At 32.5% G+C, this 144,179-nt stretch overlaps 1 protein-coding gene, 3 long non-coding RNA genes and 1 pseudogene across 5 annotated transcripts; 3 read left to right on the top strand and 2 right to left on the bottom strand.

Annotated features, from left to right (window-relative positions):
- Positions 1-20,282: 20,282 nt before the first annotated feature.
- Positions 20,283-43,128, bottom strand: LOC143232240 (uncharacterized). Its single transcript, XR_013017459.1, has 3 exons — positions 42,872-43,128; positions 22,361-22,547; positions 20,283-21,778 (listed from the first exon to the last, which is right to left on the bottom strand). It is a non-coding gene; the product is annotated as an uncharacterized LOC143232240 (long non-coding RNA).
- On the top strand, positions 39,535-96,473 carry LOC143232238 (uncharacterized; annotated as a pseudogene). The gene is made up of 6 exons (XR_013017457.1): positions 39,535-40,774; positions 71,492-71,766; positions 74,171-74,676; positions 82,318-82,436; positions 83,990-85,069; positions 95,660-96,473. The product of XR_013017457.1 is annotated as an uncharacterized LOC143232238 (transcript).
- LOC143232239 (uncharacterized) lies at positions 72,386-78,915 on the bottom strand. The gene is made up of 2 exons (XR_013017458.1): positions 78,211-78,915; positions 72,386-72,967 (listed from the first exon to the last, which is right to left on the bottom strand). It is a non-coding gene; the product is annotated as an uncharacterized LOC143232239 (long non-coding RNA).
- Positions 96,474-99,275: 2,802 nt separating the features above from the next.
- LOC143232241 (uncharacterized) lies at positions 99,276-103,536 on the top strand. Its single transcript, XR_013017460.1, has 2 exons — positions 99,276-99,405; positions 99,798-103,536. It is a non-coding gene; the product is annotated as an uncharacterized LOC143232241 (long non-coding RNA).
- Positions 103,537-121,002: 17,466 nt separating this feature from the next.
- On the top strand, positions 121,003-138,079 carry RpS25 (ribosomal protein S25). The gene is made up of 4 exons (XM_076467404.1): positions 121,003-121,112; positions 135,140-135,232; positions 135,382-135,565; positions 137,958-138,079. Exons 1-4 carry the CDS (start codon positions 121,110-121,112, stop codon positions 138,032-138,034), a joined length of 357 nt encoding a protein of 118 aa, XP_076323519.1. The 5' UTR covers positions 121,003-121,109; the 3' UTR covers positions 138,035-138,079.
- Positions 138,080-144,179: the final 6,100 nt, after the last annotated feature.

Here is a 144,179-nt window from a genome sequence, read left to right on the forward strand (position 1 = left end):
CTTTGCTTCTATCATATCTAACAAACTGATGACGCTTAAACCCGAATTAATCATAGATATTGTATTATTTCTAGAATTAAAATAAACACTCGATACAATGATTAAATACCGGTATCCTGTTTTTAACATTGTTAAGCCTAACTTTAAGAGTTTCCTAGTTTTAGACTGCATTTATTAAATAAAACAATGTATCTAATGTTTCTTACAAACTTACCGCAAGTTGAATTATAACTGAGCTTGAAGAACCACTACACGTACTAAGTCTAATATAACGTTATACTATAAGTTACACTACTAAAATTTAGGTTAAAGCTAAAATCTCCTATTTGAGTCTCTAATCTTACTAAATCTTTTTTATTTTTGTTATTCAATTTTAATTTCTAAAGAAAAATAATACTAAAACCAAAAAACATTCAAAATCCATAATATCATCTAAACATAATTTTCTAAAATATTCTCTTTTCAAACAGCGACCTCGATCTGTTTTGAGTTATTATATATATTTTACCAGCACTATTTAAAATACCATACAATAAACTTGATAAAATAGATTTACACTGTCAAATTAAGTTTACTTGCACAGTTTAGTGGGTAAACGCTGTACATTTTTATAACCTCAAAGTTACGAATATATTTTTCGCATACTTTATTTGTTTTTGATATAATTGTAACGAATTGCATTACTTGTGCTTCATTCCTACTTTAACCTGTTCCATCAGATAATCACGAAAACCTCATGTATTCAGTTTGCTATATCCTTCGAGAAGTCCCTGAAATGAGTATTTAGGTGTATATCTCTCAAATTTCCTTTCGTCCTCCCAGTATCATAGCAGCATATCTGTAGACTTACAAACCAGAAACTGGGTTTCGATACCCATGGTGAGAAGAGTACAAATTTTCCATGTGTAGTTTTGTGATAAACTTCAAATAAATAGTTTTTCTCTCTTAATTAGTTAGTCACTTCACCCCACTCTGCACGCAATCATATTATATCCGCAATATAATCAAATCTTGCAAAATTATGTTTTAATCTCTAGTACCATAAACATAAATTATTTTATATTTTTTTAGAAAATCATTTGAAATACTTGTTGCCTTCAGTTGAACTAGAGTACGAAGGTGTAAAAATATCTCATATATATTACAGTTTTGCAAAGGAAAACATCAAACAGAAGGTAAAGATAGTTTTGTACCACTATTTTACGTGTAAAACTGGTGACCAAGAAAAACACTGTGGTTCAGTTTCACATTTGGCTTAACACAGTGGATGAATAAAAAGTAAACAAGTATGCCATTTGCAGTTTCCACGATATTGTATGAACTCAAAGATAATCTAAATAACTGTTGCTTTTACTTGACTAATGTTTCAGGATTTTACAGGCAAAAGCTAAACAGTACATTAAATATCTAAATATAGCACACGTAATAAAACCAGTACCTTATGGGAATGGTCTTTTAATGCCACATTCCCAAGAAAATTGGGAATTAGAATAATGATTCTACGAAAAAGACACTTTATCCTCTTTATCTGGTAACTCTATTTCTGCGGTATCTGATCACAGAAGAAGAGATAAATTATCTGTTTCGCTACGTATCTCTATCAAAGCAGCTATTGAGTTTATTAACTCCATAAACTAGAGTTTCAATTTACCAGTCTCCTGCAGTGTGCAGGATACCTTATTTATCTGTTCAAATGTCGATGCACTAATGGAAAAATTAGAGACTGAATAAAAACCCTACAATCCAAGTGCTTTCGAAAGATGGAACTTTCTTTTTCAGCGCAAACTTGGAATGGTGGAGTAATCGAATGAATTATATATAAAGAGAATTGTATGATGTCATGAAGGTCATTTAATTTTCCAGGAAATGATTAGTGTATTTTTTCCACGTACTGTTGTAAGTGTCTCATTTCCGAACAATACTGCCGGCAACGAAAATGTCAGGTATAAAGGTGTCAGGAATATTTTGGTTTAGAATTGATTACATATATGTGTGTGTGTGTGTGTGTAACTATACTTAAGTATTCAAGTAAAATAAAGTTGACACCTTTAAAAAAAGACATGTTAATCAATTAATACAAACAAGTATGGAAAATTATCTTAAGTAAATAATAAGTTTTAGAAAAGTTATGGTTCACATCATATGAAAGAAATAAGCAAATAATAGGGAAAAAACCAAATACATTTTACAACAAAATATTACAACGCCCTTTGAGTTCAAGTATGTGGTCGACAACGAAGTTGGTTGGATTACAATACATGAAATATAATAGAAATGCTAATTGTACGAGGTCAGTTCAGAATTGAACGTTAGTATCGTGACATTTACGTCACAATAACATAATAATCATAATTTATAATCTGGAAAATAGATTCTACTTCAGAACTCAACGAAGTGAAGGTGAATATAATTCTGAAGTTGTTGAGTTATTAATTTAAATACGATAGTTTCCTTTAGGGTGAAATGAAATATGTATTATCATATAACACTGGATCGAATCTATCACCGAATATGCTCAACCTCTTAGCTGTCGAGGCGTTATAATGTAATGTTCAATCCCATTATTCGTGGTAAAACCTAATCCAAGAGTTGTTGTGATTGACTTACTGCCTTCCACCTAATCTATCACTTTAAAAGTTCGGACGACTTATTTCTATGCGCAAAAATTCGATAAACACAAAACCACGACATTCAAGTGGATTATTATTTGCATATAAACCTTAAAGAGTTCACATTTGTGCACACGAACACGTATTAATTGTAGGAATAGTTTTACTTATATTTTCAATATAACCTTCTCAGGTATGTCTGTTAGAAGTTGTTGCTAATTCTTATTTATAGGTTGATTGAGTCTCTACTCTCCAAAGAGACATTTGTAAGACTACACTTTTATACCATTGCACCGAGCGACATCCGTAAATATATTTGTTAATAAATGGTAATTAGGTTTAACAGGAGAACACAAATGTCTGAACTGATCTACTGTAATTACAATAATACACGTCGTCAGATTTGTACCTTTCAGCAAGACAATTATAGCATGGTAGAGTATACTACTAAGCACAACCGTAACGTAAGACTTGCTTTCTCGATAAAATATTTGTAAACGTTTATAAGCTCACAGTTAAAATATAAAAGAGCATTCTTTATTACATCCGGAACAATCCTGGCCCAAATATGTCCAACTATAGACCTGCAGGTTCCACATTCAAGTCCCGTTACCATATAAACAAATCGCGTTTCTCACGATGAAAGCATGGATTCATCACAAGAGATATTTTTTATCCGACAATTCGATCAGAAAGGAGTAACCCAAAATTAGGGACGGCTAGCCCAAATAGTCTTTGATTATCATCTGCAAGTGTCTGAAAGCAAACAAACAAACATTTGTTATATCTATTTTATTGATATACATATGTTTTGTTATTGTTGTTTTACTTTTCATATTTTATTTTACATTAGTAAATTATGTGTAGAAGATTTTGTTTCTTTTTTTCAGAATTCTATTAGTATGTTATATAGATAAGATATTTATTGGTGATACCAATAAATATGATGAAATTAGAAACGTGACGCTTTTACTGGGTAACATTAACATTGCTGGTAAAAACATGAGATATGTATGACTATCACTATCACAACATTACTCTGTTTTTTTGTCTGTATCGTTCCGTTGAATTAATTTAAACAAAAACGTTCCGGATAACTGTAATAAACGATCACATTACACCTATTTAAATATCTGAAGACAAGCCCGATCTTTATCTATTTTCATATAAATGCGTGACGTTCTTTAAAAACGATTTTCTTAATTTTTAATATTCATTCTTAAAAAAATCTTTTGAAAACACTATACTTTAACGTATCAGCAATTTCCTTACAAAATTGCATAATGAATGCGTTCATATGCATTCAATTGTATGTGTTCATTAAGTAATCAATGATTAGGTATAATGTTTGTGGAAACCGTATGTATAACATAAATTTATTTTTTAAATTAGATATTACATGAATTGTGTTTTAGTTTTACAAAAAAATACGTACAATATTATTTTCTATACTTCTTTTGGAAATATAATGCGGTGAAAGTACTTTATAAGTTATTACTTCCATGTTAAAACTTCTATACTATTACTTATTCTAAAGATTCTTCTTTTGTTTAATAATAATAACAAAGAAAACACTAAAGAGAAAAAAACTGTATAAAGATAATCACCTAAAGCTGATTTAACGCTAAGAACAAATAATTTTTAATTAATCAATGATGCCTTTCTAAATAATATCTTAGATTGATTTTTAAACAGCTTCAAAAATATGTTGTACAAATTTGTCAATAAAACTATTTATCTAAAACTACATTAAAATTACGTATAGTTAAATCAGTTATATAAACATGTTTGTTTTATCAGTAATATTGTATGAATGATCAGGTGCTCCTTTGCCTTCCAAATAATAATTGTGGAAACAGCCTCCAAAAATAAATAAAGACAAGAGCAATCAGAAAGGTTGGTTGGTTGGTTTTTGAATTTCGCACAAAGCTTCTCAAGGGCTATCTGTGCAAGCTGTCCCTAATTTAGGAGTGTAAGACTAGAGGGAAGGCAGATAGTCATCACCACCTACCGCCAACTCTTGGACTATTTTATCAACGAATAGTGGAATTGACCGTCACATATAACGCCCCCACGGCTGAGAGGGCGAGCATGTTTGGCGTGACGGGGATGCGAACCAGCGACCCTTAGATTACGGGTCGCACGCCTTAACACGCTTGGCCATGCAGGCCAGCAATCAGAAAACACAGACACCCACCCACAAACACACAGGTATATTTGCTTCTCTTAAGTATTCAAAGTGCTATTGCAAACTTATTGGAATAGTTAAAGCCTGCGTGAGAATTTCATAAAAAGCCGTTGATTTATGACAAGAAATTCTATAGTCCTTATCTCATCTATCTCGCCCCTTCCTCCCACTGGTTCAGCGGTAAATTTGAGGGTTTATAATGTTAAAAATAGGGTTTTCAAAGCTTCAGCTGTCAAACGACACCCAAAAAATAAATAATATATTTCTACAATCTTGAGCTTCACTAAAAGCGTTGAATTTATTAAATTCATTGAGAACTGTAAACTGTCGTGAGACATGAACTGTTTATGTTAGTTGAATTGACTGCCATCTAGCGATGGATCCAACACATTCCTTTTTACAGCAAGGACGGTAAATAATTTGACAATGTTCATTTATGTATAAATACGTATGTTTATTTGTATCAAATAATCCTGTTTTGCTTTTCTCTTTGAAGCGAATTATAGTTTTTAGTACTATAAATTGTATATGAGTTAGGCTTCTAACAGTTTTGTACAGTATATTTCTACGTGATATAACCATTTATATGTTCCTTGGGTTGGTTCTACGTTTCGTAGTAAGTTCATCACGAACAGTTTATAAGTGATAACACACAGACATTATTTAATTTTTGATGGCAAAATATTTTATTTATTCAGCAAAAGCTATAACCTTGTACTGAAAATTATTTGTTTGAAGTTCAACATAAAGAAACCAGGTTTTGACCATCGTGAGTCTGCAGACATAACGCTTTGCTACTGTGGGGAATCGAAAAGAAGTTTAAACATTTGACTTTGTCATAGGAATTATGTGCAGTGTCCAAAATGTACGTGAGCAAAATTATTCTGTCAGATCGATATTATTTTAAATTAACATTTATAGGCATAGTTAATCAAGTTTATTGTTGAAGTTTCAACAAAATTACCTCAATGATGAAACATTGGTTAATTGCAGTTTCGAATTTTCTCGTATAATTCAAAATGTGTAAAACTAGTACTAATGTTTACAACAGCTAACTTACTTGGAATCATTATATATTAATGTTAGCAGCTTAAGAAAAAAAATATATACTGAGTTATGTATTTAAACTGTCTTTTACTGATGTTATTAACGATGTTACATCAAGACTCAGGATAGGAAGTCGCGTGGTTAAGGAATAAGTGAGCACGCGCGTCCCACAAAAAAGCGGGCCACTAACGAAAGTCTTTTTACACAACGTGATGGTGCACAAAACTGACCACACCGAAACTTACCTGTTTTAAAACTACATGTTAATATTCGAAAGTGTAAACCATCAAGACATCAGTAGTTAGCACACTAGAAATGAAAAGATCCTTGGAAACATTGATGAGAAATAACAAACCTCAGACATCATATTATCTTAGTCTCAGAGCTTTGATATTAATATCACTACTTCGTTCATGCTCACTCGCTTGCGGTTCGAAACTACAAGTTTTCGGGCGTACAACACCGGTTTTAATTAAATCAAATCTATATTTTAAAGTTTACTTAAACTTTACAGTATAAACAATATAATTACCTTTGTCTTTGTGCAAAAGTTCGTTGAATTCTTAAGATAATTTTTTTGTAAAGTGCTCCCTTGTAAAATTCTAAATCGTTTGGAATTTAGACTGTTAACACCAAAGGCTCAGGAGTTTTAATTATTTGTTGACAGGCATCACTTATTTGTCAAAACTAATAAAAGTTTTGAAAGTTTAATTCATATGTTTATTTTCCATATACATAAGCTTATATACTTATGCGCACTGTAGTTCGAGCTAACTGCATATTCATAAGACCAGTTCGTTTTCAGTATTATCCACTATTCAAGTCTTTGGATATACAACTCTAAATTTAGGAGTTTGATCCTCCGGTGAACACAGCAGAGAGCCAGATGTGGTTTTGCTATAAGAAAACACACCACTATGTAATATGTGATTGGTGTATGTTTATTGTCCACACTTTATTCACACGTATACTACTAAAATAAAACACTTTAAATATTTTTAGATGACTGGGAGATTTTGGTCAGAATTCTCAAAGTTTTTACGGTTACTCACTTTTGAAGTGTAGTATTAACTTGTGGGTGCCTAGCGCTAACTAACACTGGCAAGGATATTCTGTTGTTAGTTACATGTATAATAAAGGTACATGTGTATAGTTATTTATATTGGTATTGAACTTAAGTATGTGCATCTGTCACATCGTGGAAAGATGATTCTATTGATCAAAGGCGGGTTGCTATTGGAAGCATTGGATACTTCTTAAGCTTTGGTACTTGCAAACATGATGATATTGCTGTTGATCGTCATTGTATGCCACCCGCATAGCCAAATACATCGAATATTATAGCAAGAGTGCTTTATTTATCGTGCTATTTTTTGTTATATTCCTCTTTCGTTTGGGGAACATTGATACTAACACTGTTCCAGGTCTTTAATCAGTTTGTCCTAACTTTGAAAAAAATGTGCATGTCGTACCTGCCAATTTTACAAGAGATATTAGTTTTAACATGTTTTCTGAATGTTCAAGTGGTACAAGGAAAGAGAATGGTTTTAATTTTGGAAGTCCACTTCACACAGTCTGTGAATCCCCAGGCTGTAATACTTCAACTGAAAATCCAGTTGTTAATGCACAGAAAAATTCAGCAATAGGACATCCAGCTGCCACAGGTAACTGTAGCTTAGAAGCATATCCCTGCCAGAATAGTACAACCAACCAAACATCAACGCAGAAGCGTACTTTAATCTGTTAAAGTATCTTCCAGTTGAGCTGACTGTAGTGCAGCGGTGAGCAGTAGTAGCAAGCAAAAGTACAAAACACTTAGATCACTTCAGTAATGTAACTCTTCCTATTAGATGTAAGTATTATAAAAGTAATTGAAGCTCAATTTTAAATTGTGTACGAGCGAGATATGATAGTAATTAATCTCCAGTAAAGCGTCTTGCATCGTATTATATCTCTGAGAAATTGTCACGCAAGAGGTAACTAGTACGTAATCCATCACTTATGAAGCGATAGGCTAAAGATAGGTGTAGTGCTAATCTCGAACCAGAATGAACAAGGATGAAGCAAGTCCATAAGGGAACCCTGACAGTAGGGATTAGCAAGCAATATCTTAATGCTACCAATCCTGATCCTGAACTAAAACTCATTATGAGAAACCAATGTGGCCAGGAAATATAAAATATTACAAATATGGTTTAAAACACCATAAGCTAAACAAAAACAAATATATATATATATATATATAATCAGGTAAATCTTTGCAAGACAAGCTTTGAATCTCGAGTTTAGTTGTAAATTCAGTTTGTAAAAAATATAATAGGATGTGCAATACTTTATCTTCAAATACAACAAGTTATGTAGCAAGGTTAGTTAGAAAAATGGCTAATACAACCTTGGCAAGTAATCATCTTGCAACATATCTTTTGGCAAAATCTCTATTCTGTCATTGAGAGACTTATTAGCATAAGTTGATTAACAATTTTCAACATTTAAAGAGTGTGGTGTTGACGTCCTTGCGCAATGATTCTGAAGCAACTTCTAACAGTTGAAATACACAATTTTTTTTGTAGAGTGAGCTTACACGCTGCTAATACTGAGTCTTTTCCCAAAAATCTTCGTATTTCAGTGCTGCTTTTGACAAAAGATAGAAATGTTCTTGACAGTAAGTTTTTTTTATACAACAAGGTGATTGTTGGGTGTAGCTGGTGCTTGGATATATTCTGAATTGTGCAATATTTCTCTGACTGAAATAACTGAGATAAATGCACCATATTAACTAACACTGGTATGTGTACTCTACTAAAACACAAGCGATATGTTTAGCAGGCGGATGATTCCACAAAGTCAGATAGGCATGTTTTACATCTATAAGAGTACAAAACACGATACCAACTTAATTCCAATACTTATGGTTCAAAATTGCTATTTTAGCCCGCCTTGTATCTCATTATACTAACATCAAGAATATAATCAATATGTTTATTCTATGGTGTCAGAAATGCTGATTACCATATCTGTGGCATTTATCATCCATTGCAGAAAATTGCAAAATGACAGAAGGTAAGTAATAATCATTATATTATACTGTTTGAAGCTTTGAAGGAAAATAAAATTCTGTAAGCTTTCAAGGCCGCTTTTACACCATATTAGAAAAGGGTTTAGAATATGTTTAGTATTCATGCGTATCATATACAGTTAAGACACCCTATGAAAGCCTGCGTATTTTTGTAAGATTTTGGAAAAATAGATATTTAATCTCAATTTTAACAATACTGAGAGATTATAGGAATATAACTAAACAATTAAAACTGAAGAAAATACTTTTCAAGACCTTCTGTAAATGTAATTCTACAAAAATGCATATTCTAACTGAGTAAAAAGTTAGGACACCCCCACATTTATTCCCACTTAAAATGGCTTAACTCACACACAGGTGTATCACACCAAGTGCACATGATTAGAAGATCGTTACTCAGCATTTCAAATGAGGCTTGCCCTATTTAAACCTCAGACATTTAGTTTGGTGTGCTCCTGAATGTTGAAGTGAGAGTGGGCACCATGGTAAGAGCAAAAGAGCTGTCTGAGACCTTCAGAAAGAAAATTGTAAAAGCTTATGAGTCGGGTAAGGCATTCAAAAAATTTCAAAAGACTTTGAAATCAGCCATTCCACTGTCCGGAAAATAGTCAACAAATGGAGGGCTTTCAAAACAACTGCCAATATGCCTAGGTCAGGTCATCCAAGCAAGTACACCGCGAGAGCAGACCGCAAGATGCTAAAAGAGGTCTCCAAACACCCTAACATGTCATCACGGGACCTGCAGCAGGCTCTGGCTACTGTTCGTGTGAAAGTGCATGCCTCTACAATAAGAAAGAGACTGCACAAGTTTAACTTGCATGGGAGATGTGCAAGGAGAAAACCTTTGCTCTCTAAGAGAGACATCAAGGCCAGACTGAAGTTTGCCAGAGAGAATATAGACAAAGACCAGGACTTCTTGAATAATGTTATTTCGACAGATGAGTCAAAAATTGAATTATTTGGACACCAGAACAAAGGACATGTTTGACGTAAACCAAATACAGCATTCCAGGAAAAGAACCACATACCAACTGTGAAGCATGGAGGTGGAAGTGTAATGGTTTGGGGCTGCTTTGCTGCAGCAGGACCTGGAAAGCTCACAATCATAGAATCCACCATGAATTCTACTGTGTATCAGAGGGTGCTTGAGGATCATGTGAGACCATCTGCACGAAAATTAAAGATGAAGCGGAACTGGACCCTGCAACACGACAATGATCCAAAACATATCAGTAAATCCACCAATAACTGGCTAAAAACTAAGAAATGGAGAGTCCTAGAATGGCCGAGTCAAAGCCCAGATCTTAATCCCTTTGAGATGCTGTGGGGTGACTTGAAACGGGCTGTACATGCAAGAAACCCCTCAAACATCTCACAGCTGACAGAATTCTGCATTGAGGAATGGAGCAAACTTTCTTCGGACTGATACCAAAGACTGGTAGATGGCTACAAGAAGCGTCTTACTGCAGTTATTTCAGTCAAAGAGATAACACTAGCTATTAGGAGGTAGGGTGTCCTAACTTTTTCCTCAGTTAGAATATGCATTTTTGTAGAATTACATTTACAGAATATCTTGAAAAGTCTTTTCTTCAGTTTTAATTGTTTAGTTATATTCCTATAATCTCTCACTATTATTAAAATTGAGATTAAATATCAATATATCCAAAAATGTTACAAAAAATAAACAGGCTTTCATAGAGTGTCCTAACTTTTAACATGATTGTAACATTTCCTATTCGTCCTTTTGTGATTAATTCCTTTTCTAAAGCGATAATGATGAGGCACCTCAAACTTTATTTTGGCAATGGTTTAAAAGTCTTGAAGCCTTCGTTCTTAACTGTAAAATGTCTTATAACACTGTATTTTCTCTGATATTAACACTCAAATATATATACTGTTTTTTCATCCTTCTATCCTTAATGCAATCGCAAATAAGTCAGCATTGAATGAAAAATGGTCAATCCAGGCGCTCAAAGTAAACCGCAGTTACCTTCTTAGACTATTGACACAACATTGGATTTTATAATTTTAATTGCAGAAGTGATAAATGGCTGTGCTAAAGCTTCCAAGCACTCAAAACATGTCAACAACATTTTTCAACAAACTCGTAAACACCTTCTTTATGTGATTTACCTCTTAAAGGTCTACAGTTTCTATTACGACTAGTGATGAATAAAAATTACTTCACATAATCCGTTGGAATGTTTAAGGTTTCAGAGCTCACGAGAACTGAGCTCTCTTTCAGAGAGTTCTAGATAGTTGTACTTATTAACTCTAGCTTACCCTTCGTATTTTTATACTTTTCATGGTTTGCAGGTTATCAAGTTACAAGGTCATCTCAATTTCATGACCGACTGTTTTATTGCTGTTATTGTTGTTTTTTATTCATGTCTCTGTTTTGCTAGTTGCAAGAGCTAAAATTACATGAAATCTCCAAGTCTTTCAGCTGTATTAATGTCTATAACATGATAAAATAGTATTACAAGTTTTTAATTAATTCTTGTGAAGGCCCTTTCCTACTTTGGAATCTTCAAAAGTCGGTATCAGTTTTAAGGTTCTTAACACAATTTTTGAGAAGTTTCAGACAGTAATTTCATCCTTTATATATTCATATCTTCATCTGAGAAACTTTACTTGTTCTTCTGAGTTTGTTCAATGGAGGTCATTCCCCAGTAAAAGTGTTTTTCCTAAAGAGAAACGAGCCACAAAGCCATCTTACTAGCTAACCTTTAAGAATAAATATTCATCACTCTCATAAATAAAAGCATTGTAACTGTTATTTCTGTTTTTATTTAGTCTGCTTTGATATTGTTTGGATTGATTGTTGTTCCAAAAAGAGTTATTGGTTTAGGTACAAATTAAACATCTTTTGTTTTGATACATTACTTCTTACATGTAATAGATTTGTGTAACAAAATATGTCATTGATTCGACCATCGTTCAGGAATGATCTCGACTTAGTTCAACAGTATAGTATGTATATTATGTGGCCTTCAACATTTCTTAACATATACTGACTCCTCTGCTCCTTCATAAAATCCATTCTTGGGGTACCCCAACAGAACTTCTTTCACTATTAGAGTTTATGATGTCTCACTATCACTCCTCAGGGAAAACCCTCCAGCATTTTCATAAAAGAGTTTTAATGTTGTCTACATTCACGTTCAACGAGGCATTCTTGGTGTGAATTTATTTTTTTTTATGCAACTGATATCAAATGCTTCAGTTTTTTACAGGGCCTATGGAATTATTTTAGAAACTATTAGTCTACTTGTTACGAAATATCCCCCTCATTCATTTTCTACGCTCCTGATTTGTCATTCTGTTAATTATTATACTTTTTATTTAAGATTTTTTTTCATTACTGCGTAAATCAACTGGTAGGGAGATTTTAAGTTTTCATCAAGTGATATCCTTGCTTTGAAATGAATTATGAATGTTTCTTATATAATCTTCTAAATAATTTGTATATATATTTCAACTAGCTAGACCAGATAAATTGGAATTTGGGTTGATTTCTTTCGGCAGTTGTTTTGTTGAATTCTTAAGTTTACAATTCTCCTTCAGGATTAAACTTTACGTACTGTTACTCTAACATTTCTTGTCTACTCCATCTTTACCTACTAATATAATATTTTACAGTGTTGTGCATGTAAAACACAAGACAGGATACTACATGCTTGAATATTTAACACACATTAAAATTTTGTGACATTAGTTTCCTAAATAAATTCTTAAATATTTCCGTTCTTGAGATTGTTTAGGAATTTTAAAATATAATTTAGTAACATTATTTAATTTTAAGACAAACACTTTGAGAATGCTTTTGTTAGCAATAGTCTTTAAATCATTTATAATTTTTATCACTAAGAATAACTTTGCATCTACCTGGCATAACCAGGTGGTTAAGATACTAGACTCATTATCCGAGGATCTCGGGTTCGAATCCACGACACACCAAACATGCTCGCCCTTTCAGCCATGGAGCGTTATAATGTACGGTCAATCCTACTATTCGTTGGTAAAAGAGTAGGCCAAGAGTTGGAGGTGGATGGTGATGACTAGCTGCCTTCTCTCCAGTCTCACACTGCTAAATTTGGAACAGCTAGAGCATATAGCTCTCGTGTAACTTTGCGCAAAATTCAAAACAAACCAAAACCTTTATATTAAAAATAAAGATACAAGAATATTTGGATTAATAGCTATTATTCAGGTTATTTGGTGATTTAATATTTAATGATTATTTACTTATCATAACAACAAAGTTAGAAGTAATTATTTTAAAGGCGATATTTATGACAAGTTTAGTAAAAATCGTTCCTTTTGTATGTGTGTTTTCTTATAGCAAAGTAACATTGGGCTATCTGCTGAGTCTACCGAGGGGAATCGAAACCCTGATTTTTAGTGTTGTAAATACGAAGACGTACATTGTGTGTTTGTAGTTTAATTGCTGTTGTATTGTTGACTTCAAGTTCCTCGAACCCTGCGTATTTTTCTCGTTACCATAAATGTAGCTTATAGAAAATTCGAAGCCTCAGTGAACAAAATACAAATAATTGCGAAAACAATACAAGTACAAGTTTACTCAGAAAAAATTGAAAACGTGAAGTTAGCCAGATTGTGAGTAATTAACAATAACATGTAATATCTTAAAATGAGTTTTACAGTTTAATAGAGAATAAGAGAATATTTTTCTTCTCAAAATGTGTTTTAAAATAATTGAACCCTCTTGTGTAGACTTTGACGAAAAGAAAACAATAATAACGTTTAATAACGGGTTAACGTAGATGAATTATTCACTGATTTGTCTTTTGAGAAAAAAGATAAAGAAAAATAATTCCTTTGTTAATTAGATTCTAACTGTGTAGACTGTTGACAAGGCAAAGAGAATTATTTAAAAATTTAGATAAACTTGCGATATCCTATAGCGTAAATATTTGATTTTAACACACGGTGGTGGTTTTCTTATAGCAAAGCCGCATCGGGTTATTATCTACTGAATCGAACCCTTGATTTTAGCGTTGTAAATCTGTAGACTTACCGCTGTACCAGAAGGGAACTTTTACATACGTTTGACTTCGTGATGACAAGAAAACTCATTTGTAGAGGAAATTATATATTTAAAAACGGCCGGTATTGGTACAGAAAACACTAATAGAGAAGCGAACAAAGTTTCGACCTTCTTCGGTCATCGTGAACCTTTTGAACTCAACGATGACCGAAGAATGTCGAAACGTTGTTCACTCTTCTATTAGCGCTTTCTTTACCCATTCTAGCCGTTTTTAAATATATACGTTCGACTTATTTTGAATATATTATTATAAAGCAAGTAGATTGTGTTCTGTTCGTTTATTGTTGACATTTAATGATTTATCGCCAACAAATCACAGACATCTAATGTGGAAGAATCCTCAATCCACTCATATTTAAAACCATGATAATATATAAAGACATATATATGACATAATCTAATAAACAAATACAAGCCCCAAAAATCAAATAAAAATGCTGCATAATGATCCCCAGAGTACAGGCTATAATCTGGGATATAAAATTTACCTTAGATTTTGGAGGTGACTGCGAAAGGAGGAACCACATTGCAGTCGAGATAAACCGTCTATCAGTTTTAATATCCTTTTGACAGTCTCACATGAAATAATGCATAACAATAATCCAAAGAAGAAAAAATTAGGAGAGGGAGATGTGGGTCCTAAAGCCCTTAAGTCCTACATCTATATCGTTTTTCACTAACTGCAGACAGTTTTGAGAAAATGATTGCTCTTCGAATAAAGAAAAGGAAAAGAATGAAAATAAATAAAATAAGCAAAATCAATAATTTAATTTAAAGAAAAAAAGAATAAGATTTTACCACTTGGGGGTGAGACTGGTGAACGGAGGTTAAGACTGATAACGATGTATCACCTCCGCAGTGTGGGAGTCACCTCCAAATCCTATGGTTCATTTTATACCCCATATTATAGTTTGTACTCTGGGGATCCTTTTGACTTGTGCAGCATTTTTATTTGATTTTTGTTTGGCCTTGACTTTTGTTTAATAGAATAACATTAGGCACGAGTTTGGAATTGCTGTTTCTTACGCAATCCTTTCTGTGGATTTTGTTTGTTTAGAATTAATCACAAAGCTACACAATGGGCTATTTGTGGTCTGCCCACCACGGGTATCTAAGTCCGGTTTCTAGCTATGTGAGTCCGCAAACAACGCTATGTCACTAGGGTACGTTGAATTTTGTGTATATATATAAAGAGAAAGAGAGTACACTTTCAGGACTTCCTTTTACCTATTATCTTCAAAATAATTTTTAGATGTGGGGATTATGTAACAAAACCTTTTGATCTTCGTGTTGTAATTTTCTAAAGTTCAATAAAAATATTCATTATTTAACATACTATTGAATTTTATGAAATATTCATATATATGGGTCATGTAATGAAATTCATTAATATTAATTGCTGTTTAAAATGCTTGACTGAAACACACAGAACTACACAATATTTTAAGGATCTTTGATTGAGTTGCTAAAAAAGTCAGTTTTTTAGTCTATTTATGATAATATTGTGAATACAGTCTCTTTAAAATTTAAATTAGCAATTACAATTATCAACTCAAACATGTCCATCGCTCAAAACTAACATTCGGTTATTTATAAACCAAACTACGCAGTACACTAAGCCACTATTCCATTGGTATATTCTCTGCGATCTTATGTTATTTTGTCTGCTGTGCACACAAAATATCCATCGACTTCTCAATCAAAAGCATTCTGATAAAATATTTACTTTTATTTTACTATACAGTGCACGTTACTTCAACAACGTTACTTTATGATATGGTTCAGCTTAACAACGAGTGTTCAGTATTTGAACAAAGCAACATAGGTTTCAATATTGAAACATTAAATTCACTTCTCCATAGCGATTACAAATATTAAGGTATATATCAGATTAATTAGAAACCGAGTAAACCTCCGATACCTTAGACATTTCAGCTGTAGTTATTGGATATAAAATGTATAATAATTTGTGAGATACTTTCAATTTACACACACTTACGTTCTACATCCGAAATAATAAAAATAAATCAAATCAACAATATTTTTGAACATATGGACTTTTTTATTTTTTAGTTAAACAAGGAGATCAGGTATAGCATTCAGTTTGTAAAATATTAGTAATATCGCTGATATCACCTTAGTGTCATTACCGACAAATAAACTGAAAACTATAAACAAACCTTATCGTGACTTGACTTAAAATCTAGATATTCCGAGTTCGATTAAAGATTGTTTGTGAACCAAACTAATTAAATTTGGTGTGCAGTAAAACATACGAAATCCTGTAAATATCTTTCAGTTATTTGAACTGAGAGTTAACTAGTCACAGATGTATATTTTAGCAATTGAAATGCATGAGATTATGTTTCAACATGTTTCTAAGTTTCAAAATAGACCGATGTATTACATGTGGTGCCACATTTGCAGCTGAAAGAACTTTATTTAACAATAAAGGAAAGTACAAAATATTTGTCAATACCAGAACGTTGAAGACTTGCAAACGAAAACAAGCAAGAGAAACAGTACTTTAATATATTATTCATGATACTTGACAAGCATAAATTCTCTGATATATACATTTAAGTTAAAACGTCACTTAAAGAGATATCCTGAATTGGGAACGAATATGGTGATAAAAAACAGTGTAGTTTGAAACACATAAAAGATACCATTTTTCATGGTGTGGATTTAAATTATTACAGATTTTTTTTAAATGTTGTTATAAATTTTCACGTCAACAAATTTTAAATTTATTTAACTAGTTTACACAGAACTGTTTCTTAGATAGATTCCTATGAAGATTACGATATTTAAGCAAGCATTAAAATATTTTTGTTCTTAATTTATCATTGTCATTCATATCATAATGAGATAATTTGAGTTCTATAATTAGTATTAATTTATATTTTAACAGATGCAAAAATGTTGATCAGCCATTTACAAAGTTGTTTATGTTTTCTTCAATAAATACGTAGAAGTATATTATTAACTAAATATGTAATAGCCTATAAGTACGAAGCGTATGTTATTTATGTCTCTAGATTAGGTGTACTTAAAAGTTTAAAATAGTTTCAAATTCAGTTTATTATGCCTACAATATTTCTAGCTTTAATTCGATATAATAATATGTAACTATATGCAAAAGGAGCTAAGTTCCCACTCAATCTGTCTGTCTGGTGTCGAACCCTGTTGTATAACGGGCACTATATGTGAGAAACAATTATTCAAGGATGTTTATGTGACAACAAAAATGAGTAAGAGAATTTTAAACAACAAATATACAACATTTATTAACACCAATAAACATTCTTCAAAATTTACTAAACAGCACTAAACATTTCACAACTAAGATGAATATTAAAGAAAGAAACTTTATATTCCTGAAATATTATCTCAGCGTCTAATTATTCTACATTTTATAAGTTCAAATTGACAATTTAACCCGCCTTTAGAGGATGAAGTACAAAATCAAATCTCTATTCGCTAAAAGTTAAAGAATGATTTTCGTTGGTGGAGTAAAATGGCAAGGCTGATTGTTGGCTCGTGTCTCGTGTAGGCTACGAACTTTATAAATCCTCCCACACAATATGGCTTACACCAGATTCTACAAAGCTCTAATTCATAATTTTTAGATGTTATTTCTAATTATCATTCACTCAATATCCCAAACTGGGATCACAGGTATTGCATAAGAGCTATTGTTCTCATGAGTCCATTGAAGTCTTTGTTATGACCTAAGGTCACTAATTATCTCTCAAATTTGCTTTAAGCTTCCATCAACCACAATTTGATGGTCTGTCATTAATTTCATTTAACTCAAAGCCTGTTTGTCTGGTTTTCGTGCAAAGCTACACTAGGCTATCTACGCTAGCCGTCCGTAATTTAGCAGTAAAAGACTAGAGAGAAACCAGATGATCATCATCACTCACCGCCATTTATTGGGCTATTCTTTATCCGTCACGTTATAGCACCCCAAGACACGTTTAGTTGGGGTTTCAAAACCGACGATCGGGAGTCGAGCGTGCGTCTGGACATGTCAGGCTTAGCTCGAAGTTAATTATTTGGCATTTATATTTTTAATACAATACACATTTGTGATTTTTCCAAGAGATTCCAAAACGTTTCTTCTTCCTTTCGACAGAAAGTTCAGTTTGGAGAAACAATCTTGGCTATTTACACGCTATCCTAACAAATAAAATGAATTACGTTCGTATACATACGTTATTACATAACTGATTTTATAACCACGTTTCCTTTTAACTTCTATTTTCTAGCTTCACATGAGAGTATTGCAAGAAAACTATACTGCAGCATTCTCAATATGTTATGTTATTTGGATTCAAATAATATTACTCTTCTGTATATTCATACATTAGATTTAACTACCCGTCATGGACCCACACTTCTAACACTTATATGTTGTAGGCTACTTTCACACCGTTTTTTGTGATAATCTTATGTTAGGAATTGGCTTTCTTTTCAACCTGATTAAAACTGTGTTTATATCTTTTAGAAATTAACTCATACTAAAATACTGTTACTTATTGCGGCATTTTTATACTAGGTTTTATTTCTTACTGGCAGCATATTACTTCTTCCTTCGCCTATCTCTTAGTTTATTCTGTTTTTCTCACATCTCTTAGTCTTATTCTTTCCTTATGCTGAGCTCCGATTTTCTATAAACATTTTTCAAAAAAACATGCCGAATAAGTCTCTTTCATTTTGATATTGTACACTTGTTTTGATCACAGTGTTTCATAACTATAGGAGGCCCTCCTGTCTCCATATCGCTGAAGGAAAATGGCGGTCACTCACTTTAATAATTCTTTAATGACTTACAGTGTTGTAATCACTTGGGGCTGACCAAACCCCAGCTGCTTTCTTAGCTCTTTTAGTTCAAACCGAAGTTCCTTACACCAAACTCCATGGCACTTTCGATTCTTTATATATTTCTTTTTAGTTATGAAAAACTGGTTAAACCAAGTTCGATGAAGTTCAGTGGGGTAACTGAAGCACTATTTATTTGTAGTACGGAGCGTCAGATTAATTGTGTTTAGCAACGACAGCTATCATAGTTATTGTATCTCAGAACAACTGTTATGGGTGTTAATGCTTTAACTAATAAAGCAGAAAACAACGTTCAGACCTTCTTAGGTCATCTTCAGGTTAATATAGAGAGAGTTCGCAACTGACCGTTGTCGGACATATGTTTTAGGGGCATAATTATTATTACGAATACTAGAGCAACTAGTTCCATTGCTTTGCCACATTTCAGAGTTCAGCATTGTAAGCTGAATTTTCCCTAGTGCTTATAAAATAGCGTTTTAAATCGACTTCTGGCTATCCATCTGGCGAGATCTTATATTAAACAAAAATTATTCCAAACATGCTTGCCCTTTCAGCCGTGGGAACGTTATAATGTTAAGGTCAATCTCACTATTCGTTGGTAAAAGATTAACCCAAGAGTCGGTGATGGGTGATGATGACTAGCTGCCTTCCTTCTAGTTTTACACTGCCTAAATTAGGGACAGCTAGTGCAGATAGCCGTCGAGTAGCTCTGCGCGAAATTTAAAACAAACCAAACGAAACGTCTTCTGAAAGATGCATTGTGACAGACAAAAGACATCATTTTTTATACACTTCTGTTTTAAAATCCATATTGAATCCTCATCGAAAGAAACTTTGTAGAAAAGCATCAGAAGCCACTAACATGATATTTAATTAAAACAAATGTTAATTACTTGTCGTTCAAAGTATCACCAGCTTTTAGAGCTTACTATCATTGTACTTAATTAACTATTAGTCAAAAAAGTTAAATTGTTGGCATAATAATTATCAAACAATTAATACTAAACGTGTTCTTAAATGGCCCCAGCGATATGTTTCCAGAGTTTCACCGCTTAAAACTGGGTTTCGCTACCTATGGTGGACAGAACAGAGATAGTCTATTGTGTAACTTTGTGCTTAAATTTAAACAGACGATGATTTATTTAGATAAGTATACAGATTGTTTTAACATACATACATAAACTTTCAGCGCATTGTAACAATTAATATCCAACAAAATTTAACAACGTGTTATTTTTGATATCCACAAATCACTCAACAACTTATAGTAATTACCCACAAAATATCTAGAATGTTACGTATTAATCGCTCTGAAAAAATAAATAATTTAATGAAATAGATACTTTCAAATACTTGACATACAAGACTAGTTTTCTATCCGAACAAGATGACACGTTAGTTCACCAAAATGTCATTCGATACTACCAGAACTCCAAAACGTCATATGATTATTTTTTTTTATTTACAAACATTTAAAAAAAATTACAACATTTTTATTGCAAAACATTATAGAGATTGATATGATAATAATTTAGAAACAAATAATATCTTATTATAATAGTAAAGAAGCATATTATTTTAGCAGTTACACCGACAACAAATTAACAGTTCAAATGTGTGTGTGTATATATATATATATATATGCAGGCTCTCATGGATGTTTTTACAACAACAAAATATAACTGAGTAATAGCTATAAAGAATAAATAAATATACTCTAAGAATAACGATCGAAAAATAACTTTATAAATATTTTTAGAAATACAACCGTTTTGCAACACCAATAATTTTAAACTCTTTGAAGATTTATAAGAGTCAAACTACAAATTTAATAAGGTACACTGTAATAACTACTCCATGCCAATTGAAAATAGCATCAATGTAGGACAAAATGCAAATATTTCGTATATCTGTTTGATTAACCTATCTTTATATTTAATGTATCTGAAAATTTTCTATTCTCTGTTTACGTCAAAAGTTCAAGTTGCGTATAAAAAAAAACCTACGTGGTTGCTAAACTTACAAAACTTTTTTTCTAAGTTCGTCCACCAGTATTAAGTTGCTCGTACCATTACTCCAAGTTCCATAAACGTCAAGTTACAAATTTACAAGATTCTTACATGTTTTCATTCGTAAATGTTAATTACAAGCCTTGTTAGGTAAACTATTTTTGTTCAAATTTTCATTAACTGCATAATATAATTTCACTAATTAATTCAGAACCTTAAACTAACAAAAACAACTATGTTTAAAAACTATATTTTGTGACTATATCTCATGATAACTTCTTGTAAAATCAAAGATATTGTAAATTTATTTTATTTTCGACTAAGGTAAAATTAAAAACCATGGTATTCGATGTAAAGACTTGATATAATTTTGTATTTGTTGTAACATATACTGTGGAATTTAAATTTTGCCTCTTCGTGACTGACAATTATAGCTTGAGTCAACAAACAAAACAAACATAGTTAGGCCTTTTATAAGGGTGATGTCTATATAATATTTAAGGAGCATTTGTGTTTTTTTCACTCACTATACAGTAACCTAAACTATTTTAGGTATGTGAATAGTATTATGACATTGCACCTGAGTTATTATCCAATATTATACAGTGAATGTACTGTTTAATGATTATGTTATGAACTTATTTCGTTGTCATCAAACGTTAAAGGTTAAGATAAAAGTAGAACGTAACTCATAATAAATAGCAGCACAATGAACAAAGTCTACCATGAATGTAACTTGTATTTTTTCTTGACTTTAATGATGATGCTCGTTTTACGTGTAAATGTTTATTATTTTATATTAAAGGTATCATGGATCAAATTTGTTAAGTATTCATTTTTCCTCCTGTGTTCATAAAATTATCGAATTGACGACATCATTTTCTCTCAAGCAGACTTTTCTCTTTACTCATGTTCATTGTCTTTATCACTCTGGAATAGAAATAATTATATAGTTATTCACATACACTTCACATGTCTTTGTTAACAACATACCTGAAAAACATTATAAGCTATTCTTGAGCAAACTCAGTCGGTTTTCATTGTTAGAACTAATATACAATGTGCGTGAATTAGACCTTCAGCCTCATTAACCATCGCCATAAATAAATGCATTTACGTTAATAATATCCATACTGTTTATTATTCCCTGTATCATACATGTGCCTATAATTCTCTTTCTTTTTTACCCTCTTTTACTGATTTCAAAATTTTCCCTTGTTAGGTATGAATTAGTTTTTTTATTATACTGTGCATCGTGACTTATAATCTATTTTTCTTTACAATGTCATTTTCTTTCTTCGTCTTGGTTTCAAATCCACTCAAATTTAGTTAGTTATGTTCGTGCTTCACTGTAATACTACTCTATACCTAGTTTGTTTGTGTTTTTTTAAAAAATAGAATTTTGGTTTAAGTTATTTTTCCAGTTACTTCTACTTTCATTTCTCTTCTTATTTTTGCCTCAGTTTCCCATCATTATTTCTTTTACTTTCTTGTGCTTATTCAAGACCTAACTTATTTTGTTGTGTTCTCTTCCCATATTATTCTCTCTCATCTCTCTACGTTTTTATTGCTTTTCCTCTGTCTTATCTTTGCGCTAGTCCAACTTCTGTCATCTTCAGTTTCTTTGTTCTCTGTTGTTGTTTTTTCCTTCGGCTGTTAGTTTCCTTTTTATCCTTTTCTTTGAACTTTGTGTATTTGGCTAAGACAATTAATGAAATAAATTTAATGATTTTTTTTTCTAAAACAACGCCTAAATTAAAAAAAAATCTTTTGAAGAACTAAACATGTAAAAATATCAGTCAGTCTTACTTTCAGTCTGTCGTATTAAATAATCATGAATATATCTCCAATATTAGACAAAGATTTACATATACATAGATGCATGCTTTCATAGTGGTTAGGGCACTTGACTCCTAGTCTCAGTATCGCGGGTTCGAATCCCCGTCCCATCAAACATGATCGCCTTTTCAGACGTCTGGGCATTATTATGTGGCGGTCAATCCCACTATTCGTTGGTAAAATAATAGCCCAAGAGATAGCCGGATGTGGTGTTGACTAGCTGCCTTCCCTCTAGTTTTACACTGCTAAATTAGTGAAGGCTAGCGCAGATAGCCCTTGTGTAGCTTTGCGTGAAATTTAAGACAAACAAAAAACACATATGAGAAATGATTAGCAGAACGGAAATAAGAATTTCGATACTCTTTTTTATTTAAAACTCATCATACCTCTTATCATTTTATAATAACAATATTTCATACTTGCAATAACTTTTTTCAGAAGAATTGTCAACCCTCATACTGCTATAATTATTATATATATCCATTAATAATATATACAGTTTTTACAGTTACGGATACTTTATCATCTCAAATTTCCATTAAGTTTTAGCTGTCAGTTTACGTGTTATCTTTAAAAACATTGTGATTGCTTTCTAGAAACTTTGATATATATTAGTTACTCATTTGTAGATTGTCAACATTTCATTATTGTTGTTTATATTAGGTAGATTTCAAAGATTTCACGCATGTCCTAGTGGTTAAGACGCTCGATTTGCCAAGTGTGGGTGGATTCGAATCTCCTTTAGCAAATTGCTTGCCATTTTAGTCTCAGAAACGTTATGCTGTGATAGTCACTGCTAGCGCAAATAACCTTCGAGTTGCGTCAAGTTTAAAAACAAACAACATTTCCAAAGGTTGTTTATTGGTTTCTAGAATCCAAATTTTGTCTGTTTATATATTGAATTCATTTTCATTACGTTTTTATGAAATTAGTGAATTTGTCTATAGTTTCTGTTCGTTCGTTTCATTTTACAAGACTAATTTGACAAATTATAAGTTAGTTGATATTTATCCTACCTTAATTTTTTTCTCACAAATTACCACTTTAAAAGTTCATATAAGATGCTATAAAACTCATTCTTTCTATGTCAGTAATTTCTGCTATGCATTTTTGTTTTACAAAGCCACTCTTTATGGGAAGAAATTACATATTTTATTTAGATTATTTTAGAAATACAACAATTTTCCTTTGCTTGTGCAAAACATTTCTTCAAATGTATAGAGATGAAAATAAATGCACTACACAAAAAAGAGAATCTAATGTTCAAGGCTTTTTGTCGTGAAAAAAAAATTGAAAAAAGCGAAACTTATTTTCAGTCCTTTGGAGATAATTCTTCCTATTTAATGTATAGAAAGAATTGGTTCGCGTATAGATTTGCACTATTTTATTGTCTTTGATAGTGAAGTATAGATATAAACGCTGATTTACAGTTGCTTCATCTAAACGTACAGCGACAATAAGTTGTAATTACATAAACATTTTTGACAAGGTTATTAGACAAGATCTTACCTTGTCGCCATCTAGTAAGAAGTCCGTGAAGTTTATGCAGCATAGTCTGAGGCTCATAAAATAAAACGTCATTGAATGAGAGTCTTTGGACACCGTTATATCTACGCAGTATATATTATACATTCAGATTAAAAAAAGTATTTATGATTATTGCGTACATTCACAACACCTAAACAAATCTCACAAGTTTCTGAGCTTTCTATTCTAGTTAAGACATAAAAGAACACTCTGAAATACTTATATTATTGAATAGTGTACAATAATGCAATTTATGAAAGAAATATATTTTATTGGGAATAAAATATTTATTTTATCGGTTTCTACATACTTTAAATTCACGAAACATCAAGCACTGTCATTTGAAGCCAAAATTTTAGAGTTGACAGGACAACAAAACAATAGTAATATATTGATGATGTGACAATCATGTAAATTACGTATGTTTCACAGTAAATGTCATTAATACAATGTCTTTTATATACATTTATAAAGAAAAAACTGGAGCATGCGTTTTAGCCAAACTGATCGCATACTGTTTTTCCACGATTTTTCTAAAAATGAAAACAATTGTTTTGCTTACTAAAAACGTTACAAAAAAAGCCCAACAATGGTTTCATAACAACAAAAAACATTAATCGATTTGATATTACCTAATGTGTTTGGAAATACGTAGATCTTTTTTAAGTTTAACAACTAAAATTTTAAAACTCCACAGATTTTCCCTTCTTAAGTACGAGTTTGTTCTTTATTTAACAATAACTTCGCACTTACAAACCATTTTTGTTTTCAAGTTTATTTTTTTTGTGTTGATTTTAAATCCGCCCATATTTAATTACTTTTTATGAGCCTCACCGTAATACTATTCTACATCTACTTTGTTTACGTTTTTAAAAAATCATTCTTGTTAGTATTTTTCATTAACATAATTAGTACATGTGATTTTATTTCTGTTTGTGAATCAAATCATAACGAAAGTAAAACAATAAAAATAAGTCAGTGCAATTTAGCATATTTTCCAATATTGGTTCGTTTTATAAACGTTTATTTTCTTTTTTTTATAAACAGCTATGTTTATTTCATTTGTGTATGCAACAATGTATATGTTAAGATTTTCTTATTATTTTTACTTTACTTAATAAGTGCAATGTAACACTATTTTGTGCATTTTTCTAACATCTTATTTAACTACATAAATATTGTCTGACATATAGTTCCTTTAATAATGAATTACAGATATCGTTGTATAGTTTGTTTTTCGGAAAATCTGGATGTTATAGTGATCTACAATGTAAAAAAGTATATACTTCTTAAGATTACAAATGTATGTAGTATATTCAGTATACATTGAAAGCACCTCCATAAATAAAATATTGATGGTTACTTATAAGTTATTAGTTGACTTACTTGGTATGTTTTATCTTTGTACGTTTTTGTATTACATTTTAAGATTTATATATATATAAGCCATGCTTTGTTCATCACGCTCGACCCTCTGTTGGTAACGTTTAAACTAGCTTAATGCCTTTTTTCAAACAGATGTATCTAGTTCAAATTCATGTCGAGTTGAGATTTCTTACATAACATTTGAATAATTAACCCATTGTGTTTATGGTAAAATATTACACTAGTAGGAAAAATACAATAACGTGATAGTTTACATCAGGTATTTGAATTATTTATTAAGCTTTTATCATAAAGAATGAATGTCACAATATCAATAGTGTTCGATTGTCATACTGAAATTATTTAAATCCGAATGAGGATTTTAAGATTGTTGTATTATTATCGTTTTTAAAACAAGCTCATTAAATATTAAATAAAATACCAAACTATTTATTATACATTAAGTAAGAGATAATATCATATTACAAAATAAACACAAATGTCTGTATCAAAAACAGCTTAATTAACTTTTAAAAATAAGATATAGCGCTACAATAAATTATTATTTATGGTGTTTTAATTCGTGAGAGATTGTTTTAAAAATTGTCTAAAATATTTATAAGCATTTTAATGAAAAGTTTTATCTTCGTGAATTTTCTCTTCACCGTAAAATTCAGCCTTTACCATCACAATTAATAAATTATAAAATCAGGCATTTAGTGACATATGAATATTTCTGTACGGACCAGTTTTCCACATGGTTTAGTCTATAAGGATTTACCAAGAAAAACACTCGAATATAACATAAAAATACACATAAATCAAAATTATAGTCAACGACAACTTACAGAAGATGGCCAAATATATGCATGAAAATGTTGTTTTAAAACAAATATATTATTACGAGACATCTGTTTCAGGTTTTAAATGACATCACCCACTGTTAAAGAGCTATTTACCACGTACTGGTCTTTTTTGCTAAATTAAACATGTTTATTTAACTGTCTTGAACCTTAAAATAAACGAACACTATTTTTAAAATAAATATTTTATCATGAAACATCTGTGCATGATTTAATTATATTTTCTCGCGCATTTCCAGTAAGAGAACGCTAGATGGCATGGTTACTACCATTTTAAGTGTTTGTTACACAATATTTTTGCGCAAAACTACTCATAGCTCTTTCTAATTTTCATCTGACAGGGTAAAACAAAGGTAGTTAAGCAACATACCATTTATCTCTAACCAAATAAAGAAACTTGACCACTAATTGTATATCGTATTAAAGTGCAAGGCGTGTTTCTACAGCAAAATCTGCGAAACATACACTCTCAAATTCAATGTATTGGCACATAAACAAATAGGCGAGATTTGGTCCACCGAAAAGAAAAAAAGAACGGAAAAAAAAGAATCTGCACTGAAGGTCCTGCCATCTAGTGACCTACATAATAGTTTTGTTGAAAGTACTCAGTTAAACTATCAGTTTTTATATTAATAAATTTTAACAATAAGAAAGAACTGTTTTATACCTTAGTTAATAAATACAAGCTTACTACTCTTATTGTTTAAAATACCAGTTCAAAATACAAATTAATTAATTTTCTTATAATAATTTTGCTTGCCGTCCTAATTCAGTTGTGAAAGACTAAAGGAAGGCAACTGGTCATCAATACCACAGCCAGCAGTTGGCTGGCTTTTAACAACGTGTATTGGGATTGAACGTCAGAAAAATAACGAATCCATGGCTGAAAGGGCAAGCATGTTTAGTGGGATAAGAAATTCAAACCCCCAACGCTCAGGGGCCAAGTCAAACCCTCTACTCACTTGGTCAAACCATGCATATCTTCTAAAAGAAGCAACATAATATAGGATAACTAATCTTCTAAAAATATACACAAATCAAAGTGTGTTTTATTCTGGATTAATAATACAAGCTATATATTTTAAATTTAATATAAAGGCATAGGGTAAATGCAGTCACAAACCTCACTTTTTAATTATAAAATTAATTATTTAATAATTAGCTTACTGATTATGACATTTTTAATGGAATACATGTTTCAAAGACAAGGCACATTTCTACACTTGGAACTTTTATTCCTCAAATAAAGCATAAAATCATAATGTTTTAAATGAACATATTATCCCAATATCCTGATTTCAGATGTTTATCAATTTCTCCTAACATTAGGTGAATCTTCTTTAAGAATAATATAGTTTATTGAGTTATAACGGTTGGTATGAGTGTTGGCACTTGAATTAAAATAACTTACAGAACAACTTTCCGATCTTTAGGTTTTTTATCAGTCTGAAGATGACCTAAGAAGGTCGAAACGTTGTTCTGTACCTTATTTTAATTAAAGTGCTGATACCCATACATTCTCTTTTGAGAATACATTTTTACTTCAAGTGGGTTTCTCTTCATCACGAGTTCATTAAATTGTTTTATTTTTATCATATAGAACCTTTTTTATTCATGACAACTCTATTGCAGAATAATTCGTTAAGACGTTATGATGTTTTGATAGTGTTGACATTGCAGGTTGAATACCATTTTGGATAAAGTGTAAAAGAACTCAACATAAAAATAATCAGTTGTATTATCTTCAAAACGTGAAAGTACAATAACGTAGCAAGGTTGGAAAGCAAGGTTATCTTCTCTAGCATGTAACACTATCACGTCTGGTTAGATAAGGTACATTCGAAACAAGTTCAAAAACAATTTAATTCTTAAAGTACCACTGGTGAAGTATAAAAATGTTACCAAAAATGTTACTTATTCGTACTCAAAAAACACTATGCAATAAAATTTATACTTTTTTCTTGTTTCTGGGCAGAAAGTGTTATTTCACAATTGCTTAATGCGAAAGTAAATGGAAAATACCTATTTTCCTCTTCAACCTTTGCTTCTGTGACCTGGGAGCGTATAACAAAAACATGATGGGAGACTATACTTGGAAGCTGATACGGGAAAGTGATTTACACCACAGTCGCAAATCTCAAAAAACTACTCACTTCTAAACATTTTTATTCATTTTTCTATAACTTTAGTGTAAATAAATTTAAATCTTTAATCATATGTTGTTTTATTCACACTTTATGGTAATGAAAATGTGCAAATTTGCCCGTTTTTACTCATAAAACAGGTTAATTTCTAAATTTCATTATCCAGGTCACAAAAGCAAAGTTTGAAGGGAACAATAGCCATTTTTTGTACTTTTACAACATAAGCAATTAAGAAATAACACATACTATCCAGGAACAAAATTTGTGTTACATAGTGTAATGAAGAACAGTACAATTGAAACATAATCTGCACGCGAGATGGTTTAGAGATAGTTAGGGATGAGTGGGAGAGTTTTATTATATGAAAGGTTCTGTAGCAGTGCCACGTACTACGTATTATTCACATTAATAAACCAGCCTTACATCCTTTAATTCAGCACAAATTACTGAATATTCTCGTTTAACAGAAATTCACACAAATTTATCTGATATTGAGTGATCCATGAAGCAAACTGTCTGATGAAAACACTAACTCTACATCTGCCCCAAAGTAACCAGCTGCAACATGAACATTCAAATATTTCCTGTTTAAAAAGAGAGTTTAGTAAAATATTATAACATTAAATACGTCATAAAAATTCTACATTACGTGTTACGAATATGTTTATCACTATGCAAAAATGGTGCACAGTAATAAACATATTCGTAACACATAATGTAAAACTTAATTATTTGGTTTTAATTAAGCATAATGCTGCACAATTGGCTACTTATGCTCTGTCCACCACGGGTATAAAAACTCGATTTCTAGCGTTATAAGTCTGCAAAAATACTGCTGTGCCACCGTGACGAACCTAATAAATGTTTTTTTTTAAATATGGTGGAAATAATATACTGAGGTTCATATTGTTTTAACAAACAAAAAGTCTAAAAAACGTAATATACGTTAATTCTAGCTCTTTTATTACCAATTTTGTTTTTATTTGTTTCTTTGTTTATCATTAAAATTCAACAAAATTATATTACCGTGAAATTGCTCGATTTTTACAAAGAAAGTATTTATCCATTTTAGCACTAGAGGGAGACACCGGCGAATTCTCATTTTTATTTACGTTTATGCCCTTACAGTTAAATTATGGTTAAACTACAGTTTGCTTTTTAACCAATAATATTTCTAAAGATAGTAAAACAGAACAAAATTGAAAAAAAAATAAATAGATTGCTGTATCTCTTAATTGATTTACCAAGACAAAAATTTCCACTACTGTTGGTAACAAAAGCAATAGTTTATAATTCCATTTTCCATCAACAAAACTTCATGTATAATAGAATTATAAAAGTTTGAAATTAGTAATTTGCTTCAAGGTTTCCCTTGGTAGTTGAGATACCTACCTTCAAGTTGTTTCACTTATTTATTCGTAACCCTATATTTCTTATTAATTTATGAAACTTTCCGATTGTTCATGCACTAAATACTTAAGCCCCCCTTCAAATGAGATTAATATTCAAATATTGTTGAAAACAGGCAATTGATCTGAACAATACATGTGAACTCTTGTGGCTAGCTCCAGCGTTTGGATATCAGTCGTATTCAATTTATTCTTTAATTATTAATATTTGTAAGATAATTACTGGCAATTAGTTTATATCTTAAATTTCGGTCTCTAATATGCTATCTCATTCGAGAAAGCCCGAAAATAACAAGAAACTATTGGAGTCGTTTCAAAAGGAATATTGATGATTTAGTAACTTATAATTTAGGTTATTATCTGTTAGTTAAATAATTCAAATCGGATTTATGTTTGCCGTCAAAGGTAACACAGGAATATCCACTATAAATATCTAATTTTGAAATGAGAAACTACTAGAATTAAAGTAACAGGTCGTCAACACCCGCCTTTGACTCGAGGACTATTGTATTCTTTTAAAGCACTCGCGACACGGGAGTGCTGAACGCGTTTTTTTCTCCCTGTAGTAACAGGGCGTGGACCACGGAATTTCGATCTTGCCACGTTATGTCTCACAATAACGTTGAATGTGAACTAGTGGATAACATTCCAGCTCTTGTCACCACGTACACTCCTTTTCCGTACCCTTTGAAGACTGCAGCAGATTAGCTGTTGAACTTTACAAGAGATGAACTAATTAATAATTCGTCTTTATTAAATAATAAGTAAATCCGTTTCTAATAGATAAGAATGTGGAAACTGAATGATGCAATAACTAATGAAACTAAAATATAGGTAGGCTACTGACTGTGATAGCAATCTACTGATCAAAACTTTTTGTTCCTTTAAACAACTTCTTGCACTTCTGTACATTGGCAAACCAAGACTTTACCATCAATAATGCTTTGGATGAGGAAAAAAAAAGATTACATGTTGACAACTAATCATAGCTAAACACACTCAAAGGTTTTTTCGCATCGTATTTCTGTAAAAGTTCACATCACAGATTAACCAATCTTCTCTGGCATTTTTCACACACAACAAGAAAGCTTCAGTCTAGAAGGAAACAAAAGGTTGTTTTTAATTTCTGATTCTTGTTGTAACTAAAAACATTTAGCACCAGAATTTTTCTTGAAAATTGTCTACTGCTGGGACAGCCGTAAGTCTACGGATTTACAACACTAAAATCAGGAGTTTGATTCTCCTCGGTGAACACAGCAGATAGTCCGATGTGGCTTTACTTTAAGAAAGCACACACATACTCCATTGAAAACCATGACAAAATAGAGTTTTATATGTATTGCAGAAGCGGCTATTTTACTTTATTTAAAACACAAGCAAGTAACAACGTTTCAACCTACTTAAGCATCATAAAGTTAAGAATGGCTTTTTTAATAACCATAACACTTACAAAACTATACGTTTTTCGATCTTCTTACGTGTGTTTTTGATTTAATGATTAACGTGTACTATTTTCAAAACTGAAATGGACATGTTATTTTTTTTTAATTTTAAAATATCATCCACTAGTTTCCATACAAAATAAAGAAACATTTTTTTTCTTCCAGCCTGTCTTTACAGCATGACGTCAAAATTATTATAATAAAACAGGTAGTAATGAAACATGAAAATGACGTACGAGAAAATAATTTTAACATTTTTTGTTAAATTAGCTCAATACGAGTTTCTACATTTTGTTGTTGTACACAATTCATCGTATTGTATCGTTCATGGCTTATTAAGTGTTGTTTCAACTTATATTCTGAGTTTTATAGTCCAGTTCAACTTAATAAACTACAGTAGTAAAAGACACAAAGATTTGCTGACAGCATCTGCATACAGAGTTCGTGTAGTTGAAATAATGTAAATGTTCTCCTATTCTTGCCCCATTTCCAGTGTGAACAACGAAATTGTGAAACTCAAGTAATCTTACGATATTTTGTTTTGTTCCTTCAGTAAAAATCGTCCATGTTTTGAAATCTGTTTGTTTCGTAACATAAAAAATATTGTGTTTTGAAAGCAAAAACATTATTGCTGTTTGAAAACAACTGCAGAGGGAAAATGTGAAAAATTAAAGTTGATATTGCAGGTAAAAATATGTCTTAAATTTGATTTTGTTTTTTTCAGAACTGAGCTCTAAAACACAAGATATCGAACACATACAATAGCTTGGACAACAGGTGATTTATATACCAAGTTTATTATTTTCACTTCAAACGCACTGCAAAAAACTTACAAAGAAAACACACGTACCTTTCAAGTTTTACGCAAAATGATCATAAAGATATTAAGAGACTTGACGTGGCCTGGAGGTTGGGCTACTCAACTTCTGTTCTATGGGCCGTAGGTTCGAATCTCTTCACCAAATATGCTCGTCCTTTCAAACGTGAGGTTGTTGTATATATTTTACGATCAGTCCAACTATTCATTGGTAAAAGAGTAGCCTAAGGGTTGGCGGGGGGTAGTGTTGACTACCTGCCTTCCATTTTGTTTATTACTTCAAAATTAAAGATGGGTAACGCCATAGTTTTGTGTGAAATGTAATAAAAAACAAACAAAACAGATATTTGTATCTAACAAAAATTTCTATAGCAAAAGTATACATCTTCCATAAAACACATACAACCGACTTGTATGGTTAATGATTGTCATGTAACTGTTTTACAAATTATGTATAATAGACATTTTACAGTTAGTAATCACGTAATGTTCTAGGATACAAGTAATAACCCAACTAAAAGTTGGAACATGACAACAGTAAGATTGTATCAGTTATAAACTGTTTAGGCTTGTGCATAAACCACTAAGAATCGACAAAGACATCAGTCGCAATGTATTTATTAGCTAGCATAACTGAGAGAACGTATTAGTTGAATTCACAGACTGAATTATCTAGTATCATTACACACACACTCAAAATGATCTGGAAGAAACATTTAGTTTATTTAAATAAATTTAATTTTATGAAACTAAAACAAACTTCTCCTCAAAGTTTTGCCTTATTATGTACTAAATTTAAGACTGTAATCTGGGAGAAAGTTTGAATATTAAAGAAATCTGAATGTAGTGGTTTAAAGGCATTAATTGTTGTTTATTCCTAATGCCGCGCCTGCAAATGATGCTCTAGCCGACTTTAATTTAGCAGTGTAAGACTAGAGGAAAAGCCAGCTGGTCATCACCACCTATCGCCAACCCTTAGGTTACTGCCAATGAACTGTGGGATTGATCGTCACGTTTTAAAGCCCTTACAGCTGAAAGGGTGAGCATGTTGGTGTGAACCAGCTCCCTTTATATTACGATTCGAGCACCCTCGCCACCTGGCCATGCAGGGCCAGAGGAAAGAAAAGTGTGAATAATATCTTTTCTTTTTTTTCAAAACAGTCTTATAGCCCAGTGACATTTTCTTACATACGCATTCCTATGTGCATCTGTATAAAGACTGTTGCTTGACTTCAAATTCTAAGTTATATTAAAATCAATGTTGATGTTTAGTTTTTTCCATCGGACATAGTATTTCTGCATACAACAAATAGGTACCTTTGCTATATTTATTGGATTAATCACTTAGTGTCTTGGAGAAATTTTAGACAAAAAGGATTTTGCTATTTCGATTTTAACAATGTAATGCCCGGTATATCTCGAATATTTCATGTAATCCAACGCTCTTCCCACATAAGATAAGTGTCTTGAAATTTGTGTGCCAGCATATGGGACAGCTAGTGTGCTCTAAAAGTTTATTTAATCCATCATTCTTTTCAAAAATACTGTTAATTAGCAACAAAATGACTTTTTCATCATTTGTTCGAAGTATTCCTTTAAATTTTGTCATTTTATACATTTTATATTCAAACCGAATAGTGCAATCTGTAATTGCTATACTAAGCACATAACAATAACGTATAGCATCTATTAACTCACTGTATCTTTTTTCAGTTTCCGACCGTGACCTCCTTCAAACTTCTTGACAGAACAATAGATCAATCTAAGAAAAAAGTGGGTGCAACAATATTCATGAAAATTTTTATATCTATTTATGACAAAATTAATAGTCTTTAGAGCTCCTACAATCAAGTGCTATTCTTGTTGGGTGCACAAATTATTTTTAAACTTCTATCTACATGTCATCATAGATTGAATGAAAGTTGTGTAAAGTCATCACAACATTTCAACTCTCAAATTAGTTTTTTTTATTTGGTTTGGTTAAATTTCGCTCAAAGCTACTCGAGGGCTATTTGCGCTAGCCGTCACCAATTTAGCTGTGTAAGACTAAGGGAAAGTAGCTAGTCATCACCATCCACCACCAACTTGGGCTACTCTTTTACCAACGAATAGTAGGATTGACCGTCACATTATAGCGCCCCACGACTGAAAGAGTGAGCATGTTTGGTGTGGCCCTGTGATTAGTATCAGTAATAAAATAAAATATTTTTATTGGCTGATTTTTCTTATAATAATTATTATTGTTATTCTGTTGCTTTTGTAAATTATTATTTCTTAAGATAGTATTTCTTGTTGCTTACAAATATTGTTATTTTCAGTCTAAAATTTGATCTCTATGTATCTGTTTCATGGTATTAAACTGAACGCTAGTTTCATTTTATGGTAACTGTTATATCATTTTTGAAATTCTAATTGCTGAAATTATGTCCAGAATCCCTCCATGTATAATAAATTATTCTGTAACTGTCCTGAATGTGTTCATATAACTCTTTTGTTTGTTCAAAAGATAATAGTTATATCTTTGAAACGGAACATTGACAATTTATACGTTTTATTTATTTATTGATAGTTTTTGTTGTTGTTTTCTACAAAAGAAAAGCATTCTGTTTTTCGCTTTCCATTCATCTTATTCACCTTTCTTTGATTTTTCAACTGGATGTTGCACTCGAGAAGGAATCTGAAAATCCACTAGCATATTAAATCTGAATTGAATGTGTCTGGAATATATGATGTGTTTGCACAGTGAGTTAAAGCTTTCTAAGTCGAGTAGTAAAGATCATCATATAACTGCCAGGTTTAGTAATGCGATCCGCTGTAAAAGGCACAAAAAGATAGCGTCTTAGCGTATGGATCTAAAGCTTTCCAGCTGAACCAATTACATTTTTTTCTAAAATCTGATATATGCAAATAAATACCAATTATTTAGTTATCATGTAACCTTTAAGTCTTATATTCTGTATTAATATTTTTATTTACATGTTGCGAGAATGATCAAACTCGCTGCTGTTTAACGTACACGCCACACCAAATTCTATACGAATAGAAAAAGTCAAGATATCTGGTACTCTAAATTGTAAAAATTTCTTTTGCAACAAATAGGTCCTAAGATAATAACAATTAAAGAAAATTATGCATGATATTACATTTTTCAACTCTAATATATAAGAAATGTCTAACTTTTCCATGAACTTAGTGACTTAGCCTCTGTTTAAAGAATATATTTTGTTTTATCTTATTACGTATTTTCACCTTGTTGATCATTACCGTACTTGACATTAAAACTTGCTTTTAACTATCTATAAACAACTACACGAAGCTATTTTCAATTTTATTTTAATGGCTATATTTAATTAACAGCGATGTTATAAAACGACTTAATTATTCATGGTACTTGCTAATAAACTGTTATTTGGCAATGGACGTCCGGCAATAAATAAGAGTGTTTTAAGTCATTGTACATTTAAGTTAAATATCTAGCTATTATTTAAAAGTCTATACAGTGTGAAAAGATGAAGATAATATAAAATACCATTAAAGGACAGCAGTAGACATTTTGGTCTATCTAGGCTGTCCTGTCCACTAAAGCTAAAAACCTTACAAAATAAACACCTCAAAGTCAGCCTTTCTCTTTTATCGAAAACGACTATTCATCAAACTGTACATTAAATTCCCTTAAACTAATTACCACGTCCGGAGTCAACTCCTTCCAGAGACCAACAACCCTGTTAGAGGAATTAAGCTGTCTTAGCTGAAATGACTTCTTTCCTAGAAAAACATTCATTTCTGTTTTAAATCCTACCATTTTCATTATAAATACCAAAACAAGAATGTGACGCATCAACACTAGCAATTACGTTAAGAATATAAAACACTTTAATAAAATGCATCTCAACTCTTCCTTTTACTTGGGAAAATAAGTTCAAGGATTTTATACTGTCCTTATATGATAACGTTTTTATTCCAGTTATCATCCTAGTATTTCTCCTGTGAACCCTTTCCAACAAGTCATTTTTTTCTGAGCTAAAGAGCTTAAGAATCAACACAATATTCCAAATGTGGCCTAACCAGTTATCTGTTGAATGACATTATAATCTATTTAGACTTGTACTCCGTATTTCTGTAAATACATCTTAAATCCTATTTGCCTTGTTATTATGTGAATGGTTTAAGATACTGACCTTTATCTTCCATAACACTGTCAAGGTTATTCCCATCAAACTTTTACTAATAATCAAATCAAATAAAATCCTTTTATAAGGCAGTAACATCCTCATCACAGCTAGTAACACCCAAAACTTTAATGTCATAAGCAAGTATAAATAATCCTTTTACCATTCCATCATCTATATCATTGATATAAATCAAAACTGAGCGCTAAGGTATCCTACTCGTGATATTAATTCACTTTGATTGAACTCCATTTATATTAAGCTTTCGATTTTTACATTGTCAATTTTCTACCAAATAAGCCAACTTTGTTCATACACCTACAGAGTTAATCTTTATAATAAGCAATTTATGTTCTACCTTGTCAAATGCTTCTTAAAAATAAAAATCCACCACATTCTCATCTGTACCCTCATTTATGAAAACAGTATGTCTTGAAACACTTTAAAATTATTACTATTGCAAACTTTTTTTCCAAATAAAACCATACTAACTACAAAACAATATTTTAAAGCTTGTTAAATGACTTTGTAAATCATATTTCTACAGATTTTAAAACTTTTTTTTGGGCACTGGTGTAAAACTAATAGTATACGTCTGTAATTCCTGGAACAATTCTTATCACCGCCCTTGAAAAGAGGAGTAACATTAGCCAACATCCAATCTTCAAGCACCTGCTCACTATTCAAGGACATAGAAAATCAATGGAAACTGGCTCCTATATGTAATCCTTAAATTAGTTCCAAATCCTTCGTTAAATATTATTTGGCGCTAATGTTTTATCATTCTTTAAACTTTAATTCTACCATAATATAATCATCGTGTTGAACTTGGGTTTCATCTAGCAACTGTTCAGGTTGTGGAATAACCCAACCATTCCATAATCATCAGATATTAGCCTTCTTGTGTAATTCTTCAAAGCCCTAACATTTTACTTACCATTAATATATTTCGAAACATATTTAACGTTTTTTTTTAACATTCTCAAACAACAATTTTTCATACACTTTTATTTCCTAATTTCATTTTTGAACAACTCTTCTGATCATTTATATTTATAGTCCTTTAAATTTCACTATATTGCAGTAAAATTAAACTTTTTTATATTTATAAAGCTTTTCTTTAATTATATCCTTTATATCCTTTGTGACGTCAACCTGTTCTTTTTACTTCTAATCTCCCTTTTTAGTCTATAAAAACATGCCTAACTTACATATTGAATAATTTATTTTGAAACCTCTTCTACATAACATCTGTATCTCCAACAAATATTGTTGCCCAATTTACATCTGACAATTCCTGCCTCTTCTCTTTAAAATTTGCTTGTTTGACGTTTCAAACCAAAATCTCATTATTCCTTATCTTTACATGAGTAAAATGCCAAATGTAATTGAGCATTGATGACCTGCATGCAGATGTTCCCTACCTTATCAACCATTTCTTTATTAGAAATTAACAATTAATCTAAAATTCCATTGTCCTTACTAGGCTTCCAACGAATTTTAAAATTTTACGGTCCTGAAGATGACGCAGAACCGTAAAAACGTACTATAAAAAACGTAATATACGTCAAAACGTGTAGAGTGTATGTTTTCTAGTCTTGACTTTGTTTATTGATATACTATAATCCTGTATAGTAAGTTATGCTATTTTCTCTTATTTTTGAGACTGGAAACTATTATAGAATTGTGTATGAAATAATTCTTTGGTTTAAATTAATTTTGTGTTTTTAAACATCCCAACTACTTGCTGTAGTAAACTATCGTGAGTAATACCTAATAGCGCGTATCTCTTATGATTTAACTTTATCATTTCTCAATCTATATGCCTGAAATTAAAATCTCACGCAGTTATAACTTTTTTAACTCCTGATTTTCTTATCTCCTTGTAAAGTTTCTCACTAATTTCATCAGTTTCTTTTGGTGTTCTGCAAAAATTCCCACTAAAAGCCTTTTCCATTTATATCCACTAACAGAAACCCAAATGAATTCAACCTAATTACTGTTATCTTTGATATCCTCAACTCAGACTGTAACCCACATTTTACATATGAAGTCACTCATTCTCTGTTTAGTATTCTGTTCTTATTAAACAACCTAAACCATGCATTTCAATGAAATTCCTTTCATCATAAATGTCAATAATTACCCGAGCTTAATTTATTTCCGTCATAAACTGCAGTAAACCTTATGAGAAAAATAGCTTCATATAAAAAAAAAAACTCATGAAGAAAAGAAAACAGTTTTCATTAGTGTACTGTCTGCAAGAACCATACATTGAGAAAAGATAAACAACTTCACTAATTATATCTATATTTAAAATAACGACGAAGTGCTATTAACTCTTGCTTCAAACAGAGATTTTACAAATTACCACTAACTGCCTTCCACAGATGACGAAACACTTCTCAAACATATTATCGTCAGCTTTATTTATTGTGAACTTTTCTTTGATATTTCGCTAACTATTTAAAGCAGTTGGCGCCCATTTTTCACCTTTGTTTCATCATGAATACGCTGCCTAAATCATTGATTAAAGATTAGCCCCTGTAGATCTCACATTTGTTCAAAACCGGAAGGCTTCTCGGAAAAGCCAACCATCATTATAAAGCACATAAGAAGTGTCATGATGAACTTATAAAAGGTCCAGTAAAGATATTCTTGGTAGAATTATGAAAAGTAAAGATTTTATTTTAATACATTTTTCTAAATCTTGGTTTGTCTGTAAAGGTTTAGCTAGCAAAAGTGAAACTATTTCATTTAATTTTTTCTTAGCCTCTTTCATTAAGGTCATCTTTCGCTTACTATTTACATAGTAATAATTACGTTAATAGTCAAAGTTAATTTTAAAATAATGTGACATATTTTGTCACGTAGAAATTTTTATGGCATTGTACTGTTAATATAAGCATATTACACTGTGTTAAACAAGAGTTTAACGTGGTTTTTAAGTGTAAACTATACATTGAATTAAAATTAGTTACTTAATGGTAATACACCTACATCCATTGACATAAATTTCTTTTCGCCATTGCTCTATTTAGAAAGGTACTTGTACACGAGAGTCTTTAATTAGTACAAGTCACGTGAGACATGGTACGCTTTGTCAGACGCTTTATTAACAACGTAGTGGTTCAGACTGCACTCACAGCAAATACTTGCTCAAAGTATTAAGAATCACGCCATTGTATAAAGTTATAGTAATACAACAGAAAGTGTTATAGAGTATACTTAAACTATGTTAACATCTGACGATGTACATTCTGCTTCTGGGACATGCCCTTCATACTTTGCTAGATCAGGTGATGAGATCTCTTGTGTAACAAAATAAAAAAAAACACGCTTCCTGTTCTAACTACTTGACAAGCTGTTATTTACTATTAACATTGTTTTTACTCTTTTTATCACTCCTAGACGCATTATTTATTTCTATGAGTTTTCTTAAACACTCAAATGGTATGTCACAAAGTAAGTTTGAACGCTATTAATTTCCTTTTCCTGCTAGATGGAGCTACCAGCTTCGAGGTTGTGCATGCGCGTAAAGTGGTTAGTTGTGCATGCGATATTAAGCAATAGGCAGCTTGTGAGTGAGAAATCTGCCATGCACCACTCAGCAACGCTAAGGTTGTACATTACACGTCAGTTGATCTATCGTCCATTGCAGTGTTGAATGAACATTAATGAATATTGTTGAAACGAACGAAAGATTTCGATAAGCGCCTGTGTTTCTCTTACTTCAAAACGAAGTAAAAGTTATTTGTAATCTAGTTAAAAACTTCTGTTAAATCCACTTAGGTTAATAACTGATGTCGCCTGGTTCGTTTTTTATAAAGAGCTGTTAAACACAACGTATTTTCACTTCCCTAAAATATTTAAAACCTACTTACACTTAACGAGAACCATGCCCTGTATAATTGATATTTCTATGTGCTATTTGCGCCCATGACAACACCTCACGTGCAGCCCCGCACCACTGCAACCGGCGGTCGTTTCGACTTCGATGATGGGGGCACTTATATCGGGGGCTGGGAAGACGGAAAAGCTCATGGACACGGAGTATGCACAGGCCCCAAGGGACAAGGAGAATACAGTGGCTCATGGCACTTCGGATTTGAGGTCTCCGGAGTATATACTTGGCCTAGCGGTAGCACCTTTGAAGGACAGTGGCAGAATGGCAAGCGTCATGGGCTAGGGGTAGAAACCCGTGGCCGATGGGTGTATCGCGGCGAATGGACACAAGGGATGAAAGGTCGTTATGGGGTTCGTCAGTCACTTTCATCTGGAGCCAAGTACGAAGGGACGTGGGCAAATGGACTTCAAGATGGATACGGTACCGAGACATATGCTGATGGCGGTAAGTTACAAATAATGTCTTTCAACATAACTTATTCTCACTTCGCATTTTTAGTCGCATTCTGTATTAATCAATACAAATACTAAACGTAAATAATTTGCAACAAGTCACATGGGTAACACTAAAAGATATAAAACAGAAAAAAGTCTTTATTTCTGTTTTGCAAGAACCTTTCATTGTAATCAAACGTTTCCTGATACATGGTTCTAACATGCAGTTCATTGCAAATTTGTTTATTATTTCAGCGTAATTAATACGAAATCGTTTTCATCTTTTATATATTTTATATGCCAATAATAATATGTCCCTCACTACTACAGCGGTAAGTCTACGAACTTATAATGGTAGAAACCGGGTTTTGATACCTTTGGTGGGCACGGCATACGTATCCCATTGTGTAGCTTTATGCTTAAATATAAAATACATATATATATATACTAAACAACTTCAAACATAAGACTCGGAAGTGGAACATAAACGTGAGATTATCATAAGTGTGGTACTATTTATTGAGTAACGTATGATCCAAGGACTAAGACTTAATACATTAAACAAAACAACCCAGCGATAGTCAAAAACAAAAATTTCCAACCAAAACTATTTCAACAGAGAGAAGACATCTGTTCAAACCTATTTCTTGTGGATACTGACTGAAAAGTTTAGACATTTTGGACTTAAGATTTGTAGTACATTACGGCCAGTAGCTTTTAAAATGTCACTTTGTACTAATAATGCTTGACAGACTAATGCAAGGAGGAAAAGCTTTTTAAGTTTCATTTAATGGTATTTTACTAAATTACAGTCAACACAATCATTTTCTGCTTAATTTTTATCTTTATTATTACGTATATTTCTACACACGTTTCGAAACTATGTAGTAGTTTATGAATTTTGAAACGTTAAGAACATTTCTTAAAAGACTTTTCTCTATATTACAATGGAACTGACTTTGATAATTATGACGATTAGATTTGTTTACAGCGAATAAAATTTCTTGGTCAAGTTAAGCGTCGGGTGTCCCCGCGTCTGCCTGTTCGTTTAATCACTTTCAAGTGCAATACGTTATTTCTCATAGAAACAAAACAAATATATATTTATATAAGAACCAAAGGCACTATTTGTCAAAGCTTAGATCGTTTACAAGGAAAGTGTGTGTTTTAAAACAAGAAGCACGTGGAATTTATTTCTATAAATGTGTTTATCTTTCTGAACTCGACATCCAAACTAAAGGACAGTATTCTAAGGAATTACTGTTCATACTTAAAGAATATATGCATATAGCGTCAAAAGAAACGTGTCCTACGAATGAATAATTGATACTCCCTTATGGAGCTTGTTTATAGACGTCGTACAATATAATTTATTTTTACAAGTCGCATCAAAATGATTTAAATGTCTTCGAAATAAAACCTTAAAAAAGGTTCAGCAAAATGTAAATTGCATTTTTTCCACGTTGAATGAGCATTGTTAAAGAATATAGTACGTGTTCGTTCGTTGTTACGGGTACGAAAAGCTATTTTGCATCAGTGCTTCTTAAAACCTGGTTTTTAACAAGAATGGTTTTGAATAGCTTTCCTCCCTCCCCTCTCTGTTTCCGAGAAAAAAAAATCTAAACGCCTCCACTTCTTGTATTCTTCCCCTGCGACACTAAAACTCAGTGAAACCCATGTCGTGTACGTCTAAATATAGTGTCGACCTACAAGATTTATTAAGAGTAGTAAAGAATGGCAAAATGTCATAGAGGAATAATTATTTTAGTAACTATTACCACGTTATCAAGAATAAAATATCAAAGTGCTTTGTACTTCGTAAAGAGATATTGTATAAAACGAAAATTAATGTTTAAGCATTCAAGAATGAAATATTACAGCGTCAGTTTCTGGTATGTCACGGTATATAATATGCATAATAATACGTCCAAGTTGCTTTACCCAACGGTAAACTGTAAAGGCGTTTTGATAAATAAACAAGATAGCGAGATGTAATACCGTACAAAAATGTTATCAGAATTCAAAATATAGAAATACATTCAAGAAATCTGTATTTTTTGCTTTGATAAATAACCATAAGCATTTGTCCTTTTCAGCATATACTTACCGATATAGATGGATACATTTATCAATAAGGCGTAGAAACGCATTTTCTTCTAATCTTTTTTTCAAGTTTACAAGCATTGGCTAGTAGTATTCGATAAAGCAACTTGCCGGTAATCAAATAAGAATATGATAGCACAACACCTAAATAAGGCCAGAGGTAAGTTCCTGCTTACCTACGAAGGAGAAAACCATTCATTCAACCTCATATTACTTAAGATCACAATAGCTGCTTCGCATAGGATCTGCTTGCCTGAAACTACGTTAATTAGTTGAACCAGGGTGGAACATATGTACCTCTATTTATAGCAAACACTAGTCAGGAGTATATTTTCTGTTGATAAAGAAGAGCAAAATATTTATGGTTGTAGTCACCTCATAGTATCCCAAGAAATTCGACAGAGGGCGTTCTACCCTTTTTATCTTGATCAGGGAAGCTCAGGTGCAATGTAGGCCTCTTCTTGTTTTAAATTTCCCGCATAGCTACTCGAAGGCTATCTACATTAGACGTCCCTAATTTAGCAGTGACCCACTGAAGAGAAGGCAGCTAATCAGCACTACTCCCCGCTAATTCTTGGGCTACTCTTTTACCAACAGATAAAGGAATTTATTTGTTATCAAATTATAACGTCCCAACGGCTGAAAATACAGTAAGTTCGGTGAACCATAGAAATACCCAGGCTCTCAAGCACGTAATCTATAGAGCAACAGGAGTGGTTGGATCACAATGAATAATATGATTACAATGCTTTTCACCTGAAAACAAAGCAAAGTTTTACCCTAAAAACATTATTACAACGTCTTCAAGTAAGGTTCAATTTTTCCAGTAAACGTTACTCAAGCGAAATTTTGAGAATACAAAAATTGTAAAGTGTCAGTCTGTACACAGTGTTGTGTAAAAGTTCAAAAGAACTAACCCTGATTAATAAGTATATTCTATTATGCTAAATAAATATATATCTGAGTATAAATTAAATATACTTATATTCAGTCAGTCAGTGAATGTTGATCATTTTCACGGTCACGAGTTATAATGTAACAAGTAGCTGACCTCTGATTTGAATATAAGAATAGAAAAAATAACATTAACAAATACAATTTTCGATGTATCTAAGCGCAGTTGTTTGCAACAGTTATTGAAAAATGAGTTCAGCTAGTACACAACTTAAGAAACGAATGACATTCTGCTCATTCTGCTTCATGTTAAGCTGTTACATAATAGTGTTACTATTACATAATAATACTGTAATAGCTAGACGTCAATCTTGCTGAATTACTATTGAATACCTGATCTGAATTTAAAAGCTGAATAATCCTTAGCATAATTAACATGATTGATTCTCATCTAATATTCCTGAACTACAGAAAAGTTATTGAACATTCTGTTACGCTTGTTACTTAGGCCTAGAAATCTATTAATTGCCGAAACTTTCTGAAATGCAAATTACAGATCAGCGAACTTCCAAGAATTGAACTGGTTTGTTTGTTTATTTTTTGAATTTCGCGCAAAGCTACTCGAGGGCTATCTACACTAGCCGTCCCTAATTTAGTAGTGTAAGACTAGAGGGAAGGCAGCTAGTCATCACCACCCACTGCCTACTTTTGGGCTACTCTTTTGCCAACGAATAGTGGGATTGACCGTCACATTATAATGCCCCCACGGCTGAAAGTGGAGCAGGTTTGCTGCGACGGGGAAGCGAACTCGCGACCCATGCCGGGCCAGAATCGAACTATCAAGAGAAGATGTAAAGACATTCATGTGCGAAAGATTTTATAGCCAAGAAGTTTTTAAGAGTTCTATAATACAGGGTGTTCGGAAAGTCGCTGTGCAGTGTTGTAATCATATTTATCAGTCTATTTCAAGCCAGCAACTGATAGCGGTGTTTAGAAACAAAATAAGAAGGATCCAGGCCTGTATTGATGCCAATGGGGGTCACTTTCAACATTGTTTATAATTGTCATTCATATTTGCCTCCTGTATTCTCTATTGAAACATGTCTGTTAATAAATATATAAGTGCACAGTGACTTTCCGATCACCCTGTAGTATATAAATGTTGCTAAGGGTGGTGTGAAGCTAGCATCTTCTGCATAAACTTGGCAGACTACCGAAAGTCATCACGCTTGAGCTTTTAGAAAACCTGGAATTGTGGATGACGGTTATATAAAAACCAAACGAAGTGGGAATTGTATTATACGGTGAAATTGGACTTGTTATGACACATTACGTGAAGAAAATTCTTCATTCTGACCACGTCAGTTAATTTTTAGTATTTTTGTCACTGTGTCATTATTACTTCATAAGTGTTTAAATATTGTTAGATTAATTATTGTGTTAATATTATCACACTACAATTATTCTTACTGTGGTCTTTGTTTGTTGGTTACAGGATCGGTAATTTCTACCTAAAAACACTTGCTTTAAAAACAGCGGTTCTTACGTTGAAACTCATAACTTAGGAATTTTATGGGACACCACTATGTATGTTTCCCATTTTCTCATTAATTATTGACATCATTTTATTTTTAGTTAGTCTGGCAATATTCTATCCATATTTAAAGTCACTTCAGCAAGATGCACATAAAATATGCAAGACAAGAAACTATTGTTTGTTTGTTGTTAAACACAAAGCTACTCAAAGAGCTATCTGTGCTCTGCCCACCACGAGTATCGAAATCCGGTTTCTAGCAGTAGAAGTCAAGCTGCTGTACCACTGGGGAACAAGTAACTGAACATCTTCATATACACAGAATTAAGTAAATTTTTATAATTTTTTTTTGCAATCTAATATGAGACTGTTGCGATTTAGAGGTAAGTGTAAAGGGTTGAGAATGTAAAAGCTCATGATTCGAGTCCTGTTACCGCAAAATCATGCTCCACACTTACGGTTTGTTGTGAGAGAAACGAACAAATCTCACTATTCAATTAGAATAAGCCTCAAACTGGCAGCAGATGATGTCGACAAGCTGGTTTAGTCTCTTGTCTGTAGTTTAAAATTAGAAACGGCTGGCACAAATAACCCTTGTGTAGCTTTGTGCGGACATCCAAGTTAACAATATATGTCGCAACAGAGGCGTATTAAAGCCATCATAATATGTTCTACGTAAATATTTGGATCACAGCTAATTTTCGGTCACTCAACAGCTGTCACAAATAGTCTTATAGATTATGGATTACCCCATTATCCTTTTTTAAAGAAAGATATTTATATGCAAAAATTGGTGAGTAATGTAATTCCAAAGACCCTAAATTTTGAAGAATATAGTCTTCAAGTTTGTCAATGCAGGGGTGAAACGTCTCACAACAAGTAGCTTCGAAATCTCACTCCAGGACATTCCATAAGACAACCTTTATTTGCAAAGTGAGGTTATGACTACGGATGTTTGTTTGCATTTAAGCACAAAGCTACAGAATGGGATATCTTTTCTCTACCGACCACGTGTATTGAAGCCGGTTTTTAGCGTTGTAAGATGGCAGAGATACCGTTGTGCCACTGGGAGGGGAGGTAGTTAAGGAAGAAATAACCCTTCAACTTTAAAGCTAGAGTGGTGAAACACGACATATTTCTTGACATCTTAACAAAATAATAAATAAATACTTTAGTTCATAAGCCAAAATTCACATATTGTCAGATACGGCTCGAAATTTACACTTTGTATCATGAAAAATACGACGAACAAATCAGAAACATGACAAACCACATACCTGTCAAATTCTCCAGTGCAACTCCTATGGTTTTTCTGTCTTTTTTCTGTTAAAATGTTTTATTTTAAACCGATTCTAACTTTAAGTGGAGTGTGTGCAAGTAATTTGTCAAGATGCGCGGTATAAAACTGGCCTCAATATTCTTCATAGAAACGTCTTTTAAATGGAAATTGCATTGTGGTTGCAGCAATTATCTTCGTACACAATTACAATTTAAATAACTGTTAACTTCACCCTTATATCAGATATTTTACAATTTATCACATTCGGATCTTTTTTCTATGTTTCCATTAGATGTTATATATGTAGTCAATGACATCAATGTGAATCGTAAGAATAAAGTACATACAAATTTACTGATTATTTTGCTTAGATAAAAGTTATTTGTATACACGATTATTCAGCAGAAGCTTGTCGAAGTTTGTTCACTCTGTCTTTGTCTACTCCCTGTGTTTGGGCAGCCTCACTCAAATGTACAAATAGTTGTACCACCACCCACCGCCAACTCTTGGGCTACTCTTTTACCAACGAATAGTGGGACTGATTGTCACATTATAATGCCCCCACGGCTGAAAGGGCGAGCATGCTTGGCGCGACGGGGATGCGAACCCACGACCCTCAGATTACGAGTCGCACGCCTAAACACGCTTGGCCATGCCAGGCTATTATGTGACGGTCAATCCCACTATTCGTTGGTAAAAGAGTAGCCTAAGTGTTGGCGGTTGGTGGCGAGGACTAGCTGCCTTCCCTCTAACCTTACACTGCTAAATTAAAGACGGCTATCGTAGATAGTTTTCGAGTAGTTTTGTGCGAAATTCAAACCAAACATATTTATTTTCTAACTGCTAAGGATTAATAATGACAACTTAACTGCGTTTGTCAGTAATATAAACTGCATTTGAGGCCATTCTAAAATAAAATATTCAAGAAATGTATAAAATATATCATTTAAAACATGTGGCAAGAATAATCGAATCTCACATCAAAGAGAAAATATAACTGTCTGATTTAGAAACAGATGCTCAGTTTTTGATGTCATTATGAGCATAATTCATATAACTCCTATTAAATACATTACGTTATGCAAAAAGAGATAAAAAATATAGGATTATCTACACTTTTAAACTCATGATTAGACATCATAGTTCACTTCTTTTACTGTATTTGTCTGTGTGATTCGTCTACCAGAGCGTGTTCACTTAGAATAGGTATTTATTCTATATTTGTTTTTCTTGAAAAAACAAAAAGACATCATACACATATCCGAATTTGAGCAAATTATGCTCTAAATGTGTAAAAACAATAAAATATATTTATAGTTTGGGCTTATAGACATTATTATATAATTTCGAGACTCTGTGATGGTGTTTAAAATTATTTCATTAAACAAATGTTGTGAGCCATACAGCTACAGAATGGGCTATCTGTGCTGTGCCCACCGCTGATATCTAAACCCAGTTGTCAGTGTTGTAAACCTTCAAATTTAAACGATGAGCCACTGAAGGTTGAACAATAATGAAACATAACAAAGAGTAATTCAATCTTGTTTCCACACCACTCTGGTCTATGCAATGCTTTGTTTTTCTTGTTCGTATTTTATTACATGAAGATGTCACGTTAACTTGATGAAACCTTGCAATACCCATGTTTATTTGTAAACCATAATTGTATCTACTTTAAGAGTTTTCTTTTATTTGTACTTTATAGTTGGGTATAACGGCTGGAGGGATACATTCTCGAAAGCTGAAAAAAATGTTAAAAGTACCTCTTTTAATGTTTTGTAAATGGAGTTGTATTAACTCCTGCCAATAAAAAAAATACAGCCTATAGTTTATATTGTGTTTAATAGCTAGAGCTAGAAATAAGACAATATTATACGTTACACGTTAACATTATATCGTGTAAAAACAAAATTGGTCAGATTTTGATTACGAAGACTGAATTCACGTAGCACTAGCCCTTGTACGTTAGGTGCTGCCTTTTCTATCTCAATGACAGCTTCGGGTTTTCAATAGCAGAATAAACAAATAAAGTTTAAAGGTCACAGTTTATAACTTCTGTTCAAATATGCGTGACCAAATGTTATCACAATGACGTTTGGTTTGCAATGATTTCATAATTACATGCTGAACCCATCATGGAAGATAAGAAAAATATGTTTTATTATTCCTACTGATGTGTTTTAAACCAGTCATTGAAGATGAAACTAATAGTTCTTTACACAGAGACATTATTGTTTCATTCAGTGTATAACATGTTTACAAAGTTTTGGATCGATGACAACTCAATAACACCTTGCTCACATAGTTTTCTCGTGTGGTAAACGGCAAACGAGATGTTATATATGTAAAAACGGTAGGTATTGGTAGAGAAAGCTCTATGTAGAAAAGCGAACAACGTTTCGACCTTCTTCGGTCATCGTCAGGTTCACAAAGATGTTATTTATAGGAAGTGTATGAAAACATATAATTTATATTTGGTATTTACTTACTTAAATTTACGAAATCAACACCATTAAGAAAACTTGTTTGTTCTCTCTGAAGACATTAGCAGAAAAAACTTTGGACAGATTAACAAGGGTTACTATTTTATTGTCAATATTTAAAGGTACACAAACGTTAAACAAGAAAAGATCTTTAGAGAAAATAAAATTTAAAATACTTTCATGTTTTCAAAAATACTTTGGAGCATTATGTTGGTTGATTTATTTTATGGTTATCAACTTATTGATAACAAACAGCCTGTGAACAACGAGTTTTCTCGCTCTTCTGTAACTTTGAACACTTTGAAACTGGCTTGCCATTATAAAAGAAGCATATTAGGGAATATTATTTTTCTTAACATCTCTCTTAGAAATAAAATGGTACTTTGCCTTTAAACAGTCTTCAGTTTATGAAAGAAGTGAATAAATCAAGTGAACACCATGATTCTACTCCAAGTAGTAACGACAATAATTACTGTAAGAACTGAAAAATTCTCTATTAACACTCTCGAGCGTCCTCGTCCTTTGCACCTAGAAATTATAGTTTCTAACACAATTTTTTGAGAGAAATACTAAAACATATGTTTAAGACCAAATGAAGTTAAACGTTTCAAGCATTTATTTTTACTTTGGCAGTAAGCACTGCTTAAAGGAATATACAAAGGAAAATGGTTCCTGATTGCTATGTTTATTGAAAAGCACTTAATTTAGCTTAATAAATTCACGTCTTCTTGTATATTTAAAGATATCCGAAGCAATACAAATGTGTGAATATTACAGAAAAAAAACGTATAAAACAAAAAGTAACATTTTCAATATCATATTACATAATGATCTTTACAAAACGTTTTACTTGGTATTATATAATTGAAATACTTGATACTATACGATTAGTACAGAAGAGATTAGTACAAACACAGTACTAGTAATACTATTCATTTTACAGTAAAACGTTAGAAACTGAACAACATTCTCAATGAAACAAGTTTATATTTTCTTTACACCACCCTATATTTGTAGGTATACAATTTTCAACTTCTGGAGCAGTTTTCACACCTATCTCATGTTATTATTTACCTTAATAACTGACTTTGACAGTCTTTTTTATATAAACTTTTAAAAATTTGATGGGCTTTCTTTTTTTTACTTTAAGGTCATGTGAAGTTACTATCTCCAAATTCTCATATTTAACATTCAAGGCAAGAAAGACGCTTATATAAATATGCTTGAAATAGGAAATAAAAAGTGTTTATTAAAGGGAGAAATTTAATATGTTTATTGAAAACTTACTCAAGTTAGTTACACGTTTTTTATTTCAAGGTCCACAAAGGCGAAACAAATTATTAATAAAATGTACTAGCTTTATGATCTTATATAATGCTTTTCTTAAATCTAGGCTTCTATGACAAAATAATAGCCTGTTACACTTATTAGCACTGTATAAACTACCCAAACTTCTCATACAATGTCATATTAAATGTAATAAAACGTATGACTTAAAGAATAAAACCATCAATTACTAAAATAATTCTTCAAGAATAAGTTATTACTAGAAATTGTTTAAATGTCTGTGTATTAGGTAACTTAGTATCTAATCGTTGATCTTGCTTATAAATTGCATAAGTTTCTTTGACTGTCATGCTAGATAATCATATTGTCTGGCAACTTGCATAATATTATTGTGTGTTAACTTATTGATAAAACTTGGTGCCATATTATCATGTTACAAACTGTCTAAGCTGACGATCTTGCTTTGTTTTGTACATCAATTTAATATCTGTATTGCTTCATAATACGACATTTATGTTTCATAAATGAAAAATATTCTTCAATAACTGTAAGCTCATTATTAATACAAATTCAAAATACAGTCAGAATTGAGCATGGTTGAAAACGTGACGACTAAAAACAAGAATATAGATTTTACTTTCGTAATGCGAAGCATCTATCTTCGACACAAGAAAAAGCAGATACTGCGTGGACTTGATGCTGTGAAACGTATTTATGAAGTAATATTTGAACTTTTGCCACAAATGCTATAGTTCTGGTAGTTTTTTTCGTTTTCACTGATGGAACAGAATTTAGTAACAATATAAAAACATAGCACTATGGATTTTAAACCAATTTTTCAACTATCTATGCCTGTTATCGCTTCAACACAACCGTCTCTTCATGTACTTATTGGTTGCGACACCTGTGGCAGAAAAAATAGCAATGGTCAAGTGGGTTACTGGAGTACTTCGACTAAAGTTTTGCAGAGGGCTCAACATGCTTTAGTTGAACTCAATAAGACGACATCCGTGACTGAAAGCTCCGTTCAAACAATAGCAGAATTAATTTGTCTCCTATATAGACCAAAATAAACCAGGACAATAATTTATAAATTCGCAATGGAAACTGTCTGAAAATTCTCAATTGGATCAGAAAATTTAAAAGCAACACAAGTTCGTCACACATTTCTTGTTTGTTTTATAGCAAAACCACATTGAGATACCTGCTGTGTCGAGCTTTGGCTTTTAGCATTGTAAGAATGGAGACTTATCGTTATTCCAAAAGGGGACAGAACATCATGAGAGATACCTATCAGTTTGTAACTGATCATTTCTCTTCTATCACCATGTAAATACGGATGAAAAAATAAAAGCAGAGTTCGTGTGCTAGTAATCAGGGTGTTGGAACCTGATTCATAGGTGATTATTGTTATACATCTTCAAACCACGTAATTGTTTCGCAGAAGAATTACACGCCGTAAAACTAAACTGGTATATTCTAAAGGAAGACATTCACTATTTTGACAGTTCAACAGATTTATAACCATTTAACGATGAGAAGTAAAATTTTAATGAATTAACTAATTGGAATATTTTTATAAAGGAAAACTCAACTTAAAAATATTTTAATAAGTTATTGAGGTTGTATGTTTTCAATTTTAGTGTATATTATGCGAAACATCCATCTCTAATACTTATATCTGTTTATTTGGAAATTTTGATAAAATCACCTTCAATAAACTTTTATATATACCTGCCAATTTTGCTGAATACTGTGTAAGAGTTGGTTTATTCAAAATTAAACGTTATGATATTAATGTACAAACTACTAGATACATATTAACATGCATAGTATTAAGTATTGTTCTTTTGTAATATTTATTTTACTTTCTTGACCTTTAACTTACATTTAAAGATTATTATATTATTCATATAACCAATTAAAAAGTAGATAAGTTAAAAAACAGATATAATTAGAGATTTATTATAAAAATATTTTATTGAAATAATGTTAAAAGCAATCGATTTATTTTGATACAGTTTATTCAAAGAAGTGAACAAAAAAGTTATATCATTTCTTAATCTTATATACGGTGTGCCACTGTTTAAGGACGAAGCATCTTGACTTCTGACAGACTAGCTACAAGTATTATACATTAGGCAATACAGAAATTTCAAATTTTCTTGTGGACTAGTTGTGTAGATTAACATTAAAAAATAAGACATTTTGTTATAGGACTGGCGAATGGTTTTGGAGGGGACACTGATACCGGAAAAAATTATTTTGTGCAAGATTATAAACATAACCTAATATATAAAATGTACAAGTCATGCTTTACTGGTAGTTTATAAAACAGCTTTAGAAATTAAAGAGTGGGAGCATATGTGTACATATTGGTATAAAAGTTTCTAGAAAACCACGACTGGTGATAACGTAGAATAGTCCAATAATGCGCCACCAAGTGGTGGGAAAATGAAGGGTAAATTAAATGATATAAAACGATTAAAGACAAGTTATAGTTTAAAACGTTTTACATCATGTCTTGAAGAGCTAGCTGGTTGCTGTTGTCTCTGTTTAATTTACGTAACTTAATGTCGTTGTATTAAAGTGTTATATTTCAAACTGAAATACATTTATTTATCTACTTATATACACAGTAGAAGATTTTAGCACCATTGACAACACATCCTCTCCTTCCTCTATTCTGGAGTCTGATCACAGAGCATTTGTCAGAGTACATTCCACGTAGCATTGTCCTTTTCCCAATTCCAAACCTCAGACTACAGGAAGGCAATTAATGGTCAGCAGTAACTCTATTTTACACTTTATTATATTATTAATTCCCCTCGTGGCTCAGCGGAAGGTCAGCACTCTTAAGTCGCTAGCAATAAGGTTTGAGAGTAAAGCACACATATCCCATTCTGTAACTTTACGATTAACAAAGAAGAGAACAAATAAAACAAACAATTATTGATACTTGCAGTGTATCACTTGCTTTATCATAATCGTTTTTACCACCAGATACCCAAAATGGTTAATATTATATTAACATTACTTCCACTACTTCACGTTTGGGAAGTTTTACATTGGTCTTGGTAGAGGTCCTCATTCTTCTAATAATCCTTGATGTTCTTCTACTTGTAATGGCCCAATTAAATTTGATGTAACATCTATCCTTATCACATACTTTCACACTTTTTATACTCCCAAGGCGTGGGTTGAGCTATTGTAAAGGTTTAATTTCGGAGTTGGTGAGATAATTTCGAATTCATGCAATGCCAAAGAATTATCTCTGGAGTGTCAGCTATAAGTGCATTGTAACAGTGGCAGAAAAATCGTTAGTATGGTTGTTGAGTGATAGTGTGCTGCTGACTGTCTGTTTTCCTTCTAGTCAGTAATTTAAATCGAGGACAACGTCAGGTAGTTTTTAGTAGCTTTAACATAAATGCAAATTCACTCTACTTACATATATTCACCTTCTTTCCTTTGATATTCCAGATGACCAATGTGACTTCTGTTTTATCTTTTCTTATCCCTTCAATCTACATATCCTCCAGTGGCCACAACGGGATGTCTGCGGCTTTACACAGCTAAAAACTTGGTTTCGATACCAGTGGTGCAGGGCACAGATTCCTTATTGTTTAGTTTTTTTGCTTAATTCCAAAACAAACAAAAAATCAACCGACACGCTATTTCATTTACACAACCATTCAGATATTTTACTAAATCATTCAAGGATTGCAACTTACTAGATAGCTGATCCATTTTCTCATTGAAATTTGTCGCTATACGATGAGTCTTTAAGTCTTTCTTAGGTTTTCGCCAAGTTCCTTGGCCAAAAAGTCTACCTCTAGGTTTGTGAAGAGGTTTAGGAAGCTTGTTAAGAGAGCGGTCGTATGTTCACGTTCTTCTCCGAATAAATTGTATCGACCACTTTCTCAACTGACCATTTCAACACCAGATATCTATCTGTCTACACGATATCTGCCCAAGAGGTAACGACTTTCCTGACTGAGCTATTAGTTTCCATGGCCAGCGTCAGTCTCCACACTTATATCCATTCCAAGACTACGTCTAGTCTTGGATTTCCTCTCTGCATCCTGTTGCCAACATTCATTGTGTTTAACTTAATGACGCCTTCCTGGACCAACTCATCACTCCTGATGTTTTGTCAATGAACGAAATACCCTTGTTCAATTGCATTATTAAAGATTATATAAATATGAAAAACGCGTTATTAATAATTTTATTCTCGTCAGCCCTACCGCGTTAGACGATAGACTACTTATTTGAAGGCTCTCCTACCACCCACTGCTTTTAATATCTATAACTACTGCACCCTCATTTTCAAAAAATAAATAAATATATCTTCCGTTTCCTCAGTCAAGTGACTGGCATTTCGCATTCTCCTAAACCTGCCGTTTTTGGCGGTAAATCTGAAGATATATAACATTACTAATTAGGTGTCGATACCCATGATGGTCGTAACACGTATAGCCTATTTTGTAGATTTGCACTTAATAATAAAACATACAAGCATGCACGTCCCTTAAATCACTGGCGGTATCTGTCAATATAGCCAAGTTCCTAGGTCTGTCTCATCTTGAGGAAAAGGTATATTTAGGACGTTAATTTTCTACAAAGTATCGTATTTGTGGTCACATTTAGTGGGAACATGCCTAGCGCAAGCGTATATCTTTCCCTTACTCTTTTCTTTTTTTAGTTCAATTTGAAATGTCAGCAAGTATGATGAATATCGATACCACTGCTTGTTTATCGTAAAATTATTTATGCAGATAATCGACATATTTACAGAATTATATTGCTATTTTGTCCAAATAAATTATTATTTTGCTTTAATACTAGCCTAGCTTGGGTACTTGTTTCTAAACACTTATTCCAGTGATTGTTTTCCTGAACCGAATCAATTTACAAGGAGTGAAATTCATAGGTTTAAATCCCACGTGCACTTTGTACTTGTTAAGCGTACACATGAAAACAAAAACGCATGAATTGCTTCCTACATTCATGGCTATTTGTAACACACTACGTGTTCTTATAAAGAAAATGTTTAGCTTTTTGTTAATGAAAGCCGCATTCGAAAAAAATGAAATCAGGAAGATTTTTAAAAAGAGTAAAAACATCTCTCTATACATTGTTACGTATTATAATTCATTTCGAACGACTCACGGAATTATTGTATTACTTACGTTACATATTACTGTTTTAAAAAATCCGGAATTTGAATTAGAATTTAAAAGTTAGTTACATATTAATATGTATGAAATTTATGATACATATTATACATGTACTTTGCCAACAAGACTGATATACACAGTTCTATTATTTTAACACAAATATATTTTAATACGCAAACAAAAAACAATATAATTGTTAATAACGGTTAATACTAATAATTATTACAAATGATGGTTTATATACAAAAGTTTTTCTAATTTACGGACAATACTGTGTTTTATATCCGGTCTAAAACTGAATATTTTATAGACGATTCAGTTCCACTATGAGCAAATTAATAATGAGTTGATACTGCTACACCTCGCTTAAGCTACAGCTGTCTTTCTTGGCTGGCGTTAGACTGGTTACAAGATCACTTCTAACCGAGGAGGATATTTAATGTCCTCATAGAAATGATAATGTTCGAAGTAACTCACTGAAGTTAAACGGTTTGTAATGTTCGAAATCTATAAATGTTGCTGGTCAAATTCTATAGTTTTCCGATTAATAGTCGTTTATCACAGTTATAACGTCCAAGGCCTACAGCACACTCTTTGTAACTGACTAATAATAATATATATCACAGTTATAACGTTCAAGGCCTACAATACACTGACTGTAACTGACAAATAATAATATTTATCACAGTTATAACGTCCAAGGCCTACAGCACACTGTCTGTAACTGACTAATAATAATATTTATCACAGTTATAGCGTCCAAGGCCTACAGCACACTGTTTGTAACTGACTAATAATAATATTTATCACAGTTATAGCGTCCAAGGCCTACAGCACACTGTTTGTAACTGACTAACAATAATATTCTTCTTCTACTCCGTGATGACGAGAAAACCCGCTTGTTGAGAAATATATATATGTAAAAACGACTGGTATGGATAGAGAAAAACTCTATGTAGATGAGCGAACAACGTTTTGACCTTCTTCGGTCATCTTCAGGTTCACAAAGAAAGAAAGAGGTAATTGACCCACAGTTGACCACATGTTTGAAGGTGGTTGTGTAATTGAGTATAGGAATGTAGAGTGCGTGCTTAGATGTTGGATTTTATTTATTCACATAGGTATAAAGTTGTTCCTTTGTGTTGGTTTAATTTGGGTTTGAGTTGTTGTATAAGTCTTCCTTAATTTCGCGTTTGTTTATATTTGTTTTGTTATTTAGTATTTGGGTATTTTCTATGGTTATACTGTGTTTATTTGATTTGCAGTGTTCGAAAACGTGTGACGGTGACTTTTTATATTTTTTTGAATCTGGTTTCCATTTTCTTCTTGTTCCTCCAATATAGAAGTCGTGACAGTTATCACATTGTATTTTATAAATAATGTTGGTGTTGTGTTTGTCAGTGTAGTTTTTACATTGTACAGACCTTAGTTTTATGCCCAGTTTTGAATAAATTTGGTATTAACTGGAATTTCATTTTTTGTTTTCTATGAAAAGTATTACAAGTCTCCTGGCTAGGTCTTCTGAACATGCTTTAATTTCTAAGATTAGAATGTACCTAGGTGCTATTGCGAAGTTGAGTCCTTTATTAAGTAGATGTATCTCGTCTGTGTTTAATTGTCGATCGGATCTGTTAATTATGAGGTTCGTCAATGGTTTGTCATGTGGGTGTCTTTTCTGTTGTTTACATCTTAGTTTCTCAATTTTTGTTGTGACAGATCTTTTTGTCCCTGTAATTCCTAGTGTTGATTTGGTTTATGTTTCGTTGTATAAGTCCGTAAATCTCTGGTTTAATGCAGCATGCCAGTTGATGGTCTAGGTTCATTTTTTTGTTTCTGCAAGTCGTGTAGTTCTTTGTATTTCGTGTTCAACGTGGCTTTAAGTAGTTTTTTCTGTAATTTTTGGATAATGTTTGTGTTGCGTTTATTAAAATTTTTTGATAGTTTTCCCTTTACAAAGTTAGAGGTTAGTTGTTCCTTTCTACATTGATGAATGAAATAAATGTCATTTCTTCTCTTGATAATGTTTTGGTTTAAGTTTCATAATTTCTTTACGATCGTATGAGTGGTGTAACGCATGTTAGTTTAGACATAATGGTTACATAGATAAGTATAAATACATAAAGAAAACACAAAGACTTACACTTCTCGTACAATCGCCGTGATAAAATAATAATCCGTGATGACGAGAAAAACCACTTGTAGAGAAAATTATATATGTAAAAAACGGCTGGTATGGCATCCCTAAACCTTATAAACCAGATTGTCCACTACGAACAATAACGTCCACATATGGATCATTTAATTACAATCTTGGTAAATACATAGTATGGGCATTCTCCAAATATGTAACACCAGCCAGCTCATTCATCAAAGACTCTTTTAATTTCAAATCTAACCTTAATCAACTTAATGACCAGTTTCGATGTCATATCCCTCTTTACAAAAGTCCCAACCACTGAAGCATGCAAGATAGCCTTAGAACTTTATATCCAAGACCATAACCCATCAATAGACATTCCCAGCAACCAATTAGCAACCCTCATATAATTCACAACAATGAAGACAAATTTCATGTTCAACAACCACAACTATATACAAACAAATGGCCTGAGCGTTGGCAATCCAGTTTCACCAGTTCTAGCCAGTATTTTTTTATGACACAAGTTGAAACACAAGCAATTAACACAGCATTACATCCACCACTATACTGGTACAGATATGTAGATGACACGGTTGCGGGACTCACATCTACAGAACACACACTTATTTTTTCAATCACTTTAACTCTATACATCCCAACATTAACTTCACATGTGAACAGGAAGAAAGCTATCAAATAACATTTCGTAACCTCAAAATTACAAAAACCGATACACAATTTAAAACAGGAATCTACAGAAATATTACCTATACTGGACTATACATTCCTTAGGACTCAGCACATGAAACAAAAAAAACACTCAACACACTAAGAAACCAAATAAACACAGCCATAAAACTATACTCACCAGATAAAAATAACGACGAAATAGACAAAATAAAACAATGCTTCTTCAACATCAACAAGTTTCCTCCACAAACCGTAGTAAACATTATGCGCACACACATGGACAAAATGCAAAATCAACTAACAAAAGTAAATCTATCCCACGATTTAAAAAATTCACGACACCATATACTACTGCATACCATATATTCCCGACATCAGCAGAAAAATTACCAACATTTGGCAAAAACTAGCAAAAAATATGAAATTCCAGTTAATACCAAATTTATTCAAAACAGAGCGGCCCGGCATGGCCAAGAGTGTTAAGGCGTTAGACTCGTAATTCGAGGGTCGTGGGTTCGAATCCCAGTTGCACCAAACATGCTCGCCCTTCCAGCCGTGGGGGCGTTGTAATGTGACGGTAAATCCCACTATTCGTTGGTAAAAGAGTAGTCCAAGAGTTGGCGGTGGGTAGTGATGACTAGCTGCCTTCCCTCTAGTCTTACACTGCTAAATTAGGGACGGCTAGCGCAGATAGCCCTCGAGTAGCTTTGCGCGAAATTGAAAACAAACAAATAAAACAGCGCACAAAACTAAGGTATCTATTATGTAAAAACTACACTGACAAACACAACACCAACATTATAATATACAATGTGATAACTGCCACGACTTCTATATTGGAGGAACAAGAAGAAAATGGAAACCAGATTCAAAAAACATAAAAAAGTCACCGTCACACGTTTTCGAACACTGCAAATCAAATAAACACAGTATAACCATAGAAAATACCCAAATACTAAATAACAAAACAAATATAAACAAACGCGAAATTAAGGAAGACTTACTTATACAACAACTCAAGCCCAGAAAAAAACAATCTGTGCGTAAAAACACACAGCAAAGCCATAAAGAGCTACCTGCTGAGCCCCTCAGAGGAATCAACCCCTGATTTTAGCGTTCTGAAGCTGTAGATTTTCCACTGTACCAGCATTTGGCGAATAAAGTGCTACAAAGAAACACCTTTGTACCTATATTAATAAATATAATCCAACATCTAAGCACGTTCTCTACATTCCTACACTCGATTACACAACCGCCTTCAAACATGTGGTCAGCTATGGGTCAATCGCCCTTTTTTTCTTTATGAACCTGACGATGACCGAAGAAGGTCGAAAAGTTGTTCGCTCTTCTACATATTGCTTTCTTTACTCATGCCAGCTGTTTTTTACATTATAATTCTTATTCTACTGTCTCTCGGATAGCTGCTTTTATACAACTGAAACGAATTTCTAGAAGTTTCACCAATGTTCGAAAACAATCTAGCGTTTTCGTAAAAGTAACATCTACAAATTTAGAGAACAGGCGAGACTTGAGCAATATGCGTTCAATAATGTACGTCCCTTGCATATAAAAATATACTGAAACAAAGCGTTATTAAAGTAGATTTATAACGGTAAATCTGTTAACACACACACATATATGCCTAGCTTCATGTCAGTTTAATAAACAGTTATAAGTATTATTTTGTTAGAAGTTATAGCTTATACAGGAAGAAGAATATTTTCAGAGGTTTCTTTATCTGTTTTTGAAATTCGCAAAAGCTACACGAGGGCTATCTGCGCTAGCTGTCCCTAATTTAGCAGTGTAAGAGTAAAGGGAAGGCAGCTAGTCATAATCATCCACTGTCAACTCTTGAGTTACTCTTTTACCAACTAATAGTGAGATTGACCGTCACATTATAACGCCTCCACGCCTGAAAGGGCGAGCACGTTTGTTGTAACGGGAATTCGAACCCGCGACCCTCGGATTACGAGTAAAGTGCCTTAACCACCGGGCCATGTCATGCCCATATTTTTAAAGGAGGTAAGACGTTTAGGTTGTTGGTACAATCATTGTCATGAACACAGTTTTTAACGATAAATGTTTTAGAACTTAAATCAACATTCAACATTCTAATAACGTATTTAAATTGTACAGTGGTTAGCTGTGCATGTACATATCAATATGTGTGAATTAAAAGATTATTTATTTATGGCTGAGCAGAAAAAAAACAAGACTTGAAACTTTGTAAAATGGATGGCAACTTTCTGTTGTGGACACAAGTATAGAGGACGACATTTCAAAAGTTTTCCACCTTTCGTCTTCAGGTCAGTGTGTGTGTAAGGTGTTGTCGGTCTTTTATAGTGTCCTGGTGGGTTGTGGAGAGCGTGTTATAATTGGTTGGATTATCAGTGTTTCTCATTGGAGGAGAGATTTTCTGCAGATTCAACAAATGGTGGCCATAGATTACTCACCTCTAATCCGGAATATTTGTTTAGTGAAGGTTTAATAGTGTTAATATAAAATAATTGTTTGATTTTTGTCTTCCATAATTTGTCTGTGTCGATGATTTTAGTTTTATCCGAGTTTATTCTCTGTCTGAAATGGCTGAATTTTATGTTTTCATGAGTCTTCTGCTATCTTCATGTTCTTTTATACTTGTTGCGAGTTTTCTTCCTGTTTCTCCAATGTATGTATCGTTACAGGAACACGGAATTTCATAGATGATGTTTTTCAGATTCTCTTTGGTAGGTCGCTGTTTGTTTATTACCAGAATGGACCTTAAGGTATTGTAAGATTTCCACCGGACTTCTATCTTGAATTTCTTGGTTATGTGTTTGAGGTTTTCACTGAAATGTTACAGGTATGATAGGTAAATGGTGGTAGTGGTGGTGATTCTGATTTTTTCGTTCTGTCGTCGTTTTCTTCAAGGAGTTATAAATGAGGGAGGAGGTGTAACCATGCTGTTTAAAACTCTCGACGATCTTTTGGCGTTTTGCTTCGGTGGATGTCTTATCGCAAATGTTTTCTGCTCTCTTGTTCAGGCATTGGATTATACCACATTTAATCGAAGTTGAATGATAGGACTGTTCGTGTGGATGGGTTTTCTATATAAAGTTGTGGTGAATTGTTCTACTTGTTTGCTGATCAATCATAATGATCAAAGACATACAGAAATGTACCTAGGTATTTGAGAAAATAATGATCAAAGACATATAGAGAGATGTACTTGGGTATTTGTTACTTCTGGGATTATTTGATGTTATTAATAACGCTTCTTTGACTTTTTTGCTCCTAATATCAGGTTCATGTTTTAACACTATGATGTTCTGATCAGAAAAAAAAATTTGTTTGTTTCTACTCATATGCTCAACAACTTGTGAAGAGGGTTAACCTAAATTTGCATCATATTTCGCCTATATAAAAGGCTGGACAACTTGTTACAGTTGTTTCGAAACTTCTTAATAGAGAAACGCTAACATTTTCTATTTATGGAATGGTAGAAGCAATTAAGGTTTCTTTGTTTTCTGAAGTACTTGAGATTGTTTGTTTCTTAATTTTCTTTTATCTGTGTTATTTTGTTTTAAGTGTATTAACAGTTTCTATAACTTCTTTAGTAAGAAATTAGTGAACGCGGGAAAACATTCATTTCAATTGGTAACTCTTTTATCGATGTTCACTGCGGTCGTTACGTATTATAACACTATGCAACGAATTTTTTACTTTTTCTTATTTTTGGGCAGAAAGTGCAATTTTCCAATTGCTTATGCCTAAAGTAAATGGAAAAAAGACCTATTTTTCTCTTCAAACTTTGCTTTTGAGATCTGGGTAACGAAATTTTCCAATTTACCCATTTTCCAGAACATTCCAGATATATTCATTGCTCAGTAGCTGATAGAGAATTTTCTCGAACTTACAAGAATTTTCAAGAACTTTCTAGAATGTTGTAGAACTTACGAGAATTTTCAAGAATTGTCTTTTCCCCGGGCTCATTCGGTGCACCTCAAAGAGGAATACAACAGCGTCAAGACTTTGCTAGAAACCTTGAAGTATGATGAGTATGGCTGGAAGGTTATCGGATACTTCAAAATGGTGGCATTCCTTATGGGTCTCCAAGGAGGCTTTATCAAGTTTCCCTGTTATCTTTGCCTTTGGGACAGAAGGGACACCGTAGAGCACTACAACAGGAATCACTGGCCACAACGCACCGAGATCTTTGCGGGGAGCCACTGGTGGACCTCCAGAAGGTGTTGTTCCCACCATTGCACATAAAATTGGGTCTTATGAAACAATTTGTCACAGCTATTGATAAGGAGTCTGCAGCCTTCAAGAACCTTCGAGACTTCTTCCCTAAGCTGTCTGAGGCAAAGGCGAAAGCTGGTGTCTTCGTTGGACCACAAATAAAGAAGATCCTGGAATGCACAGAATTTTGCAAGAAGCTCAGGAAGGGAAAAGCTTGGGACAGCTTTCGCAGTGGTCTGGGGCTTTTGGGCAATCGCAAGGCCAAAAATTATGTGGAACTGGTTAAAGCTCTGGTGAAGAACTACGGCAAAATGGGCTGCAGGATGCCTTGAAAGTCCATATCCTTGACGCTCATCTTGATAAGTTCAAGGAGAACATGGGAGCATACTCAGAGGGGCAAGGCGAGCGCTTTCATCAAGGTATACTGGACTTCGAACGCCGCTACCAAGAAGCGAAAAACAAAAACATAATGGGAAACTATATTTGGGGGCTGATATGTGAGAGTGATTTATATTGCAGTCGTAAATCTCTAAGATACTATTCACTTCTAAACATTTTTGTATAACTTTTGTATAAAAACATGTAAATCTTGATTCACATATTGTTTTATTGAGATCTTATGTGAATGAAACTGTGAAAATTTGCCCGTTTTTACATAGAAAAATGGGTTAGTTTATAAATTTCATTATCCAGGTCACAAAGGCAGAGTTCGAAGGGAATAATGGCCATTTTCTGTACTTTCACAACATAAGCAATTAAGAAATAACACATATTATCCAGGAACAAAAATTGTGTTACATAGTGTAATTTATCTCGGACGAACCTCCAATTTCTTATGTTATGTATTACGATTTTAAATAGTTTGAAACTGCTTTAAATTGTAATTTTGGATTTAGAAGTCAACTGAATGATGAGATGTGTAAAATTTATGTCGTTTGCTAACAAGACTGTTTTCTTTTTTAACACAAATATATTTTAATATACAAACAATAATTTCATTTATAATAACAGTTATTACAAATAATGATTTATATAAAAAAGTATTACAAAGTTACAAACAATATTGACCCCTCTATCTCGTCTAGAACTGAATATTTTACCAACATTTCACGATGAATGAATTAATTCTGAGTTGATATAGGTACAATTCACCTAACGGAGAGCTAGATAGCTCTTCTCTCATCACATGTGAGTTTTCACTGATGAAATTTTATAATTTATTCATAAAATATTAACGTCCGATATTAATCCGCCGATGTTAAACGATTTGTAATATTCAAAATCTATAAACGTTCTTGGGCAAATATCTGTAGTTTCCAGGTTATAGCTTCAGAAGTTTATAGTATACCAATTGTTGTAAACCAACAACATATACTGTCTCTTTACATATTGTTATGACTACGTTTTGTAATTGTCAGGCGAGATTCTAGAAATTTCAGCTAGAGCAACAATACTGGCAATCACTAGTACTTACGTACACACGCAGTATATTTTTTATTCTTACCCGCAAAAGTCTTCTAGAAATTTAGTGAATAGACGTGAATTTCGCAACACACATTTAACAGTATTAATTACATACATTTCTAAATATATTGTTGTTTTTGTTTTGAATTAAGCACAAAGCTATACAATGGGCTATCTGTGCTCTGCGCACCACGGGTATCCTAACCCGAATTTTAACATTGTAAGTCCGCAGACATATCGCTGAGCCACTGGGGGAACTTCTAAACATATATTTAACTGAAATAAACATCGATATAACAGCAAATCAGTAACAGTGGTGCATACAGTGTGTGCTAAATTCAGGAGGATTTTTGGAGTGCCTAGCTTCTGGTGAATTACGTGATTAGAAAAACACTTTATGTAATTTCCGATATAATTGTTTTTCTATAAAAAAAAATTTCGAAATCTTGGTGGGCTCATATGATATTAACTCTTGATAAGATTATCTAGGAAGTTTTTGATGAATTGATTTGGTTTGATAGAGAAAATTTCTCTTCAAATTGTTCTTATTTTTGGTATGCCGAATATTTCCGATGGTTAGGCGTAGATTCTTCGTTGGGTCTTGGACTTGGAGTTAGTTGCTGTTGATTGGATTTGTGATTTGATTCTATTATTATTTTCCTGCAGAGACCTCCAAAACTAAATCTAACAATGGCAATGATGAAAAAAGTTCTCACGTAATTAAGTTGCAAATTCTCTTTGTTAACCTAAAGATGACCTAAGAAGGTCGAAACGATTTTCTTTATTTTATTGTAATTAAAATTTTAATACCCATACCAGCCGTCTTAAGAATACAGTTAAAACCTTTATGGCTATGATTTGAGATTCCATGAGTTGAAAGTTCACAAAAATGTTTTACTGTTCTTTAAAGTGTTAGGTTTTGTTTTTGAATTATGCTAACAAACGTAGTTTCTCTGACTGTCTGTCTAAATTTCTTTTGATAATTAAGTGTTTAAAGCAGATTTTATTCGTTAATCACGAAGAAAGTAAGCTGTACTCTCTAAGGGTGGTTAAACGTGAAGGCAAATCTTGATCCAACTATGGAGGCAAAGTTCGTTTTTGAGGAAAAGTCCAGAATGCTTTGCTATTTAGTTTGTTTCAAGATTCAGATTTATTTTATTTTATTTTTGCATGTTTTAAGTTAAAATTACATTTTTCAATTCCTACTTTCCCTACTACAGTGCTTAAACTATTAAGGAATAAAAAACAGATAAAACACGTTAGTTCATCAGAAATTCCTGATCTTGTGCAAATATTTTGTACAACATTTCCACATTTTCATACTTACTTTTTTGTTGTTCTGCAGTCATAAATAAATAATCTGTCAATTCATGCAGATTGATATGCGTATGCATAAGTTACTATCACCAATTCTGGAACTTAAATACGTTAGTAGATTGTTGAATATGAATTTAAATACAAAATACTTCTTTATCGTTAAAACTTGTGTTCATAAGAACGATCGCACCTGTGACCTAACAACGTATCTATTTTAAATGTATTCTTCCTCGCTGTAAAAACCGTAACTTGTAACAAAATAATTTTGTATATATAGTTTTAAACATATGTGTCATTTTCACTTATTCATGCTGCTAAGTTTAAAATATTCAGTTTTCTTATTCTTGATTCATTATATCAGAATTTATAATTATCAATAAAATTATTTCTACAGAATTTATTTTTTTTTGTATTAATCATCTACTTAGAACCCGTAGGAATGACAACAAACTGCTTAAGGTCTATATGCTAAATGACAAAAGAGTTAATATGCTATTATGCATACAATAAAAGATTTTATTGTTCTTACGTTTTATAAGTATAAATTTTAAATGTTCATCAAATGATAAATACGTAAATAAATGAACGGATAAGTCTGCAGTTTGAAACATACTTATTCGTTGATGTAATATTTGCATGAAATATTGTAAAGATAATACGTATTAGTATCAACATCATTATCGTAATAAAAATTGTATAGAACTTAAAACTTTATAACTTAAAATTTAAAATCACTAGCATCATATAACGACTTTTATCTATTAAATAATACAACAAGAATATATTTAAGCACGTTGAGTAGTGTTGTACAATTATTTCCATGAAACTTAAGAGTTTGTAAATTTGATACTTCAGAAAGGCGAATGAGTTTTAGAGTGAGGCTATTAAAGGTTTTTACTTACTCATCAAAAACAATTTGCTCTTGTAACTTTATACGAATAATATCAGATATATATCCTAATTATTTTAAAGGTTTTATAAAAAAATCATCTTCAAATAAGATTTTCAACAGATAGAATACTTAAAACTTTACCAAAAACCTAATATTTTGGTGTTTTCTTACTCATTGCAGCTGTCATTTAAATCTAAAATGTCAAAATTATATTTAAGGCTATTTTCAAAGAACAATGAAAGGTAAGTCACAGGTGAAACATCCAAATTTTATAAATATTCATACTTACTACAACAGAAACTCGGTGGAAGTACTTAAGTTTATCAAACTGTTAATATTTTGTGAATACTATTTTTTCTTAATAACTGCAGACAGTATTTCAGGCATTCTTGCAACATATTTAGTCAAAATGTCCTTTGGGATTTTATTCCAAATGTCTTTAATACATTCCCATGAAGTGCCTTTGGAAATAGCTTTTGATTTATGAAATTCCAGATCTGCTGAATTGGGTTGAGAATGAGGGCCTCTGCATCATTTGAATAACTCCAGCTGCTTTTTTCCTCAGTTAAGTAATTTCTGAACATGTTGAATGAATGTTTGGAGTCATTATCTTCTCAATAGTAGAATATTTTTTCAATAATACGCAAATCACTGGGTATGCCATGACGGACCAGTATCTGATGGTTCTTGTGCTAGCCATTATTCCATCTATTTTGCGAAATATCTCATGTCGCCTCAGCAGAACAATACCCTCAAATCCACACTGTCTCCCCAATGCTTTATTGTAGATGCTGTGCATTGAGGTATATTTCACCTTTCTTCTACCAGATGTACAACCTATACTTTGAACCAAGTATTTTAAACTTGGACTCATTCATCCATAACACCATATTCCCATCATCAGTCGTCCGTTTTTTGTACTTTTTTGGCAAATTTTATTTCTTGACACTATTTGGAGGTCAAAACAGAGGTTTTTAAACTTCTACAAGACCGAAATTCCATTTTCTTTTCGTCTTCTTGACATTATAGATCTAGACACTTTTCTATAATTTGGTACACGATCGTTTATCTCATGTTTGGGATCAATGACAGTCTTCCTTCTGTCCCGGAGGCTGAATAAATAAAAATACTTAACATCAGTATCATTGAATTTAGTTGTTCTACCTCTTCCTTTTCTGTACCTGACAGTGTTTAGGGAGCATTTTAAGTCTGCAACAATTTGTCGAAGAGTCCAGTCAGCATCAAGTGAGGCATTAATGTGTTCTACTAACAATTCTTTACGCTTTTTGGCCATGGCATGACAATAAAAATATATATAGTGATGAACACTGGTTTTATTAAAGGTTATTTGTGGAGTGCTATTAAACTTTTCTTCTAGCATATACCGGTACCATATGCTAGCTCATTACTACCATCTTTCTAAATAGTTAAGACACTACATGAGGTACCATGACAGGTATTTCAGACCTTACATTTGATCAGTATGTGACATTCCTTTGGTACAAGTATATGGGAATTCTAAAGAATGATAAATATTCTCACACTGGCTCATTCAGTTGTCAACAGAAATCAATGAAGTGTTACTATAGTGTTCAAAATTACCAATTAATTTCTTATCCTGTCTCTTTTGCACAATACTGAACAATGGATAAAACTCTTATTTTTGCAGTGTAAATTAATTTTACTTCTGTTTTTAGTAATATCTTATTTGTATGCTGATAGAGACATAATTAACAATGTAGACACTAAGATGTCAATTTCATATACGTTTTTTTACCCCGTGAAACGGCTAAAACTGCAGTTAGTAATAAAACCAGAGAATTCTGTTTAACTGCGCGCCACATTTCTTTTGTAAATAATGGATAAATTTCTAAAAATATATCTTAAGTTTAAGGACTTTTTAAACATTTACTTTTAAAATAAATATTTTCTTGTAACTTTTTAGGATTCAAAAACGTATAACTGTTGTATAGTTGAAAAAACGAGCATCCAAATATAACACCCATACCAAAACTGGCCTCTCAATTTCTTTACAAAAAGAAGTTTTTTTCCAAAATATAACCCTCACCTGTAACATGTTCCCCGATAGGACAGTGTTAAGTCAACGGTATTACAACGGTAGAATACGGGGTTTAATTCCCGGCGGTGTACACAACTGATAGTTCACTGTGATTTGTTCTAACATAATCAAGGAAACAAACAAAATTTCCTATAACGTAAAAATGCCCCCTCCAGTCGCACAACTCGTTTCAATACCCGTAGTGACCAGAGCACGGATAACCCATTGTGTTGTTTTGTGCTACATTTTGAACACACAAGGTAAAAATGTGTGGCGTGAAACATATAAGAGATAAGGTGGAGAACATCTAATAAATAATATTTGTATATCTCAAGCAAGCATTTACTTCATAATTATCCAAATGATCAATCAAATTAGGCTTAGAGTCATTGAATGAATATGAACTTCACGAACGCAAAGCAACAAAGTCTAAATAAATTTTAAAATTTAACGAATCAGACAGTAACTAAAATGAAGTTACCAAGAACATTACTCAACGTATGAAAAATTCACTTTTTTATATTTATTTGTTTCTACATTGGACATTTGAATAATAATCATATTTTAGAACGTTCAGAAGATATACTATATTACTTGGCTAAGTCTTAAAATAATTACTTGTAAGAGAATTCATTAAAAGAAAACTGAACCTTTGTTTTACTATGACTAAACATGTTACGCGCCATCTTAGAAAAAAACGTGTACCAGGAGTATATCTCAGAACGACTGGTATGGGTATTAACACTTTTATTGAAAAGGATAGAACAATGTTTCGACCTTTCTAGGTCATCTTTAGAAACTCACTGGGTTTTTAATCATCAGAAAGGTGTACCAATAGTATTATTTGAAAGTTAAATTATTTAATAACACTAACGAGTACATGTTATTCCTTTCCGTAACTAACATAATTTATAGTGTTTAATAAATGTTCATGAACGTTATAAAATTACTTAATCAATGTGACCCTTTTTACGTAAAGCATGGACTCTTTTTCATAATACTTATAATGATTTTACTGCAAGAAGCATTAAACTTTTTATTTTTACATTAAGTTAAACATTTTTGTGTCTCGGCATAGCCAGGTGGTTGAGGCGCTCGACTTCTAATCTGACGGTCACGTGTTCGAATCTTCGTCGCACCAAACATGTTCGCCCTTTAAGCCGTGGGGACGTTATAATGTGACAGTCATTCCCACTACTCATTGATAAAAGAGTAGCCCAAGAGTTGGCAGTGGGTGGTGATGACTAATTGCCTTCCCTCATGTCTTTCATCACTAAATTATGGACGGCTAGCGCAGATAGCCCTCATGTAGCTTTGCGCGAAATTCAAAAGAAATCAAACAATATGTTGTTCACTACGTAATTTGACAATGTATATTAATGCTTAAAACTGTGAAGAGACTTTTGTAAAATATTATGCGATATTGTACAAAGCCTCGATATTCATTTAAATATTCTGGAAAATATTTTTTGCAAGTGTGTATTCCATTTACAGAGTTTTGTATTTTTCGTTTTGTTTTTCCTTGTTTAAGCAGTTATATGTAACAAAGGGAGTACCTTAACAAGTTTGCATATCTCCCAGAAAAACTAGCTGTCGTTAAGAGTAAAAAGTTTGACCTTTACGCTGCAATTCATACTGGTATTTGTTATGCTACTTTAAGAAATTCATTTTGAATTATACACATTAAAATTAATGGTGGTGTTAAAAATAATCTGATTATTTTGTCAAAAATCCGTTGTTCATTTTTTACATTTTATGAGAAATACGTAAAATATTTTAAACAAAGCTATCAATTAAACAAATTGAAAAGCATTTCATATCAGACTCAGCGTATTTTGCAAGAACAGAATATACAGTGTAATAATTAATTTGAGTCACAAAGCAAGGAACGTTAACAACTTCCGATTTCTATAACATGTTTGTTACTACATATATTTTTAATTTAATGCTTACTTAAAACTATTTCTATTTACTTATACCAGTTATTTTCAGTTTAAACTTTACATTTTAGAATTATTTTGAAAATTGGCTTCCTATCGAGTACTTTCATTTATTTTAATGTATTATCTATTTATATATATAAAACAGTCAAATTCATTATATTTCTGTAAAAAAGCTAGCTTAAAGAGGTAATGACAACAACGTTTACTCAAGAATTATAATTTTTATAGTACCCTGTTTCCGACACTGTTGAAAAGCTGTTCTGTCTTACTGAAGCCATTGTTAAAACTTCATATATATTTAGATATATATATATATATATATATATGGTTAGCGTTAGAAAAGAAAAATGAAAGATAAACACTTTGTTTTTATAGCTAGTTCCAAGTTCTTAACTATAACAACACTTTTCGATGATACTGGGGTCTCATACTCGATAACGACAATTTAGTGCTCAGATAAGCATTATATACATGCATGATTTTATTTAACTATGTCAAACTTTGTCTCCCCTTCCACACTTCTTATAAAAATGATAGCTGTCAGTAAGCATTCACTTTAGTAGCCATCTTTTCTTGCGCTTGGTAAAATGATTAGGAACGGTGGCATCTAACAGAAAAATTCCTGCGGCTTATAAGCGAAGCTCAGTGCTTTGTTGTGATGGATGCATCGAAACCTGAAAATGTTGGCCACCAATTCATTGTAATCAGTGTTTTTTTGCTTAAAAACAAACGCTACGTAATTTTTCCTAATAGAAATAAGATTCCAAATGAGGATCTGATCAAAATGATTAGGTTAGCTGTATATTTTTAACTTATCCTTCACTATTTTTAAAAAAATTACCGTTTAGGTGTTTCAATGGGCAACTGTCCATATTTAATAGGAAAATATTCTGGCTTATGGTTGGAAGGTTTATTTTTTTTAGAAGAGTAAGTATTATGGTTAATGGCATGGCAAAAATATATACTTAAAAACATATACTTTTCCTATTGGTGTGGAACAGTTTTTATTTTTTACATGTATCAAACATTAAGTGATATCATCATGCCAACTTTGAAAATATCTATGAATATAATAATGAAAACGAGCATTTTAGTAAGAAAAACTACGACTAAAGTTTTGAAAAATTATCTAAATTATTGATTCAGCAATGATATTCGCGTTGACTAAAAACAGTGTTTATCATTGTTGAGCTTTACGTTTAAAAAGTATTTAAGACTAAGTTCAGCTTTTTCACATTCAGGTATTTACCAAGGTCAGTGGCTCAGAGGATTACGACATGGCTATGGGGTTCGCACAAGTGCCCCGTTTGGGGTGGCATCCCTTTTCCGTCCAAAGAATCTTCGAGCGTCGATGACGTCAATCCAAAGCGAACACGTAGATCCGGCCAGCGAAAGAGATCGAAAAATCGATGATTGTCGTGGTGGTTTTGTTCTAAAAATAAAAAGTGATGAGCCTCCACCCCGACGACGTTCTCTTGTTGAGAAATCAACAAGTCTAAAAAAGTCCATTCTTCAGGTGAACTATTTTTTCTTTCACTTAGTTTTAATAAAATGTCTTTCAGAAAAAGCTACACGTTACTACATCTCTTGAACTCGAAATTTAAGAATATATATATATATATTTTGAGCTCTTCCTGATAAGGAACGTGATACTGTACCTCCGTAAGTCGAAATTTAAGAATAGAAATATATATATTTATACGTTATTAGTTACTTAGAGTCGAAGTTAGTAATCATAAAAAAATTTAAGCTTATAATTTTCAATGGGTACTGTGCTCTGGTGTAAATCTGAGGGTTCGTGGTTCATCTCCCGATGCTTCATAAGCACTTCCCACAGTTTGAGACCGTGGGTGCTATATTAAATCCAGCTATTCGGTTATAAAATATACATTCAAGAACTGGCTGTATGTACTTCTCATTATGTACTTTTACTGTTGTATACCAGCTAGAAGTTAGGGTCGATTATGCTAAGATAGCCTTGTAACTGTGCGTGAATATTCTACATGCAGCATAAACAAGTAATTTCAAAGAAACCTTGGTTGTTGAAATCTGATAATAAAACTAATAAAGTTTAAGTGTAATACTACTGGTTTATTCGTTTCCCTAGAAACTAGTTTTGGGCAACTTGACAAAAGTTTTTAATCATTTGCAGTTTTATTTTTAGTTGTAGTTTTACATCGCTGTGAAATAGAGTGTAAATAAATACAATATATTAACCGTTATATTAACAAAATAAAAAATCATTAATGAAAAGCGGTTTTGTAATATCAGAGATGATCTTACAAAACATCAAAAGTAGAACTTATTAATTTAAATATACTTACACGTTATTTTAATATTCATTATTTTATCCCTCTACAGACAACGAATATCATTTTCAAGTAACTTGCTTATAAAACTAGAGGGCGCATTAAGATATTTGTTGTTTTTGTTCCGTCAACGGCAAATCACGTTTGGCGATTTTTTTTTTTCAGCGCTATTTTCTTTATCCAATTTCAAACAAATGGCGTTATCTAAATCTTTCAGGGCATCTCGTTTTTTAGCAAAATATTATTTCTTGTATTAAAACATGTTATAGTTAAAAGTTATTTTTCAAGTCAAGGATTTAAACTCAAGTAATTCTTCTTCTCTTGCACTGAGTTGAAAGATATTCGATCATGATTTGGAAGATTTGCACTTCTAGCTGTCGAAACGCCATCTTGGTGAATTCCATTTCGCTAAGGGAAAAAGAAATATCGTTTACTATTTTTATTTGTGTTTAGCTTCATAGAACAAACTGTATTTTATTGAAAAACTAGAATTATATTTTTATTTAAAATTACATTTTTAACTTTATATCACATCTGGAAACAAAAACAGCTGTAAATATATTTTATATTCTGGAATAGCAGATGATCCTATTCATTATTTGGTATATATATATATATATACGTTTTTATATGATACATGCATGTATTTAAAGCTATTGTGCTTTATCATGTCGAAAACTTCAATATCAGTTTACACGCACGCACATATATATATGTTATAGCCAGTAGGTTTAGACTGCTAGTAATATTTTTGTTCAAATGCCAAAATTTCAAGAGCTGATTTTTGATGGAATCATCTTCTTTTTTATGTGCTGGAACGATTTTTTTAATATGTATACTTATCTAAATAATATAATCTATAATTCTCCAAAATTCATTTATAAAATCTCATTAAATCTCCATCATAGGTATGTGGTTTTGCTTTCGAAATTTTAAAATCAAAATACCAAGAATTTTTAAATCGTAAAAAAATTTCAAACAAAAAGCTTCCTTTCAACAATAACAATCTTTAATTAATTCTTCTGTCTAAATGACGGTGTCGTTTCGCTGTTTAGTTTAGGGTGTTGTTAAAATTAGTTTGTTTGAATTTAAGCAACAAAGCTCTACGAAGAATTATCTGTGCTCTGCCCACCACGAGTATCAAAACTTGATTTTATGCGTTGTAAATCCGCAAACATACAAATGTACCTTTAGGGGCGAGAGGTGATAAAAAATGAACAGTGAAAATGATAGAATATTACTTTTTCGTTATTCCTACATTGTCATAATCTTTTCTGTTTCTCTTAGAAACGTATTTACATAATAATCGAACGATATACCAGTTTCGATTGTTAGAAACTATGTATTACATAATTAAAAAATAGAAAGATCAAGCAATATGTAAAAATCCCTCGGCTTATTGACTTTAAATTAGAGTTATGGCTTAACTTTAAGTTAGAATTATGGCCAACTCTGAGTTAGAGTTGTGGTTGTAATTAATAAGTTAATTAAAATATCATAGCATTATCTTTGTGTATTATCTTTATTTTTTTATCAACAGCGTAACTTTTTAATTTGTTTCGATTTTGAATGTTGAATATGTTAAAGGTAAATTTATTGTTTATCCGGTAGGGCTTAAAACTAAAGAAACAGCGTAGCGCTGGTGATATCGACAGAAAGGGTGTATCCGGTTCTGTCCGTAGCACGAAATCTGCGACAAATTCAGTCAGCTCTGGGTCTGTTATATCAGCTGTGACTCGGACTTCAGCCCACACCGACTCCAATGCAAGTTTCGTCAGTCAGGATGATATAACCGATGCAAATGTTGTTGAAACTTACATGGGGGAACTGAAGAATGATAAAAGGAGTGGGTTTGGTATCTCAGAACGATCAGATGGACTCAAGTACGAGGGGGAGTGGTATAACAATAAGAAATACGGTTATGGAGTCACTACCTTTAAGGATGGCACCAAAGAAGAAGGAAAGTATAAAAACAACGTCTTGTTAAATAGTGGCAAAAAGAAACACCTGTTTCAGCTTCGATCATCCAAGTTCCGCGAGAGGATAGATGGCGCTGTGAATGCAGCTACTCGTGCTTCTCAAATAGCTCTCCAAAAGGCAGATATTGCTATATCCAGGTATTTTAGTTTTAAATTATGTGCCACATTCAAAAGTATCGTGCAAAATCATTGTGAAAAATTAACTTACACAAACGTTAGTATTATGATTGTTTACCCGTTATGGTTAATGCAATTAATTATTAAAATATTCCATTAGTCATTACTGATAAGGTAATTTCTCTATTTATGTGTGTGTGTCTGTGATATCACGATGAAAGAAAAATAATGTCTGACTAGATATAGCTATCACTAGATCGAAGGTTGAAATAAGTACTTGTATATACTACCTAATCATAGATTTAAACATAAAATAATGAACAAATTGGAGTGATTAAGGAGAACTGACTTATAAAAATTAAAAGTTTGAATACAATTCATTACATTATTTATTGTTAAGGTTGAAGCTATACAGTGGGTTCTCAAATTATGTACAGGTGTCGAGACCCTATATTCAGTGTCATAAGCTCACAGACGTATCGCTAAGTCACTGGCGATGTGTAAATAAGAAACAATATGTACGAAGTTTCTCGTTTTAATGAAATCAAGTAAGACTGGAGAATCATTTTTGACAAATTTCGTTTCAACAATAATGAAGTGTACTTTGTTTTTTTTTTTTTTGCTGATTAAAAATATAAGGCAATATTACACCGGCGTCTTATAATAACTACTTCATGACAGAGTCTTTCTACTTCAGAAATTTTATGATTATCTACATTTCATATTTTCCCTGGTATATGCCCTCATAACACATAAAAAATTAAAGCATTATGAAGTTCAGTTTCATTGCTTATTTTATTCTCAACTCAAAATATCTCCAGGCAGATTTCAATTACCTTTCAGAGTAATATAGAAAATCATTAATTCCTAGACTTAAAGATTAATTAGAATCAAAACACCTAAATTGAAACTAAACCTAAGTATTCAATGGTAGAACGACTCCAAGATTATGAAACAATATTATCACTTCATCGTCACTGTTGATTCAGCGATAAGCTTGAAATCTTATGAGAAATCTAAAGTTTAATGTTCGATCCTTGAGGTGAACACAGTGCAAATAACCTATGTATCAGCTTTACGCTTGAAAAATGAAAAACTGTATCAAACTTTAAACCTAAACACGTCATATTAACAAATATAAATACATTAATACATCTGTCGTCTTCTGTTTATTTCGTTTTAGGGTTTGGCTATATTACAGTTATACATTAACTTTTGAAAATATATGGTCAGGTTGCGTTCCAATGTTAATTATCTCTCATTTTTCCCCAACTTTTGGATCTTTCTAATTGATTAGTTGTTTATGGTATTTAAATTATATTTTCACCACACTAAAGATATATTTGTATAATGTTATGATTACTATGTGTTATCTCTTCTTTTTCCTATTACTTTTATTTACAATGAAACACGTGGCAACACAAATCTCTTTCAGCAATTTTTTTAAAGAAAATTTTATATAATATTACTATAAAATTCCTACATTTTTAAGTTGTTTATCTAAAACACATACAAAAGGGTGCGATTGGAGTGTGGTTCCAATAAATACACCCCTTGTTGTTGACAAGTGGAGAATTCATATCATTATAAACAGAAAGAGAAAATCGTTAAATGGCATGCGAAAAGAAAATTAAAAAAGAACTAGTAACAAAATTCTTTACTTATAGACAAGTTTATAATAAATAAAATGCTCCATTTTTATTCTGGGTGTAAAATTAAACCCTTTTATCAGAGTAAACGCATGTAAAACGTGGCAACCTGCTCGAATTTATAAGTGTCTGAAACGAAAAAAGCATTGTTACTTCATACGTAGTTTCATAATTTCTCAAGCTGTTGCTTTGAAAACTTAAGTCTGGTTGGAGAAGAAAAACCTCTAATATTTCCAAGTAACTTAACTTTAGCATATTTGTAGTGAAAAGTTTAATTTTGATATAGTTTAGTTTGTTGTTGTTGTTTCCGTATTTTGTACTTTTCATCTGGATGATGAATTCTGATACACCAGTAAGGTAAATAAAACGTCATATACAAGCCTTACGATTTTATAGAAAGATCGCGAGCAAATTGATTTTTCACACAGAAGGTTGTCCTCATTCGACGGAAGAAGAACAGACACTGCCCATTCCTAGTGGGACTGTTTAAAAAAATCAGAGTCGATGATATACGTTGAATTTTGTACATCTTACATTTTGTAATTTCTTGAGAATTTCATGCGTGATATTTTCCAACTGAAAGACTGAATGAAATTTGGAGAATTTTTTTGTTTTTTTTTAGACACAGCTTTAACATTATCTAAACATTTAAATTACTACTTAGAATGTTAGCAACTTGCAAATGTTAATCACTAAAAATTCTTAAACTACTATTTCCTATAAAATGGACGAGTTCCAGTGATTAACGTGATCGGACTGTGGATTAAATGATTCTTGGTTTTCGTCCCATTGCAGTGAAAAAATGCGATCTCTTTTCTTAGGACTGTAGGTGTACGATATATGAACGACGGTTACATCTCATCATTAGATCCAGATCTTTACAGCTAACATGTTTGGTCTTATTTCGCTTGTGAAAGAATTGACTGTGGATACTGTTGACGATTTGTTTTCACTTCAATCTAAGAGCTGAAAATTAGGGACTATCAGATACTGATATTCCTTTTTTGTAACTTTACGCAGAAATTCTAAAGTAAGCAACCAATTTCCCACTCGTATGTCCTCTAGTTCGTAAGTTCACGGACTTAAAATAATTATACTCCATACAGAAAACAGAGTGCACATAGCCAATTGTGTAGTTTTGTGGTAAAAACAGCTACCTACTCAGATAGTGTTATTAACAACGTCAGCAGTGGTAATTTCATCTAGTTATGTTATTTAATATCAGAACTTCAAGAACAGCAACGTAAGGCTCCAAACTTAAGATAATTGAGTTGTTTACATCGAAATCCTAAACCAAAAACCATGAAAGGAAATAATGCCATGTTAGTTTCCGATGGTAATAATATACGTATGTTGTTGCAGATAAAATACATTTCACACTAAAGCAGAGTCATCTCTTAAGTTAATTATATCTATCATATTAATCAATATAGATATATATTCTGCCTTTAACTTTTCGTTAATAATTTATTTAACCTGTTTTAGAAATCACTCTTCAGGATGTAATTTTACTGAAAATATACAACAACATACAAATACCGTTTTCCAGTAAAACGTAAATAATGTAAACTAAATATTTTTTTCTCCCAATCTACCAACACATGATACACTCCATATACGCCCCGAGTGACAGAGCATTATGTCTGCGAACTTTCAACACTAGAATCCAGGTTTCGATACCCTTTGTGAGAAGAACATAGATAGCCCCTTTCATTGATATGTGTTTAACTTCAAACAAACACTCCGTATATAAATTAGGTATATTAAAATTGCTCAAAATAAAAATCCGTCAAATTTTATACAATATACTTTCGTTCTAAGATTCAAATATAATTTTAATTGTACCTTATGTTGTAAATATAGAAATAGCGTTAATGTATTCTATAATTACATAAATCTTACTTACTTTATCGTCTTTTCTGTAAGTCATGGGAAGAATTTTTATGGGCCCGGCATAACCAGGTGATTTAGGCGCTCGACTTGTAATCTGAGGGTGGCAGGCTCAAATCCCCGTCACACCAAACATGCTCGCCTTTTAACCCGTGGGAGTGTTATAATGTGACGGTCAATCCCACTACTCGTTGGTAAAAGAGTAGCCCAAGAGTTGTAGGGAATGGTGATGACTAGCTGAATTCTCTTTAATCTTACGCTGCTAAATTAGGGATGGCTAGCACAGATAGCCCTCGTGTAACCAAACAAATTAATACCTGCATTTCGATTCAATTAATACTTAAAACTGAGCACTATTTCTGTATCCACTAACATACAAGAATCAGATTTACTGCGCTCATTATTGTCTTAGCTATAGGAGTAACAGAAAATAAGAAGGCAAGTATTCTATTTCTTCTCAGCGTTGATCATTTCACTATAAAAACACGGTATCTATTACAAAAAGACCAAAAGCGATCCGTCTGTCCTTTTGTCACACTGTTATGTCGGCCGTTGCGGCACTAAGCGACATGTAACTTACGCGAAACGACAGCACTTTCTGCCACTAAAAAGCAAGTTTGTATTTTAAAAAGTCTTCTGTTTATCTATATATACAAAACGAATGATACACTACTTTTGGGCGTATAAGTAGTCTTGAAAGTAGCTTGGTGGAGATCGCGATGAGTAATAAAAAAGGAAGCGGGTACATGAGCGCCCCACGCTTGATATTGCAGGAACACAAAAATCATAATGATTGGCTGAAATTCTCCATTAAGTTTGCTGGGTTGTTAAGGGGGCACACTGATGCGACGTCACCAAAATTTGTCCTGTCGGAACTCTCGGCTACAAGTCAATAATAATCCGCATATTTTACCCGTAGCACGTGCCAATTTAGAAACTATCCAAATTAAAGTGCGTTTTTTTCAGCTCAGCAGGCTAACAAAGCCAGAACTAGGAAGAGAGTCCAAAGAGAAGAATCCGAAATGTATAATAAAATTCACTGCCATTAGCATCAAAATTAATAATTTGCAGGGTCATATAGTTGACCAAGTAGAAATGTCTTTTATAATGAGTGTTTTTCACATTTTTCAGTTTATAAGGACTTATCACTAAGAACATTTGGACATAACTTAAAAGTAAATGTTAATTAGGCATTAAGTAAAAGAAATAACAAATATAAATAAAAGTTTTCTTGAACCGGAAATAAAATAGTCATTGTTCATACATATATGTTTCTAGATTATAATTAACTTTTAAAAGCATGTTCATAAAACATTTATTTAGATATACGTTTTTTGAAGTATAATTACTTATTATTTCCTATCTTATGATGAGCATTCAGCTAATGATCTAATTTGTAAATCGTGACAAAAAAAATCCATATTTGTATCAACCTCTAAAGGCAAAACGTGATTATAATCAATAAATATTCATTTTATTATAAAATACTTACATATTATAAGGGCATTTTTTTAAGATCCTGAAAAATATGGCGTATTCCAACAAAGTTTTTTTTTTCATTATTAAAGTGATGTTTTAATTAACCTGCAGTTTTCATCTGACAGTACTTTACAGAACAAGGAACAAATATCGCGGATTCAAAAAAAAATTTTTTTTTGTATTAAAGTGGTGTTTTCCACGTGTAGTTTCATCTGACAATACTCTATGAAACAAATATTGAGTATTTAAACAAACTTGGCTTTTAATTCGAGCGATATTTCAACCTGTAGTTTTCATCTGACAGTACTTTATAAAACAAAATTTTCTGTTTAACCGAACTCGTGACTAAACCTGATTATCTGTTTTTTTGTAGCTGGAAGATCAGTACAGAGATTTAGTTAGCTCAAAATTAAATAAAAATAATCCTAGTAATTATTCATTGAATACGCGCCTCGCAAGTCACTTACGTCTGCAAGGGAGGCGGAACAATAAGATACCCTAACAGTCTCGCTTCTTTCGTACGTAAACCAATATTTGTGATTGCGTCATTAAATGATGTTGACGTACCCAAAGTAAATTTTATTGTTTAAGATAACAAGTGTGATCGAAAACACCCGAAATTTGCAAATAATATTTTTAACTCCTCATTTTTAATTAGTTTATTATAGTTTAATGTTAAAAAGACAGAAATACAAAAGTATATGGGTTGAAAGTACTTGCTAGTTTATAATGAAGTTGTTATGTTGCTTGTTATCATATAGATCCATGCTTTATCAGCTTCAATGCTATAAATACTTTACTTGAGTTCCAGTAGTAGCCAAATATTACAAACATAGTTTAAAGTGTTACAACTCTCATTCATTTTTACTCTTACATTGGTTTTAAAGTAGAGATAATAGACTTTTTTCAACGAACTATGAGCACTGATGTACATTATAACACCAAAATGGCTTCAAATCAGTATTTCTGGAAGATTAATTAAATTTCAAAGTATAGGGAATTTTCACACACAAACTTTTAACTGGAGAAGATTGGATTGAAATTTTATTTTATAACAGTTTAATAACCTCTTTAGAAACTTTAGCCACAGATATATACTAAAGATAATAATGTTAAACGTCCATGTATTAGGTTGAGGAATAATTCGTGAGCGTTTTTAAATAATTTCATTCAAGCATTACATGGAAGACTATACAATACTTCAATGCATGAACACATTACACCTAAAACATTTATTATGATACTTTATTTCATGTAATACCTAGGTATAGAGCATGCATTGTTTTAAACGAAATTGCAAGAAATTAAATGCGAAAAGCAGATGGTGTCGAAAATGCTCGATTTTGTCCACTTGACATTCCATTTAATGAGCTGAAAATGAAAGCAAAAATTACAGACATATGAAAATCAAACACACCATCTATTAGAGCAAAAAATTATCTACCAAATGGCATGAAATATTTTGCGAAAGCGTTTCATTTATGAATATATTTTTAACTTGAAAAAACGCTCACGAATTATTCCTCCACCCAATACAATTATAATTGTTTTAAGTTGTCTGAAATAACATTATAAATTTTATTACGCATGTCATGATAAACAATAGGCTTAATACTGTATTGCTTCTTTTGTTGTTACCCATGTTGACGAAGAAATAGCTGTATATCTTGTCTAAAATAAAATAAAAACACAAACCCATAGGTATTCAGTATTTAAAGTCAGGTTCTCATTACAGAAATATACTTAAAAGTAGGCTTTACTCTTTCCGTAGTTGTGAAATAGAATCTTCTTTTGATCTGTTTTTGGATTTGCCCATCTGTGAAAACAAAAGCATGTTTTAGCTTATTTTGTTTTTCTTAAGGCTATTATTAGAGCCCATATGGAAGACACAAACGAAGAAAATCGCGGGACTTGATAGACCTAATGAGCTCCCAAACATTTGGCTTTCGTTAAATCTATGTACCTTAACTTAGTGTTATGAATATGTTATGATTATTTCGGTTTTACGTTTATGCTGTACATACATGTATAAGTAACTCATTTTCTTGTTTACTGAATTAGCTGTATGCTAACTTTTGTTTAGTCTGAATTACTATTATTTTCAATGTAAAAAAAAAAAAAAAAGAGTTCAAACATTATCACACAGTAAAACAAAAACACGTTCCAACAATAGCCATCTTGAGAATTTATGGCATTACGGGAAGACTATAATTTTGTTTTGTAATAATAACATGATATTAAGTGCTTATAATATGTGCATGGTGAGGTTGAAACTCAAAACGAGTAGAAATATGATGCCAAACTTATAACATTAAAAGTAATTAATAACATGATTTCGTAGAAATATACGACTTATGTTTCTAAGCCGATGTCTTATTAATCAGCACAGTTCTGCACACAGTTGTCGTATCTACTACGTAAGTCACAAATATAGAAATAATTTGTTGTCTGTCTTTGGTTAACTGGAAAAGTACCTTTCGTAACTATTATCGTAAATGTAAGTGCTACGAATTACATCCGTACTATTTCCTTTCTGAAAACATAAATATAAGAAATTAAAAACTGTCTTTCTTTCAGGTGTATTTTCTATATTTCTCATACAGAATTAAAATCACCGATTTTGCCTTTTTTTGTTTATGTTCAGAACAGCGACAGCTCGAGGTAAAGCAGAACAAGCTAATGTTTTTGCGATACACGCTAAGGAAGATTCTGACTTTGCACGGAAAGTAGCAAAACAGTTCGCCCCAGAGTTTCACCAGCCAGGTAGGTACATAGCATCTACTTTAGAAAGTAACTTTTAACTTAAGCCATTTTTTAGGTATAGATTAACTATAAGTAATGGTTGTCTAACTAATGAGTATACAAATGATCATTAATGTGTATATCATCTAGGATATAAAATCTAAACACTAAATGAAACATTTGAATTTCCATCAAGGTTGACAAGCTAATGTTCACATTTTTACTCACTGTTTGTACATATAAATTGAGTAACAACTCATGTTTCGAAAGAAATTTCCGACAGTGTACTTCCAAAATGCTCAGTTTGAGTAATTCCTTTATGATTCCCAGCATCTATTATCTTAGTAATTTGCAACTATAGGTATATATTGTCTTTTGCAACGTCTGCTCGTCTCAATTATCAACAGGACTTCATTCACAATTCGTTTCTATTACTTAAGATGACACCGTAATTAGAGACGAGTGGTTTCCCATTCAAAGTCTATAGTTTCACACTTTTGAAACATGAGCAGGATTTGATTTTGATTTATAGCAAAAAGTGTAGGAGTTAATTCTGGACTTCCAATCACTGACAGGTTATAATCTCTTTCAACAAAGATATTATAAGTCGAATTTATTATTCGTTAAAAGATAATTAAATAAATAATGAAAATCTCACCAAAAATTAAACAAATGTGTAGTTTTTCTCACGGATGACATTTATTAACATAATCTCCAATCCTACGTTCGATTCTGAATAGTGATGATACTCAAATTATAAAGTAATACGCCCTGTTTAATGTAACGTTCTATCTCTGAATAATTCACATATCGTAGTATGATTATACTTCATCTTTATTGCATGCCAGACAAGTTAACATAGTCTCGAAAATTAGTTTAGACGTAAACGTATTTATCACATTAGAAGTCATACAATATTAACTTATGTTGATTTGCAAAGTAAACATAAGTTAAAGAGAATTTCTCAGCTAATGAGCTAATATGAAAGGCAGTATCTTTCAGAATGTAGGATCAACATTACTGTAATAAAGAACATAGGAAATTCGAATCAACTTTCTATGTGTCTGTTATTTGATAACCTGAATTAATATCTAACTTTTTGAATTATAAGAAACATTATAAAAATGTTTGTTTTTTTAATATTCGATAAAGAATTCGGTTACCCCCTCAAAAATATATATATGTATATAAACGAAAGTACACGTAGTACTTATTACTTAAAGTTTATAATAATAACATATCACTAACGTATAAATCTTATTAACGTTTATTCTGCGAATTGTAATGGTCCGTCTTAAAGATGCGTAAAAATTATCTTTAATTAAATTATGTCAATATTTAAACTTATTTTACGGTTTGTAAAATATTGGTCAATGATGAATAGAAGTGTTTAATATTTACATACATGATTATATCGTAATACATTAGTATAATATATTAAAAATACATTCCATTCGATCCAGTCCTGCCTCCAATCTGCTTAAATCAAATGAATGCTCTTTAGTAATGCACAATTTTTTCAATCATTTATTATTGTATCAACAGTTTTAAAACTTTGATTTATTTTCTTACAGTAGAGAATGAATTACTCAAAGTAAATCTAGATGAAAATAGACACAATCAGGAAACCAATACAACACGAAGACCATCAACTACGGTGCCAAATAAACAAGCTCAAGAGAGAACTCATTCTCTATACCTCCACCAGGGTAATGTTTCTCAGGAATATTTAGCACTGAATCCAGGAGAACACGTACATACAGAACAGGTAACTTCAGACGCTTTAACAATGAACATTGATCGATATGATAGTAGCAAATCTCAAGTTCCATTTCACGAAAATACTCTAGCGAAAGAAAGTTATCAAGCCAATCAGAAACCCATGAATTATTTAGAACCGTCATTTACATCAATGGGCAATGGAGCATTCACTCGAAATTCACAAGGTTCTTTTCGGCACCAAAGAAAACCCAGCTATAGAGAAATAGAAAGTAAATATACTATGCGCCAGGTAGCAACTGAGAACCTTGACCAGTACTCTCTCGAACATGAACAATTTAAGACTCGTGCTCGTTCTAGCCAGTCTCCAAATCAATTGAGTATACACAAATTACAAACCGTTCAACCTCCTTTGAACACTACACAACATCCCGTACGCTACACTCCGGACTGTACTCCTGACTCCGGGGTTTCCGAAAGCATGGACAATTATGACCTTTCTCCTGGTCATGTGCCACGGCGATCTACTCTACCTAATCTCTATGCTGAGAATTTTCAGAGTCAGACTGATCCTGGACTCTTTGTTTCTGCTCCTAGTGATAGTGAAAGAGGTAGCAGCGCTGTGTTGACTACCTCTCGCTTAAGTGAGAAAGAAGAAAAAATATTTGATTCCACACCTCCAAGGACTACGTCCCTTTACGGTGGAGTAACAAAAAGACAACCCCCTTCTCAACTCCAACCCAGTAAGCCTGCGGTTTTTAAAAGAAAAAAAAGTCTTCCTGATATTCAGGCAGCAGTAACGAAATCTAAGATAATGACGAGAAGAAGTGTCCGAGCTGAGCTCTCAGAGAAGAGAGGAGGTTCGAAGAATGCAAATGGAAGCAGAACGGCTCCGAGCTAATCCATTACTGTATTTCTTTAATCCTGATGTCAAGGTAAGTGAAGAGAGCGTAATGCTCTTTAATTTGCTAAACTAATATACTTTATTTCCATTCTTACAGTGTAAAGGTAAGGTTTTACTTGGGTAGAATCATAATAATATTATGTCAAGGCATCATAAAGTATTTCCATCTGTAATATGAAACTTAAAACGAGATTAATGACTGTCACACTAACGTATGTTACGTATTATAATTATTTCGGACAAGTCTCCGATTTATTATGTTACGTATTACGATTTCAAACAAACGGAAATTTGAATTTAAAAGTGAATTGAATGTTGATATTGTTTAATTGTTTAAAATATCTTTAGATATTTGCCAAGAAGGTTGATATAATTTTCTTTCTTAACACAAATATACTTTAATATACAAACAACAATATAATTTATAATAACAGTTATTACAGATAATAATTTATATACAAAACATTTACACTCTTGCAAACAATACTGAGTCTTTTCTCTGGACTGGAACTGAATCTTTTATCAACGTTCGAGGAGAACGAATTAATTCTGAATTGATATAGGTACATTTCACTGTTGATACACAAGTACATTCTTTTGACGAAAAGCTAACTATCTTTTTAACACGTAAGTTTTTCCACTGACAAAAATATCTAATGTCCTCGTAGAAATACTGACCTTAGTTCACAGATATCAAACGGTTTGTAAATTTTTAAATCCATAAACGTTCCTGGTCAAATATATATATTTTCCGATTAATAAGGGTTTATCAGTTATAGCTTCCAAGTTTTATAGTATACTAACTGAAGAAAACCAACAATATTATTAAACTGTCTCTTGACGCGTCGGTTTATAATCCTTAAGATAAGTCCTCGAAAGTTCACTTGGCAACAATGCTAGCAATCATTAGTAGTTTACATCACACATGGTTGATTCTTATGCTCAAGAATCTTCTACAAATTAGAAAACAGGCGGGACTTTTGCAATACAAAATTGCATTTCTAAATATATATTAAACTGGAACAAACATAGATAGTAAAATAAATACATAATAGTAAATCCGTTACACGTATATTATGATGTATTTATATTATTTAATGGACTATAATAGTGCGTATCTAGATATGTCCTTTGAAATACAGGAAAACCATAATAATTTCCATACTGTTTTATAACACAAAAGCTGAATTTTTGTCATATGACGTTAAATAATGATAAATTTTTCTCCTCAAAATTAAATCTAAATTAATGTTCTATGAACATGTTTTCCAAAAGTTAATTACAAGCCAGTAACATATATGTATGGAAAATGAATATCCAATTACTAGTTCACGAAAACAACTTTTCATGTACATTTGATCACATCCTTTGAGTGCCGCTTCATAAACATTTTGTTTTCTGTATATTTTAAGGTATGTCTAAATATTCTTATTGATAAATCTATTCAAACATGCGAAGAAATTGATTCCAAAAAATATTCCTACTTGTCAACTGTATAAACCTGAAAGTTATTAATAGTTATGTTAAAATCAGTGAATAACATAATGAATTTCAGTCTTTCGTTCGGACACTTCCTAGTAGTGCTTTGTTAACCTGCTGGGCTAAAAAAAGCGCACTTCAATTCAGGTGTTTCCGAAATTAACATATGCTGCGTGTAGAACATGCAGGTTGTTATTGAATTGAAGCCGAAGGTTCCGATTGGACAAAATTTGGTGATGTTACGTTAATGTGTCCCTTAACAACCAAGGAAACATAAGGGGTAATTTCAGCCAATGATTCTGATGTTTGTGCACCAACAACACCAAGCGTGAAGCACTGGTTTTCCCGCTTCTATTTTATTACTCATCGAGTTCGCTACCAACCTACCCTCAAATCTACTTCTGTGCCCAAAGTAATGCATCGTCCATTTTGAATATATTTGGCTGAAATAATTTTGAAAAGACAAACTTGTTTGTCAGTCAAAAATTGTCGTTTTTTCGTTCAAGTTAAGAGTCGATCGGTATTGCAACGGTCGAAATATCGGTGACACTAATAGAGGGCTTTTTGTTTTTTAAATTGTAGATGTCCTATTTACATTTTACACTGAATCTTATTTTTTTTTCTTTACTAAAAAAGCCTGATTGTTCTATCTGTGCTCTGCCCACAGAGCGGGTATCAAAAAACAATTTTTAGAATCATAAACCCTCAGACTTACCAATAAGCTACCGAGTAAGGGGGATTTTCTATTTATAAGTGTGAAAAACAAGTAATCTGGTGTTATACTGTATTCAGTGTTTATGTGCCCGGCATGGCCAAGCGCGTAAAGCGTGCGACTCGTAATCTGAGGGTCGCGGGTTCGCATCTCCGTCACGCCAAACATGCTCGCCTTTTCAGCCGTGGGGGCGTTATAATGTGCGATCAATCCTACTATTCGTTGGTAAAAGAGTAGCCCAAGAGTTGGCGGTGAGTGGTGATGACTAGCTGCCTTCCCTCTAGTCTTACACTGCTAAATTAGGGAGGCTAGCACAGATAGCCCTCGAGTAGCTTTGTGCGAAATTCAAAACAAACAAACAAAATCAATGTTTATGGGAAATTGAGTAAATATGACAAAGAAAACAAACAAATGGTTTAAAGATATATCACCGTGTTCTATCTGATATGGAATTACAATAACTCGCAAAAAAAACGTTTTTTAAAACTATGACATTTTATCATTGATATTAAAACGCTGAGAAAAAATAACACGTAGGTAACGTGTAACATTCGAAAATGAGTTACAGACACATGCAACTAACCAGTGATATCAAAATAAAATAAAAATACATATCATGGTTGAAATTCGCAACTTTCTAACTCACGAAATACATCTGAATATTAAATAATGCAAAAGTGTGTCATATGTAGAAACAACCTTAATTTCAGTGTAATATTTTCAACACAAAATTTCTTGCCATATTTGGTAAAAAATAAATTAATACCGTAATTACCGATAAACTACGTTTCGTCTTATATCTTATACAGGCTTAGTTAAAAACAAATACAGCCCAGTACAGCCTCATAGGACGGTAGGAGGTAAAGTGGATCCAAAGTAGTTTATAACCTATTTATATACTCTAGAATGCTTTAAAGCCAACTTTTTGATCTGCCTATCATGTTCCCTTCAAGAGCTCTCCATCTGATTACTCTTGAATCATTTCACTCCGCTATTGAATATTTAGCTTATTACTTTTATTTTCATTGAAAGCAATGTATACCAATATCTGACTGTCACTAACCATATCATGTTACCAGCCAAACACACCTCTTTGTCTGAAAAAAAAAGATGAATATAATTGAGTTACTGGCCCTGTTTTCTAATAACTCGAATGGAGAATCTATAAGCTCATTATATTTTGGTTAAAAATGTAATTTGAAAGTTTTGTTTAGTTGTCGATAGAGGCGAAGCTTGTCCAAACCTCATAAACGATTTTTGCACTTAAATCAAAAATGTCAATTCCTAATTCAAGTAGAAGATGTTTATTTTGTACATGTATAGATGTAGTGGTATGTTCTTGTGACAACCATACAACTAATGGACGTACAGTTGCAGTGAGTGTTAATTTTGGATAAAACATGGTCATCTTATATTACCTAATTAAACATTGTCAACTAAATCTACATCAAAGTTTGGTTCACTTATTTTTTTATTATCTTAACTACAAAAAAACAGCTGTTAAACAGGAAATGGTGTGTTTCGTCTTCCAACGAATGTTGACAGAAACTGGTTTTACTATCAGCTGTAAGGCTCGACAAATCCAAGTAATGTATACTGTACTACAACATTTCACTTTGCGAAACAACGCATTAGCTCCTGCTATATTCAAACTTAAAACGTAAAAGATTCTTTGCATGGAACTTATGTGGTTCTAGTCGCACAAGTCCAGGTCTTTGTGAAAGCAACGTGATCTACTCGCACATACTTTGGCCAAATTAGTCCATAGAAAGCCCGGTTAGGCTAGCTGCCAAATTACTCTCTTCCCAGATTAGCTAACTGGTTGCCTCGGTCGCTTCTTGACACAACTCATGTTCTTACATACTAGAAAACAATCTTGTTACGACCCCATTGGTTGACTTTTGTCTACTGGGAATCGTTTTGTGTAAACTTTCCACTATATATACCGAAATAAGCACACTAGGAGGGATGAGCGGCGTTTGATGTAATACATTTACGTATGGTCTACATATAGACTAAGTAGGTGGAGCTGATCGTAGACTATTTTACTTAAGCTTGTCCTAAATATTATTTTACCAGCGTAATAACAAGTAGAATATTCTCATTAAACTGCTCAAGGTCGCAAAAATGTTTAACTTGTATGCGAATTGAAGATATTCTCTTTATACAAATAAAAATTAAGAAAGCGATTAACAGACAGTAAGTAATTTATCCTATCATAACTCAATGCCAATAAAATATTACAGTTATCTATAACTGGATAAACTAACTGTACTCAGTAACTATACGGATTAAAGCTGAACATAGACAACTTAATGTTAAACATCCACTGTGGTATCAATTTACCCAACAACCATGTAGTTTCAAAGTCTTCCACTTAATCCCAGATATAAAAATTTTCATTACTGTTTGTAAGTCAAATAGTTGTTGTTTGTTTGTTTTTTTCTAATTTATTACAGACGTTAAATTAGATAAATTCTCCAAAATAACAATGACATTTTTTTCCAAAACAGATACGGAGAAAATACTGAAATCTAAGCACTATACATTTGATCTTACATTATTTTGAAAATTTAATATTTATAGAGGCCTCCCAGTGGCTCAGCGCTATGTCTGTGGACTTACCACGCTAAAAATCGGGTTTCGATACCTGTGGTGGGCAGAGCACAGATAGTCCATTGCGTAGCTTTGTGCTTAATTCAAAACAACAACTGTTTATAGAGAAAAAATAAAGAAAAGTTCTTAGGTAACTTTTAACTAATATTTATTAATTCTAGGTGGGTTAACTTTTTAGTGTTTGCACGTATAAATAACTCAGATCAAAAGATATACATCTGGTTCTAGCCCTTTTCAGATTACTGTGGTATCAATTTACCCAACAACCACGTAGTTTCAAAGTCTTCCACTTAATCCCAGATATAAAAATTTTCATTACTGTTTGTAAGTCAAATAGTTGTTGTTTGTTTGTTTTTCTAATTTATTACAGACGTTAAATTAGATAAATTCTCAAAATAAAATGACATTTTTTCAAAACATTCTTGTGACAACCATACAACTAATGGACGTACAGTTGCAGTGAGTGTTAATTTTGGATAAAACATGGTCATCTTATATTACCTAATTAAACATTGTCAACTAAATCTACATCAAAGTTTGGTTCTTATTTTTTTTTATTATCTTAACTACAAAAAAAAACAGCTGTTAAACAGGAAATGCTGTGTTTCGTCTTCCAACGAATGTTGACAGAAACTGGTTTTACTATCAGCTGTAAGGCTCGACAAATCCAAATAATGTATACTGTACTACAACATTTCACTTTGCGAAACAACGCATTAGCTCCTGCTATATTCAAACTTAAAACGTAAAAGATTCTTTGCATGGAACTTATGTGGTTCTAGTCGCACAAGTCCAGGTCTTTGTGAAAGCAACGTGATCTACTCACACATACTTTGGCCAAATTAGTCCATAGAAAGCCCGGTTAGGCTAGCTGCCAAATTACTCTCTTCCCAGATTAGCTAACTGGTTACCTCGGTTTACTGTGGTATCAATTTACCCAACAACCATGTAGTTTCAAAGTCTTCCACTTAATCCCAGATATAAAAATTTTCATTACTGTTTGTAAGTCAAATAGTTGTTGTTTGTTTGTTTTTTCTAATTTATTACAGACGTTAAATTAGATAAATTCTCCAAAATAACAATGACATTTTTTTTCCAAAACAGATACGGGGAAAATACTGAAATCTAAGCACTATACATTTGATCTTACATTCTTTTGAAAATTTAATATTTATAGAGGTCTCCCAGTGGCTCAGCGCTATGTCTGTGGACTTACCACGCTAAAAATCGGGTTTCGATACCTGTGGTGGGCAGAGCACAGATAGTCCATTGCGTAGCTTTGTGCTTAATTCAAAACAACAACTGTTTATAGTGAAAAAATAAAGAAAAGTTCTTTGGTAACTTTTAACTAATATTTATTAATTCTAGGTGGGTTAACTTTTTAGTGTTTACACGTATGAATAACTCAGATCAAAAGATATACATCTGGTTCTAGCCCTTTTCAGATTACTGTGGTATCAATTTACCCAACAACCATGTAGTTTCAAAGTCTTCCACTTAATCCCAGATATAAAAATTTTCATTACTGTTTGTAAGTCAAATAGTTGTTGTTTGTTTGTTTTTTCTAATTTATTACAGACGTTAAATTAGATAAATTCTCCAAAATAACAATGACATTTTTTTTCAAAAACAGATACGGGGAAAATACTGAAATCTAAGCACTATACATTTAATCTTACATTCTTTTGAAAATTTAATATTTATAGAGGTCTCCCAGTGGCTCAGCGCTATGTCTGTGGACTTACCACGCTAAAAATCGGGTTTCGATACCTGTGGTGGGCAGAGCACAGATAGTCCATTGCGTAGCTTTGTGCTTAATTCAAAACAACAACTGTTTATAGTGAAAAAATAAAGAAAAGTTCTTAGGTAACTTTTAACTAGTATTTATTAATTCTAGGTGGGTTAACTTTTTAGTGTTTACACGTATGAATAACTCAGATCAAAAGATATACATCTGGTTCTAGCCCTTTTCAGATTACCATATAATTCATTTTCGTACATGCCAGAAAACAATCAAATATTGGCAGTACTTGATTGAATTTCGCGCAAAGCTACACAGGGTTATCTACATTAGCCGTCCAAAAGTTAGCAGCGTAGGACTAAATGTTAGGCAGCTAGTCATCACCACCCACTGCCAACTTTTGAGCTACTCTTTTACCAACGAATAGTAGAAATAATGACAACATTACAACACCTCTCATGAATGAAAGAGAGAGCATGTTTGATGTGACGGGAATTCGAATCAGCGACCCTCAGTTTACTAGTTAAGCACCCTATCTACCTGGCTATGTCGGACTCTTGCTTTACTTGAAGTGACTTGCACTAGATTCCCTTAAGTAATAATAATGAAATGTCATTACTTGTTGTTTCGGGAGAATTGTTAATAGAGAAACACGAGTAGACTAATAAATAAATATAAGAGAGAATATATAGTCAACTGCATTAAACACTCATGCTCAATCTATAACGTATAATTTTCAAAACCAAATATTTTGTAAATTTGCCTTTTTTTAATCTGTGTAAAACCTGTCAAAACATATCAGTTTACACTCTTTTATATATATATATATATATTTAAATTGCATCCACATAAAATATATTCTCTAAATAATGGGTTATTGAAAGCGAAGCTGTTGCTGGTGTTTGTAATTAAACGCAAAGCTACATAATGGACTCAGATCAAAAGATACACATCTGGTTCTAGCCCTTTTCAGATTACCATATAATTCATTTTCTTACATGCCAGAAACACGGTTTCTAGCGTTGTAAGCCCGTAGACACTCCGCTATGTTACTGGGGGGCTTGTAAGTGCGACTCGTAATCCGAGGGTCGCGGGTTCGCGCCCGCGTCGCGTTAAACATGCTCGCCCTCCCAGCCGTGGGGGCGTATAAGGTGACGGTCAATCCCACTATTCGTTGGTAAAAGAGCAGCCCAAGAGTTGGCGGTGGGTGGTGATGACTACCTGCCTTCCCTCTAGTCTTACACTGCTAAATTAGGGACGGCTAGCACAGATAGCCCTCGAGTAGCTTTGTGCGAAATTCCAAAACAAACAAACAAACTCATTATTTTATTATTCTTAACGCAATTGTTGAGACTTAGCGCAAATGGTTTATAATTTACTTTCAAAATTCTGTAAGGGATAAAAGATTTGAAGCAAGTTAAGTTTCATCAAATTGAATCATAAAGAATTATCAACTACGTTTCAACATTTAAGTGATACAGGAAGTCAGCGATATATCAAATATTATATGGTGTATATAAACATATTTAGTACCCTTATAAGTGTAAGTTGTTTCAAATAGTTAATTTGCTAAAGACAGTTTGAAAGCTGATTTTACAAGTAATCTCATTTAATAGTTATATTTTGAAACCTTCAGTACTTGGTGAAACTTCATAATTACAAAATTGAAGAAAAACAAGACAAAAGTACAATTATATTGTTTCTTCCCAATTCTTTAAAATAATACTATGCGCTCTGCTTCGCTTCTTTGTGAGGATTTGGGTATGTTAAATTTTAAACACCCAGGAGGGTCAGGTGAACAAGACCTCTTCCTCCATCCCTAGCTTATGTCGACGACTACTATGTTATTGATGTAGTGCTTTTGGGCCAGAGTATCCCACAGTACTCCGGGCCTTTTCAGGGCAATGTCCATGTATTGTCTTGAGTTGTCCTTTTTATTTGTGTTTTTTTATTTTTTTATTTTCTTCTTTTATATATATATATTTCCATTATTATTTTTATTTTAAGTTTATCTATATATATATATATATTTAACGGAAAAAGAGAAAGAAAGAAAAAGGAAGAGAGAAAAAAATAATAATAATACAAAAAATGTGAATATTATACTAGTTTTAAGCGTCTAGTGCATAGTTGTCAGCTTGATTTATATTTCTTAAATATATATTCATAGGAGAGAGGTACGTGGTACTATTTTCATCATGTACGTAAATCACATAATAAATCATTTTTATGCCAACTTAAATTATAATAATTTAATGCATTATGCAAAAGTCTATAGGATACTGTCTCTAGGTTTGCATGCTTGTACATGAATGTGGATGAAGCACTACGTGGTAATTTATAATCTGAAGTTAAGATTGAATTTTGTGTTTTTTGTAGATTGTGTTATGTTTATCCAGGCTGGATATGTGTATTATATTATAGGTCTAATGTATGCTTTGTAGATTTTTATTATATTATCAGATGATGTGCTTCGATTTTTAACTGAAAGACTTCTTTCATAATTTACTTTTTTCCAGATTCTGGTCAGGATATTGTTAGTATGCTGTATCCAGGTTAATTTGGTATCATAAGCTAATCCTAAAAATTTAGCCGAAGTAGAAGTCTGTAAAAGAGATATATTCATGTATAACTTTGGTGGATCGTTTTGTTTGTTTTCTGTTTACTGTTTGTTTGTTTTTAAATTTCGCGCAAAGCTACACGAGGGCTATCTGCGCTAGCCTTCCCTAATTTAGTAGTTTAGGACTAGAGGGTAGGCAACTAGTCATCACCATCCACTGCCAACTCTTGGGCTACTCTTTTACAAACGAATAGTGGGCTGGATAGTAACATTATAACGCCCCCACGGCTGATAGGGCAAACATGTTTGGCGCGACAGAGATTCGAACCCCCGACCCTCAGAAAACGAGTCAATCGCTTTACCCACCTGGCCATGCCAGGCCCTCTGCTTACTGAATAAAAGTGAAAGATTTACTGACAAAATCTACGTAAACAAAGAATGTAAGACGTGCATTAGCTTCTCAGAATTATTTTTGCTAAATATCTGTGAATATAAATGTAATGCTATTATTGGTATTAAATTTACTTAGTTATTTTAAAAGCATGTTTTGAAAATGCATTTTACATAACTATTTTTATATCATTTTGCAATTATTCAGTTTTGAGTTACGAATGGCAAAATATGGTTTACGTCTATGTCTTGCCATATGTCATTTTTATGTATTTTCTTGTTCAAATGAAAAAGTGATAATTTCATTGATGATCACGTATTGTGCTTTCCTTTCTTGTCGTAAATAAGGAATTTTATTCATTCATAAAATTAAATTATCACAACAAAGTTGGGCTTTACTTTCTATTATTTAGGCATTATTTTAATATGATTACTTTTTAGTTTTATGTGATTATTTGATTTACATAGTTTACAGTTTACTTTTATATTGTTTCTTCAGCCATTTAACAAATGTTGTCAATGCTTTATTTTTCATTTTACAATTACTTACCAAACACAGATAAAGATCATTTTTTTCATTACTCATACATATTATTTCCGTCAATAGAATACCATGTCTATGTTGGTGGAGATATTACGTAACAAAACTAATACCACGTCTATGTTGGTGGAGATATTACGTAACAAAACTAATACCACGTCTATGTTGGTGGAGATATTACGTAACAAAACTAATACCTCGTCAATTATAAACCTACGGTTTTCGATCGATGAAGGCTCTCATCAGCGCAGTTAAATCCATAGTAAAGACTGTTACTCAAAGATATTTTATATTAGTTTCGTATTTGAACAGTTGTTTACCTATCGTAAATAAAATTCTACGGTTTATAATTTATATTTTATTGTTACTGAAATTGTACACTAATGCACTTGAATCTTGAGCACTGAAGATCAAATGAGAAGTAAATCGACAAACAAACTCCTTGACTAAATGTTAATTTTGGGGAAAAAAAAAAATGTGAATACTTTTAAGCTAAGTTATTGCTATTTCATTTCAACATTGTGAACAATTTAAGTGAAATTATGTTGTGTTTTTTCTATTCTTTCCTCTTATTTTATACAGGCCTGGTTCTCGAGACAACAGTTAGTAATACTGGTTCTGTTCGTCAATATCAGCTTGGCTTTCATGTTCTTCAAACTTCTGACATAATCAGAAACAAAGACCGCTTTCTTCAGTATATGTTTCCTCGAGGCCTAGCTGCTGTTGAAAGGAAACAGGGTAGCAGCTCTTTTCATTATTCATTGTTACTCCGCCCAGTCTGTTTCCACAGTCTCTTAAATTCGTTTCCGCTCTTCACTTGTAACAACTTTGTGGAGCTTGGCCATCCAACAAGCACGATAAGAGTGTATTTTCAGGCAGAGCCTTTGTGCGTTTTATATACGAGAACTCAAAGCAACTGATACCTGAAAATCTTTTTTGTTGTTGTTGTTGTTCTGAAAGTTAAAGAAGTGATATGTGTGTGATTTATAGAAAAATAATATCTCAAATTTTAAATTGTGTTTTACTCTAAACAAATATGACAGTAAAGGTAATTCAAATTATATATTGCAGTAGATAATTAAATATATTAAATTATAACTGTGAAATTGTAGAGCAATACAAAACAATACTTGTAATGTTTGTTTAAATTTAAAAATAATCTGTTATAAACAACTTAAGCTAAGTTTAAAAAGTTTCCTTTTCTATTCAGGGCCTTCTTGTAAAAGTTGATAAACAGATTGATCAGTTAAAATAAACATTGATTCACTGCGAATCTGTATTTCTTTTCATGGTATGGAAATTGGAACAACGTATTCTGAGAATGCAACAGGATTGTGTTTTCTATGTGTGACAGTTGATGTATTGCTTAAGAAAAATACAAAGATTTAAACTCGGATATATGTTTATGTATTATTGAAGCTTAAAACCAAATACTGCCACTTACAAGTCACTTTATTTCTTTTAGCTCACGTCACAATGAAATGGAAAATAATTAAGGTCTCTGGAAATCGATCACGTGAAATTTCAGCAAACCAGATAATATTTTTGGAATGTTTTTCAGTCTAATTCAGTTTTATAGACCCACAAACGGTTAATCTCTAAATATAAACTTCTTAATGTAAATTTATAAAAATGTAATAACAACCAACGCGTGATGTGTTTCGAATAATATTTATATTCTCTACAGTTGTTGATTCTCGTTTTACATAGATAAATATTATGAAAGGACTTTTATATGAGCTGTTTATTTCGTGGATCTTTTACAACGTGAAAATTTCAATAATTTAATCAAATCTTCAGAAACTTCAGAAATTGATTCTGTTGTGTATTTTCCTTTTCTTCGTACTGGTGAATTTACATTTTGTAGAAGACGTAATGCTAAAGTTTAATTTTGTTTGGTTCAGATTGAAAAAAAAAAGTATTTATAATTAATAGAAGTTATTTGGTGGTCACTTCTAACAATAATTTAAACGTCTTTAGAAGTAGTGTCATATAGGCCTGGATCTTACACAGTTCATTAGCAATATATTCTTGCAAAAGCAAAGATACCAAATCCAATATGAATTTAAATATAAATCGTTTTTTAGAACATTATCTGAAATACTGTTAATAGTAATTTCATGGAAATTTTATGAATGGAACTTTAAGTATTAACGACACTTAAGAATTTGTCATTTTCAAGTAGGTGTTTTATTTGTTTTATATAAAAATATGCGATGAAAATACGCTTGCAACACAACATCTTTTTCACACTTTCTTGCCATATCGAATGTGTTTTCGCACGGTGTATCATACTTCTTAGTTTGAGCATGCTTCTTGAATTAATGGTTTCTTCTAATTGTACATCTCTGATTCCAATGTTTTTTTGTGATTGACGTAAATAAGTAAATCGATTCATCAGATTTTTAAGTAGGAAAGTTTAGGTAGAACATGGCTTGAATTACACTTATATTAATAATAAAGCAGGGATTAACTTTCATTCAAAATTGTATTCAATTATTTGATCATTAGAGTGTGTCTTATCTTTAATGTGTATTTATTATCTGCACTACTAATAACTTGAACGTGCAAATTTACACTGGAGCATCGTATTTTAAGACACGATGGAGAATTCAAAATGTTGGCTTTGTTGTGCCTTTACAATTTTTTTTTAATATGAACAAACAATATCCTTATATAGTGAATAAGCGTTCGAAAACCAGACTGAAATGTTTAAGTAGGGGATTCTTAATTCTATCCAAAGATTTAAAAATTCAAAAGTTCATTCGATTTATACTTGAAAAAAAAAGAGAAACAGTGAGATGATACAGTCAGCTGCACTGAAGTGAAACTTGAATTACCCGGATGAATTTATAACTATTTACATTCAAAAAACTATCTGGGAAAAATTACAAGAGGATGCTGTTTAGAATGCTGTATTTCATTTGAACCAAAATACATGATGGCTTCTTCAGTTTCGAAAAAGTATCAAACTAAGACGAAGATATACTGCTGTCATGGGTATCTACAAGGAGGGGTAGTTGATCCCTGGATTATCGGTTTTGCGGTTCCTTAGTTATAGCTTTGATATCATTTTGTTATCTTTTCCCTCTGTAATATATCCTGTGGACGCCTATAACCGCCATAAAGAAATGTTTTTATGATAACAGTAATTTTCAAACAAAATCATTTATCTATAATTTAACAATTCAAAACAAATTGCATAGTTCTTTTAATATAAAGATTTTGCTTTGGTAGCATATTTAACTGTGTAAAAAACGTTCTGTACATGACTTTGTTCTCTTAGTGGTACAAATGTATTATTAATACGTCTTTTATAAACTAAATACTCAAATTCAATACACAAGGTCTATAAGTACAGCGGTCGATAGACCTAACTCACAAGTACAATTAAACAATCAATTACTTGTTGCCTTTTCACTCCTAACCACGACATAAATTCAAACCTAGCTGACTATAATTCATTCATTATTTCTTATGGAACAAATTATTGAGCATTCACGTACTTAATATTCCATCAACTTGGCTAATTTTCAGTGATATCACACTCAGATCTAGTATCCATTATTTTCACAGTTTTAGCAATCTAATTATCCAATGATTTTTCATGACAATTTCTAGTAACGTTATTTTAAGTTATTGTTGCAACATCTTTCGTGTGGTTTATATTTTTCATTCTTTGTAAACAGTTGTATAATGAACCGTTTAAACTCTTTCAGGTCTTCATTGCAAAGAAAAGGTGTTTCTGTATCATTTGATCTGATACGTTTATAATACCTGAGTAATAAATTTATTTGTAGGTCTACAAATCTGAATGATTCATGTTCCATTATGATGTATACCTGATTTACATTTTTTTATCCACTATTGCATGTGTAAATTAATCGAGTGTCAAAAAATCTGTAATTTCACGTGTGGTTTTGGAGTAAGACACATGAACAACCGTTTTCACATCTTCTACAATTTCAGCTCAAGTCTCTTCTTTCCTTCTTCCAGTGCTCCTAAATGTTACTTTGATGTGATACTCTAAACTGTTTGGTAAGGCAGCCACCAATACTTGATAGCTGTTATTACTCTCAACTGGAAGATTGCTCTAAATAATATTTCGACCTAAGCGTGATATACCAAAAAGTACTTTCCCATTATGATATATTAGTTTTCAAGTGGGTAGTATTGTTAAACTAGCCATCTAAATTCTAGAACTGGATTGGATACTGATAAACTGAAGTGGTCCTAGAAGGTTCTGCGGTCATAACTGGCTCTCCGAATTTATATTTCACAATCAACTGTTTTTGAGGCTGAAATTATTGGCCAAATGAAAAAACCAGGTGAGGCTGATTTGATCATTGCAAATTTTGTTTCAAAATATCTTATTCTAGAACTGACCTTCTTCCATACGTTTTCTATGACTTCTTCAATTTTGTTGTTATAAACCCAATGCCTATCTTTAGTGGCCTCTTCGATACTATCGTCAATAATATGGATTTCTATTTTTAATTCTTTCTTAAATCTTGTTTCTATTCTAATTTTTTATTAAATTCTATTCCATTATCTCTTGATCTTATTTCAATTTACTATAATGTTCATCTGCTCTTATTTTTTATTTCAGTGTTCTTATTTGAATTTGCTTTTGTCTTTCTTTTTTGTTCTTCTTTTAATTTTTCCATATATTTTTTAACCTTGTTTTAACATCTGATTTTTCATTATCTCTTTCTTCTAGATCTTTATTGCTGTGTTTCTTCCTGCTTATTCTTATTTCTACTATTTCATCAATTCCAACACATTTTCTAGACTGAACATTAAATTGGAGAAATGTGCTTGAGTTGGGGTTGGAAATATGATGAAACAATATGAAAAAGAATTAAAAGAAAACCATAAGAAGGAAACAGAAAAACTGGAGAAACAATTAGTAGATCTTGGGAGAAACATAAAAGAATACCAAGAAGAAATAGATAGGAAAGTAAAAGAAAATGTAAGAGACAAAAATCAATAGAAAGAGGTAAAACTAGAAGAGAGAAAAAATAATTAAAAAGATAAACTTTCGTAGAGAATTTGAAAGAAAGAAACATACATTTTAAAGAAAAGTTAAGAATGAAAATTAATTTGATTGAAGACGAGATAAAAAACGTTATTGCAAAGGTACAGAATGGTTAGGAAATTGAAGTAGTAAAAATATATGGCTATGAAGTGCAGAGAAGCTGTAAAGAAAAAAATTGAAGTAGTACAAAAAGATACCTATGACATATAAAACAAAACCAGCCAGACCACAAATCCTTCATCTGCCCAATGAATGATTGCGTCTTAAAGCACCTTTAAATAAGGAATAATAGAACACATTTGGTTCAAAGTTGTTACATTACTACCGTGTCTCCTTCCAAGACAACTTTAACTGTATCATTATGTATAAGAACTTAGCAAGGGTTTTAACAACATCGTCCTTTTAAAAACCAATGAAATCTTATTGAAAAGTACGTGGGAAGCATATTAAGCTCATCTCAAAGTAATTTAAAAGTGAATGTGCTTAACAGTAAAAACAAACTAGAAAGAAACTAAACATTCACTTACTTTTTTTTTAAATTGGCTGACTAATGCAGTAATAATACACTAGTACTAGTATCACGACAAAAGAAAATCAATAGTTAACCAGTCTTTGACTCATTGACTAACTCTCAAACCCGTTAACTCTGGTATATCTATGCGATATTTGTTTTCCAAACCTCATGAAGGTTCGAATTGCTAAGAAAATTTCTAGGCATTACACATAGAAATTACTTCAAGCCAAAACGATCTAAAAAAAACAACAGAAAAACTTCTAAGTTTTAATACTAAAAACATTGTCTTACCATGTCATTGTAGTAGTATAATTGTCTTTAGGTATTCAGAATAACAGTAACATCATATTTATCAGGCTTCAGACAGCTTGCAACTCAGTTATTATTTTAGAACCAATGTAAATACTGATGAATCAAACGAACAGTCATTTATTTGTTTGTTGTTAAGCATAAAGCTACACAATAGCTCATTTGATTCGTACCCACCACGTGTATCGAAACACGATTTTGACCCTTGTAAGTTCTCAGCTTTACTGCTGAGTCACCAAGGGACAAGCACTCAAATTCAAAATATTTTCAATTTTTTTTAAGAGTGAAATGTAAAAATGCTAAAATAACAAAACTTAGAACTACTTGTAACACTTTTCTTTCACATAACTGGCATAGTTAGGTGATTATGGCGTTAGACTCGCGATCTTTAAGTCGCGAGTTCGAATCCTCGTCCCACTAAATATGCTCGTTCTTTCAGTCGTGGGACAATTATAATGTTATGGTCAATCGCGCTATTCGTTGATAAAAGAGTAGCCCAAGAGTTGGTGATGACTAACTGCCATCCCTCCAGTCTTTTCTTTCACTACTAAATTAGGGACGACTAGCACAGATAGCCCTCGTGTAGCTTTCCGTGAGATTCAAACCAAAGTATTCACAAATTGTCTAAGCTATGGTGGAAACTGTTAAAGAGTTTTATATGGACTGCTGTTGCATTCTGTCCAGTTTAGGGAACGACATTCTGAATTTTATCTTTAACTACAGTAGCTACTGATCGATAAGCTAATAACTGCACTCAACGATTAGTAGGAAAGTCCTAAAAAGATTCCACACAACAGAAAACCAAGCAAAATGTAAAAGAAGTAATTTTGCTTAAGATTACGTTATAAAATGTTACATAACTTAAGATTACGTTACAAAAAATATTATAAATTAGCAAATGCATTGAGTTATATCTTGACAACACAATAAGATTATTTTCCACAGACTTCAATGAATACAAGTAATTGTCGTAGCATATAAACACAAAGGTGGGCGATTTGCAATTGAAAATTACGTTCAGTTGAATAAATTCTTTTGTGAAGTTACCTTTCGTTGCACATTTGTATATTTATACTATTTAACTTAAAGACAGTGCATAAGCCAGAATAACTGTTTTGATTTTTATTTCATATTAATTCTATTGTGTATTAAATTAAATAGATACTTAACCCCCCCACACACACTTTTGTTTTACAGAACAAACGTTGAAGTGGTCTTTAACACAAGATTGTTTATGCCGTATATTTATTAATAAGTCTATCAGAATGTTTATTAAGGGCACATCCTCTGCATCACTAGGAAGACTTATTTATAGGAAAAAGAAACCATAGTCTCAAACTACTGTATCTTAGAATAGGGCCAGCATGGTTGATACTCAGCTGAAGCTTGAGACTTTATAGCACGCAAACCGAACACCAGAACAGACAAGTTCTAACCTTAACCATACATACCCAGAGACTAATCAAGAAACAAAATGAGCATAGTTTAGTTCTAGATCACATACTTTATATTTATCTATAACTCATTACTCAAATAAAAAACCTATATTATATTTAAAAATATATGAACAATTAAATATTTAACTAGATTTCAAAACACTCAGAAACTTGGGCGCTTTTGAATAGTTATTTATTCTTCTTTAGACTTTAAATATTTGGAAGAGCCCAAATTTTAGGTGTTTTGAAATATACTTAACATTTTTTGGGGATCATTTCTGCTAAATCTTTCATCGTGGCTAAATGGTTAAGTATTTAAATCTAATTTATGAAGCGGTTTAGTTATAATATCTAAAATCGTAATAGTGAACATAGTGGTTATATAAATGAAGTAACTCCAAAAAATATTTTAAAATAATCTGTTCTATTATAACAAATATAAGTAATAACTAGTGTAACTATTTCAAAATTAGCAGGTGTCTATCTAAAAAACGATAATTGTAATTTATGTAAAGTCCGTATTATTTTGACTAATCCATTAAACTGAGACAACTACTAAGTTAAAGTTATCGAATACTGTATAATTAATTAAACTTCTCTCCACAAGCATTTGTATCTGAATTAACAATCCTGAACATCTGACCCCAAGTGGTACAGCAGTATGTCTGCGGACTCACATCATTAGAATTCGAGCTTCGATACTCGTGATGGGCAGAGCACAGAAAGCCCATTGTGTAGCTTTGGGTTTAATTTCAAAAACAAACAAACCAACCAAAGAAAACTGTTCATCTAAGTACCGTTAAACTGCTCACGTGACATAATAGCCTGAAATATTGCGCGTTTAAAAATGCCTTAAAACATTTTTTTTTTTAAATACGTTTTGAAATAAGTATAATATGAAAGTTTTGTATATTTCTGGTATAAAATAAAATCCGTAGAAATATTAAAATACAACCGATGTTTTAGTGAATGTCATTTTTATCCAGTAAATACTTAATTTCCGTCTCACTCTCGTGATTTAAAACTTTTTTCAAATTAAGTTAGTTTGTTTACGTATTTCTATTTTATTTGCTGTGATCGTAAAAATCTCTATCCTTTAAAAAGAAGTTAGTGGTATCGTAAAATGTATCAATCATGAAATAAAAGTATCTTTCTTCATAAATGATGAAACATATACAAGTTCTATAAACCTGTTTCAACAGATCTGACCTTTGTACAAAACTGGTGTAGCTTCCAAGTTTTATTTACACAAAACTTGAATATGACGTAAATAACGAAACCTATGAAAATTAATCTATCAAATTATTTCATTGTATTTCTACTTTTAACTCTTACAGAAAAATTTGTGTTACTGGCTTGATTCAGCGATAAGTCTGAAGTCTTTTAACACTAAAATCCTTGTTTCCATACCCGTGGTGGGCACAACACGAATGTCCCATTATGTAGATATATGCTTAACACTAAACTAATATATTGAGTCACAGAATAGTGTCAATTATATAAATGAACCGCTTAAAAAATATAAGCTAAGAAATGAAACAAATTTCATTATGTCAACAAGTTGGAAAAACCTTTACAGAGAATTTTATCAAGAGAATTAACTATCTGAAAACGCTTGTAAACTTACAATTTTCATTAAGATTACTTTTTGGTAATTTGACAGTTTAATGTTTAACATAAATAGTTGACAGTTTGCTATAATATTCATTGATTTAGAGATTTGTCTAAATATGGTAACACTTCTAGTAGGAATGGACAAGATAAGCAATATGTGCAATACAAATTAAAGTACTATACACAGTGCAAACAACATGTAAAAAAGACTCTATAAACACTTCGCACCTATGCACATATATATATTTGTTCACTACTAACGAGCTAACAATACACTTGTATCCATATTCTATTATTACGATTACGCTCTGTGTGTTGCCAAGTAACAGCCTGCCCTCATATTATGTGCGGGTGCACTATTTCTTATGTGCACATGCTGCTTAATCAGTTGCAGTTGTATCAGCTAGATAAAAAATGTGGATCACGTAGATTATTTAGATCTAATTCTAGCAATGATGTAAATTTGGAAAACAAAGATTTTAGGTCTATACACTCTGACTCAAGGGTTTTGTGTTGAACAAAACAAGTTTACCATAGTAATCGTTGCCTAAGACATGATTTTTTTCGTGAGAACAGATGTTACCACTACCAAAGTCGAACATGATTGTGCTTGAGTGCTCTGAACTTAAAACAAAATGATATGTTGTAAAATTTACCTTTACATTTGTTCAAGTAAAATTTATTGACATTTAAGATTATACTTCAAACAATGTGAATTTTAGTATATGCCTTTTTAAAAAACAAAATGAAAGAAAAGGAGAAAATCTTATGTTGATAACCTTGAGCATTCTTTATCCCAGAAAAGAGAGTACTACTGCAAGAATAGAAATGAGGTTAGAAAAAAATTGTTGAATATGTAAAACAAGCCTTAGTCATTAATACAGCCAAAGAAAAGGCTGCCACCCTGGCTAAACTGAAGAAAAAATGTAGCATGTATATCAGCAGAAGTCGGGAAATATCGATAGGTATCTCCAAGAATGGTCATGGAAAAGATAGCTCTAGAGCCCAGACACTCTCAAGACTTAGCTCAAAGGAAAGTTACGAGAATAATAAGTTTAGATCCCAGTCGCTCTCGGGACTTAATACAAAAAAAAACAAAAAAACTATGAGATAAGTGCATTTTTAAATAAAAAATTAGAAAGTACGAATGAGAGAATCAAAAAGTAAGAAAACAAGTCAGAAATTGGTGGTATAACATTATAACACTTGGTAGTTTTGGTGAAGTTTAACCTCAAAATAGGTATGACCATTGTTCTGCTTATTCCTGTTTCTTGTTTTACGTTGAACTTTGATCAAATTAGAAACTTGATAACAGTACCAAATCCTTTCTAAATACTCAACAAATTAAAAAAATTAAAAAGTTAGTGGTTTTCATGCTTTTGATTCTTTCAGCTCACCATTTAACAGCCAGATAGCTGTAATGTCTTCAATAAACAAAGTACAACTATTTGAGCTTCTGTCTTTACTTCCCACATCAAACACCCCACTTTTAATTTCTTGCATTTTATTACGTTCACGTAATCTGATTACACACATGCATTTGTACTTGGTTTCTGAAACAAAGTTTACAGCAGAGAAATTTAGTGATATACATATTTCATTTAGGTTGAAAGGGCATGCGAAGTGGGAATGAGTAGAATGATGGCCTTACCCACTTTAAGGTTGCATCACGTTAAAACCATCAAGTATTATAATGTTATCTCACCCATACCTACATGATTTCCTTACTTTTTGATGATCCCATTTCTATTTCAGTATTACATACCATTATATAGAAAAAACACAAAGATGAAAAAGAAAAGTCACTGTCTCTAACACGTGAGCATTAGTGGACACTCTGAATATCAATGTAATATATTCAAAGATAAAAGTTTTAGAGCATGTGATGCTGCTGAATTTTGTCGATTCAATATAGGTTAAATATATGCAATTATTAAACTCTCTCGAATTCTAAATAACTCCTCGCCCTCATCTCGACTCACTATCATAAAGATCTCGTTGATGATAGGAATATTACAGTTTATTAAACCATATCGACAATACCTGGCGAGTTCCAAATTCTTTTCAGAAATATGCTATATCACACGAGTTGATAGTTAATTAGTAGTATTATGCATTCCTTCATAAAAAAATAATGGCTTCAAATTATTCCTGTTTTATTGTAAATGAATTATTGTTGTTATAGATAAAACAGCGCCCTTAGATAAGATAAGATGTCCCCATTAAACTAATAAACTGCAATCTTAAATAAATTCTGCATTTAGCAACAGCAGTTAAATAATTTAAGTTATTATTTAAATATCCTTGAAATGTATCAGGAAGGTCATGCGCTGTTTGATAAGTAATCTAGTTGCTCGTTATAAAAGGCAAAGACATAGAACATATGTGGTTATAAGAGTGAAGCGAAAACATACATTATTGGTGAAGCCTACATTGTTATTCTGGGGTAAGACAACACAGCGGGTAAGGGTGTCTGACTCTAAGCTTTTCATCGTAAAAAAACCTTATTTTATGAAAATTCAATGAACTTGACCTGCGTTTCTTTTACGACATATTCATCTGACTGTAATTCCTCATTATTTGAAATCAACAAATGGAATTCCTTGAAATATCTACTTTGTAATAACCACAAATTCAGTGCTTACCCCAAGCTCAAAATTGTCCCAAAACTAGAAAACGCTTAAAGTTTACTTTAATAAGTCATACTCGCGCCGGTCAGTCAGTGTGTTTATGAACAACATCGATTCACTTCAGTTAAAAACACATTATAATTAATTATATGCAGAGGTAATCGTTTTATCCTTTATGCACGTTTTAATTAAACTTCAACTTCCGAAGTGAAGATGAAAACTATTTTTATCAGCAGTACTTGAAGTGAGGACAAAGAAAAAGGATGTTTTGTGTAATTATTGAAGCTAAGTAGAATATATTTTGTTTTTCATCCATATTCTTTATTTTATTATTATGAAAGTAACTAAACTGTACAAATTAAAAAATTGTTAGATTAGATAAAATGATGAAGAACAACGATAAAAATCCTTCACGAGTTATGCTCGCGAGCAGTTCGTACATTAAGTGATTCGACATGGTAAATAAAGTGAACCACATGTCCGCCAATTTATTTACAACTTGTGTAGCGGGAGTATTAATTAGACATGGATCAAAGAGCAATAAAACAATAAATTTGCGTATAAACAGCTGCATACTGTGAGTTGTAGTATAGAAAATATGATGACTATTTTGTGCTTGCAAGCTCGTTACACCACATGGCCCTTACCGAAAGACTTAATTTTCTCCATCAACTCCATCCCTGTGCTACTTTGTCTTCTTCCTGCCTCGCTCTTACACGCCATTTTAAGAAGATATATATATATATATATCGTTTCGCCTATCAGCCCCTTAACGCCCTGAGTATTTATTGCGTCTTATATTGAATTTTTCCGTTCTGGAAAGTTTACAGTCTAAGTAAAGGTAACGAGATGGTTTGGGGCCTTCCTGGAGAAAAGTAGGATGGCATTCTGACTCATTCCACATTACTTCAAGCACTGTTTATCAATAAACCGTTTACTCGTACACTTACAAACACAGTCACACAAAATCGAGTAATTTACGATTGTAAGTGTCAATATTCCAGCACGACAAACAACTCTCTAGTGTTAATATATTCTCAGTTATAAGTTTGTCTCTTTTAGCTGTAACAAATGCCATTGTAATTTGGTTTACCTTGTGGGTGTTGAATCTTTGTTAAACTTCAATAGCTTTGCACCATCGTTGTCAAAATTAAAAATTTTAGATATGTTGGTTTATTTTGGAATATACAGTAGTTAACACGATCAGACTATAACGTAACAATGTCATTTATAACAGCATAATCGCGTTCAACTATCCTTCTGTATACTTAATATTCATCTCTTTTTTAACATAATCCTATCTAATAGAGTATCGTATGACTTACTGGTGTTTGCTGCATAAAATTACAAATTAAATTATCTAAATTTTTAACAGTTTAACTGGGATTTTTTTCTATAAAATTTAATATTAATAAAGGTTTTTGGGTAGCTTAGAGAACATGAACACTTTTCTCTGCCCCGACTTTCCTAAAAATAAATAATTATTTCAGATTTTAAATAATACACATGTACATCAAATATCACTGATTTTAAGAGCTATTGAAAGATGTTATTTGCTCTCTTATGACAAGTTTTATATTTAGAATTTTTAATAATGTTTCATCGTACATAATTTACAAGTCAAAATGATAAAAAGAAACTCAAATCTAATTTAATCAGAATATGTATACACACATTTTTGGTGTGTAATCTCACTTTTTTCTGACATTTCTCTACAGCAGAATATTGATCTGTGTTCAGAACTGACGTTTTTCTTTTCAGATATAATAGTATGTTTCCAAGATACGTATTCCTTAAATTGATGTCACTTTCCGCTTAGGAATCATATGTTGAACGAAACAACTTATCATGATTATTGATTATTCCAATCATGATAAAGAAGTATGCAGGTATTAATTTTTTTTTGGGACAAAGTGTATCGGAAGCAAATTTTAATCTTCAGTAGAGCTGATTCACAAGTTAAATTTATATAAGTATATGTATATATTAATAATATTTGATTAATTTTAAAAATGTTAAACCTAAGAATCACAAATTATATGTTGTACATTAATTTGTATGCCATCCTTCTACGAAGAAATAAGTACGATTTTTATTAGTTGTTTTCAGCTTGAATGAAATAACCAATTGCTGAAAATATATAGAACTGATCAAGTATGTATGACACAGTTTAACAAAGGGTAACATTCCTATAAACAGCGGGCCCGGCATGACCAAGCGTGTTAAGACATGCGACTCGTACTCTGCGAGTTGCTAGTTCGCATCCACGTCATCGCCAAACATGCTCGCCCTTTAAGCCGTGAGAGCGTTATAATGTGACGGTCAATCCGTCGAACACCTTAACACGCTTAGTTTTCTTTCTTTTACAGATATAAAATAAACGTCCCCGCTGTAATAATTTTAACATTAGAAAATTTTCGACACAAATGATTACATAAATAAATAAATAAATTATTATTACTGTGATTTTTTTTTTCTTGTATCTCACTATCGTACATACACGTTTAAGCTAGTTCTTAGGGTTTAATTATATTACTTAGTGAAAATGGATTATCAAGTATTTGCACGCTTTCAAGTATTATTGTAAAATTGGGAGCTTACTTTGTTAATGGGATACATTAGCCAATGTCAAACCATTAAAGTATTTACAAATGTTCAGTTACATAACAGCGCTAGTTAAAGTCTTGCGTTTTTCCAATCATACTCATGCTAAATAAATTATATTAAATTAGCATCCTTTGTCATTCTGGATGAGGGCCCGCAATGACCAAGCGTGTTAAGGCGTGCGACTCGTCATCTGAGGGTCGTGGGTTCGTATCCCCATCACTCCAAACATGCTCTCCATTTCAGCCGTGGTGGCGTTATAACGTGACGGTCAATCCCCCTATTTGTTGGTAAAAGAGTAGCCCAAGAATTGGCGGTGGGTGGTGATGACTAGCTGCTTTCCCTCTAGTCTTATACTACTAAATTAGGGACGGCTAGCAGATAGCCCTCAAGTAGCTTTGCGCGAAATTCAAATAAACAATCAAACCTATAACCAGTGAAAACTCTATAATAATGAGTTGTTCTGGAAATAAGGAGAAACTACGATTTTGAAAAAGTTTGACAAATGAACATGTGAGGCTAATTTTGAATGAACAAATCATTAATCTTTAATATTTTTGTTCTTTTAACTTAGATGGTTAAAAGTAGATACAAAATACCCACCACAGCAAACCTTCCGAAGGAATAATTTTTATTAATCGATCATACCTATTTTTAAATCACATACAAGTTATATACAAACACAATTGAAGATATTCAAAAATCATTATGTGAAGCAACATTTGTTAATTAAATAATTCATAATGTTAAAAGAACACAAAAAGAATATATATATATATACACACATATATAATACAAGAATAATAGAGATGAAATAGAAACCCTATAACCTAAGCGCTTTCCAAAGGTGGACATTTCTTCTTCAGGAACAAACTGGCTCAAATTATATATTAAATTAAAGTAGATTAATTTAATTGAAATAAATTTAAATAAATTAAATAAGTTAATTTTTAACATACCGCTTTTAATTATATGCGTCAGCATTAGTTTTATTTCAGGTTTTCGTTGGTTTTTTGGTACATGTTATTCTCTTTAAGTACGATACGCTTATGATAAATTTAATTTTATCAGTATTTAGTTCATTCGAAAACAATATCTGTAGTATATAGAAACCTTGCTAATTTTGGTTAACATCTCTTAGTGAACTTGGCATTACGCTTTCAATTTCTTCCTTTACTTTTTTCCTCCTTTTGTTTTTTATAAACGTGCTTACTTCTTTTTTTAGAAAGAAGAGAACGTAGAGAAAGCTTAATCTATTTCTAAGCGAATGGTGCAAAGAAAAATGTTTGCTTATCACCAAGGTTCGGAGGATCATACAGTTAATATACGTTTCATCTTGCTTATAAACCTCTACACACTTATGTTATATGTATGATGTGTATAAAAAATAAAATAAAATTACAGAGTATACAATAAGCTAGACAGTATATTACGTTAAGATTTTTTTTATGTTTAGAGAAAAACCACATTAAGCTACTTGTTGTACCTATCACTCGGAATCAAATCTCAAATTTTAACGTTATAAATCTACTGTTCCACCTTAGAAATACGTTATAATCAGGTAAGTGCTAGAATAGCTAGATGTTCCAAATTTGACGCCATGGTAATCTAGTACTTTCAATTCATATCCAGAAGACGGAAATCAGATATAAGTACTTGTGGGGCAGTTACTTATTGAGATTGGAATGTATCAGCCCGTTTGTTTTCTGTTGGTAGAATGCCAGTTTCAGTGAAGTATTTGCATCATTGTTTGGTACAACATATATTCAGTTATTTCCTAAACCAATTATAAAACTGAGCAAGTAATTTAATTTTTAGTGCGTAATAGTAGAATTAAGTGTACAATTTACACGTTACAACACTGTACGGGTGAAGCGTACAAACGTTAAAGGAAAAAAGAAGTTAATTTTTTCATCCTTAAGTTGACTGACTATCGAATTACACTATATAACACAAATTTTGTTCCTGTATAGAATGTGTTATTTCTTAATTGCTTATGTTGTAAAAGTACAAAAAATGGCCATTATTCCCTTCAAAATTTGCTTTTGTGACCTAAATAATGAAATTTAGAAATTAACTACCTATTTTCTATGTAAAAACGAGCAAATTTGCACATTTTCATTTACACAAGGTCTAAATAAAACAACATATGAATCAATATTTAAATGTATTTATTCTAAAGTTATACAAAAATTAACAAAATGTTTAAAAGTGGGTAGTTTTTCAAGAATTGCGACTGTAATGTAAATCCTTTCATGTATCAGCCCCCAAATTTAGTCTCCCATCATGTTTTCGTTATTCGCTCCTTGTTAGCGGCGTTCAAAGTCTAACATATCTTGGTAGAAGCGCTTGCCTTGCTCCTCTGAGTATGCTTCCATGTTCTCCTTGAATTTATCAAGATGAACGTCAAGGATATGGAATTTCAGGACATCCTGCAGCTCATTTTGCAGTAGTTCTTCACCAAAACCTCAATCAGTTCCACATAATTTTCGGCCTTGTGATTGCCTAAAAAATCCCAAACCACTGCGACAAAGCTACCCCAAGCTTTTTTTCCTTCCTACTGAGATTTTGGAAAAATTCTGTGCACTTTAGGATCTTCTTTATTTGTAGCCCAACGATGACACCAGCTTTGACCTTTGCCTGAGAGAGCTTAGGGAAGAAGTCTCGGAGGTACTTGAAGGCTGTAATTGTTTCATAAGACCCAATTTTATGTGCAATTGTGAGAAGAACATCTTCTGAAGGTCCACTAGTGGCTCATACTTGACATTGTGCTTCCCCACAGAGAACTCGGTCCGTTGTGGCCAGTGTTTCCTGTTGTAGTGCGCTGCGGTGTCCCTGTTGTCCCAAAGGCAAAGATAACAGGGAAACTTGGTAAAGCCTCCTTGAAAACCCATCCGGAATGCCACCATTTTGAAGTATCCGATAACCTTTCACGCATACTCATCATACTTCAAGGCTTCTAGCAAGATCTTGACGCTGTTGTATTCCTCTTTGAGTGCACCGAAAGAATTTTAAATTTTAAAAGGTCTAAAATTTGTATAATATAAAATCTTACTATTCAAGCAAGCAAAAATTGACTGTCTTACCTTCTAGAGTTTTTATGCAGTGTTCGCAGGTAAAATGAGGTATTCAGAGTTTGTCTTGATCCCCGAAAGGCATGTCGAAATATGCCTTATAGGCTTCATACATTTAAGCAGATGCTGTCACAGAGTACTTTTTCGCTCTTGTCTTGATAAATTGGCCACATAATGGCAGAATGCGTCTGGAGAATGCTTGCAACTTCTTGATGCCATCTATGACAAAATCAGATAGGTCTATGTGTTCACCTAGACAGCTGGAACTAAACTGAAGTGGTAAGTGGTAAGCCCCTGTATATATGTTACTATGGAAAGTTCTAGAAAATTCTAAAAGGTTCTTGAAAATTCTCGTAAGTTCTATATCATTCTAGAAAGTTCTTGAAAATTCTTGTAAGTTCAAGTTAATTCTTTATCAGCTACTCAGCACTGAATCTACCTGGAATGTTTTGGAAAATAGGTAAATTTGAAATTTTCATTACCCGAGTCACAAAAGCAAAGTTTGAAGAGAAAAATAGGTCTTTTCCATTTACTTTAGGCATAAGCAATTGGGAAATAACACTTTCTGCCAAGGAAAAGGAAGAAGTAAAAATTTTGTACATGGTGTTATTTTTAAAAAATAATTTAAAACAACCCATACAACGAAGGAATAACGTTACATCAATACCTTCTAAAAATCAAAAACTTTCTAAAGTTTGCTAGAAAATTATCAACAAGCTGTAAGAATAAAAGCTTTGTAATAATTTTGTTTTATTATGTAATACTTCTCGATAAACTGTCATTTTAAGCCACTCATAAATGTAATATAACATAATGTAATATATTAATCGATCCAAAATTCATAGCAAACATCCCTGATTATAATTATCAAGCCAATTGTATTTTGAAAAACATTATAAAGCTTTGAAAAAGTGTTCATAAATTGTTTTAAATTTAGTTTCATTTTGTTGGGTGTGATACTGGCCGTGCATGGCCAGGTAGGTGGTCAGAGAACTCGACTCGTAATCTGGGGATCGAAGATCCGAATCCCCTATCACCAAACATAATCAAAAGATCATATTTAATTGTTTTTCGTACTAATTTCATATTCATAGAATATTTTAAAACAGTACGTCTTTCTTTTCAGTATTAATAACTTTATCTATTTGACATCTATATATAATAAGCACTAATAGATGGCAGGTCACTCTCTTCATTCATCACTGTTTGTGTTTAGTGTTTTTTTATATAACAAAGCCACATTGGGCTATCTGCTGAGCCCACCGAGGGGAATTGAACCCCTGATTTTAGTGTTGTAAATCCGTAGACATACCAATGTACTAGCGAGGGGCGCAGCCTGCTACACTGAAATCAATATAAAAAGATGCTACAACATTCTTACTACCTGTTCAGCCATATTCATAAAAAGGAAAAGCCATAAGATATAGAAAGATGATCCTTCCAAGACTTTTTGAGAAAAGCTACATCCCCTTGGTGCCAGGAGACATCGCAAAACAGTTTATCACCAGCAATGAACTACATTAAAGTACAAAACATATAGCTTACACTTCATTATTACATAACATTCACATGGTATAACACTTCTGGTTCCATTCATAGTAATTAATCCCCAATCACTTTAGGTGGAATTTTGCCCAACGGTTAACGTTTAAGAGAGTGAATTTTCGTTCGCATCTCGTTATCACAAAAGAATATCACTCAGCACTTTGGAGCCGTGAGTGTGTTCATGTGTTGATAGTAAAATTCCATTTTTCTGGCAGACAAGAGTAGCCCAAAAGTTGGAGGTATATTCTGTTAACTAGCTACGTTCCTTCTAGGCTACGAGTTCAAAAATAGGAACGGCTAACACAGATAGCCTTTGAGTAACATAAGCGCGAATATCCGAAAATAAACACGCTAATCACTTTTCTTTCTGACAAACTTCCGTTTTCCCGCCACCGGTTGTTTTTAAATTCCTTTAAAGTTGCAACTAATGTTTTAAATCGTCGAAAGCAATTTCATTACTTTAGTGCTTTGTGATGTATCTAAATGGAAACTTACACACAGGTTAGTCCATAACAGTTGAAAGATAATGATACAAATCAATGGTGAGTAAATACCAGTTTAAAGTTAATTTCACTTTTATATAAAGTGTTTTTACAAATGTTCTCTATATTATTTACTACTGAAACACTTTGCGGTTATAAAAACTAATGATTTCAATATACATGGTTTGCAATAATATAAAAAAATCTATGTATAATATATATACAAAGAAAACATCCTGACTACACTCTACGAAAAATGAGACAACACTGAGACTGTAATAAAAAAACCAGTATACACTGATAATTTCAAAATAAAGTTGGGAAGTTTCTAGTATTTCCAACAATCACAAGAGCGTATCACCAAATAATCGCAGTGTGTCGTTGTGAAAACGTCAACCACGAATTACCAGCACCTAAACAACACCACGAAAACACAGAAACAGCCTAAAAGTGGTGGTTATCAGAAACATATCATATTGACAAACTGATTAAATGTGATCAAAAATGAACTGCTATAAAATCTAAAATCAGGAAATGTCAAATGAGCTGGGAATATTATACTAATAAAGTTACAGAAGGGTAGGTTCTAATACATAGTTATATTACATATTTTTTCTTCAGCTTGCCTCGAGTAACTTGAAAGCTGAGATTCATGACTCAGTCAATTTTATCGTGCAACCATAGCTATCTTGGCCTATTTAAGTATGATTAAATAAAAAGAATAAATGCCTGCCCTTTCAGTCTTGTAGGTACTATAATATAGCTTGTTGATAAGAGATGGCAATAGATGTTCTTGAATAGTTGACGTATTTCCAGTCTATTAGTTCCATATCACAGACGGCTAACGTAGATAGTTTTCGTGTAACTTTGCGCAAAATTCAAAAACTGCTTGTTTGTTTTTTGGACCGATGCCACATTGAGCTGTCCGAGGAAAGGACAGATTACGGGGTTTATTAGCTGTAGCCTTTTCAACTTATACAGGTCCTCTCGAGACGTTTTTGTTGTTGTTGTTTTTTTAATTTTACGCAAAGCTACACGAGGGTTATCTGCACTAGCCGTCCCTAATTTTGCAGTGTGAGACTAGAGGGTAGGCAGCTAGTCATCACCACCCACCACCAACTCTTGCTTTATTCTTTTACCAACGAATAGTGGAACTGACCGTCACATTCTAACGCCCCATGGCTGAAAGGGCGAGCATGTTTGGTGCTATGGGAAATCGAACCCGCAACCCTCGGATTACGAGTCGAACGCCTTAATCCACCTGATCACGAGACAGAATCTCTACCTGCAATACATTTATAGTCATAGCTTGAGTCATCCTAGTTAATGTGAGGCCCTGGGCTTTAGCCCGGTAAGCCAATGCATTAATCCTAGGTTGCTCTGATGTCTTCTTTGTGGATAATTAATCCCCAAAATTTAGCGTTGTAAGTTACTATACTTTCCGCTGTCCCACCAGGAGATAACTCCAAAAGCAAATAAAGAAATTGATATTTAATGGCACCACCATTAAATGACAAACTCCTGAAATGTTGAAATAAATCTCAAAACTAAATTCAATAATATCATAAGAATTTAATAAAATAATTTGTTTTATAAAAGAAAACTGTAATAAGTATATAAAATCCAAATAAGTATTCACATAAAGCGTAAACTAATCTAAGACAGTAGTTTCCAAACTGTGCGCCTCGGCGCCCCAGGTCGCCGCGGATATATCAAGTTTTCGAGAGAAACACAGCGATATTGACATCTGTCGGACACCAAGCGAACTAATAGCTCGAGGTAGTTCACAGTTTTAATATTAGATCGCGCTACATTCCTTTCGATGACGTTCTCGAATGTTTGAGACATGTTTTTGTTCACTTGTACTTTCGTATATGCCAGAAGCTCCTCGAACTTTATCGTTTCTTAGATTTTGTATATAAATACCTTTCGACTCTCCGGGTCCGTCGGTAACTGAAATAACTGAAGGGTGTCGTGATCAAGTGTCTGAGAGGTCCAGCGAAGCTCAATGAATTATTTTGTTTATGTTTAGTCCTCGTGCATAAAAATGGAAAAATGTTTAAACATTAATAAGAAGTGTGAGAGTGAAGAAAAAAGATGGCAAACCAGTAGCAAAGTTGTGAAGAAACGGAATTATGACGATAGTTTTTTAGATTTTGGTTTTACTTCAGTAGATGTCAATTGTGAAGAGTGTCTGTAGCGTGTATTACGACTGAAAGATTCGGCTCCAGAGTGCATGCTTTCAAGTAAACTAAAATGTCACTTAGAGACCAATCATCCTAACATGACTAGTAAATCCTGTGATTATTTTACCAGAAAATTAAAAGAATTGAAAGAACAAAAAGATGCATTTTGAAACAAGCATCAATACCACAAATCTTGTGACAAGACTTTAAAAACAAAATATGGCAGCATGGAACTAACAGAGTTTTTAATATCAGTAAAAGATGAATATCTGCTGCTAAGTGCTAAAGCTCATCGAGTCCTAATTCCATTTGCGACGTTATATCTCTGCAAAGTTGGGTTTTCGGCGGTTGCTGTGACAAAAAGGAAATACCATGTAAAAATTAGTGTAGAACGGGAAATAAGGGTGGCGGTGTCCAATCTGATTCCAAGGTTTAAAAAGCTGTGTAGTGCCCAACAGACGCACACATCTCATTAGTAATTGTGACTATTTAAAAATGAAATAAAAATATTGTTTTTACTTTCAATTTACTTGTATTATTTTTTCAAATGACTATTAAGTTGTTTGGACATAAATACTTATTAAGTATTAAGTTGTTCGGACCTAACTACTTAATAAACGGATCTGTTACCTTTTTCTTTTTGCCTAAAGGCGCCGTGAGAAATCGTCAAGACACAAAGACGCCCTGAACCAAGAACGTCTGGGATACGCTAATCAAATATAATAATAATGTATCAGAAATTTCACTCAGCCAAACCACAACATCAGTAATACAGTATTATAACAATAAAAATATTATAAAATCATTTTCAGTATAATATAAATACAAAGGAGCACATAAACACAAAAGTGAAATGAGAATATACGAAACAGAGATCACCGTAAATAACCAAAAAATACACCATGAACTCACCAAAATAGTTTTATACATACGGAAATCAATGAAGCTTTAATAAGTAACTTAAGGAAACAATCATTTGTGTTTAGAATAGTGTACAGCAGAATTAGTTTTATACTCTACAATGAGTTATTACATAGTAAAACCAAATGAATATAGAATATAAAATTATATATCATTAAAAACAAATTACAGTCCAGGCTCAACAAGAAACATGGGCATTCAGCTACTTATAAAATGTAGAAACGGAAAATCAGACACACGAGATTACAATGTATAAAACGTCAGAGATAAATAAGTTGGATAAATGAATTGCTTAAGTTTCACTATATCATGTTCATAATTACTTTGAATTTTAAATAAAATTACATACAAAATTAAAAGTGCATGGCTGTAACAAATAACAACCAAAGAAAAGCATGCAGGTTGACTTGAAACTAGAAAATAACTGTAAAACTCTAAAAAAGAATTGGTTCAAACACAGTCATCTCATAAATGATAAAGTTCCATCACATATATGTATTTAGAGAATGCATGTAAAAAAAATAAAATGATATTATAATCTATACTTGAAATAGAGTTCAGGTAGCCTGGAAATTACAATTGATTTCTAATTATCATGATACGTTTATTCAAGGGTATACTGGTTTTCTCTTATGATCCATTGTACACTGACCATTTGTTCATCTATGACCTCGTGTTTAAATATAACGTCAGATAGAACATCTTTATTATGTGTTTTCTAATGATCTATTGTCACTTATGTAATGTTTTAGGCTTCTGTATAATTTAATTGTTGAATCTGACACAAGTGCTACAATCTCCCCATATTTAATTAACTCAGTCCTGCTGAAAACTTAATATAACGCATTTTGATCAGCCCCTTCGTCGTCCTTGAGTTCTGTTAACGATAGACATTTGTAATTGTTGTGATGGGAGTGTCGATAACGCTGTACCCACTCTTCTCCTTATAACACTGCACTTCTCGATGACGTGCTCAAACAGTTGTGGGATATCCCATTTCTTGTGTTTCCTAGTTTATTTGTCAAATGAAGATGTATTCATGTATCTATTTGACTTCATAATATCACTAACCATCCCTTTACTATACAGTAAAAAGTATCCTCTGTCTATGCCCTATTAGAATGGCTATCATACCATGTGGCAGCACCTGACAGGACTGAAAAAAGTAATGTATGATTTAATTTCTCTCATGACTTAGGTTTATAATATTGTTACATTTGCTGAAGTAGCATTGTTACAAGACCGTCGTAAGTCCAGTGGTTACTTTTTTCCATTGTCTTCTCAAACTGAAAGTTTGCTGAAATGATAACTGTAAGTTGAAACTAGATTAAAGTGTTAGCATATCACCAATATCATTCTTCAACCATACCAGGTAATTGTACTGACATGATGTCTATTAGTATTCTCTTTTGGCTGATAAAAAGATAAAAAAGTTTAAAAAGTGGATAAAAAAAGAGAATATTTACAGCGTGCAAATGTTCAAAGACGTATTCAAAATAGTGTGTAATTCGTCAAGAAACCTCGAGCATAACATTAAAAAATATTTGAGTAACATTCATGTTTAGACTGACTTTCGATTATTATTATTTTACTTAAATGTTGGGTTTCACTTGAAGGGGTATGAACATGGAAAAGCAAGTTCTTTTATTAAAATTTTCATAATCACTTTTACTTGTGATACATCTTTAGTTTATTCTATTGTTTTTTGAATGCACTATTAAATATTTGTTGCTCATGGATTGGTGTCCCGTCTCATTCTTTTCACGATCTAATAATTGCAACTCAAAAGAAAATGCGATTTAAAACATGAACTTTCGAATTTCCTGTTATTAGAAGACCTACTTTTCTACTCTGCATGTTTAAGTAAGATATGCCTCAAGTATCATTGACAGTATTAACAAGTATATAGTATATAAAATAAACCTATTTTATATACTGCTTGTTTTATATACTAATTGTTTTCGTGATATCTTCATTTGCAAAAAACGCACGCAATGTGATGCAATATCAATTCGTTTAATTATAATTAAAATGCTAATTAATCATTTGATGTAGGGAAGGTCGGGTCTGGCCGTTCACGCGTCTAACATACCCAAAACAGTGATTATAAATATTTTATCTATAAATGAACTTAAGCGCAAAAACTAGTTTGTTGAAGTAGAGGTGATGTAAAGTGCGAAGAAGAAAAGAAAGATATTCAACAAGTTGAAGGAATCACAAAACATAATAAAGTATTGAAATCGAAGTATTAGGTGCTTTATGTCCACAAAATAAGTAACTTCGCTTGTTGTTTACAAAATGCTCAGCAGTATGTCTGAAGGTTCACATAATTAAAGATCAGGTTTCGTTAACTGTAGTGAGAACGGCAGAGATAGTCCGGTTCTGTAGTTTGCGTTTGATGACAAAAAGAAAAACAACTGGGGAAAAGGTAAAGGCTTGGCTAATTATATGATTCTACACAAAATATTATTATTACGTAACATTACTGGTCCATTTTGCTTATAAACATCTAAAAAACTTTGTGTATGTTTAGATTAAGAAAATTGTACAAAAATTGGATGGGATAAAGACAAAAGAAAACACATCTTCAAGAGAAACGAATATTTTGATGCTTATTCATTGTTGTTGTTGGTTTCTAGCTCAGAGCTTTAAAAAGTGTTATCTTCTCTCACTACATCGCAGAAAATCGGACTTCACAATTTAATATTGTAGGTCAGCAAAATTACAGCTGAACCTCAAGAACAGTGTTCAGTAATAGCTGGAGTTAAGGAAAAGTTCCGTTATAGCCATTGGCATCAAGGAGTTTTTTTTTTTCCTTTTGTAGAATTAAAGAGAGATTAAGTCTTAATATAATCGCATTGGATAAAACACTATATATTTTAAATAAATACTTAGAAAACGAAAATTTATACTGTTATTGTTTTGTGTTAAGGAGAGATTGAATAATATGGTTGACTATGTTTTATTAGGTACTGATTTACTTGTCAACTACAAATTGCAATAATGTGGATGTGTCAACTTGTCATTTAAAATCATTAGCATGCAATAATAGAAAAATGTAACTAAGTGTTCTTATTCCAGTAGATTTGATTGATATCAATTCCAAGAGTTGTGGAGATATATTTGTATATATTTCTGTATATTTGTGGTATGTAATATTTCTTATAACTAAATGGATCATTTGCTTACGAAACAAAACTAGTAGCATACAAGATTTGAATTTCATAAACCTCATACTGTTGCAAATGTAATTTCGAGAACGATTTTGAAGCTGTAATTTATCTGTAAAATATAAAATGAGAATTTTATTACTTACCTAAATTGTTTTTAAGATATTACTGCATATTTAAAAATAATTCAAAAGTTACTATTTGTCATTATCCCGAATTCTATCAAAAACTTAAAACTTCTAATTTAATATTAGAAATTGTAATACTGTTTGTTACTTTTTGTATTTAATAAGCTGTGAAATGTTATTGCTTTTTTCATATTTACTGTTTCGGCGTTCTTTTATTTTTTTATTAACTACAGAAGAAAATATACTCATATATATATATATATATATATATTATCGAATTGGTCCCCAAATAGTGTTGTTACATGACTGCAGGATTTCGCTGTTCAAGAAGGGAGACACGCGGTGTAAAACTTCTTTTCGACGTGTTCGAGGTGGAAGAAAATGGTGAGTTGTAGTCGGGAAACGAGAATTAAATATTTTACTTTCATCTTACTCCTTAAGATATTAACTTATCATTTCACAAATATAGAGTACTTTGGCAAGTATATTTTTCAAAAATTTGAAATCCTTAGTACATAGTGAAAGTAAAACTGAAAAGAAGAAACTATGTGATGCAAAAAAAAAAATTAGGCTTAGATTTTAGATAGGTTGAACATTTGGCATTGTATTGTTAGGCCTAAAGTGTGTTATAAAAAAATTCTTATTACTTCTACGTTGTTATAGTTTATTTATTTTGGTATTTGTGTAAATAAGTATTTTTTCTCGTTTTAAATTATTTATGAGGTTATCGCTGTGCAATTAAAACTTTAATTTTTACATTTATAAACTTGAGAACCAATCGTACAAAATGGCGCTCGTGTTCATGTCTGTCCACAGTAACTAAGTTAAGATTACGGTTATAAAGACAACAAATTTTACTAGTTGCATAACAAAACCATTAACACACTTGTATTCCAGATACGAATCAGGAGATTAAAATTCCAAGCTCAAATTATCTAGTACATAATGAAATAAAAATTCAAATTGTTACATGTGTTATTCTAATCTTAACAGTTTGTTTTTCTGCAACATGATCAGTTTGTCTACAGTAACCTTGAATGCACAATTGATTTAAAATTGGACGTAGCTTTTAAAATGTGGTTAGCTAATAAAATACTTTTTTTATTGTGCTTGTGGACTCTTGTGTCAGTAACATAAAGACAACTTGCAAAAAATATTTCATGAACACTGAACAAGTGCGATATTCACATGCTCAGTGACAAACCCAAATTACTATTATGGGTTCATGTATTAATGTTAATTAATTTTTCATGTTTCATTTAAACAGTGGTTAATTTAACTTTCATGATTGTATGAGTCAAACTTAACTCCTTATCTAATCTGGTAGTTGTGTCTATGTATTGTAAGTCAACAAAGGTTAGTATAGTATTTCCAGTAATTATAATTTTACAACATTGTACATCTTGTGACTGTAACACAAGTTATTTCAGTGATGATACTAAACCAGGGAAAAGTTCATGTGACTTAGTACTTGAAGATAGTTGTTTTTAGAAAGTAGTGTTTTTAATGTGCTTTCAACCATAACATCTAAATGAGTAATTCTGATTTAAGTTAACATTCAAGCAGTATCACTTTGTATCTAATGCCATGTACATTCACAGTAGTTTTTGGGATACTTTATGAAAAGAATTACATTAAGCTGCATTATTAATATAGAAATAATTTAATGGACATGTGCATATTTTCTTATATTATTCACTCTTTATAAATTTCCCCAACAGTTCACTCATTCCAGTTAAAAAAAAAAAAAAGTACTGAATTAAAATGCAAATATTTTATAACTTCATTATGCATCCAACTACAACTAGAATGAATGTAACAAAATTCCTGTATGAATCATTCATCCATTTTAGAAACTGTTCTATACAATTCAGTGTGTTTATTTACTAGTCCTGAGTGCAAAGTGATTTCATGTTATTTAAAAAAAATCCAAAAATCTCGATTATTTGTGTAATCTGTGAAACCTCCTGAATAAATTTAAAACATTTGTTTTTGGTAAAACTTTTGTCATTTGCTTTGGCCTAACTATGTGGGATCTGTCAATTTGATTGACCTCATAACCATCATTAAAAAGTATATAAATTATGCTTTATTCATGCTATAACTACCATTTATAGCACAGAAATATAAAGCCTGAGAAGCTTTCTCATACCAGTATATAATTATTTTATTATACTTACCTTTTTGTGATGTGTGGGCCACTCGTCTTACCATATCCAATAACATAAAACTGACTTTTTCTTAAAATATAGAACATTCAAGATGTAAAGCAAACGTTTTCTTCTATGTAGGGCCCTTGAACTTGGTTGCTGCTGGACATATTTTAAAATTTCATACGTGCAGGATATGAGGCAATATACTTTTTAATTTTGTGTAGTTGAATAATCAACAGATCATAAGTTACTGTATTGATACTATAGAATTAAACTAATTTGTCAAACTTAAGTTGTATTTAGGTCTAAAAAAGTATAAAACTTGGAGCAGACTAAAAACACAAACTACCTCCTTAAAATCATCAATCAAAAGAATCTGTGGTCTTTTAACAAATTAAAATGGGTGAGAAAAAGTAGGGGAGGGAGTTCTAACCTTTCAATTTGTTATTTACATATATTGGAGTAAGTTTATATAAGGGACATTTTCTAAAACTGAGATGAATAGTCATCATGTTTCATTCAGTATACAAGCAGTATCTTAAATAGAAAAGATTTGAGGTTCTCATTTTGTATTCTATCTTGTTAATGATTGTATTTTGAGTTTAATTCATATGAAGACAATAGTCTTGGTACTTTAATAGCATAACACAACTTTAGACAGTGCTGAATTCAACATACCTTGACACAAAAATGTTTAGGTGTGTTGTTTCAATACTTACCTTTATATTAAGGAATTAACTAATGTAATATTAAAATTTAAATTACCTGCAATTTGTCACCAAGCTTATTGACATAAATTCATAAAATGATAATGTAATAAAATTTTGAAAGTAAGTCAACAAATGCAATGACTTTTGAATCATGATTTGTTATAATGTAGTTAAAGTATTACTCCTTGCTAAAAGTATATTGTTTTGTGCTGATTAAGTAAGGTATGTACTTGGTGTTCATGGTATTTTTAATACCATGAAAACATTAAGCCACAAGACCATAACTAATCAATAATTTAAAAAAATCTCGCATGACATTGATTGCAACCTGTTAAATTTAGGAACCACACTGTACAGGACCCACTTCTATTGAATTTTAATATACTGCTCATAATAATATAACAAACGGTATCATTAATGACCAATTAATAAAGGTAGTTAAGAGAATTAACTAGAGAAGTAAACTTGTGGTAAGTTGTTTAAATTTCTACGACCTTTTAACATTTAGTTCAAAATTCATTTTAAGGAATAAAAAATGTATCAGGAACTCGTTTGTATTTTTGCAATTTGTTACCATATATGCACGAACCACTTCAATGTATGTGTAAAAACATTTAAATATTAATATCAAAAGAAAGAACTACATTAAAAAGATTAAGACCAAATCTGTGATGGAAAAACGTTAATTATAACAAGCTTTAAGAACTACAACAGTATTTTTAATCACAAGGCATGGTCTATAATATGGGATATAAGATATGCCCTGGGTTTTACAACCCACGTAGTAGTGGTAGTACATTATCTATCAATCTTGCACTCCCCTTAGTAGCTTCATATTTGTTCTTCAGTGTATAAGACTAGAGAATAGAGATTAAAAATCATTGTTTTGTTGTAGTTTTAAGGTTTGTTTTGATAATTAAAAATAAGTATCTCTGCATGAATATAGTGGGTTTAATACTTGCTATATATATATATATAGACAAAAGACAATTTTTAAAAAAAGCCATCCTATAATTTTGGGACAGCGAAGTGGACCTTTTAATTCAGTTAAGCCATCCTATCCACTACTTTAAACACTAAAATTCAATCAGCCATAATAATTCAAATATTCATCAAGCTTTCCCTTAAATTAACTGCATCCACATTTCAAGGGACAATCTTGAAAAATAAGCTTTCTTACTTGAAGGTGACTATTTTGTCAAAATTTGTCTCACCTAGCTTTGTCCTTCTCTACATAAGATATGAAAAACATGGATATAAAACATCAATTCTGTTAACAGAGTATCTCAATTCAACCACCATCCCCCCCCCAAAAAAAAAAAATCAAAAGAAAAAGATCTTACCTTATCCTTTTTCAGACATTGGCCTGGTAGCTCTCTTCTAAATTCTTTCTAAAGATCAGTGTTCTGGGTTAAGAAGCCAAGAGTGAAGACAGTTCTTTAAATGTGGCCCTACAATGGCTAACTTCCCAATTTCTGGCATGTCCAGATTCTGACTTAGAAGAAATTAATAGCAAGTGGTTCACATACCAAATTCGTAACATCTTTTCAAACCCTTGAGTATATGATCCAAAATCCTTATTCGTATACTTCCTATTTTGTTGTTTTTTTACAAAGCTCGAGGTAAGGATTACTGCTTAGATTTTCATTGGTAAAAGCTTGCCAAAAAAATCAAAACTTAATGAGGTATCTACATACGTTAAGTAGCCTTCCTATATCATCCCCTAAAGGCTATTATATATTTAAAAACTGCTGGAATAGGTAGAGAAAGCACTAAGAGAGGACCTAACAACGTTTCAACCTTCGGTCATCATACCAACTGGTTTTAAATATTTAATTTTCTCTACAAGTGGGTTTTCTTGTCATAACGGATTATCATCCTCTGAAGGCATTACTCCCATCCCATTTTTCCTTACTCTAATGCATTTGAAGAAATCTTTATTTTTTCAAACACACTTTTTGATTTTGTTTCCCATTTCTTCTGTAATAGTCAAAATCTTCCATCATTGTAGTTTGTTTAAACTTGTAATGATTTTCTTTAACTATATTACTCTTGGTCAAAGGCCATGTCTGCATTTGTTGAATCAATCAAAATTTTTTATAAATGTGTTTGATGTCAAACTGTAAATTATTGTTAAAATTTTAGTTTTATCCATTGGTTAATTTCTTAATTGAAAAAGTAAATGCCAGTAAAAAGTCCTAAATATAAATTTGTCTGACACTGCATGTTGAATGCAGCACTGGTTGAAATTATATATTTATTATTTATGTATATAAAATCTGCAGTTTCTTATCAATTAAAAATTTGTTATCAATACTGACAAGCTGCATTCCAAACTTAAATTCCTACCTTTTCTATTTGCTGAGATATTACTTGTGAAATCAAATGTGGGTCTGCATACCTTTTTCCATTTTGGAAAATGCTTGTATGTCTACTTTTGTCAGTGGAGTGTGAATAACCAACTGAAAGTTGAGAATGTCCCCTTAGTAATTTTCTCAGCCTTGTTTAAAGTTGTTAGTCAGCAAATTCATTTCTTTCTTGCTAAACCAAGGTAAAACTTTAGTGTGCTTGAAATTCCATGTTTTATCAGATATCTGAAAATATCTGTTACAGATAGAGCACATACATCCCAATGCATATCTTTATAATTGTCTAAATAACAAAAATTCAGATAAATTGTAACATGTATATAGTTAGGTAATTTATATCAAATGAAATGATCGAAGGAAACCAGTAAAATCATTAGACATAGAAAATATACCTTATTAATTTTAACAAAAAATTACAAATTATGCACATTAATATGAATTCCTATCAGAAGTAAGGATAAACTGAGATTTTGTACAAGTTTTTTAGCACTACACAGCATTTTAAAGTAGCAGGATAACCTTAAAATAATGTGATTCTGATTTCCACATCCTTATTTTTTGTATAGTGCTCACAAAACCCTAGCATTGCTGCAGTGCTTTTGTTTGTCATTTACTTTTGGCTCAATGGTGGGTGGGATTGGTGGGCACTGAAATATTTCATTTTTGTGGTTCCTCCAAAATAAAACTTAAAAATAGTGAAAAAACAGTCCATAGGTAAACAACTACATCTTGATTCTGAGCAGCAATCTTCAACATCTGTAACACCTGTTGTACCTCATTTTCTTATTCTGTATTCTCTTTTAGACAAACCTTTAGGGCAGATGTCTCCCTTATTCATTCAGAAGGAACTAGAGGGATTTGGTGGCTCTCCAAAGTCAGTAAAGAAGATTCAATCTGGTGACATTGGTGGAAACATCCATATCTTAACACAATGAACTCCTCTTACATTCAGAGGTAATTGGGGATATACCTATTGAGGTTACACCTCATGCTGCTTAGAATTCATAACAAGGAGTTATTTTTGAGAGGGATTTGAAGAATGTTCCCGAGTGGAGATTATTGCTAGTTTCTCCATCCAAGGTGTTTCTGCAGTCTGGTGTATGTCCACTTGCAAAGATAGAATTGCGATGCTGACCATTGTCCTCATTCTGACATTTACATCACCATGTCCACCTGCCACTAGTAAGGCATATAGCCATACATTCCAAACACTCTCTGATGTTTCCAGTGTTAGCGGTTTGGTCAGTTGAAGACATCATGTTGTGGTTCCTTGATGTTTGCTTGTTGAAATGGCAAGGACCACGATACTTGTGAGTGTGAAAGAGACCCTTGTTGTGACAATTGCAATAACTTTCACCCATCCTACTTACATTCTTGTCATCCTAAGATGCAAAACAATCATTCACGTCCTCAGTCGTTAGAATCCTACGTCTTTCCTCATAGGAAACATCTGAAACCTGCTGATACAGTCACTTTTTGGTAGTATTCTTTGTACAGAAAGGACATACTGTGTAATGGGTAAGTGCATGGAGGAGTGGCACTGTTAGTTGATCAGTATGTGCCCACCCTGTCTTTGCCACTTGACACACCCTTGGAGGTCGTAGCCATCTGTGCTTCCTTGGGTCATACCATCACTGTTTGTTCTCTATCTATCACCTGGAGAGATCTGTGATTAGACTTTGATGCTCTCATTAAATAGTTTCCATCTCTCTTTTTAATACTGGGGGACTTTAATGGACATCATCCCCTCTGGGGAAGTGCTGATATTGATAAATGTTGCACTGTACAGCATATGCTCTCTGATCATAACCTTTCTCTTTTCAATACTAATACTTCTACTTATCAGTCAGTTCTTTACTGCTATTGATCTCTGTTTGCTGAGGCCTGGCATGGCCTAGCGTGTAAGGCGTGCAACTCATAATCCGAGGGTCGCGGGTTCTCGCCCGCGTTGCGCCAAACATGCTCGCCCTTCCAGCCATGGGGGCATTATAATGTGACAGTCAATCCCACTATTCATTGGTAAAAGAGTAGCCCAAGAGTTGGCAGTGGGTGGTGATGACTAGCTGCCTTCCCTCTAGTCTTACACTGCTAAATTAGGGACGGCTAGCACAGATAGCCCTCAAGTAGCTTTGTGTGAAATTCCAAAAAAAAAAAAAAACTGTTTGCTCCCTTCACTATTCTCCCACTTTTCTTGGAGGGTTGACAATAATCCAAGAGGCAGTGACCATTTTTCTATAATTTTGAAACAGACTGGCCATGTTGGATGCAGCCTGATCCACATGACCCAGGGGAAGCTGAATCAAGCAAATTGGCCCTCTTTCACTGCTCTTGTAGAACTTTATCCTGACATCGTCTGTAAGCCATCAATAGACAACTGTGTGGCAGCAGTAACTAACTATATTATACAAGCAGCTGCTCAGTGTATCCCTAAAACCTTGATACATTTTCCACGATATCCTCATATATGGTAGAATTCTGCCTGCCACATGGCACAAAAGGCTTAAAAATGGACCTGGGATACTTTTCTTAGGTATTCCACACACTTGCACCACATCGCTGTGTAGCAGGCCCATGCACATGCTAGGTGGGTAATATGCCAAAGCCAGAAGGAATCTTGGATTAAGTTGACCACCAGCATATTTTCTACCACCAGTTCCAAAAAGTCATTGGACAAGATTCAAAAGGTCAGTGGGCAATACAATTCTGTCCTCTTCTCGATTTTGCTCTCTGGCCAGGAAATAGCTGATACCTGGAGCATTGCTGATACCCTAGGTGAAAGCTTTTGCCAGGTATCCAGCACTTCTGCTTCTTCCTCCACTTTCTTAACCATCAAGACTCGGGCAGAGAGATCACTTCTTTTCTTTTGAGCTGATTGTCTCTGTGACTATAATTGTCCCTTTACACTTTTGGATCTCAATCTGGCTCTTCATCAGTCTGGCAGTGTATTGGTTGGACCTAATAATGTAAACAATGAAATGGTGTGCAATCAATCTCCTGCTTCTCTTGCTGTTGTTCTGATTGTTTTTAACTGGATCTGCCAGAGAATGCTTTTATCTGATTTCTGGTGCCAGGCCATTGTCCTACCTTTCTCTAAGCCTGGGAAGGATCCCAAGATTCCTTCAAATTACCATCCAATTGCTTTGACAAGCTCTCTGTAAGGTATCTAAGAGGATGGTTAATGTTTATCTAGTTTGGTTTCTCAAATCAAATAACCTCCTCATCCACCCAGTGTGGGTTCCAAAGGCAGCATTCCATCGTGGACTACCTTGTTCGACTTGAAACGTCAATCAGAGAAATCTTTTTCAGATGACATCTTGTATCAGTATTCTTTGACATTGAGAAGGCTTGTGATACAACATGGAGGTATGGCATTTTATGAGACCTACATATATATGGGTTATGTGTCCATTTGCTCATTTTTATTAATTTTTTAATGGACAGGAAATTCCAAGTTTGTGTGGGTTTGACATTTTTCAGTATAAAGATAAATGCCATCACTGAACAACTCCCTCTCACTGTTGCAAATGGGCTGTATGTCGACGACTTTCACATCTCATGTCAGTCGTCAAACATGAGATATATTGAGCGGCAACTACAAACCGCCCTCAATTGTGTACGGAAGTGGACTCTGGCGAACAGCTTTAACTTCTCTCTCTCCCAAACTGTATGCATGCACTTTTACCATCGACGGGGTATTCACCCTGATCCTGAACTTCATATCGGTGAAGTTTTGCTGCCAGTGGTCCCAGAGACCAAGTTCTTGGGGCTTATCTTTGATCTTAAACTGACCTTTATACCACACTTAAAGCAGCTTCGGGTCAAATGCACAAGAGCACTGAACATCCTCCGTGTTCTCTCTTCTACCAGTTGGGGGGAAGATTGATATTCAATGTTAAAGGTATATCGTGCTCTTATTAGATCGAAACTCGATTATGGATCAATGGTCTATGGCTCTTCCAGACCCTCGGCCTTAAAGATGCTGGACCCCGTTCATCACCAAGGACTTCGACTCTGCACTGGGGCTTTCCGTACCTCTCCAGTTCAAAGTATATACATTGAATCTCATGAACCTTCTCTACATCTTCACCGTTTGCAACTATCTTTACAATATACTTCGAAACTTCATTCCTTACCAAAGCATCCCACCTGGAAATGTGTTTTCCTTCCTCGGTGGGCATTACTTTTTCAGAACAGATGGTCTGTCATTGCTCCTTTTGGCCTTCGCATCCAGGAGCAATTGGAAGAATTGGGTCTGTCCTTGGATAACATTGCAGATTCCACAGATCGGCCCATCCCACCATGGCTTATTACAGCCCCCAAATGTGACCTTTCTTTCAGTCACCTAAAAAAGGCAGATACTCCAGATTGGAAGTACTGTCTTTTATTCAATGAATATCTTTCAAACAATCATTCAGTTCCCATTTATACAGATGGTTCCAAATCAGGTAATTCAGTGGGCTCTGCTATGGTTTGCTATGGGTCAGTAGTTGCGCGCAGAATCCCTTCTACAGCTTCTGTGTTCACTGCTGAACTGTATGCCATATCTCTTGCCCTGGATCATATTGCAGCTGAGGAGTATTCCAACTGCACTATTTATACTGATTTCCTTAGTTCTATACTTACCTTGGAATCGCTACACGTTAGCTCACATCCTATTCTCGCTGATATTCGAAACCGACTGGCCCATTTCTCATTAGCAGCTACTTCAATCCAGTTTTTCTGGATACCAGGCCATGTTGGTATTCGTGGGAAAGAGCTTGCAGACATGGCAGCTAAATATGTCTGCTTCAGCACCATCACTCCTATGCCTATTCTGTACATGGACTATGGTGTTGTCTTCAAGGCTCGGCTCCGTGCCAGCTGGCAGTCCACTTGGAATGAGCAACGTGACAACAAACTTTTTGAAATCAAACCCAAAATTGGACTTTGGCCATCTAGCTTCTGTAAAGTTCGGAAGGAGGAAGTTGTTCTCACTAGGTTATGCATTGGTCACAGTTTTTTAACTCATCATTTTCTTTTATCTGGAACTGATGCACCAATGTGTAGTTTGTGTAACACTCAAATCACTATCAGCCACGTTTTACTTTCTTGCCATCGTTACAATTCTCAACGACGGCAATATTTTAAACATTTTTTCCCAGGGTCAGTCATTTTTTAATGGCCATTAACCTTTTTAATCTCATTTAAGTGTTGCATATTTATTCATTACACCTTTTTAAATGTGGTTCCTTTTTTACAGTTTTAATCTCTCCTTCCATTTGACATTGGACAATGGCCAGAACATTAAATAACTCGACACCAGGACTGGAAAGGCCAACTTCAGGTGACTAACGCTCCTGTTTGAACTACTTGTTAGTCATCCTGGCGAGTTGTTATTATACTTTTGCTGCATATCATTTCACACTTTTACTACTTAACTTTTTAGTACTGGCCATATTGACTCAAAACCCGGAACCAGGACTGGAAAGACCAACTTCAGGTGACTGACGGTGGTGTTTATACTTACCTGTTAGTCTTCCTGGCGGGTTACGATCATTACCATTCTGCTACAGGTAGTTCTTTACAACTTTGTTGACTGGAAGTCAACATTGGTTTTTACGCCATTTTCTGTTTTAATTGCCGTTTTGCTTTTATCTTCAATTACTTTTACAAATTTTACTCCATTTACTTGACTTTATCTTTTACTGGACATTTGGCTATTCATTATTACGATTTTGTGGAGTGTCTTTTAAAACTTTTATTCTTTTACATTTTGATAATAGCTGCTATGACACAACCCGGAACCAGGACTGGAAAGGCCAACTTCAGGTGATTGACGGTGGTTCTCGAACTTACCTGTTAGTCTTCCTGGTGGGTTATGATCATTACATTTTGCTAGAGTAAATATTTTACAACTTTGAAGACTGGATGTCACCATCTATTTTAACCATTTTCTGTTTTAACTGCTGTTTTGTTTTACCTTCATTTACTTTTACAAATTTTTCTCCATTTACTTGACTTTATCTTTTACTGGACATTTGGCTATTCATTATTACGATTTTGTGGAGTGTCTTTTAAAACTTTTATTCTTTTACATTTTGATAATAGCTGCTATGACACATAACCCGGAACCAGGACTGGAAAGGCCAACTTCAGGTGATTGACGGTGGTTCTTGAACTTACCTGATAATCTTCCTGGCGGGTTATGATCATTACCTTTTTGCTAGAGTAAATACCTTAGAACATCTCATACTCTGCCTTCTATCTTAACATTGTAGACTAGGTGTCAACATTGGTTTTATTTTTTTTACATTTTTACCGAATGTCTGGCGCAGATAGCCTTGCTGCTTTGTGCCATAAAACACTAAATCAATCAATCTATGTTGATGATTTTCACATCTCATGTCAGTTGCTGAACATGTGGTTTAGTGAGTAGCAGCTACAGACTGCCCTCAGTTGTTTACTAAGGTGTATCACAGCAAATGGCTTTAACTACTCTCTAAATCTGTTTACATGCACTTTTGCCACCAACAGGTTATTCACCCAGATCCTGAACTCTGTGTTGAAGTTGTGGTGGCTGTGATCCCTGAGACAAAGTTCTTGAGGCTTATCTTTGACTGTAAGCCAAACTTTATACCACACATCAAGCAGATAAAAGTCAAATGTACAAGAGCACTGAACATCATCTGTGTCCTTTCTTCCTCTACTTGGGGAGCATATTGATGTTCTGTGCTCAAGATATATCATGCTCTTATTCAATTGAAACTTGACTATGGAGGTCTGCCAGGACCTCAGCCTTAAAGATGCTGGACCCCATTGATCATCAAGGACTTTGGCTCAACACTGTAGCTTTCTACACTTTCCCAGTTCAGAGTTTACAGAAAGTTTCATGAAACTTCTTTGCACCTCTGCTGTTTGGAACTGTCTTTATGCTTAGAAACTTAATTCCTTACCAAAGCATCCCACCTGGGGTTATGTTTTCCTTCCTTGGTGGGCCACACTTTTTCAGAACAGACAATCTGCTATTGCTCCTTTTGGTCTTTGTATTCAGGTGCAGTTGGATGAATTGGGTATGTCCTTGAATAACATTTCTGTATTCACTGGTCAGCCCATCCTACTGTTGCTTTTTCAATCCCGAAATGTGACCTATCTTTAAGTTATCAGAAAAAGCAGACACTTCTGATTGGAAATACTGTCTGCTATTTGCTGAATATTTTTCAAACCACACTTCCATTCCAATTTATACAGATTGTTTGAGATCAGGTGATTGTGTGGGCTCTGCCATGATTTGTTGTGGTTTGGTGGTTGCATGCAGAATCCCCACTACAGCTTCTGTGTTCACTGCTGAACTGTATGCCACATCTACTTCCATCCAGATTTTCTGGATACCAGGCCATGTTTGTATTCATGGGAATAAGCTTTCCAACACTGCAGCTAAACGTATCTGCTCTGGTGCTATCACTACTGGACTATGGCCCTGTATTCAAGGCTTGTCTCTGCCAGTTGGCAATCAAATTGGAGTAAGCAATGTGAAAACAAGCTTTTTCAAATAAAACCCTATATTGGACCTTGGCTGTCTTCTTTCTGTGAGGATCGGAAAGAGGAAGTTATTCTCACAAGACCATGCACTGGTCACAGTTTTTTAATTCATTGTTTTCTTTTATCTGGGATAGATGTCACCAGTGTATTGTCTGCATAACACTCAGGTCACAATAAAGCCACATCTTGCTGTCTTACCTTCATTATAACTTTTGACAACAGCACTGTTTTAAATGTGTTCTATCCCAAGGTTTATCAGTAACGTGGTGGTGACTCTGTCCACTTTGGAAATGTTTTTAGTTTCTTAAAGGCCATTAGACCCTTTTTCAATGTGGTTCATTTTTAAATCAAAGTCCATCTAATTCAATTTGAAATTATAAAATGGTCGTAAGATCAAATAACTTGAAACCAGGATTGGAAAGGCCAACTTCAGGTGACTGATGCTGCAGTTTGAACTACCCATTAGTCATTCTGGCAAGTTATAATTAAAATTTTGCTGCCAGTCTTTTAAAACTTGAATTACTTTCTGAAAATGGCCATAATGTTAAATAACTCAATTTATAACACAAAAATACAAATGTTTATTTTAAGAGCTTAAGTTTCATAACACTATTTATATTGACCTTCCAGTCGTGCCTAACTTGTTGATGTGGTGCACATCCATTTATATTATGTATCCTGTTATATAGAACTATTTCCTCTCATGGCTAGGTTACATTGGACTAGTATTTTGTAGTAGAAAGACAATTTAAATTATACATTTATGTATATAGATTTTCTACTTGAAAATGAACAATTAAATTTATTCTTAAAACATAGAACATGGATCAAGGAGTACAACAATTACCTCTTCTAGCTATGTTTTGAAATTGATTGCTGCTGGTCATGGGTTGCTAAACCTTTTAAAATTTCACACATGGTGGACATCAAACAAAATTGTTTTTAGGTTTTATGTATACAGTTCAATAACCAAAATGCTGTAAAGAATTACACTAGTCTATTCTTTGTGACTAAAATGTATTTCGGTTTAAAACAATGAAATTTCGAGCATACTAAAGACACAACCTACCTTGCAATCTTGGCTTGAAAGAATGTTTTAGCCTTTCTGCAGATTAAAATGGCTGATAAAACTATTAAGGGACATTCTGAGCTGTCAGTTGGTTATTCATGTCATTTATTGAAGTAAATGTATATAAGGGACTCTTTTCCAACAATGGAAAGAAGTTTGATTCAATACCTCAGCAGAATAAAAAAAAAAAAAAAAGATATGGGACTCTTATTTTATATTTTAACTTTTAAATATTTGTAATTTGAGTACCTAATTTGTATGAAACTGTAGACTTGGTATTTTGACATCTCATTCATCAAACTTTAAACAATGCTGCATTCAACATACCATGCAACTCACTAAAATCTACATTTAGGTGTGTTCTATTATACTTACTTCCAAATTATGAAATTAACACACACATAATAGGTTGAATTGTTTCCAGTTTTATTCCAAACTTGACACATTTGTAAAATAGTGATTCAATAAAATTTTGAATGCAAGTCAATAAACATGATGACACTGGTTGACCCATGAGTCATAGAGAAAGGGTTAATTGTGTAAAATCTTATTTTGTCATGCAATTCCTAAATATAATTTTTTGTATTTATAGCCTCCAAAACAACAACCTAAAAAGGATCCAAAAGCTGCAACAGCTAAAAAGAAGAAAGAAGGAGGTTCTGCTGGTGGGAAAGCTAAGAAAAAGGTTTGTAATATTAGTGAGTCTTATTACATTTAGGGTAATCAAACTCATTATCTTAGAATTGACAATCAAAGAAAGTACATTAGTATACTAAATGAAGCGTTCACATTTGACATTTTGTTTTTAATGTATTTGTTTGTTTTACACTGTAGAAGTGGTCCAAGGGAAAAGTGCGTGACAAACTTAACAACCTTGTGTTGTTTGATAAAGCTACCTATGAAAAACTCCTGAAAGAGGTGCCTATGTACAAGCTGATTACACCTTCCGTTGTGTCTGAAAGGTTAAAGGTCCGTGGATCACTTGCTCGTAGAGCCTTGGAAGAACTTCATCAGAAAGGTGGGGAACACATCAAGTTTTTAAGATAGTGTATAATAGAAGGCAAACATGGATACCCTTGTAATTGAATTGATTGATTTTGGTATCTTATAAAGTATATCTATCATACTACACTTGATATTCAGGTAGGATGCTATCATGAATTAATTTCACTAGAAAAAGGTATTTTACAGTCACTTCTGATGCAAAATATTTGTTATATGCAGCAGAACAAACATACAATACTATTATGTACTGAATGGCATTGGAAAATTAAATATGGATTAACTTTTGGCATCTGAACCAGCCTAAAAAAAAAGACACGCAAAAAATTGTATGTATTTCATTTATGGTAAGTAAAGTGTAGTTAGTGCCTTGAAATAGTTTAATCTACAAACAACAGTTGGTAGCAAAACGTGATCATGTTCTCCAGGCAATAATACACAAGATGAAAATGGGGGTGGAGTGGCAACAGGGTACAAGTTTGTGAAGGTAAGTCTTCTAATTATACCTTCCCTTCAACTAGTGTATACATTAAGCTGCTGGAAAATAAAATAAGTGAATTGATATGCATGATACTTCATGTGAAAACATACAGGGTAAGTTCCCATGTGGAGTATGTGGATTTCAGTTTGATTAGATTAGAAACAACCACTAACAAATTGTCCTTTTAAACAAGCTGGATTATGAAAATTAAGCAGGAAGGAGTGATATACTTTGACATGACAGCCTACACCCTTGTGCAAATTAACTGAAACAAGATGGAAAATTATGATTTTTTCAATTTTTTGCTTATTTCTGAGAATCCAAAAATAACTCAATACATATGACGGTTTTATTTTTCAGAAGATCATTAATCTACTTTGGCATCGAGTCCACGAGTTGACTGCAATTTTTACTAATTTTTGATTGCAGTACCACACCTCAATTAGCTTATCTTTCGTAGTACAGTCTTTTCCCCGAAGTCTTTCTTTACAAATTGCCCAAAGAGTTTCAATAGGATTTAAGTCTGGAGAGTTTCCAGGCCAGTCCAGCACCTTTATTTGCACTGTAGTCATAAAATTCTTCACAAGTTTTGATGTGTGACACGGAGCCAGATTTTGCTGAAAAATACGAGATCCATCTGGAAATCTTTTTCAATTCTGGAACGACTCTTCTCTGCAAAACTTCAAAGTACTGTGGTCCTCGCATCATACCTTCTACAATATGTAAGCCTCCAATGCCATAGTAGCTGAAAAAGCCCCAAAACATCTTCTTCAAGGGATGTTTTATGAACTGATTCATGTGAGATTCTTGAAGTTTCTCATCTGGAGATCTGCAAACATGCAGACTTCTTTGACCCTGTACAAAGAAATGAGTCTTGTCACTGAATAACACCTTCTTCCATTGTTCTTGCATCTAGTTCTTGTATTTCAGACCCCATTGGTACTGTTTTTTCTTCATTGAGTTAGTAAGTTGTTTTTTGACTAGTCTTCTTGCCCTTCTAATGCAATTTAAAATGATGTAATATTCCTCAAAATTTCATCATATATCCCGAAAATAGATTGACCGTACTGCAAAACACAGCTAATGACGCTGTCTGTGTGAAAAAATGACTATTAAAGGAAGTCAGCAGGTCCAGCAAGCCTACACTGGCTGCCATGTTGAAAATATTGTAAAATGACCATTTGTTTTAATTAATTTGCACAAGGGTGTAATTATGGAGATCTTTGTAATGAAAAGTATACTGCAGGGCCCTTGTCAGTATTAGGTCATCAGTCAGAGCATGATTGGATGTGGCAATATAAACTGTAACAATTTGGTGAGGGATCAAAATCAGAAATTTATGAAAAGGGGTTCATATATAATATATAGCTGTTAGGTGAAATACATGTTTTGTTTTCATCTTTGTTTTAACATATGAAGTGTAAAATCGTTATTACAGTTTATTTTTTGTAATTTTGCTTATGATCCCCAGGGTTTTAGATATCACATTCCTCATGGAATGACATGTTTTTGAACTTTCTAAAGGCTAAAGTATGATTTTTTTTTTGTTTTTTAATTCCACACTTATAAGTGTGCTTCATATACCTTTATGAAAAGAGCCATAATTCCTAGATATGAGAAACTTTGTTTAGGCCTAAATCAAATTTAATTTAGTTAATGTAGAAATTTCCTTCTATAGAAGAGAAATAAAATTTGCTATTGATATCAATAGGAAGTGTTCAATGCAAGAACAAACTTTTCTACTCCATTTACTTGTATTTATGAATAATTACAAACCCTTTATTTGCATCATATGAAAATGATTTGTATGCAAGGTTGACCTACATGCAGAAGTATAAAACTTACTAAAGTAGAAATAAAATGTGATGTAAACATGTACAAATAGGGTGACTTCCATGAATATAAGTATTTTTCATATCTGTTTCAGGCCTCATTAAGCAAGTGGTAAAGCATCATAGTCAACTTATTTACACAAGGACCACAAAGGGAGACGATGCTCAGTGAACATTGTACTTTCTCTTGTGTGAAATAAATACTTGTTTCCTTTAATGTTTTCCTGCTCATTTCTAAGGGTGGTTTAAGGTGTGTATTATCTGGTCACCATTCATACAAATTTATTTTAAAAATTGCAGTAGCAGTAACACTGAGTTTTGTGTACAAATAATAGCATTTTAGATTCAAATTGTATAGAATATTTTTTTTAAAGCAACACATTACTAAAGTAATAGTGGAATGGAACATGAAAGAGTTAAACTGATTTATGATTTCTAGTTAACTATTTTATGAAAATTTCAAATGTTAAATGTACATGGAAAATAAAATGGGTTAACATCAGTTTCTTGATTATTTTTCAAACTCATAAATTGAGAATTAAAGAACTTCATTGGCTTCGTGTTTACTCCTACATATTTACAGTGCAACCACTTTTTAACTAAATTATTATTGTTACCTACAAGTCCCACGCTAGTACAGTAGTAAGTCTATGGATTTACAACGCTATAATCAAAGGTTTGATTCCCTTTGGTGGACACAGCAGATAGCCTGATGCTGCTTTGCTAAAAGAAAAACTTGCATATAATAAAAACATAGATGTATGGGTACTGATACCCAACGATGACAAGGATTGGATTTCGTTTGAACGCTGGTTTTATTTAGTTTAAAACTTCAGAGTGAAAAGTGATTTTCTCTTGGATAATTGCTGTGTAGTTAGTTGCCTAAGTGTTCAGTTCTTTTCATCATTTAAGGAATAAATGGATCTCTTATTTACATTTAAAAATCATACTTGCATAACGCTGAAACGTACTGTTCATTTCATTAACTCAGTTTCAAAGAACAAATAGATATACGAAAAAAACTCCATATAGTCGACTAAAAATACAAAAAGCAACAATGGACCAGTTGTATTTAAGTCGAAAAGGTATTAAGGAACAATATGTAATAGTTATCAATTTTTTATACTTCAAATGTAGTGATACTCAAGACGAAAGTATTTGGGTGATTGCAAATATCCCTGTTTTATAAAGACTAGTTTTATTTTTGTCAGCAGAGGGAGGTAAGTGTCAAGAGTATTGAATTAGGTTATTTCAAATTGGAGTTTTGTTTCAAATGCATAAAATCATTTGATTTATTAACATTAATTAACTCTTCTTCAACCATAAATTGATGACTACAATAATATTTTCTTAAATAAATTTTCCTTCAAAATGTTAATGTGCGTTTTTGAAAATTTTTGCTGACAAAGTTAACAATTTAAAACTTTGTTGTACAACATCGACACGACCTATGTGATTGGTTTGCAGAAATGAAGTTCTTTTGCCATGTACTTTAAAACATTTTTTTTTTAATTGATCTGTACTACACATTCTATTATGTGTAAATTTCTGTTCCTACGTTTTTATTTTTATATTCAGTGTTATAATAATATACCATACATTAATAACTATTATTCTAATTTTAGTAAAAAATCAATTGGCTTTTAACTTCGTTGATAATATGAATCATTTTTGGCATTCATGAACCTTATGGGGGACTAATATAATTTGAATAGCAAAAGATATAAAAGTCAAGATATTCGATGAATAATGTACATTTAGTTTATTTCATCTGTACTCTTTTTTCTTTTTTTTTTTTAAAGAAAAACTTGTATTTTGCTTTGGTAATTTTCACAGATACCTTTTCTTCGGTGACGTTTTTACTGTACACAAAATTAATAAAACTTGAGAGTACCCAGATTACCAGTTGTAAAGAAATATGAGTTCTTAAACTTAGATTTATTTAGTCCACTGAACTATTACAGTATTCTATGTTGTTATGTCAAGTAAAATATGAAGAACACGTGAGGGAAAGTCGTGAGCGACTTTATCTTAACGATATCAAGTCAGTTATGAAATTGCTATTAAAAGTTAAGTTGTTTAAGAGCTCTTAATTTTTGCGAAATGACGTATGGCTGTTTAAGAGTTATAATGATACTGCGTGTGAGCATTAAATACATTTGTAATGTTATCAAAATAGGGTAATTTCCTACGGGGGGTTAATAATGAATTTAAGCGAAAATCTCGTTGGTTACTAAGAAAAGTTCAAAAAGAGGAACGGTAATTGGGTGCAGCTAAAGTATTTTAGTTTGCCTTTTCCCAACAAAATCCATTTCTGTTAAGGCTCCGAGAACGTGGAGGACCACTGACGTGCAATGAAGTGTTAATGTAGACCTAAAATGAATTTACTCTCGGGTCTGTTAGTGTGAAGTGAAACCGTATATTTACATGAAATTGAATAACGCGAAGTCGTGGAGCGTTCAGAACTGAAGGGCACAAATTTTTCGTAGGAAGTTATGTACCAGTGGATGAAATGCAATAATAGATAGAATATTGTTCTATATTCTAAATATTTATTATATGTCTTGCATTAACATTCAAATGAAGAAATTTCTTTACAAACTGCTTGCTCTTGATAGGTATCTCAAGTTGATTGAAATATAGTTTTTTTTTTTTTTAAATAATCGGTGTGCAAATGACAAAATGCAATGAGCGTAGTATCAGGTTTGGATTTGGTGTATTAGTAATAAACAACGACGGTATGAATGTCTTGATCAATTCTGACATTCTGGACGTCGATGAAATTATCCAGGGGATAGACGTACAGTTATTATCATAATTGTGTCATGTTACATACTATGTCAAAAAAGTGCTTGACGCAACAGAATGTCTTGACGATACCAAAGTTCTAGATTTAGTCCAACTGAGCTGATGTAAATTGCTGTTTGTGGGACAGTCCTTGAAATATTTCTACACTTGGAACTTCATTGGAGATGTTGATGTATTCCACCAACTTGTGCCGGAAGTCTGATTAATGCCGATTTTGGGGTTACTTCATATTGAAATGGTAAGCAAGACTATTTCCTACCATTCCAGAAGATATACTATTATGATGTATTTTCCAGAATTTGATTTAAAAAATTTTACACAAAGTAAACGCTGCCACAGAAATTAAAAACCGAAACGTAAACAAATTATGGTTTGAAAAGATATACAGGATCTGATTCAAGTGATTTTTTGTAATTAATACCATAAATTTCTAGTCATTTTAACTTTTAAAATCGCCTAATGTGTGACTGGATTTTTCAGGTTCAAACATTAAAATTCAATACTAAAAGTCAAACAAGAAAGTTCCAAAACGCAACAATCGTCTCCTTGAGGTGATGTACATGATGGAATAAACAGTCTTTAATAACCAGTTAAAGGCAACTCAAAATACAACAAACAAGAAAAAAATAACAGAGGAAAATCGGAATTAATCAAAATAAGTTTAAACAAGGTGAAATTAAAAGGCAGAATTACTTGTGTGAATATATACAACTAAAAACAAAATTGCCAATATATTTCACATTAAAAAAGTTAAAAACTCGTGAAAAAGATTGAATTAATTTTTCACACCATATCCTGTGGTTGCCTTTGTTTTGCAGTCGCCACATTTTAAAGAAAAGCACATAAAAATACGTCTACCTCGCTTTTAAAAAAATTGAAAAGTGAATGAATGGTTATTTCATGCATACCAGCTCTATCTTTAAAATTACCCTGTCTTACGCCCATCATAAACTAGAATTCTCTCTATTTATGTCTATCTCTAAAGCATTTTGTATCAGTTTCTTAGTGTTGAATTTTAACTGTATTTTAGCATGTTGTAAATCGTTACCATTATAACTTTTCTCATCACAACTCTCGCTTCTCATACTTTTTTACGAAGCTCGAGGTAAGAAAAATAAATATTGTGACTCCCTCTCTAATTTGAACTTCATATGTATTTTTTTCCAGTTGCTACCAAATATTATATCCAGTTTCCTATATTTATTTACCAATTGGTTTATTTGCTAGTGGTTACCATTTTTCATCTCTTTTTGTGTTATTTTTTTGCTCTTAAGCAATGAACCATGCAACTTGTAACTTTATCTTAATGTAGTTTTACACTTTAATTTATATTTTGGCTCTTTGATCTCAGCTCCTAACCCATTGATTAATCCAACTGCAGATGTCAGTTTATTGTATGTCGTCTGCCAACCCCATTTTATTTTAAAGCACTTCTGGCACCACTTTATTGCAGTCAAACTGTACTCTGCCATTGCTTTTCCTTCAAATTTTATTAAGGTTTTACCTAGCTGTATCAGGAATATACTCATACGAAGACAAGCATCACAAATTGCTGTTTATTACTGTATCAATAACACATCAGAAAAATATATTTAAAATTAGTTTTGCTTCGTTCTCTCCGTTTACTCATCTGTCTTCGTATCTTCTCTCCCTTTCTCATTGGTCTCCTTGTCTTTCATATGTTTTTGCAAACCACGCCAACACACGTTTAAGGAATATCAGATTAAAACGTGTGATAACAGTAGAGGTTTTTGCAGCTTTTAGATCTGCAGAACTTAGGCGGCTGTGCTTTCAATAATCCTCTAACCACTTAGACCAAAGACTGACCAAAAGTCGACTGCTTTCCCACCTCTCTAAACCCAAAATGATTCTTTTATCGAGCTTCTTGATAATTCAAAACCCCAGTATTCTTTCTCATACAAATAAAATTTCATATGAATAAATAATGAAATCACGCTTAATTTAAAAACCCAATCGAGAAAATAATTTTACGCAGCCCACAAAAAAATCATGTTAAACGACTAGAATTAAATGTAAATAACACCAAATTTGTGACTACCTTTTTCAGAATTAACACTCGGGTAAGACGCTAAGTAATATCAGCAAAGCTCGAAAATGCTCAGTCTTATAATTCAAACATATTTATAAACCAAAACTTTTTAAAAACAGCAAGCACCCTAAGTTTCTTTCATCTTGACCAATTGTTTGATTCAGATATTTGTGCAGCAAAGTTTCACAGGGCCAGTTGAACCTAGACCTTCCTATTTCGTGGAATAAATGGAAGAAAGTGAACAGCATCAACTGTCAACTTTAGAGTTACTGTAATGGAATAGTACGTCATTTCAATAAGATAACTATGTCCAGAAAGTATAGTGTTTATGGCAATTGGACATGCACCATGAACTCTGAGGTTGGCTGTCAAGCATGCTAACAGCTATACCATGCATAGACCCTTTTTCAACATAACTTGCGAAGATTTGAAATATCTTAACTGCAAGCTATTCCTTCACTAACATCAGTGTTTTTGTAAAACATTGGTACATTTTTTCTCAATAAGAAATCAAGTAATTGTGAATATTTTATTTTGAGATTGAAATGAAAATATTTTTTGCTTGCGTTATCTCCTTAGTGGTAAGTGTGAAGACTTATAAAGCTACAATATGGGTTTCGATAACCGTAGTAGGCACAACACAGACAAACCACTGTGCAACTTTACTTAACAATAAACAAATATGTGCCTGCGTTAAGTAAAGCATAGAAAACAAAGTTTCTTTTTAAATATAATCTAAACGAATTACTTCTGTTTTTATTAAAGTAACATCTCTCAATATTTCAAGAAAAATTCTTTATTAGCCCTTAAACTTGTAGCTTCATATATATCACAAAATTGTAGCAAAACACTTGTATTGCACTATCCACGTATACATCATCACATATTAATCAATGTATACTTTGCAGTATATGATGCTACTTTTGTACGGTTATTATCTCTTTTCGTGGTGACGGACAAAAGCATCATTCACTCTCTCCATATGCGCCACAGTGTATGTAAAAACAGAAGGCACTACTTAAATGGTTTTATTCTAACTCGAGCAATATTATGAAAAGTATCAACTGCTGTAGATATAAACAAGCAAAAATACTCACTATTCCTAAATCATTTATCAATATCACATTTTATATAACACACGAATATCATTAAAGTTTAATAAAGTAGATGCACAAGGGTTGCCAGCAAAATTATTTTGGTTGTCATAATAATAGTCAGCCATAATCGCCATGATTATCTTATTTTTACTTCCTTCTTCGATTCATGAAAACTTATTGTACACAATACATTAGATGCATCTCGTGTTGACGTCATGTGTATAACTGTTGACCTTTACCTAAATATAAACCTGCTCCTTGAATTTGAAACTTAGCAAATACGAGCTTAACAGCCTTCACCATTCTTTAAGCTAAACCATCAACAAAAGTTCTTAATTTTATATTTTAAACTAATACTCAGT

This window comes from Tachypleus tridentatus, chromosome 11 (genome assembly GCF_004210375.1).
Source record: "Tachypleus tridentatus isolate NWPU-2018 chromosome 11, ASM421037v1, whole genome shotgun sequence".
Taxonomy (NCBI): Eukaryota; Metazoa; Arthropoda; class Merostomata; order Xiphosura; family Limulidae; genus Tachypleus; species Tachypleus tridentatus.

Bases quoted from the DNA above. Each gene is read 5' to 3' on its own strand.
- RpS25 (XM_076467404.1), top strand. The intron at 135,233-135,381 runs GTTTGTAATATT...TTTACACTGTAG, and splicing joins GTGGGAAAGCTAAGAAAAAG to AAGTGGTCCAAGGGAAAAGT. The intron at 135,566-137,957 runs GTGGGGAACACA...TATCTGTTTCAG, and splicing joins GGAAGAACTTCATCAGAAAG to GCCTCATTAAGCAAGTGGTA.